The following is a 109119-nucleotide window of genomic DNA, read 5'->3' on the forward strand; positions in this document are numbered from 1 at the left end:
TGTTTGTTTCCTACTTCCTGCCTACCCTGCCAAAAGGTCTGCAAAGCTTGTGGAACTTCCAGGAGTTTGACCAGGCGTAACTACTCATGTGACAGGATATCCATCTGTCTGATTAAAAAGGGAAGGCACTGAGTCTCTGGATCACTGTTGCTCCATGTCACACACCTTTGTATACACCAGACCTCTTTGCTCATGACGGGAAATCTCTGCTACAGTCTCATCCAACAGTAACTGCAAACTACACAAGGATAATGTTGCCCTGTTTAAATTTTGCTGTGGTCCTCTGTGTCCTTGTCCAAGTCTTCTGCATCACCGCTGATATAGGTATGTAACACAGAAACATTTTTGTTGGTTAATACACTTGTGGCTTCATTTGAAAAACATATCCCATGGGAATGTGTTGCTGAATTTTCTTTTTGCTCTGCTCCAGACACGAGTAGCTTCCTGATTTTCAATGAAGATCACAACAAGTGCGTAAAGGTGGCGAGTGCCACCTTTATAACAGTGGATGCTTGTAATCCTCATGCCAAAGATCAACAGTTCCGATGGGTCTCTGAGTCTCGTCTCCTCAGTTTGTCCCTTAAGCTGTGTTTGGGTACAACAGCGATAAAAGACTGGGTGAAGGTGCAGCTCGTGGAATGTGATGAGAGCAATGACCTCCAGCATTGGCAGTGTAAGAACGATACCCTCTTTGGCCTAAAAGACCAGGACCTGCACTTAAACTGGGGCAACCGCAATGAGAAAAGCGTCATGATCTACAAAGGTTCTGGGATCTGGAGTCGCTGGAGGATATATGGCACTCAGGGGGACCTCTGTTCAAAGGGATATCAAGGTAGGAATGATGGGCACAAGAGCCTACAAAGATAGCTAAACCTGAGTCTGCTTTAGCTTTGTAGAAAGTTTAGAAATGTGTTTTAGAAGGTCCTTGAACAGTGCATGCTTTAAAGTTGTTGTTTTTGGAATTTGTAAAGTACAATAAAAATTTTCTTACTTCCATTCAAATTACAAATGCAAAATATTACAATCTGTACAAAGCAAACTAGGTTATAAAAGTGCTATGGCTACTGATGAAATTACATTTACCATCTAAATATCTTAAAGTATGTGGAAGGTTGTTTTTTTATCTGATCTGAGTACGAAACTTGGCTTGGCTATAATAATATTTATTGGGGATTTTGTAGTTGTCTAGGGAAAGTAACATAGTTCTTATTCTTTCCCCCTTCTTTTTGAATATTTGGACAGAGTATGAATGTTTTAGCACATGTTAGAATATGTCGTTGTTTGGAGTGTAGCATTTGAGGATTTAAGCATTACGAAATTATGTTTTCAACTGCAGGTATAATTTTTAGAAAGATTTTCTTGGACTAGAGGGGAGCTGGTTACAGCATAGCTGTTGAGAAACTTGCTGTTCTTACTAAAAGTGAACACAGTCAGGGATCGCTGGTGAGACTGCATAATTGTCAGTGCAGCACAGATAATAAGCAGTCCTTATGAAGGCACTCTCTGTGCACAGCATAGGCAGCAAGTCTCAACTGTATAACTGGAATCCATGGTGGATAGGTGAAAAACCCACACTTTTTAAAGCTTGGTAACTCAAACAACCAAAAGCTGTATTAAGTTTTAACATCCACCATCACTTTCAGGTCAAGCTAAAACTTTAGACTCATTTATCACACCTGATAACCTATTTGCAAAGTACAAGTATGAGTTTGCGTGCTTTAATGTACTTTTGGTTTGGAGTGATTTGCAGTGATTTGTACTTACCATTTGCAACGTTTGCAGCACTTCCCAACATTCTGGAGCGTTTTGGGAAAAACCCCTTTTCATCATGGGCACGTGTCCATTACAAGCACAAGTTCATTTTCTAAATTTAAATGACTGACTTTAACCAGGGCAAGAAACCGAACACTACTCCTTCTCACTCAGCATCAGTAAACAAACTTGAGGGTAAATTGGCTGAAATCAATTGAATGAAGTTCTAAAAGCTTAAGAAAAGAAACCTAAGAAGTTGGGAGGCAAACTCTCATAATTATCAATCACATGCTGGTGAAATGACTGCACGTCTCCATTATTTGTGTCTCCGCAGAGATATTCACACTAGGAGGAAATGCTTTTGGAACCGCTTGTCAGTTCCCTTTTAAGTTCCACGAGAAGTGGTACGCCGAATGCACTAAAGACGGTCGTACGGATGGACAGCTGTGGTGTGCCACAGAGAGAGATTATGATAAAGTGGGAAAATGGGGACTTTGTCCAACCAGAGGTAAGGAATGAAAAATCTCTTTAACCTGAAAGATGGTCTGATCCAGTCCACTTTACATCTATAATATGAAGACAGGAAGTCCTCCATGGTTACTTTTATTAAATCATGCACAAAAACTTTGTTTTTTATGAAGAATTAAGTGCTGCAGGCCCGTTTTCTGACCCTCTCTGACCTTTTCCTCTCATGGACTGTCAACACAGCACTGTCCTCTGTTTCCTCTTTTCACAGGCTTAAGTTTCCCCTGGCACTGCTCTTAAACTGAGGCAGGAAAGCAACAGCAAAATAAAGGGATCTCCCTTTACCAGACTGCTTTATAAAGTCAGAGTTCCGTCCCATCTGAGGCTGTAGAAGATGTTTCTTAAATTACATACTTTATATACTTTCTTCCTTTAAGTTTTGAAATTCTTATTGATACTTTCTGTTCCTGTATATCAGCTATTCCCAAAATTAAGACTGCTGTGGCCCACCTAAAAACCACAGACTCCCATGGGGCCCACCTTAATCTTTCTTCTAATCAAAATACAAGAAAAATCAGTGTATTTCTTTGAAAATGTTATTCAAAAAGCATAAACAACACAGGCTGTTGGCTATAAATTGCTAATGTTGCCCAATCAGTGTTAAGGCCCACCTGCCACACAAACCTCAGTACTATAATATCACAAACTAACCACCTCTTATTACTAATTTTAATTAACCTTAATTTAAATAAATACATTTATATACATATGTAATTGCATATACTTGTAATTTCAAACTGAATTTCTCTTATTACTGCAGCACCACCTGCAGTACCTTCACCGCCCACCAGGCCCCCCCCAGCTCACACTTCGGGAATCACTGTTATAGATCAACATGTCATCAAAACAGACATGTTTTAAATTGTGATAGCACCCAATCTTCAGTCCATATTCAAACCATGCAGGGTAATAAAAGAAACTGAATCCTTCACTGTGTACTGAAGTCAGGGAGCGTTCAATGAATTTAACTTCCTGATGTAAGTAATTTCCAGCTGTGTAATAATTTATAGCGCTTTGTGTCTTTACCATAATCTAGCATCCTCCAACTGGATCACTGACCCAGTCACAGGGGTTCAGTATCAGTTAAACGCACAGTCAGTGTTGACTTGGTATCAGGCCAGGAAGAGCTGCCAGCAGCAGGGAGCCGACCTCCTCAGCATCGTAGAGCTGCATGAGCAGTCATACATTTCAGGTACATAATCAGCCTTCTATCATCTGTGTTATATTGCTGATGATACATTAATTTCAAATGCATGTGTTGACACAGGGTTAGCAAATCATTTGGGCTCATCTCTGTGGATTGGGCTGAACAGCTTGGATTTTGATAGTGGATGGCAGTGGAGCAACGGAAACCCTTTCAGATATTTAAACTGGGCCCCAGGTTAGTATGTCTTGGTATATGTCATGGAATTGTGTGAGTTTTTTAAATACCTGGAGTACTTCAAAAGTACACCCTTTTATATTTAGCATTAACTAACCTGTGCTTCCCACAGGTCATCCATCATCAAACCCTGGGTTAAACTGTGCAACCCTAAATGCTGCAAAGGCCTCAAAGTGGGAGAGCAGCGTGTGCAGCAAGAAACTTGGTTACATTTGTCGTAAAGGAAACGCTACCAGTCTGCCCCCACCATCGAGTAAATTTCCATTTATTATGAGTCCATATCTTTACAATACAAACCTAGAAAGAGTTTGTTCTTAGCCCTTCTGGTCTCTGTCCACAGCCAAACAGCCTGGCTTTTGCCCCAATCACTGGGTTCACTATGCAGGAAACTGCTACTATCTGGTGAGGACTGCAGAGATGTGGAGTAATGCTTTAGCTGCATGCCGCAAAGAAGGAGGAGATCTTGCCAGCATACATAACATAGAGGAGCAGAGCTTCATTATTTCTCAATCTGGATACAGTAAGTGTACAAGAAGATAACAACAAATAACAATATCCTGCTAAAGTACTGAAATATCAGAAAGTAAGTACTCTATCGTGACGTGGAATAGGCCTACCTATTACCTACCTACCTATAAATGAAAAGAAATAATTTTACATTTTGAGAAAATATGAAACTAGCCTTGAGCTAATTAGCTTGGCATAGCATTAGCTAGGTTGTACAGTATGAGCTTTGTAACAAACTATAGCTGGCAGCACCTCCAAACCAGACTAAATAAATAAATTTGTGACGTTCATTAAACAATTCTATTATAAAAACAGCCTGAAAGAGTAAGGAGACATATATGACCACTTTCCGTCTCTATATACTTCAAACCTCAGTGCCGACAGATGTGCTCTGGATTGGCATGAATGACCAAAAGAACCAGATGCTCTTTGAATGGTCCGATCACTCACATGTCACCTTTACCCAGTGGCAGAGTGATGAGCCCTCTCATCTCACCAGCTTCCAAGAGGACTGTGTCCTGATTCAAGGAAAGGTAGCACAAATTCTTGCAAAACCACAATCAATTCTGTTATAAAGTTACAACTCTAAGACCCCTCTGTATTTCTTATACAGGATGGTAAGTGGGCAGATCACACTTGTGAGAAGTTGCATGGATATATGTGCAAGAAGAAGGCCTCGGCTAAACCAATTGGAGGCAGTCTAGCAGAAGTCAACAAAGGGTGCACTCTTGTGAGTTATGTCCTCTCCTTTAAATACAGGTGCAATTTAACAGAAAAGCCTTTATTCATCATTTTTTTCCCCTTTTTTTAGGGATCAATCAGGTTTGGTTCATACTGTTATAACATCGGAGCTGAGAAAAAAACCTTTGAAGAGGCAAAGCAGGCATGCTCAGGGGCTGGTGCGAACCTGGTGGATGTGTCTGATAGGTATATTTCATGTTTAGATGTTCTGTATTAGTTCAAATACCAAATATCCATTCATCTCTCCATCCATTTTGTTCAGCTTATCTGGGGCAGAAGCCCAAGCAGAGAAGCCCAGACCTTCCTCCTCCAGCTTGTCTGGGGGAACAACAAGGCATTCCCAGGGCAGCCCAGAGATATAACCTCTCCAGCGTGTCCTGGGTCTGCCCCGGGGCTTCTTCCTGGTGGGAGATGCCCATAAAACCTCACCCAGGAGGTGCCTAGGAGGCATCTTTGTCAGGTGCCCGACTCACCTCAGCTGGCTTCTTTCGATCTCGAGGAGAAGCGGCTCTACTCTGAGCCCCTCCCAAATCGCCGAATTTCTCATCCTATCTCTAAGGGAGAGGCCAGCCACCCTTTGGAAGAAGCCCATTTCTGCCGCTTGTATCCGAGATCTCATTCTTTCGGTCATTACCCGAAGCTCGTGACCATAGGTGTGGGTAGGGACGTAAATCGACCAGTAAATTGAGAGCTTTGCTTTTACACTCATCTCTCTGTTAACCACAACAGATCGGTACAGTGTCTGCATCACTGTGGCCGCTGCACCAATCCGTCTGTTGATCTCCCGCTCCCTTCTCCCGTCACTTGTGAACAACACCCTGAGATACTTAAACTCCTCCACTTGGGGCAGGAACTCGTCCCTAACCCGAAGTGGGCACTCCACCCTTTTCCGGCTGAGGACCATGGCCTCAGATTGGGAGGTGCTGATTCTCATTCCCACCACTTCACACTCGGCTGTGAATCGTTCCAAGGTGAGCTGGAACCCCATCACCAGATGAAGCCAACAGAATCACATCATCTGCAAAAAGCAGAGATGAGATCCTGAGACCACCCAAGTGAAAGCCTTCCACCACTTGGCTACGCCTAGAAATTCTGTCCATAAAAATAATGGACAGAATTGGTGACAAAGGGCAGCCCTGGCTGAGCACATCACCCACCAGGAACGACTTCGACTTATTGCCGGCTATGTGGACCAAGTTCTTGCAACGGTTGTATAAGGACTGAATGGCCCGTAGCAATGGGCCAGACACCCCATACTCCCGGACCACCACCCACAGGACCCCCCCCCCCCCCCCCCCCGAGGGACACGGTCGAATGCCTTTCCCAGGGAGGCTGAGGAGTGTGATTCCCCTGTAGTTGGAACACAGCCTCCGGTCCCCTTTCTTAAAGATGGGAAGCACCACCCCGGTCTGCCAGTCCAGGGGTACTGCCCCTGATCTCCACACAACATTGTAGAGGCATGTCAACCAAGATAGCCCTACAACATCCAGAGCCTTCAGAAACTCGGGACACCGCTTTCTCCTCCTGAGTCGCCTGACGGTTTGCCAGAATCTCTTCAAGGCAGTCCAAAAGTCTTTTTCCATGGCCTCTCCGAACTCCTCCCACACCCGAGTTTTTGCTTCAGCCACCACCCGCTTAAGTCCAATAACAAAACAAGTGACGTGAGCATTGAAGTCTCCCAGTAGGACAACAGACTCTCCAGGAGGACCACCCTCCAGTACCCCACCCAGGGACTCCAAGAAGGCTGGGTACTCTGAACCGCCAATCGGCGCATAAGCACAGACGACGGTCAGGACTCATTCCCCGACCTGGAGGTGAAGGGAAAAAACCCTCTCGTCCACTGGGAGAAACCCCAACATACCGGCAGCAAGCCAAGGGGATACCAAGATACCCACCCTGGCCCGCCACCTCTCACCAGGGGTAACTCCAGACTGAGACAGAGTCCAGCCCCTCTCCAGGAGGCTAGTTCCAGAGCCCAAGGTGTACGTTGATGTGAGCCTGACTATATCTAACCGGTACCTCTCAACCTCACGCACTAACTCAGCCTCCTTCCCCACCAGAGGGGTGAAATTCTGTGTACCAATTGCCAGTCTTGGTAGCCGGGGATCGGTCCTCCGCTCCTGGCCGCCGCCCGGCTCACAATGCACCCGGCCCCCACGGTGCCTCCTGTGGGTGGTGGGCCTGCACCACCTTTGCTTTTTGTTCTATTGGTAGACCATACATTTTCAATATTGTGCAATAATTTTCATTTACGTAGTCATTAGAAGTTGAAACTAGATTAAAATTGGATTGCACAGTCCTTGCTCATATCATTACTCAATTCTTGAGGAACATGGTTTCAGTTCTTTCTTCAGTTTTTTTTTTGTTTGTTTTTTTATAGGGGATGCAAAAGAAATCACTGGACAAGGGTAGCTTTACTAGAGCTCTGATCACTTGATCGTGATCGCCTACTTTTACATAAAAATCCTTTAATATTAGAGCCTTCATCAGACTAGTATGGACAGTACTGAACCATGACATGAAAATTTGTTTGTCTGTTTTGGACTTTACAACTATTCCACACTTAATTCTAATGCAGAAATGTCACACATATGCCAAACTTTGTGTATGTTTTCATGCAGATATGAGAATGCTTTTCTGGTCAGTTTGGTGGGCTTGAGACCAGAGAAGTACTTCTGGACAGGCTTATCGAACACAGAAGACAGAAACATGTTCAAATGGATGACTGAAAGAGCGGTCACGTTCACTAATTTCAATGTGGGAATGCCAGGTACACCTTAGACTCTTTAACCTTATACACTCTTTAACTTATTACAATCCAGAGTCAGTTTTGATGTGTGTTTGGCATCACTGTCCTGTTGGAATACCCATTTGTGCCCAAGTTTGTGTCCATCTAGCCAATGATTTGAGAAGTTGTAGAATTTGGAAGAATTCACCCTTTGTGTAATGTAGCAGAACCATTGTCAGCAAAACAGTCCTAGAGCATATAGAGCATGTTGCTACCACCACCATGCTTGGCAGTTGATACAGTGTTCTTAATTTACTCCTCCCCTTTACTCCTATTATTTTGGCTGAATAGTGGACAGCTTCAAATTTTAGTCGAGCTTGAAGGTGCTGATTTCTGAAACTGGCTTCACTATTGACAGTGAAGCTGGGATTACAGCAGTTTCCAGTTCATGTCTTTTTTTTTTCTTTTTTTTTTTGTCTGTCCCGTTTGGTTCTTTTGCCATCAGAATTATTGTCTAAAGGCGAGGAAAGATGCCCGACGGATTTACTTTACCAAACTGACCATCCCAGCCTTGCCGTAATGGTCTATTTGATTCACCTTTTATTGTTTATTTTATTTATTTTTTTATTTTCACTTGCTAGATTCGGGACAGACTTGAATGAGGAAAAGAAAAGGGAGAAAGGAAGAGGGGGAAAAAACAGCAGAGAAGAGGGACGGGGATAAAGGGCAAAAAAACAAAAACCAACTAAATAAGCAGACAAAAAAAAATACACATATCAATCACCTGGATCACCTGTTGAGAAAGAAAAAAGAAAACAAGCAGAAGAAAATGAGAGCAATACAATAAACAACATCAAGATGATCTATGGGAATATAACAGTAAATACTAAATATTAAACATTATTGTGCAGCACGTAAGATCGACAGCGCACAGTGTGCTTTGAGGTAGGAGCCAAAAAGGGTGTATGTGTGTGTGAGCACCCGTGTGTACACCTGTGAGCATGGACACGCTTGTATTTAAAAGGTTCCTTCATGTAATGATCTGCTAGAGGGTGTGGGGAGCCACAGCTCCGTCCACCAGGGCATGAAGCAGGTATGGAGGAGATCAAAACTCCAGACATCCAGAGGCCCCCAGTTTCCAGTTCATGTCAATATTCAGTCTTGGTTGTTCCTAGCTTGTTCCTGAACTAACTAAATTTCCTCTCAATTGAGGGAGAAAGTTAGGGTCTTCTTCCAGATTTTGGCAATGTGGTGACCAGTGTTGGGACTAACGCGTTATTAAGTAACGCGTTACAGTAACTACGTTATTATTGTGGTAACGACCACGGTAACTAGTTATTATGCCAAAATCAGGAACGCGTTAGTCGTTACTGGGATTTAGATAGGGTCGTTACTCGTTACTTCGTGTGGTGGCTATCGCGGAGCTTCCACAGATTCAGTAACATTAGCAAGTGGTGGAGGCAGCAGGTGGATGAAGGAAAAGGGAGGCAGAAGGAAAAGAGACCCGAGGCGGCCACCGGTCCAAGTGTGAACTGAACTTCAGGTAAGAAGTTATGACCTGCAGTCTATCTGGGTCAGATATAAACCAAGTTTAGGTGTAGTTTATTTTCGTTATTCTGACTTTTTCCGTACTGCGTGCTAGCTAGCATGACGGGGTTTCTATACAGCTGGGTGGTGCTATGATGTTAATGATGTTGAACTTTATTTTGTTCATAAGTTATTAGAGTTGCCAACCGTCCCGTCTGGTATTCAGAGAAAATATTACGCGTTTCTTATTGAGGTGAAAAGGAACAGTTTGTCCCGTAATTCAGCTACAATGAAAAAGGCACAAAGCTGGAGTTATTCTGTGTCTTTGCTGCACAGCTGCCTATTCTTCTTTCATTCTCCCCCCTCCCTCTCCCGTTTCTACTTCAGTCATGAAAACTGATCAATGATCAGCTGATCGGCTCTCTTGTTTGTTTATCGCCCACTTTGCGCCGAAAGAGGAAACCAGCGGATGTCGCGCTAAACAACAGCAGCACGTTTAAGCTTGATCAGCTGTTGTTAGAATTTAATATTAATTTCTAGTATCAGCTGATGTTTGCTGGAGCCACAGCTGTAAAAGCTGCTGGTCATGATATGGCTTGGTTATCTGGTGAGAGGGAAACATGAAGATGAAACCAGGAGATGTCCTTACTGGATCATCAGAGTTGAACAGGTGATGGAGAAACAGGTTTACCTTTTAGGTGACATGAATGAGTTGAAGGGAAGTTATGAACTATTTCTGAGAGATAAATAACACCAGGGTCCTTTTTTAGGTAGCTGACAGCTGGTAACTGTGCAGGGGCGGATCTAGCAAAGTGTGGCCAGGGGGGCATGTAGGGTGTGATGGCTGCACTTACAGCCACACAGTGGTAATATCACCATGTTAGTGGTCTTTTTTGGACTTTAACCTGTGCCTAAGTTTCCTTCACTGCTCGGTCCATCACATAGGGCATTAACGGGGAAAGGGGGGCACAAAGAAATACTTTTCTTTCTTATTCTCATTTAAAATGTCTAGCTTTTAAAAAAATAATTATCTGAATCTTACAACAAACGATTGATAGATTGATGCATATATACCATCAAAACAGTGAACATCACTGTCACAACAGCGTTTGTTTTCATTCAAAGGCTTTATGATTTTTCCTATAATGGTGGGCCAGTCTCTAGTCAAAATGTCCGGGCCAATTTTCTGTCCCAGTCCAGCTCTGTATGCAGCTCATCTGCAGTCTGGTGTCATCTTCCTATTCAGAAGGCAGAATTTCTGAGTTCTGAGTACAATCAAAGCACCACGACTGCAGTTTTTGTGTTGGATGTAAAAGGCGCACATGACGCTGTGACGTAGGCTAGAATCATGGCAGTAGTCAACGACGGTCCAGGTGTGGGATTTCTCTCGTGGAAATATGCACATTATCTTTTCCTTTCTATTGGTAGGTGGCACAGTGCACTGTGGCAAGTAAGCAAGCTAGAAGACTGGCAAAGTTATGGAAGCAACACATTAACAAGAGAATTCTGAGTAAAACCAAAGTTACTTTCCCTAGTAACTAGTTACTTTGAAAGTAACGAGTAACTTGAAGTAACTGAGTTACTTTTGAGAGAAGTAACTAGTAATGTAACTAAGTTACTATTTTAAAGTAACTTACCCAACACTGGTGGTGACACAGCTGAATAACTTGTGATTAAGCTAAATCATTTAAACTGATATTCTCGGAATCTGAAGTTGTTTAGAGACAGACCTTCCCAATCTACAGTTCTCCTTCTTCACTTCACTTGGTCTTTGCCATTGTTCTGAGAATGCTGTCATGATAATCATTGTCATGTAATTCATGATCACTAATGAGAAGTTATGCTCAACATAGTTTCTTTTCTGTATTAGATTGAATCTAATCCGTATGCTTTTATCTTACTCTAATAAAAGACAGAAAACAAGGATGTGTTGCCATGACAACTGGAGTTTTTGCTGGACTATGGGATGTTGTCAGCTGCAGTAACAAGGAGAAGTATATTTGCAAGAAACGTGCTGAGGGTGTGCAGACAACAACAGCTCCACCCACCACTCTGGCCGCGGCCTGTGCTTCTGAGTGGACCCCGCTCAGCAAAGGGAACAAATGTTTCAAAGTAGGAGCACAAACTTAAGAACAATAACAAATTTGTGCCGTTTCAGTAATAAAACACTGGCTCCCCCCCCCCCCCCCCCCTTTTTTTTTTTTCACTCCTTAATAAAGGCGTACAAGAAACGTCAAGAGGAAAAGAAGACTTGGTCTGAAGCACGGGACTTCTGCAGGGCCATTGGCGGGGACCTCATAAGCTTACACAGTCATCAGGAATGTAGAGAGCTCAAGTATGTTTACTTGCACTAGCTAACAGCTTGCATATCTCAGAATTCATACTGGGTAAATCAACAAGTCAGATAATCAGTGCTTGTGTTTTTTACTTTCATACAGTGTCTACTACAGTGAAAAATTCTGGATAGGCCTCAGCTTACAGGGAACCAATGGAGGTTTTGTCTGGAGTGATGGATCACCGGTATGTAGAAATTCAGAACAATCAGGAAAAGTTTTAATTATTACTGCTCTCATTTCCTGCCTAATTATGTATCTTTGTAAAAACTTTGACCTAGTTTGACTTTGAGAACTGGGGCTATGGAGAACCAAATAACCACAATGACAACGAGCACTGTACAGAGATGGACCTTAACTTAAGAATGAGGTGGAATGATCGACACTGTGATGCCTACAATAGCTGGATTTGCCAGTTACGCAAAGGTGAGACAGGCTGATCATATCTTGGAATTTCAGCTCACACAGAGCCAGATTTCCAAACATTTGGTGTTAAATTAAAGCTTGGTAATATTTGTGGGTCTCGTTTATTTATTCTCAGGTGTGACTCCCAACCCCGAGCCTGTGATATCTGTACAAGGTAAGTTTAATTATTGTTCAGAGAAAAGTCTAGTTGATTCAACAGATCTTTTTATTTCACTGAGAAATACAGTTTAGGTCAGTTGATTCACCACTTCTGTCTAGACTCAACGATGCCCTCTGCTATTTCATTGATTGGTCTAAAATGTAAATTATACCTCATTAATTCATTTATGGTTCTTTGAGTCTAAACCCTAAGGATTCTTTAATATTTCTGCCTTTTTTCTTTTCATAAATCAACTTAAAGATTTACAAAGCTGCCTGCATGACTGAACTCCCAATGACTGTTTTTGCTCTCTTTGCAGAATACAACACCACAGACGATGGATGGCTTCTATACAATGACAGCCAGTATTACCTGAACATGAACAAACAGAGTATGGAAGCAGCCAGAGCCTATTGCAAAAAAAACTTTGGTGAACTTGTAGTCATCACAGGAGAGAGCGAGAGAAAGTTCCTTTGGAAACAGGCAAGAAATATAGAATACATTTCCAAACCTGATAAATCAAATCAGGACCTTTGTGCATTTTGTTTAAATTCTAAAATCCACAGAGTCTCTTTTTCCTTTTCCTCCTAATATAAAGTCGCATTTTATGTTTCAACAGATTTCTAGAGGAACACAAGGACAGTACTACATCGGCCTGATAGTGAATTTAGATAAATCGTTTAGGTAAATCAAAATGCATTATTTACAACAAAAAAAACACTAGCTGTTTACAAACAACCTTCATCAAATGTTTAGGATTCTTGATAACTTGTTAATTCTCTTCTTTTCATTTTAAGCTGGCTTGATGGCACCCCTGTAACTTACACCGCATGGGAACACAATGAGCCCAACTTTGCCAACAATGATGAAAACTGTGTGACTATGTACAACAGCATGGGTGAGTCTAATACAGAGAAAATCTATATTGTAATTTATGGTAAATGTTAGTAAAAAATTAATCCCTAAATCCCTTGAAATGATTTGAAATTCAATTCAATTCATAATTTTCTGTAAATTCTTAACATGTAGGGTACTGGAATGATATTAACTGTGGTATTGAGCTTCCGTCGATATGTAAGAGAAGCAACAGTTTTATCAATACAACAATGGCCCCGACCACAGCTCCCAAAGGAGGATGTGCTCCAGAGTGGCTAGCTTTCCAAGGAAAGGTAAATACATATGTACTACACAGATTATTCCAGGTAAATGTCTTTAATTAAACAAACAAATAAATAAAAAGTATGGAAAAATATCCTGGCCAAGTTGATTTCTGCCCATTTGTTATTTCAGTATAAACGCCCTGATTACATTTTATTTACACAGTGCTACAAATTTGTTGTGGGGAATCACAAAAACTGGCACGATGCCAGGACACACTGCATAAACCAGGGAGGAAATCTGCTTTCTATAACCAGTGAGAAAGAGCAAGGTGAGTGACAGGAGTGTTGCAAAGTGCAGTTCATGTTTAAACATATCGGCTGATTTTCATGTGTCACTAAATTACATTGCAATAATTCCTTTCTAGCTTTCCTAACAACACAGATGCTGAACTACAAGGAAGATTTTTGGATTGGTATGAATGATGTCAACTGGGAGATGCGCTTTGTGTGGACAGATGGGAAAAGTATTTCCTACACCAACTGGGCCTTAGGGGAGCCAGCATCAGCACCTCCAGGAAGATATTTTCATGAGGTTTTTCTGAGAATTTTTTCTCTCCCTCACACGCTTTAATTTAGAAAAGACATTGAATTAGACTGAGTGCTGCCTATCCAGACAGCTAATATTAAATAAACAGTTTAGTTTAACAGTATGGCACATGTATGTGCCCCAGATGTTCCCAGTCACCTTAGCACATGATTAGGAAGAAGTCTAATATGATATTCAAAAGATCACTTTTAATCACTGAAATGGTAGTATTTCTTTGTTATCCCATGCTTCCAAGTCAAGGTTTGGTCTAATGAACATATACAATATTTAAAATCTTTGTTTCATAATCAGTACTATAGAAAGAAAAAAACAACAGCAGCTATGTTTCCAGTTATCGAGTTCAGGAGTCTCTCGCAGCTGCCACAGGGTCAGAGGCGAGCACACAGTGGCCTTTGCTGGGTGAAGAGACACAGAGAGGTGGACATCCGTGCTCACAGTCAATTTAGAGTCATCAGTTAACCTAACCTGCCTGCAGAGCATGCAGGCAGACACAGCACCACTTGTATCTACTTTTAGTTAAATAAGTAATAGGGGTGCAACGATACACAAAATTCATGGTTCGGTTCAGTTCGATACTTTGGTGTCACGGTTCGATATTTTTTCGATACAAAAAAAATGTTCATGCCTTTTTAATTTGTCATTTATTAAAATTATAAATATATATTTTAACTCAAAAGTACAGTTTTTAAATTTAACCCTAACCCTTGTGCGTGTTTTTTATTTTGACAGCGAATGCGCACCTGCGGACCACTTATGTGCAGCCCTGGTTATTTAGCTCGTCATATTGCAGCCACAGAAATTCTTTTGTCCATGAAACCATAAAGCTGCACTTTCTTTTTGCCTCATAGTCTGATTTGTCATAACTTCTCCGTTTTGTGGTAAGCTTTTCTTTGGCTCTCACTTCTTCACCCTGACCTGTCTTATTTGGCTCAGCAGAACTAAAATATATATCTGTCTGTGAAGGTTCTCAGTCATCCAGGTCATCGTAGTCAAATATAAATCCTGCTGCTTTTACACGCGCACTCACATAAGCTCAGCGATTCTCTGCGCGATCAACCTCTCACATGTTTAAGCTGCGGGAGATTTCACTTGTCATGTTTGCATAGTAAGCTAACGATTAATAAGACGATGTCGGAGGAATTGGTGCGCAAATTATCATCACTCACAGATCAGTGCTGTCGCTCTCTATACACAGTTCGCGCGATTGCAAAGTGAAAGCAAAAAAACAAGCGCAAATTCAAACGCGACTTCAATATGTCACATATTGACAGTGGCTCACCGATGCCAATGACATAATTACCCAGCTACATTTCCGAAAGAATGCAAAAGCATTGACATATATTTTTCCTACAATAGCCCGACGGGCAGGGCAGAGATAGATTTTGGTAGCCCGACTGAAAAAAATCGCTAGCTCCAGGACGTCGGGCTAGCGATATTGCGAGCCCTGTATCTGATTGAGGAATCACTCATCTTTGGAAAAGAGAGTTTATTACAGAGAAATGTCTCTTTCCAAAATAAAAGCTATACTATCCGCTTCTTCTGGGCTATATTCTCAGCAGCATATTAAACAGCTGTCTAAATGACTCGGCTAAAGTTAGTAGCATGCTTGTTGTATTTGTCTTTGCACTAGGATGATGTCGGCGTAAATGTGCAGTCATATTCGTTGTGTTCCCACTAGTGCTTTCAGGTTAATCTCGTTGAAATGACCTTAACGCCACAACACGGCAAATCTCCGTTAACGAGCTACCGCCGATCGCCCGTGCATGGGGCTAGACGGCCAACACGTTAACGAGCTAACTGCGTTAACACACTAGTTCCCACCCATGTAATTGAGCATTGCATGGCACATCCAACATACTGTTTTACTTTAGTCCATGACTGCTTACCTTCAGGGTCATACGTCACATGAAAACCAAAATAATTCCAAACGCCAGATCTGAATGAGGGTGGGGGAGGTCCATGTTGTAAGGAGAGCTTAACTTCTGTCTCGCTAGCTTGCCCTGCGCTCTTCCTTCTGACGATGCTGTCTGTGTTGAGCGCTCAGTGAATCTGCGTTCGACTACTCCGCCTAGGCTGCACTGTCGACCCTAGGCGGAGTAGTCAAACGCAGATTTACTGAGCACTCAACACAGACAGCATCGTCAGAAGGAAAGTTGATAAAATAAATTACAAATTTTGTATTGTTCGATACATATGCGTACCGAACCGAAAGCACTGTATCGAACGGTTCAATATCGATACGAATATCGTTGCACCCCTAATAAGTAAATCTGTAAACTCTTTTACTCCACCAGCCATTCTTCCTCCATCACACAGTGATTACACAGATTATGTGTGCATGCCCCAGTGGTAATATTTATGTAAGACCAATAAGGCAAACATTTACTTACTCAAACGGTGTGTAAAAAGAAATGTCAGCATACTATCATCATAATACAATCAATGGAAACAAACCTTTTTTTTCTGCTTGACAGTCCTATGACTGCGTGATCATGATGGGCACCAGTGCCAGAAAAACTGGATACTGGAAGGTGGATGACTGTCAGTCAGATTATGGCTTCATCTGTAAAAGAAAAATTGGTGAGTAACAAACTGACGAGGCCACACTATCAGTAAAGCATGCTGTTAAATTTGAAGGCGCTCTCTATTATCCTTATCCTTAAATGTATTATGCAACTCACCTCTATGAGTCACAAGATCAAGCTTCAGACAACTTTTTTAACTCTTGGATCTGTGTGATGTCAGTGACTAACCCTAATATGGTCATGTTGCCTATGGCCACAATAGCCCTAGTAACAGTCAGCCAATCAGAACAATCAGTTTACAGTTAGCTTAACAATACCCAGCATAAACAAAAATGATTTCAACATTTAAATTATTTAAAAGTGTGACTTGTCATGAATTGTTGAATGAAGGCAGTTGAGAGGACGCTGAATCATGATGTTGAAACAGGCATTACAACAGAAATGCGTCATTACACTGCATGAAAAACAAAAGAAAAACACACAGAGAATGGCTAGGAGCCAAACAGGAAGCACAACCAGAAGCAAAACAGGTGATCTGACAAAAAAAGACGGGGGTCAAAACAGGACTCTGTATACACAGGGGGCTGCTGAGGATGAAGAAGGTCAAAGTACAGGAGCAAGTAATCAAACAGAAGTGAAAACAATGAGAGAAACAGGAGGGGTGAAAAAGCAAAGTGGAAAATAGTTCAGTTTTGTGTAATCGAACTTGAGTTGCAGAGACCTTACGTAGACATTTCTTGTGACTGTGATTACCAGCTAATGTGTGTCATTTACTCAGATTCACAAATTGCTGTCAAACCCACAACTATGTCACCAAAGACCTTCTACAAGCTCGGCAATGACTCCTACAAAGTGGTGACCCAGAAAATGCGCTGGGATGAGGCCAGGAGGCAGTGCCAAGCAGATGATGCAGAGCTGGCTAGCATCCTGAGCCCCGTAGCACACGCATACGCCACCTTGCAGATTCTCAAGCTCAACGAGCCTTTGTGGATTGGCCTCAACAGCAATGTGGTAGGGGTCTACCTGTTACAGCTTATTGCTGGTTCAAGCAGGATTTCAAGTTGAGATTTTGACCTTGTTTCTAGCTCTGTGTCAGTTTTCAACGATTTTATTTTTTCAGACTGGTTTTCACTTCAAGTGGGTGGATAACTGGGCTCTGTCATACACCAAATGGGGCAAAAATGAACCTAAAAATAACTACGCCTGTGTGTATGTAGATGTGGACAAAACATGGAAGACTGCACCATGTACCAATACCTATTATTCCCTTTGCAAAAGGTCACAAGGTGAGACATTCTGTGTTTTACACTTTGTACACACTCACTATGCAAAGTTAGCAGGCAGCTCATAAGACTGGCATAAAACCTGCTCCTTCTTTTTCAGTTGTAGCTCCCACTGCTCCCCCGCAGCTTCCTGGAGACTGTCCACAATCAACAAGCAGGAGAACATGGATACCTTTCAGAGGCCATTGTTATTCCTTCTTCAGCTCAGTGACCAACGACTGGGCCCACGCCTCAATTGAATGTATAAAAATGGGTAAGTTACAAATAATTCAACGTAAACAGAGAATTATGTCCATGTTTATAACCTTTAGCTTTTAACTGTTGTACCATGTTTATCAGGTGCTTCTCTAGTGAGTATTCAGGACCCTATTGAGAGTAAATTCATAGAAGAGAATGTGGAGATTCTCCAGGACAGTGCCAAAACCTTTTGGATTGGCATGTACAAGACCCATGAAGGTGAGGTTAACTTCAGCATAATATATACATGTATATACACACCGACACATTGGATATGTGTTGATAAATTAACATGTGTCTCCGCTTCAGACAAGTGGATGTGGATCGATGACAGCCCTTTGGACTATACCAACTGGAAATCAGGAATGCCACAGTCAGAGTCGTGTGTGTACATCAGTTCTTACACTGGTCTGTGGAGTACGACAGAGTGCAGAAGGTCATTTTCTTTCATCTGCAAAACACCAAAAGGTAACTTAAAGAAGCTTTTTTTTAAAAAATATATTCAAATAAGCCTTGTATGTATTTACTGATTTATTTACTGATTTATCATTTTAGTTATTAAACCTACAGAAAAGCCTCCATTTGTTGGTAAGTTGTTAAAAATATATAACATATATTTTTTAATTTTTCAAATCTGAGTAAATTCACTGCTCCAACTTTACATTTTTGCCTCCTCAGCCCACGTCGTCCAGGAAACTACACACGGGTCCGCTGGCATCACTGTGGCTATAGTATTAATTGTAATCGCCATAGTTGGACTTGGTGCCTTCCTCCTGTTCCGTAAAAGGATACCTAGGATACCTGCCCCCACCCTGGGAGAATCCACCTTTGACAACAAGTTATACTTCAACAATCCAAACCGAGCAGCGGTGGACACCAAAGGGCTGGTTGCGAACATAGAACAGAATGAGCAAGCATAGAAAGGCAGGAGAGGATTGGCAATCAACCCCATGAAAATTTGATTTCTGTTTTCATTTTATGTTTATATTTTGGATCACTTCTCTGGAAACTGGAACTGTTTGGTGGGGGGGGGGGTTGGTTTGTTTGTTTTGGGTGGGGGTTTGAGGCAATTGTACGATTTGTATCAAAAATAGTGATTACAAATTATTGCGTTTTCGTTTTTCATGATAATGTAAAATGTGAAATGTGTACAAATTTTTTTGTTTTGTTTTAATGAATGATGAGAATGACAAAAAGTGAATTTTAGTGCTATTTGACAAATCTTTTTATGGCATTTAAATCAAAGCCTGATTAAAAAAATATGAAAAGATGAAGAAAAAATTACATTTTTTTTACTTTTAAGTGAATGAATAGAAGCATAGTATTTATTTAGAGCCGTGATATACATGAAGACTGGGCTGATTTCCACTAAGTTATGGTAAACATGAATAGTTGAATCTAATAGAGCTGCAGGCAACATGCTTAGTTTCCACTGTGATGTTTATGTAACCATGTGTAGAAAGGAAAGAAAGAGAGGTCCTTCTCCATCAGGTGGAGAGCAGCTAATCACCTGATGGCAGGGAGGTGGTAAGTACAGGAGGACAAAAAAAATACATTTTATTTATAAAAACCACTCCAGGGTGTTCAGGACAACAAAAACCTAAAAGCACACAAAACAAACTAGCAGTCCACAGTATATTAAGCCTACAGTCACCATGGTCTTAAACTAAGTGCTCAATAAACCATTGGAACAAAAAGCCTTTCATCAGCCTCAATATGAATCACCTGTTGCTGGGTCCAACTCCATGGCCATGCCTGGCAAAGACTCAATATGGCCCGCTGGATTTCATGGGACACTGTGAAGGAGGGCATTGAATTGCAATTTTACAACTTTCACAGCTTTTTATACTGATGGGGATCTCTCCCATTGCCATTCATACGATGCCAGATTAAGTAAGTAATAGATAAACAGTTAGATGACAGAAAAGTCAAAGACATTTTCTGTGAATTGACAAAAACCTTTATTTTATGATTATAAGACAGTCACTGAGTTATTTATTTACTTACAGTTTTAATTTAAGAGTCATGCTGACAGATTTCTTTCATTACCTATAACATAGAAAATCTGAGACAGATTAATTGCACTAACTTCTTTTTCTAATACTAAGATTGGGATTAAATGTATACTTAAACTTCTTTGCCCTGACAAAAATAGGGATTTTACAAAGTGGGCTGTTTGTGGCCCTCGAATATGAAATGAGTTTGACATACCCGTTTTATATAAAAAGCTATTAAAAAGCTGCCAGATCATTTCACGAGTCCCTCCTGAGCAAACACCCTTGTTCTTTTTTAATTTATCGAGCACAACCAGGATCCCATTAACGCTACATTGAAGATGTTGTTCTGCATTAGAAAGGTCAGAAAAACTCACTGCTTGCCTCTATCTACAAATCTAAAGAAACTTTTGAAAATGGCTTTTGTTTGTCCATCTTATACACGAGACATGGCGTGCATAAGTGTGAGCACTTTGCTGTCACAGCCGAGAACAATGTTTCTTTTTTCATAGCCTGTGTTACACCTGTTTTTTCTGGCAGTATAGATGCTCACAGTGACAGGATTAAGAGCATGAATTGAAACTTTTATGGATTTTTCTTTGTAGGGATGTGATATATATTGATAAAAAAAAGAAAATATATGATGTAGAGAGACAGAAAAAATACAGAAAGAGAGAGAAACACAGCAAAGCAGTCTGTTTATGCATAAACCTTTTTTCCTAAGGGAGCTTTTTAAGTATTACTCCATCAGGCTTCAGCCATTCAGTCACCCCTGCTAGAGGCCAGCCCCCCACCATCACCTTATTGTTGAAAATGAGGCAGCACTCTCCATGGTAACTACAGCCTTCCAAGGCTGTCGCAGCTAATCTTCAGGAGCTTACTCACTTCTCATAAGAGGGTTTTACCGGCAGCACCAATGCCCAAAAATTCTCCCCAAACTAGCACTGGATCTTTGGTCTGCCCTACCAGGAAAACCTTCACCCTAGGAGGAAAACAGACCTCGTCACAGCAGCTGATTGGAGCAGAGTGGAGAACGGTATAGGCCTGGTACATCGGGTAAGCTTTTTCATCTGTTCTCTCTCAGGTGTTATTGTAGCTTACAGGAATTTTTAAACAATAAACTATGTGCTCTTGTTGCCGGGTCGAATCGACCTGCAGGGTTTCCAGTGTAGGAGGATGTTGGGAAGCTTAGCGTGTTTTGCAGTGCATGGTTGATCCTTGATTACTCAGAGATCCTGCATAATATGAAAACCTTAGATATGAGCATCGCTGGTGCTTAAACATGGAGTGCTTATGATCATCACACCACATGCACTCACTCACATCACCTTCTCCCTTTCTCTTTTACAACTGAAGCTGCTAAATTAGGAAAACGATTCAATCCATGGACTGCTCTAAAAACTGAGATATAAATCAAAAAGATAACAGTGTCTGCCTCTGTGCCACATACCTACTGCTTAAGAGGAGATATCTCAGATGTGGCTCTGTTTGAGCTATTTCTTTACATTTCTAACAGCTTCTATCCGGTCCCTATTTTTCCTCAGTACTAATTATGTTGTCTACAGTCTCCCCCTCATGCCCCCGTCTCCCTGCCCCTGTGCTCTCTTTCACTTGCCTGCACTAATCCTTTTGTTATGGACTGAGGGGCCCAGGCTTTTACTGACCATTCGGCACTGTAAGGACTGGTTCACCTCCAAACCGTCCAGTTCACGTCAGATCAGTTGTGCCTATTATTAGCACCTCCCTTGTCTAAAAAACATCACTGCCTTTCTTAGTAGCCTTCTGCCATCATTCACCTTGATACAGTTCTCTCTCTCTGTTTTCTTGTTTTCCATGTATCACTTCCTTGTCATCTCAAACCTCTAGCCAGTCCTGGAAGTGTGAGGGAGTTTGACGACCTTGGTAGGAACATGTACTTCATGAGCAGTACTTGGTGTTTGCTGCTGCTACTGCTGTATTTTTGTCCTCTTGGGAGAATGCTGGAAGTGAAAGGGCAGGAGCAGGGGTACCTGCAGGAGGCTCTCAGGTCCTTGAATTTGCCCGTGGGGCCAGACAACAAGGCTCAACTCCAGAAGAACAGAACCAGTGTGCTGATCACCACACTTCTCCAGGCAGTGCGCTGCACAGAGCGGACGGGCAGCTCTCAGGACATGTGTGAGAAGGTAATGCTTACACCTGTCTTAAAATGTTTTATCACTAAAATGTCACTAAGTGCTAAACTGAGCAAGGGCAATAATGCTTTTCCTGAACACACAGCAGGAAAAATGTTTGTTATGGCTGGAATGTGAGTGGATGTGGAGGCTTAAGTCCTTGACCTGCACAGAGCATTCGTGGCTTTAAACATCCCTCCGTTTGACATAATAAACTCTACAGAGTGGATTTAGAGGTACTACTCATGCTTGTGCAGCTGGGCTGACAGTGTGATTATCAGAATCAGAAAGACTTTATTTATCCCCCAGGGGCAATTAAGATACAACAGAGCAGCATGACGTGAAAGATAAGGATGTCTGCGTCAAACTTTTAAATTAAGATTTAGTAATTAAGAGAGTAGCTTTTATCTCTCTTCAGTGAATATCCAGCTCTTTCCCAGAAGAAACAGTGCTTCACTCACTCTCTCAAACGTTTGCAACCTGCATGTGGGGTTAATTGGTCTCAACCGCTTCTTTTCCAAGAAGCAAAGAACAGAACATTGTGTGCAGAGAAAAAGTAGTGCTGTTATCAACACAACATCTTTCAAAAGTTAGCATGACCTAGATTTTTTCAACTTCCTTTAAATAAAATGTATTAAAAAAAATTATAATTATTATTTTTAATCGCTCCTGTCCTTGTTACAGTGCCTGACACCAGACATAGCCCTCTCCGTGCTGAAGGATGATGGGAAGGATGTCCTCACTGAGGAGAACTACCAGCAGATCTCAACTGTCCTGCTGTACTATATAATTAACTTGCAAGACCTGTGTGTGTCAAATGCTGCCCCCCCTCCTTCTTCCTTTTACTCCTCATCTGGGAACTTTCAGTTCTATCTTCTGGCCCTCACTAACTTACATCCAGCTGAAGACAACAGCTTCCTTTCATCCAATGAAACAGAAAGCATCCTGCAGGTCATCAACCAACACTATGAGCCATCCAGCCACCATATACCCTCAAGTTCTCAAGTGAGAGAGCATTTTCTGACAGATATATCTTTTTTTACCGTGCGTACGCCTGCATATAAATAATTCAGTTTTTCCATACCACAGTGCATCGATGCAGCTCATCTCTTGGAAGATGCTGATGTTAAGGGAAATCCAGGTGCTGGTACATCTGCTGTTCCCAGAGTGGCCGCAGCCATCATTAGCCATATTCTCCAAGGCCACTGTTTCAGAAAGAGAAACCTGCCACCTCCTGCCTTCTTTACAGATTATATCTTTCATTCTCTTAACTGCACAAGTAACCTGCAGATTATGGGTGAGTTCAAAAGAGCATGTTTGTATATTTTCCTTCCAGACCACAGCTACACACCATTACCTATAGAAACATCAAATGCAAAGCAGCATTAGCTTTGTACAACACATGCTCTCGTTTTAGCTCCATTTTCAGCCTGAGAAAAGGACACCTTAGATTTTAAATATGGTTTTGTTCACCAGCTGGTTTACCCACTATGTGAATATAACCACTGCCTGATTGAAGGCACAGGTGGGACAATTCAAACACTTTCTACTAGCAACAGCCAGTGGATCCATTGTTCATATTAAAGCCTCTATATAAAATATGGTCATAGCCACCATGACCTTACCCATTGGTACATGAAGTTCCACTGTGAAGCGATTACAGCTTTAAAGCCACGAATCACAATACTGGGTTGGATCTGACTGAGACACTGGGAAATATTGCACACCCTTAAGGGAGTGACGAGTCAGTCACAGAGGATGCCTGTCCTAAAACGCATCCTGCTTCTTTTTGACTCTAAGGGAGACCATCACATACATCATACTATTTTAAATAAGTCATCAGGAGAGTGTTCACTAAGGTGATAAAGCATCATACTACTTTTCAACCAGATGAGTCGCCCCCTGCTGGCTATTGGAAAGAATGCAGGAAGCTATGTCCATCATTCTTATACAGTTAATGATTATTACAAGATTACTGAACAATAATAGAGGATTTAGCTGTTCTTTGTTTTTTGTAAGTCTTCTTAACAGACATGCTCCAAGAGGGAACCGATTATCTTGAGACTAGATGCTCAAATACTGCATCAAAGGCACTACTATAAAACTATACTTACACATATGAAAATTGTTAAAATTATTTCATGACAGTAAAAAATGCAGGTTAATTTGAGGTTCAGTCACACCAAGAAATGACTGATGTACTGGATTTCAAAACAGTTTGTCCCCATCTTTTTATTTGTCTTTTTAAGCGATGAATAAAGAAATGCTGGTTTAAAGCACTGACCCCTGATATATTGTGTTCCATTTATCTGTTTAGACCTGGAGGAGTTGCTTCGTCAGCTGAGAGTAGGACGGGAAGGAGGAATGCACTCTCGCAACAGGAAGAGACGAGGCATCATAGTAGGTTCAAAGAAGGTGGCTAGGGATTTGCAAGATAGCTGCAACCCCGAAATTGAAGGAATAAACAGTGACTGGGCACAGGTATGGTGAGATAAATTGATTGGGTTATGACAAACCAAAAGTACTTAAAATCATAAAACACTGAATGAAAAACTTCACTCAGGCAAAGTGAGACTTGATTTGAAATGCCTCCTACTCACCTCCAAATTTGCCTTTTCTTTTTATTCCAATCAGGTATGTTTTTCAGCCAATCAGCTGGTGGATATTTTTGCTCTGGATCCTCATTTGCCGATTTCCAAGGAACACTTCAGACAAATTTGCCCAGCCATCATTCAGCAGTTGCTAGGCAATGCCTGTGAGTCTGAAGAGCAACAAACAAGAGGGTCTCTGCCCACAGCTCTCGAGAGTAAGACGCTTTACCTGATTGTTTCTCTTCACAAACCAACGTTGTAATAAAAACAACATGCTATAGTTTCAGCTAAATAAAACACACCAATAGTTGCAATTCTTACCAGCAATGAACATGACATTGACTAAGTTAGAAATAGCATAAATAGCAGTGTACGGATGAGCTGAGGTTAAGGCGGGTTGCAAAGTGGCTTGCAGAGGCCGAATCAGCTGCACTTGCCTCTGAAGGCCAGACATAATAAATCACTTGTTCTTTACTACATTTTTGGTTTGGTGTTTTATGCAAAGCTGTCTCCTTCCTGCAGAATATGGCTACAGCACAGCTGCTGTCTTTCTCATCACGGTGGGCTCCATGTTTGGTATCTGTCTGATCTTCTTCAACTCCTGCCAAGAAACCTACTCACTAATCCTGCAGCTGTTTGTTGGTCTGGCAGTGGGAACCCTGTCAGGAGACGCTCTCTTGCACCTCATACCACAGGTACAAGGTCACCGCACCGTCCACTATAACCCACCACACACATAGCTTGAGTGTGGAGTAAATTGTTTCCTCTCTGTCTACTTTGCAGATCCTTGGCCTCCATCACAGCACACACAATCATGGTGATGAGGACTATGATGAAGAAAAAGATTATTTGTGGAAGATCTTGGGAGTGATTGCTGGGATTTACAGCTTTTTCCTCATTGAAAAACTATTCTCCTTTTTAGTCCCTTCTCATAGTCATGTAAGGCTTTTGTTTTGTAGCCTTTATCAATTTAATGACAAAAAAGATGAATCTGAGAAAGTTACTCAGAAGCAGTGCATCACAGGCTGATCTTAAACATTTAAGGGTCTTGCAAAAGCAGAAACACATTTCTATGACTGTGCATGTTGAGCAACTGATGTCATGAATTTCTTTTGTGTGCAGGGTCATGGCGGTGACCTTTCCTTGAACTGCAATGGTCACTCACAGAGAGGCAAGTCTATCTCCACAATACAGCTGGTGAGTCCAGTCACGAGTCACACTGAACAGTTTTTTTGCTTTGTTTTAATAAAAAGACTGTTCTTCGCAGGTAAATTTTCATTCCTATACCCATCCATGTTATTTATTTAGTGATAAAACACACGGTTGTGACTATAGTAAGGCAATTCTGCTCATGTCAACACATTGATGAAATGTGTACGCTAACACTGTAACACAGGAGACCTATTTAAGTGAAAATAATTTCATTCACCCCAGTCATGCTTCACTCCCCCATTACGCCTCCAAGAAAGCAGCAAGTGTTGTGCTAGAGAATGGTATTCACCACACAAGTTGAGGGGCGGTACAAAGATTTGGCATAATCCTGATCCCATCTTTCATCACACTTTATTTAGTATTAATTCCCCCAAATTCTTGATCAAAAATTGACTGAAATCACCAAAATTTCCGCACTGCTCTTATATAACAAAATGATTAGTGGTGTAGGAGGGAGTAAAGAAACAGAACATGTAGGATGCTGGAGAATGAGAAGTATTAAATCATTCAGCAATCACTTCATGCTGTTGAATTGTGCAAAGACAGTTTAATACCTCAGGACTTGATCCTTTTAAATACACAAACAGGTCTCAGAGAGTAGATCCCTCACGTGGAAAGCCTAACGAATATGGATTTAGAAACCATTTACCCACATTTTTAATTTGTCATTATATATGGTTTATTTCCTGAAAAGATACCAGTTGCAAAGGATGTGCCAATATGTAAACCTGGAGATAAACATCTCCTCATAAACTATAGGCTCATCTCTCTACTTCCAGAGTACTATAAGGATTTAGACCCAAAAGAACCACAACACACACTTTCATTGGCTTCATAGATACAGTTTTGTTTCCTGTTCTCATGCTGTCCTCTCTAGCCCAGCATGAGTAGAGGTCTCTTTTTTTCCTCTTGTACTTTCCCATTGTAGTGTACATTTCAGTGTTTTTTCTGTAATGCAACCGTTCTCTGACTTGTATCCCCATGTGATGTCTGTGTTGTGTGTGTATGGTCGGGGGGCGGTTCATTCCACTGCAGGGCAACCTGCCACTGCATGTGGCGAATAAAATTTGAACTTGAACTTCAACTTGCTATTGAAAACAAAGAATATGTTGTGGGAGTATTTTTAGTTAAAAAATTGATACAGTTGATCATAACCTTTAACTTAACAAACTATGCACATATGGGGTTAGAGGTTTGGCATTATTTTTGGTAGGAACACTTATCTTGAAAACTGGAATCAGTTTACCAGGCAAATGCTACAAAATCAAAACTGAAATCTGTTGTGTGGGGTTCCCCAAGATTCTGTCTCGGGGCCACTGGTTTTCATATTGTACATTAATGATGTGCAATTTCAAAGACATTGAAAGTTATTGTTTGCAAATGGCAAACTTATTGCGTTGTGGAAATAACTTGAAACAACTTCTGAATAACTTCTTGATATTAACGCTAAAGGCAGCATAACTACTACTAAAGTTAAGTCTCATGTATCTCCTTTAATTTGACAACTATTCTACAATTCTCTCTTAAATCAAAGGCTAAAAATGTTCAAGAATCTGTGGTGTTAACAGGTATGTCTATCTTGCAGGGACCCGTGGATGACTTGGAGTGTACAGAAGTGTCTCCTGAGCATGCAAACACAAGGCGTCCTTCACATCCTAGTAACCTAAACTTCTTTTTTCTTGTTTTTTAAATGAGCTGCGCCATCACACGCAGATGAATGAGTTGTGCTTTGTTATTAGTTGCCTGGCACGACAGAGGAATTGTTACAGTTTGAGGATGAGTTTGTTGACACAGGCCCTCTTTGTGTTCCCAGGACAAGGGGTTTCTCTGCTGGCTGTGATGGTAATTGTGGGAGACAGTCTTCATAACTTTGCTGATGGCCTGGTTATCGGGGCAGCTTTCTCCTCTTCATCTGAGACTGGAATGGCGACCACTGTAGCCATCCTGTGTCACGAGATTCCACATGAGATGGGTGAGAGGTCACTGTGTTTTCATTTAGATGACTTTGTTATCTTTTGGAAACTATTCTCCTCGACTGGCTGACTTATCTTGTATGCTTTTTGTCTCCAAGGGGACTTTGCAGTGCTGCTCAGCTCTGGACTCTCAGTGAAGACTGCTGTGCTAATGAACTTTCTCAGCGCTCTGACGGCCTTCATGGGGCTCTACATTGGACTTTTTGTTTCTTCAGAGACAGAAGTGCAGAAGTGGATCTTTTCTGTCACTGCTGGGATTTTTCTCTATTTGTCATTGGTGGAAATGGTAAGCCAGGTTTTATGAAGCACGTGGCTTGTGATATTCTTTATTAGCCATTCCATGTTGACAACAAATCCTGTAAAAGGACAGAACCTACGGTGTAATCTATGGTGTCTCTACCATAAAACTTTATTGTTGTTCAAAAACAGTAAAGAAAAAAAATCCCAAATGTGAATGACCCAAACAGATGCACTGGGTGACATAATTTACTTTCAGTGATCCTCTGTCCTGGTGCAGAAATAACTAGTGCCTCAATGTATCAATGCACTTTTGAACTCCAGTTTGAGTAACACTTTACAAAACATTAAACTGATCCAATGATCTCAAGCAGAAACTTTGGAGGCTGGCTCTAAAACGCCAGCTAGGACAGTGTTAAAAAATGCAGTTCATTCAAGATGATGGCTCCGAATTCCCATAGACTTCCAAACATTTAACTTCAATAATAGATTACAATGTTGTTGTTTTCGTACAAAAAAAATTGTCACGTCTGTGTTGCTCTTTATAAGCAATTTCCCTAATTTCCTTCGGGATTAATAAAGTATTCTGATTCTGATTCTAAATATGATTTTTGATTTAATAATGTGAATAAGATTGTTACTGTGTGGTATGGCCAGTCGAAAAGCTTTGTGTTATAGTTTTAGTGAGTGAAAGTCATTTCCTTATTTGCTATTAGCATTAGCATGTGTGCTAAGGCTAATACTGCAGCATTGCACCCCTATAGCTTAATGTTTCAGTCTTGCTAGTGTTAGCTAATAACTTCAATCTAATCTAAACAAAAACAGTCAAAATACTAAACAAATGGGTGATATTACTTTGGTTAAATTAGTGCATTTTAACCAGCAGGAGTCTTTAAAGGGTCATTAAATGTGTTCTAATGCCACTACTAAATTCAAATTCAAGTTCAAATATTGTTTTAGCAGAAACTAAACCAATGGAAAACTGGTAAAACAGCTGAGAATTACAGCTTTTGCAGATCATGAAAAATTGCACATAAAATTATTCCAATCTCCAAGAGACCACCAGGAACCAAAAACTGAGCCCTTTTTTGGGGTGTGTGTATATCAACCTGTTTTCATGCTATGTGTCTCTCAGGATTGTCTGTCATCAGTTTGCAGGCATTTGTACGTGACCAAAAATAGCAGCACTCCCATCAACCTGAGCTGTGCACTTTGTATTATTTTGCAAAGTACTAACACACTAATTTGTGTGATTAACAAAAGGTTTTACCTGTTAAACTAGTAGTAAGCTGACCTCAGCATCAAGAAGCTCAAAGTCCAGCTGTGCTTCAGAACAGCGTCATGGAGAGCTTAGCGTGCTTGTAAATTCTGGTTTAAGATTTAAACCTTAAGTAGTACAGTTGGAAAGTACTGAGCGATGGGAAAATCGCTGACTGTTATTTTCACGAGGTTATGTGGAAGTACGAAAACTAGAGAATAATGCCAGCCCTACCCTGAATTTCTGCCAAACTGCTGAAGGTTTTGCTCTTACTCTTATTTTCTCTCTTTCATCAGCTTCCAGAGATGAATCGAGTAAAGACCGACAGACCGTGCCTCATGTTTTTCCTCCAGAACCTCGGTCTCCTGTTGGGTTGGGCCTGCCTTTTGTTGCTCGCACTCTTTGAACATGAACTCAAATTTTAAATGCAGTGTGCATCTTCCTCACAGGGTTGAGCCAAAACAAAATGCCGAGTCATACTAGAGTTTTAAATTTCCATTAACTGGTTTGTTATCATCTCTTAGCATGTGCAACCAGTAGATTTGAATAATTATTGATGATGTTGTAGTCTCAACAATGGATCAGATATATGTACTGTGGTGCGAAGCCTGTCTTTTTTTATACTTGATGATTTATTTTTGTATGTTAGGTACAGTGTGTGTGCCTGTATATGGACTGTAAATGTCTAGTTTCATTGCCTTTTTGGTTGCACCATCTGTTGTTCATGTTGCCTCAGACAATCAAATTCAATGATCAAGAGTATATTGTAAAGCTCCCTTTTTTATTAACATTTTTATTTATTTTTTTCCATTGCCTTTAAACTGATGGAAATTTCAACTGGAAAATTAATAGATTAATTTGGGTGTTGTTGATATAATGATGCAAATGATTTGAGGGACATTTTACTTGATGAGCTTGTAATAGCCATATCCAATTTCCAAATCATATGGGAAAACACAGATGGTTTTAAATTTGTACACTTAATTCCAATTAAAGTAGCACTAAAGTTTTTCAGTATTGCTCTTCAACAATATTGTCCCGTTGAAAGATAACCCCTTTGAGTCTCCATTCAATGTATTTCTAATTAATTCCTTTATTTATTTTTTTGCATGATATACACGAAATTATAAAGAGTTGTGCTTTTCAGGAATTCCGCATAATTTCCTGTGTGTTTGGGCGACTTCTAAATATACATAAACTAATTGGCTTGATGAGAAACTAATATTAGGAACAAAGAAAAGGATTTAAGCCTCTTTGTCAGGCACAAGCTGGTATCATTTACAGTTATTTTTGAAGCCCTATTTTGAAAAACGTTGCTCCACTTCTGCTTCTCATCTCAGAGGCATTGTTCTTTGTTTTTTGAGGCCTCTCTGTGATCCAATATGAGGGCACTTCCACCCACCTGAGCTACTTGTTCTCTTCATCCACCAACCTGGATGACTAACGCTCATCGCTGTGCAAGACAGAAACTCCGCAGCGATCCGACCCACACAGAGCACACGCTCTTTACCGGTCAGAGTGGGCTCGCAGAAGGAGGTGGAGGAAGATGGGAATGTGATGAATACATAAGCACAATGAAATAAATGAAACATGGCAAATCAACTTATTTGTACATAAAATTGGATTTGTGATACTGAAAGAGCGAGTGGGCTTAAAAATGGATTTTTTCTTTCCTTTAATCAGCTTGCTGTGATTAAATTCTGGTGCTCTCAGCATCAACATATTTCTGTAAAATTTGAGCAAACAGCTGTCGAGCATTTACTTTATTCGTGCGAGGGATTACTTTCTTCTATGCTGATTATGTTAATTTGCCATTCTGGGCTTATTATCTAACTGCAAAGTCATTTCCATAAACAGTGTCATGAGATTATTTGGCTATCATGGCAGAAAGAGCTGACACCATTTACTGTGACTTCCCGAGAAATGTTCAGACAATAGAAGGAAGCCCATTGAATTTTCTCTTATTCTAGCAATTTTGCTGTTATTTTAAAAATCTCAGCCTCTTCAGCACTTCCAGGAAAGCTCCAGGCTCTGCTCTTTTGCACCACAGAGGCATTTTTTTTTTTTTTGGCATGCTCATGTTTTCAAGGTAACTGTTGCCAGGATGGATGAAGGAAGTGCTTTTATTTGGGCCATGCTGGTTTGAACACTGAGTATTCTCACTTGCTCAGCAGAGACCTCTCAGAAGAAGAGCTCAGCTGCGGGGGGTCATCAGGGCAGGAGAACATACAAACAATGGGAAAAAGCTACTAGAGAGACAGAGAACAGGAAACATAAAAATATTTTTCCCTTTGATTGAAACGGATCTGATTGAAAACAATTCTTCCTATCTGTTTTTGTTGTGACACAAAAACACGCCAGCAAATAGTTGCCACACAGTGAGGGAAATGCTTTAGTGTTTATACATATTAGCACCTTAAAAACTGGCTTTAACTCACATATACTCATTCCATCAATCTTTTTTTTTTCTTCTTAGGTACAAATTCTTTTTACAAATGTTGCTAAAAAAACAAACAAACAAAAAAACCCCTCAAAATATCACAACAGGGCAGTTGAATGCCTTATGATGTTATATACACAAAGACAAAAGAAGCATATAATAATAATAACCAGACAAACCTGCACTGTTACCCCTGTTTAGATGTACATTTTTCACTTTTTCTTTGGAAATCATTGCTAAAATGAACCTTTACCTCAAAAATAAGATACTAACGAACTGATAATTGGTCCAAATACTGTGGAACATCACCTCCTGTGAACCTCATTGTGTCCTGATATAACAGTATACATAACTGGTCTAAAATATAAATCTATAGTTTTCAGCATAAAATGTTTTTGTTTTATAAAGTCTTGGTACACGTGAGACATTCAGAGTGCATCCACCACCATGGCCATCGCCTTTTTTTTTGCATCAGTGTTTATAGAAATTGCTCCCACATAACTTATTATATACAGTTCTTACGGTTCTCCTTTAAAATGCAAATGCACATGAAACCACTAGAGGGCAATAATGAATAACAACTTCAGAGCTCTCTAAAGTCTTTTGAGAATAGCATTCTTCAGCACCAGCATGGTTTTACAGGAGACACTATACCATGAGTGCGAGACTGCAAAGTTCATACCGAGGGATATAATGTAGATGCAGTTCCTTTCTTTCACTTTACCTGGTTCAAACTACCTTGTTTTAGCAAATGACTCATTTATACAGGTGAAACGATAAGAAAAGTTACCTTTCTACACTTCAGCAAACAATAAAAAGTAGAAATTATGAATTAATATTTACATCTGTCACTGAAAATATCCTGAAGTTGCATCTGTTATAATGCAAGGTTTTTTGGGTTGGATTTATCGGCTACACATCCATGATGTAAATCTTCCCTTTCACTGCATCTTAAACGTTTTCCACTGAACTGAGATTTAGTGACCCTGTAGGACAATAGAGTGCAGAGAATTAATAATCAAGTTCAATAAACCAGTTTTAGATGATCTGATCTTTGTGAGATGGCACGTCATTTTGACTCATCAGACAAGGCAATTATTTTTATTCTTCTGCTGTCCGGTTTTGCTGAGGCCATGTGAATTGCAGTATGTTCTTAGCCGGTGTGTTCTTTTGTTGCTTCGCCCCATTTACTTCAAGTTTGTTCAGAGATGTCATTCAGAGATCCTCCTCTGCATACCTTGGTTGTATCAGTGATTCATTTGATGTTGCCTTCCTATCAGCTCAAAGCAGTCTGGCCATTCTCCTGTGACCTCTGACATCAACAAGGCATTTTCACCCAGTGAACTGCAGCTGACTGGATATTTTCACTTTGTTAGATCACTATTTGTAATCCCTAAAGGTGGGAATATCCCAGTAAATCAGCATTTCTGAAATACTCAGATCAGCCTGTCTAGCACCAACAACCATACCACATTTAGAGTAAGGTAAGTCTGAAAGGTGTACCTTTCAAAGTGTCCAGTGTGTGTTGTTAGTGTAAGTTTGTATTACCTTACTTACTAGGATTCTATTAATTTTCCTCTTTTTTGTGGTCATTTGATAAATAAAAGTTCATTTCAAGCCTTAAAACAGATGAAAGATTCGTTTAATACAAACCTGGTGATTTTCCTTTAGTATGCATGAAATTTTGTAATCTGAAAGTTTCTTTCTTTTCTCAAAATAAACTTAGCCCAAAAAGTGTGGATTCTGTTTGCTCAATCTTTTCCTTGTTGTAACAATTCTTCTTGGCAATAAATCTCATAGTGTTTGAAAGCCTTTTTATTTCCTCATAAATGATGCTGCATTTGTAAGGAGAATTCATTTGTGGGTTGCACCCATGAAAAACTTGCCAAATCTTCTCTGCAAATGGCAAAAACCTTCTTGTGCGATTGCTATCTGCTATATCTTATTCTTGTACCCCATGTGCTGCCAATCAGGTGACTGACTGGTGTCTGATTAGCAGCACCTTTGAGGATGGACCCTACTACAGTGGTCAATTGGTGTCTGCTCCAAGCATGCCATGATTGACTAATGTGGATAGGGCCTGTGCCACAGGGCAACTTCAAGCTGGTGTTCTGCAAAACCAAGTTGCAGCATTTTTTTTTTTTGAATGCGTACCATCTCCAAATAGAAGAGCATATTCCACATAAGAGGGGATTTTTGAGACAGGCCACAACATGTGTCCCAAGAAGACAACACCACCCTGTCAGGATTTAGGAACTGTAAATAGTTTTCTACAGCTTTGCAGTCAAAGTCTCCAGTATGATATGGCTGACGGCTCTGTACCCAGAAAATCTGGAACATACCATACAATGGAATCCCATATCTCCACAGTCTGGGACTGAACTCTATCCTCGAAGATGACACTCATCCCCACAGAGCAGGATTTATCAGAGACTATCACCAAAATTTGGGAGTGGAGAGAAAGGAACGGCCTGCCTGCAGTCCTGACCTCAACCACACCGAAGAATCGGACACCATCCCAAACCGGTGTGTGACCAAGCCGATGACCAGCATGAGGAGGAGGTGCCATGCTGATGTGGCTGTGTATGGTTCTTTCACATTGCACTGATGTCCCTGTTTGTTAACTGGATGGACTGTTAAATGGCCAATATGGCTCGTTCCTTCAGACTTCAATCATCCAATCCAATAAACAACACCAAACAAAACTCAATATTAGAATAAGCTTTTTTTCATGGTACAACCTCCATACTAAACCCAGCTGCTCAACCCACAAATGCATTTTCCTTACAAATGTGGCATCATGGATGGGGAATAAACAGGCTTTCCAACAGTATAAGATTTATTACCAGGAATTATTGTTACAACAAAGAAATAATCGACCAAACAAAGATTTTCTTACTGGCAAGTGCCAAGTTTATTTTAGAAACAATATATTTGGATTTTGGACTACTGGCTGAACAAGTATGTCATCCAATATGAAACTGAGAGGTATTTTTATTTAATTAATTAATTTATTGTATTTACAATAAATTAATTATTTTATAAATATGTATATGTATATATATGACATATTTACAAAAAGAGCTCATTCAATAATGAAATAGTCAACAGGTGCAACACCCTTTTTTTTCATCCGCCAGCTATGCTGCCTGTACTTAACTGCCAATACGAATTATTCATCTGTCAGCTTGTGGCTCACTGCTCCAATTTTCAGGTTTCCTGCACCAAATGATAACATGATGATATATATGTTTTAGGCTATCCCAGTTTAACTGGATAACTCCATTTCTTTATTACACAAGGAGCAAATATGGAAAACCAAGATTTTGTCAAATAATTACATTAAGAGGCTCCAACAACACAGCCTAGTCCAGCTGACTTTCATTTATAGGACGCAGTCAAAGCTACCACATGCTTAACTCAGTATCCAGATGGATACTGGACATACCCCTGCACCAAGAAAATGTTAAATATACCTCTGTGAAATAGGCTTGTTGTAGCAACAATTGTCCAACTAGTTTGTTATTAGCATTAATTAGCATGTGTGTGCATTTAAACCAAACCAGTCAGTCTATGAACTGCTAATCAAGATTCTAACTAAGTAACTAGTATTCCACCCTCTTGTCCACATATGACATCATTTTTGCTGCATCCATCTTTTATATACAGCCTATGTGGTGGCACCATACTCCTTTCACCAAATGCTATTAGCATAGAAAAAAAATGAATTCGGCTTTTTGGTCAGAAAAAAAGAAGCCAACGCAAAGTGCCTTAAACCTGCATTCTATGTGAAGGCCACCAGATGGCGATAGTTGTGATTGCAAAAAAATATCCAGTCCTTTAGTATAGGTTTGTGGGAAAACGGCTCTTGACCTGTGGAACACTTTCCTCATGAGTTTATGGTCTCAGTCACTCATTTTGGATCATATTGAACTGAAAAAAAGTAAAAAATCTTCGTTGTACTTCAGAATGCAAGACTGTTTGTGGTATGAAGCTACAGGCTCACTGGCTAATGACTACTTAATCTCAGCTTGGCAGCCTTTGAGCCCTCTGTTTCAGTCACATCTGCCTCTCCTCATTACATCTGGTTCCATGCTTATTATTTGGATAAAGGGGAACTAGCTCTAAAAAAGCAATTTTAATCTAACTACAGCTGCAACAATCAAGTAATGCACATAATAACATATCAGTCTTTGTGATCCAATATTTTTTTTTACTCTTCTTTAAATTAACCAAATTTTTATTTTCTTTGTTTTGTTTTTTATCACTGTTAAAATTCCTGTTAAAACTTTGCACTGTCACAGTATAAGACCCTCACTATGCACCTGTGGCACTTTTACTTTAACACTGTGGTTTATTTCTTTTAGACTGCACTGTTTTTACTCTTTATCGTGCTGCTGCAATACAATAATTTATTAAATAAATTAAAGATCATTGAAGTATCTATCATGTATATGATTCTGAAGTGAGCCATTAGACATGAGTAATTTTACTTTAACTACTTGTGCTGAGACATTTATCATATTTTACTATCTGTATTTGGGCTACATGCATGTTCTTTTGTTTTTGTTTTTGTATTCATTTCTGATAAAATAGTCTTATTTCCTCTGGCTTCCCTCTCTTTGTCCCCACCACCACCTCCACCACCCTGTGGCACCTCTACTTTGGTGCCAACACCTGTGAGCGGCCACATCAGGTTTATATTACAATAACAGCATCATTTTGTTGATTTAAACACCTCCCAGTAGCTATGACTGATTTCTCTCACTTGTTCAGTTCTGATCATCAAAGTTACTCTGAATTGACGCTTTTCAGTCGTGTCCATGCCGACTATCTGTTTGGATGCTTCTATTCATTTTCATCCCTTTGCGCTGTGAGGAGGCAGAGAGGTGTTGGCGTTGGATGAGGGCTCACGGAGCAGGAGCGCTCTCTCAGCTAGTGTAGGAAGGAGCGAACTGATGAGGGGGCTTTGTGATGCTGAAGGCTATAATATCCGACGACTCACATCATCACCATCATCTTGAACTCGCGAAAAACTACAGCCATTTTTCGCACAAGCTCCTCCTTTAACTCGACTCAAACTTGAAGAGCAGCATTAAACTCTTCAACACTACTATGTAAAAATGCGCTTTTGTCTCGGGCACAGCTGGAGCATCTGTACAACCCGAGAGGTTTTACCGAATATCCGCGTTTTTCAAATGGTGTGATGGTCGTCAACATTAGCCCAACCAACAGAGCAGAAACACCTCCGGACAAACACATGGACGCTCTGGAACATCCCATGTTACAAGTGAGTTAATTCATTTTAATTAAAGCTGACAGTTCCTGTTAAACTGACACTTTAAACCTTGGCACTGCACGCTGAGAGACGTCAAACAGCTCACCTGCTCTCAACCTGTCCGCTTCCTTTGCGCGTGCTGATGAGCGCAGGTGCCCTCATTAAAGTTTTGATTGAGGTTCGTAAGTCGCGAGGGCGAATCTTTATTTTTTGTTAATTTGTTTTTTGTTTTGGTTTGTTTTTACTTATTTGTGGGTCAGGTTTGATATTTGGATATTCACGTTCAGGGACTGAAAATAGTTTGACATGTCGTATTAGTTTAATATCACGACGTTTTGAAGTAAGCTAGCCAGGCCGCTCGTCAAATTAACTCATATTTCCGGAAGTATTTCAATTGTAAAGCCAGTGGTAGAAATTACATATTTACGAGTGTAATGCAAAAAGAACTCTGTTCAAAGTACTGCTGTGTAAACGAAAGTAACTAAGTACTAGGTGCTTTAGCAGGTGTTTTGGCTGTTTTAGTGGCAGGTAAGCGGCATTTAAGTTTAAAGCTAGTGTAAAGTCTCAAAGAAAAAACATTGTAATGTCTAAAACATGTTAAAACGGGTTTTGTGTATTTCTGCAGGTAAAATAATGAAAAAATGATAATAAATTATATATAATTATATAATTGCTCTGTGGAGTAAAGTGAGTTTATTTAACACGTATAGTGATATCTCTGTTTGGTCCTGGGGTATTTGTCGAGGGGTCTCGACTGAGGGGGACAAAAAAAAGCAGATTTGAAATGAATTTCTTGCATTTCGTGCATTACTTTTCCAGGATGCCACTTTTGAAAAATAAGCTGTCTACCTACACGACTACCTAACCTCCTGAAACACGTCATAACATTACACCTTAAGTGAAAACACTCAAATCTGTAATAAGTAAGAAACAGTGGAAGTCAGTGCTTGGCTGACACTGGCTATAATACTGACTGAATGCTTTGGTATAAAAAATTATTTTATGCTGGAAATGACTCACCAACTCCACTCAACTACGCAATGAAATTCATCAGTGAAGACGGAGGCTGTAATGTTGGAAGCAGAACTGGTCACTCAGATAACTTAAAATTGCTCTATTGGCTTTCATAATCACAGATAATCTTTGTCAGAAACAACCTTTTTTGAGATCTCACCCTGTACTTGGAGTTTTCATAGAGAAAACATATTGATAATGAAATTGATCTAACTACAGTTGCTGCATTTGTTGCTAAACATTAATGACTTATGAGTCTCATATTATTTTCTGCTGAATGCATTTTTGCACATGAACTTAAAATCTGTTATGGGGAAAATGTATTAGTTTGCATGGTCTTGTGTATATTCTTTTAAGATTTAAGATTTTAAGATTCCTCATAAACAGTTTTATCCTGTCTTTTTTTGTTGTCTCAAGTCTCAAAGCAAAGGAGCTCGGAGAAAAGGTCGCTTTAAAGGCTCAGATGGAAGCACCTCGTCCGACACAACAACCAACAGCCTTGTTCGCCAGGTAAGGGTGGTGATTTGAATTTTTGCTGATCTCGCCTATCGGTGTCTTATTTTTGTCATCTCTAAACTATCTGTTGGTGCCTAAAGCCTAAAACCAAAATAGTTTTGTCTTTGAAAAGGTACAACAAAGATGTAGCTGACCACGATAAAAGAGTACCATGAAGTATAATTCAAGTTCCTGGCTGCAGTTACTTCCCATTGGAATCTAACACTTGTGTGTTTGTATAAATGCCTGACAGTAAATGCAAACTGGTGTAAGAGCTCAGGCTCAGTCATCATCATCCATCAGCAATAAGATGTGCATTGCGATGAAAGCCCTCTGTAAACACTGCTGGGTACAGTATGTTAAATGGAAGCCTCTCATCTGATATGCATCTTCTGTGCACTGAGTGCACAGCGACACTGTGACCTGTTATAAAGCAGACCCTGTGAGGTACACACTCAGCGAGTCTGGTCTTTGTTGAGCAGACCTGCAAAGGGACAGTATGGGCTGAGTTAAGGATGAACACTCCTGCTTAAATGTTTCTGCCTTTTTTGGAGGAGGCACAGATCGCCTCGTCTTTGGCACGGCAGCAGCAGAGCGACGGGAAGCTGGAGGAGGTCAGATCAAAATTGCACCTCCTAGGCTGCTGTCTACTTCATCTCACAGCCACAGAGAAGTTCTCAATGAGGCGCTGCAGCTCAACCGAAGCTGCTCAGGGAGAAATTCCCTGATTTTTTTTTTTTTCTTCCACCACCCTTGGGAGCTAATGTCCATTCCCACAGTCTTCTCCCCCAAATGAGGAGTTCCCCTTCAGTCAGAGTCATCGGTTAGCTTTGCTGCGAACGACTGTCAGTCTGCATCGTCATGTTAGGGAAATGAGAGGGCATTTGAGTGAGAGACAGAAAAGAGATGGTGTGGAGCAGAGGAATTATGCTTTTTGGGAGTCAGACAGTCTCTTTCATGCAGAGCAAAAATATCTTCTTTGAGATATTTGCTGCAAGAGGCCCCCAGAAATAGCAGACCTTCCAGTAACTTCACCTCTGTTTAGATAACAGTGTAAATACTGTTATTCAGTTATGTTTTCATGACAGCATTTTGTTCTGACCTTATTTCTCTTTGCCTCATGCTCAGTCATACTTACAGATGTATGAGAGTGTACTCTCTAAGTAGCTATACTCACACCACCACTCACACTCATGATCTCAGTGCCTTTTAATCAGCCTGTCATTTGATGTTGTCTTCACTGTTATTATTTAAACATGCACAACTGGATTTAGGATTTGGAAACCATCTCTCGGCGGGAAACATAACAATCCAGTGCCCGTCTGAGGTGCTGAACCATCCTATATTTAAAATAAAATTACTCTGTCCTTTACTGAATAAGCCTCAGACATGATTTGCCCGCACATGTTAGAGCACAGAACTAAGAGTATAAAGATCTCCCTTAACTGGTTTACCTGATAATCTAGTTGTCAGTTCTATTCAAAAACATAGCAGATCTAATCATTTTTATTATATCAGGTTTTTGAGGTGGAACTTGTAGAGTAACTGTTGCTGTAATGAATGTATAAAAGCATGTAAGGGTGTCAAATAAGTGACTGTCTCCTCAATAAATTACATGATCTCTTGTATATTTTCTGCCTCTCACCCTCCTGTTTAACCTGTTGTTTTTGTGCTTCATAATCCTTTTATACATGTGGGCGTCTTAAGAACATCTCACCAGGGTCACGGTGTGATCAAGCCAACGCAGCTCCGAGCATCAATACAGTCTCGCAGTAACTCCATGCAAACACTCCTAAATGACAGAATTACTCATGCTCTTACAGATAGAGAGGGCAGAGGGCAGATGGGGAGTAGTTTGAGTAGAGAAAGGATGAGAGACATTCTCTGCGGTCATGGTCTGATGCCTGGGAGGGGGAAGTGTGGAGGAGGCTGGGAAGGATGGAGGCTCAGGCAAGACCAGACCGCTCAGCCGTGGGAGTAGCGAGGTCGGTGTTTGTGGAGCTCAGCTCTCCATTGAGAAGGAAGAAGGGCAGAACTGTCATAGATTTGTTAGCAAACTTTACCACCATCAGGTAGACGGTTTATTTTTATTCATGTGAAGGTGGGCTGCTGTGTAAGCAAACATGCGTCACTGAGTGCAGATTGTTTTGTTTGCTTTGTCCCATCTTTTTCTGCACATGTCGAGGGGTCAAAACTTCGAATAAATAGTGTTGAGATCAGGATCATACAGTGCACTTGGGCGCCCTGCATAGAGTTCCTTTAACTGCCCAGACATTTACGTCAGCCCGAGATAGAAAAACAGATGGTTCAGCATCAAGTTGATGAAAGCTGATACATGTTTGTCCACCTCGGAGTTATTTTAGGGATCAGCTCCTTATTTTTGGAAAATATATGTGGTGAGACTCAAAGAAAAGGTAGATGTAACTGAGTGGAAATAGTAGCTGGTAAACTTAGATTAGCAAAAGTATAAATAACAACACAACATGTAAAATCTGTAAAAAATATTTTAGAGAAAGGTCATGTGTATGACAATTTTTTTCTCTCTGAGAAGTTGTCAGACAACTAGCCAAGACTTCACCGGCGCTGGAGTCTGGGAGTTTTACATGGATGAATATGAATCCAGGGACTTCTGGGCTTATGTGCTAAGCTGACTGATTGTGTGTTTGTGAATGACTAAGCAGGTATAATAAACAGCCAGCTTCGACATCATGAATTTGCGAGCCTCTTGACAATAGAGAATTGAATGTAGTCATTTCTAAACTTACAACTGGCGTAAGTGTCCACTGTGAGTGATTGTCCATTTGTAAACTGGCACTGTGTTTAGAGTGTCTGCTTTTGCTTAATGCATCCTGGGAAATCAGCCAGTCCTCCGTGACCCTGAATAATAATAAACTTTCTTTATATAGCACTTCTCTAAAAACAGAGTTAACAAAGTACTTTAGAGAGGGTGAGAAACAAAATGCAGAACAAACAACAGGATTAAATACTAGCAGAGGGATGGCTTAAAAGTGAGTCTATAAAAGCTTGGCCCAGTTAGTGAATAAAACAAAAAGACACAGACCTTGCGAGGATACTTCTCGCAGGTTATTTCAGGTTTTACAAAAACATTACTCTTTTTCAAACAAGCCAGGAAAACTGTCAGATGAGTTTCAACTCAGGGTGTCAGTCTGCCCTTTGCCTCTTGGGTAAAGATATGAAATGATTATAGATATAGGTTTCTTTGAATTCCTTTGACTTTATTGACTCCACTGAGTTGACTGGAGTGTAATCAGATGACAAATCTGCCTTACATCATGCTGATAGGCACATCGTTTTCGAGAATACAGTCATAAATGTAGAACTTTTAAGGCAATGAGATCTGAACTGCCAACCCACCTGTGTCCATCATAATGAAGAACAAACCTGCAAGTGCAACACACAAAGCTTTCTTGCCACTGTCTGAGCTACATCATTTTTATAGGCTGACACCACAAATTTACACCAAGGTAGCACAGAAATTTACATTGCATTATTTTTCCTCTCAGTATGGTAAATCACTGCCATCTATCTAGCAGTACAACGCAAGGACTCATACATATCAGGAGGTGGTCAGAGGAGGCCTTAGCAGAACTACAGGGCTGTTTCGAGGTGACCGACTGGGAAACACTCTGTGAGCCTCACGCCGAGGACATCAATGGGCTTACTGAGTGTATCACAGACTACATAACTTTCTGCACCGACTCCATTGTTCCAGCTCAGACTGTTCATTGTTACCCAAATAACAAGCCGTGGGTGACTAAGGACATCAAAGCCCTCCTCAACAACAAGAAGAGGGCTTTCAGAGGGGGCAACAAAGAGGAGGTGAGGAAGATCCAGGTGTTACTAAAGGACAAGATCAGAGAGGCTAAGGACAATTACAGGAGGAAGCTGGAGTGGAAACTCCAGCAGAACAGCATGAGAGAGGTGTGGAGGGGCATGAAGACCATCACTGGATTCAGGCCAACCAACAGCAGGGGAACTGAGGGAGGTGAGAATAGAGCCGACGAGTTGAATCTGTTTTTCAATAGATTCGACACCACAGTGTCTGCTCCCACCCCCACAACCTCACCTGTAGTCAGCCTGGAATCCAGAGCCACACCACTGTGCCAGCCTCTCTCTTCACATGGCGCTGTTGCCTCCTGTGAGATTCCTGACACCCCTCCCCCACCCATCACCTTCACTCAATACCAGGTTGAGATGCAAATGAGGAGACTTCACTCAGGCAAGTCTGCTGGACCAGACGGAGTGAGTCCCCTTGTCCTCAAGACCTGTGCCCCCCAGCTGTGTGGAGTCTTTCATAAACTGTTTATGCTGAGTCTGAGTCTGCAGAGGGTCCCGGTGATGTGGAAGACATCATGCCTCGTCCCTGTACCAAAGACGCCACGTCCCAGTGGCCCCCAGGATTACAGGCCCGTGGCATTGACCTCCCACATCATGAAGACCCTGGAAAGGCTCATCCTGGACCAGCTGCGACCCATAGTAAGACCACACCTGGATCCCCTTCAGTTCGCTTATCAGCCTCGTCTCGGAACTGAGGACGCCATCATCTACCTGCTCAATCGTGTCTACACCCATCTGGACCAGCCGGCGAGCACTGTGAGGGTCATGTTTTTTGACTTTTCCAGTGCTTTCAACACCATCAGGCCGACCCTCCTGGGTGATAAGTTAGCAGCGATGCAGGTGGATGCTTCTCTGGTGTCCTGGATTGTTGATTACCTGACAGGAAGACCACAATATGTACGTCTCCCACAGTGTGTGTCTGACAAGGTGATCAGCAACACAGGGGCACCACAGGGGACTGTCCTCTCCCCCTTCCTCTTCACCCTCTACACCACAGACTTCAGCCACTGCACAGAGACATGCCATCTTCAGAAGTTTTCTGATGACTCTGCGGTGGTTGGATGCATCAGCAGGGATGATGAGACAGAGTACCGGGCTGTGGTCGACTCCTTTGTCACGTGGTGTGAGCAGAATCATCTGCAGCTCAACGTGGCAAAGACCAAGGAACTGATCGTGGACTTCAGGAAGACCAGGAAACACTTGACCCCTGTTTCAATCCAGGGGGTCAGTGTTGACATTGTGGAGGACTATAAATACCTTGGAGTACACATTGACAATAAACTGGACTGGGCTAAAAACACCACAGCACTTTACAGGAAGGGCCAGAGTCGTCTCTATTTTTTGAGGCGACTGAGGTCCTTCAACATCTGCCAGAAAATGCTGAGGATTTTCTATGAGTCTGTTGTGGCCAGTGCGATCCTCTATGCTGTTGCATGCTGGGCGAGCAGGCTGAGGGTCGCAGATGCCAACAGACTTAATAAACTAATCCGTAAGGCCAGCAATGTTGTGGGGATGGAGCTGGACTCCCTCAAGGTGGTGTCGGAGAGGCGGATGCTGTCCAAGATAAAGACAATGTTGGATAACACCTCCCACCCACTCCATGACATGCTGGTCAGTCACAGGAGCACGTTCAGTGAGAGACTGAGATTACCGAAAAGCACCACTGAACGACACAGGAAATCATTCCTGCCTGTGGCCATCTCCCTGTACAACGCATCCACTTAACACACTGTTTGCTGCTACAACTACACATGTTTCTTTTCCAACTATTTATTTATGAGTGACTTATGTATGTATGTATGTGTATATATATGTATATATTGTACTATTCTTAGTTAGTGTATTGTCTGTCTTGTCTTAATGTTGGTTTAAAATGGAGCACTGTAACAAAAAATAATTTCCCCCAGGGATCAATAAAGTATTCTGATTCTGATTCTGATATTAAAAATTTTTAATTGTTGATAAAGTTCATAGGATATTTACACTTTACACTTTAATCTACACTGTGAAATCACCCACTGGTTTGCAAAGACCCATTTTGAAGTGTTTTCACCATCGTCATTGTGGCGATATCGTATTCTCCTTGGCTATCAACTGATCAAACTCAAGCTGTTAGCTCATGAGCATATCCTCTATTTTTAAAATGTACAAAATAGACTTAATTTTTATTCAGCATGGCCCAAAACAAGCAACTGATCATATAAACTAGTCAGCAAAGAGTTTAGAGGTCAAATCTCAGAGCCGTTTTCCCATATGCTTATAGGAGAGGAAATGTTTTTACAGAGCTGTTGCCCCCTGTTGGCCTTTAAAGAGAATGCAGGTATAAGGTGCTTCTCTGCTGACTTGTTCAGTCTTCTCTGTTTGGCTAATTTATGTTCTACTACTGTTTAAAAGCACTGCTGCCATGTTGGATTGTGAAGTTGGGGATGGTGGGGCTAATACTGACTGGGTAAATCTGACATGAGCAGCTGAAAATTTCAACTCTGGATTTTTGACTTCCTGCTTCAAATGTGAGTGTGGTAGAAAAATGTTTACTGGATATAACCTCTTGGCTCCACTCTTGTTAGTTGCCAATTAAAATAAGATATTCAGTCTTTATGTCATTTGTTTTCAATAGAAATTCAATATTAGAGAAAGCAGACAGTTAAAAATTGAACAATAGATTCAATATAAGGAGCACCTGCTCAGGGGAGGATAATTTGCGTGCGCCGGGTGAGGTGCTGAAATGATATACAGTGAAAAATGAGATTCAGTGTTTAGTAGTTGAGACTGTGATTTGCACAACTCACAGAGCATTATGTCATAATTAACCTACTGCTGCTTCCCACACTTGTTATGTTTATGTAAATGGTTGCACCAAGCTTCCCACTTCCCCTCTGTGTTGTCCGCCTCCTTCTGGCTCTTTCACCTCTCTATGATGTCTCCCACTCCCGTAACTTTCCACAGTATATTGGTACAGTTTGACCTGCTCTGTCTGTAGAGATGGATTTGCAGATGAAAGTCTGCGTGAATGCATGTGGTGAACACATAAAAACCCATTCCCATTCACTCAGTGATTGCAACCATTTTCCTTCTCATCGTTCCCTTTATTATTATTTTAGTCAGTGGAGAAAAGGAATGACGCAAAGAGCTCGTTATGGTTCTGATCAAATCTGACAGCCCGTCTGTTTTCATGCCATGGATATGTTACATATGCACTGGTGGTATGGAGTGACTGCCATTGGAAATCTCAAAGATCAATTGTAGCATTAACCCTGCAGACCTTTTCTGAACTTTAAGCAACAAATGTCAAGATTTTTCCAGTAGTAAATATTTCTGGAGAACAGTATGTAATGTCTGGCTTCAGACTGCAGTAATGTTGGCCAGAGTAAGATACTGTACTTGAGTGAAAATCTGGAAACAAAAAAAGCAACCGTAAAGCACTACTGCTGCTCAGTCGGCTGTTGCAGCAGTGCCAGACTGCCATCTAGTGGACAAACACTGTTATTGGGGTTATTTAACTGAGTGGAAATACATGGATAGCCAAATATGGTTGCAAAACTGTAAGTGATGTAACAGTATGATTTTTATCTAATAATACTGACACTGAAGCCACAAATGTGGAATTTATTGTTCAGTCTGTTGTTTTTTTAATAAGTGACAAGCGAAGGAACAAAGAGAAAGGCGCACATTGTTATCACTACATCAAAGCATGCCCTGCTTTCACAGTTGACCTGAATCCTCCATGCATCCTCCCACTCCTCAGTCCTGCTGATAAATTAATTTGGCAGTGAGCTGATCCATTAACCACCTAGTGGCCAAGGTCACAGCCCAGTTATTACGAGTGATCATCATCCTCCACTCAAATAATATCTATCTAAATAGCAGGTACTGTATTAGATGAATCACGGATGAGAGAGAGAAAGATAAAAAGTTTTGCTGATCATGTTTCAACGACTGGAGACTGCAGGACATGACTGAAATTCATGAGAGTGCAAAATCCATCCTCAAAGTTGTGGTGTAAAACACAAGTGTCCATTCTCTTTTTTTGTGCTTTAATCATAAGATGGATTCATTTAATTAGCTCCTTCTTATGCCTTGAAAGCTTGCTCTTACTGCCCCTATGATTGATTGAGACTGTCTTCTGCATAGTGATGCAGATCCGGGGGGAAGAATAGACACATCTCTCACTGTTACATTACTTTCATGATCACAGTGAGTTCCTAGTACCTAACAGTGTGTGCATGTTAACTCATGTAAAAGCAGAAACTGGTGCAGATTCTTGGGTAAAGTACCTCAGGTATGACTGCGAAGATGCATCCAGAAAGGCTGTAATGAACCCAAATTAAACTGGGAGTACTTCAATGTGGAGACCTGTTTCCCTGCAGTATTATCCATGACATCAGCAGCTGAGCGATTATTACCATTGAAGGGTGACAGCCTCTGACAGGCTAACTGATAGACATGATTCCCCTCTCACTGTAAGGTGCACAGCTCTGTGTTTATAATTGTGCCTTTCCATCACCGCAGACACATGTCAGCCTGTGAAATATTGGCAGTAAACTAAAAAGGCTTCAACGATAATAAAAGATCACGGCAGGTTTATGTTGTCAGACTTGAGGAGATGAATAGATACGTGTATATTATCACTGATGAGCACAAAGTTTCACAACAGGCCACACAGCATCAGTCCAGGGTGCAGGGTTATTGTGTAGAGAAATACTCTTTCTAATAACGTTTTAATATAACACTAATAGACATAGATTATGGCACAAATACACAAAGGTCCTCTCAAGGTGCTGTATATTGTAGGGTAAAATCCCCACCTCAGATAACGCCCTGTGAGCAAGCACTTTGTGACCGTGGGAAAGAAAAAGTCATTAAACAGGAAGCAAACCTCTGGCAGAGCTAGGCTCAGAGAGGGCCAGACATCGGCTCTGTCTAGTTGGGGTTTGAGGGGAAAGAGAAAATAAGAAAGAGAGGATATTCATGAAAACAGATTACTGAACAGTTTAGAAAAAGCCCCTGTTGACTGAATGCTCACTGATTATATTATAATGTGTTTTGTTTGTTCACACTGCACAAAATTGGCTGAATTAAAAAAAACAGAGTGAGGCAAGATAATTAAAGTCTTACTAAGCATGCAGATCTGAGATTACTGACATTTTCATTTAATTCTCCATGCTTGTGAGCATATTACAGAAGACGTTGAAGCGATTATTTCATTAAAAAATTCCTCGCATTAACATGCACTTTCTTTAGGATCTAAAACTCTCCCTCAAATATCCCAAAATTAAAACTTGTTATGTTGACGTGCATTTGCTTTTTTACATTTCTCATCAATAAAATTTCAGCAAAAAAAAAAAAAAAATTGACCTGGCTCTCATTTTAGCCCTGAAATACCCCATCTGTCTTTAGGTAAATCTTTTAAAACCTCAGTTAAAGCCAATGTGTTGGAGAATAAATTATGATACTTGACCTAATGCTTGATATTTTTATTTTCGTAAGTAGTAGGCGCCTGGAAAATCACTTGTGATTCATGGAGACAGAAAACTGGGTTTGTTTTTATCTTGACGCAGCACTTTGTGACAGCAGAAATCATGTTGTTATTCTACTGACAAACTGCAGCCTGTCCCACCTCAGCCTGAGAGTAAGTGATGATGTCTTCAACATCAGAATCAGCTCTGCACAATATAAGAATGGAGCAAACTAAAAAAGTTGAAGGTAGGTGACAATGGGGGAGGGATGCTTAAGCTCGGTTTATACATGTGCTCAGTGCTGTCCTTTATTATTAGCACGAAAGAAAAGCTCATTTGTTTTAGAATCTGTTTGGCTCCTCACTTTTTAATAATCTGCTGATGCAAAAGCAAAGGCTTCCCGTTTAAAATAAAATGAAATTATGTATTTTGGCTGAAATTAGTGTTGCTTTTATTGGCTTTATTAGCTCCAGTTGTAAATCTGTATTTTCAGGGAATCTTTGCTGTCAGTGCTCATAAAACTATATTTGCTACACCATTTTCAAAATACATTACTTTGATGATTTAATTGAAATCACTGCTGGAAAGGTTCAAAGTTAAAATCTATGTATCCAGCTGGCTTTGCAAGTAGAGATGCAAAAGCACATCCACAGTCATGCTGTATAATTGAATATTACCCGTGACCCACCCCTCTCTACCACAGTTGTCCTGTGGCATGAAGCGGGTATGTGCATTTATGGCTGACACAGCATTTGTGATGGAGTAGTGAGGCCGGATGTCCTTCTGGACTCAATCACCTGAACACAGTGGGAAAGGATAATAGTGGAGAGGAGGTGTGAGATGAGACGGGAGGGGAAAGAAACAAACACACCAGCTCTGCAGTCACACAAAGCACTCCAGCATGACTGAACTGTGCGAGTGACTTCCCCCTGCACCACAGGCAGCGTTGTGCTGTTCCTCCGCTCGCAGCATGAGACACACACTGTTTCTGTTACATTAAAAGCACAGTGCAGTCTCTACAGCAACCAGTAGCTGTCTCAGTGCCTGTCCTCACACAGAGAAAGTAAGAAGGGTAATCCAGTGCAAATGAGGACTGAGTCATGGCACAAGAAGAAATAAAGAAAAGGAGTGGAGCATAAAAAGTCAAGATAGCCACAGTGTGTGTGTCAAGCTTTTAAAAGCCAACTGAACCCTGGATGAATGAAGGAGGGGCAGGGAATATAGAGGATGTGTCGTCTATTAGGAAGCAAGGGACAGCGGTCAGTAAAGGACACTCAGAACTCCACCTCCTCCCTGTGCCAAGAAGGAACTTACGCGTGGTAATGAGTGGGTCTAAATCCACTAGCAGCTGAACCAGTGTGCCAGCCTGCAACTGTACGTCTCTGCCACAGCACAGCAGCGCTGCAGAGGATTTGGCAGCACAGAGGCTCTGCCAGAGCGTGCACAGATTTTGGGGTGGGGTAAACTCAGATGGACACTCTGCTGCAACAGTCTGGAGATGGGTAGAAGAGGAGGAAGAAGAGCAAGGAGTATTTGAATCGGACTTTTGAATCTCCAGAGTTTCTGAGTAAGGGGGCAGATAAGGTGCACACGTGAGGAGGGGTGGACAGAAGTAGGGGGCAGGTGTGGATACGACAGCCCTCTGCTAACTCTTCCATCAAGGATCCCTGCTGTCCTCGTTATCTGCTTTGCACCTTTTGGTGGTCCACAACCCTGTGGGCCAAGTCTGAAGGCATGGACCGAGGCTGAGTAGATGCTGCTGCCTGACAGGGAGTCTGTGAGACGGCCGTCAGTTCCTCCCCTCCCTGGTCCCCTTCATGCCGTGCTGTGGTCTGGGCCATCGCCGGAGAGCAGAGCTTCCATATGTGAGTTTGTGGCTTTGATGCTGATTTATCACACAGGATAGACTACATGTGATAGTGAGAGAATGAGAGGCGATGAAGCCTACAGTTGCCAGCATATGTGCAAAGACTAATTGTTTCAGGATGAATAATTCAGAGGTTATTTGGCAGGTGTTTCCATGCATGCACAACTTTACTGAAAATGTCAGCGCTGCTTGAAAGCACCAGTCTGAAGAGTCAGTGGATGCCTGCCAGCTTTTTCCCTCGATGTTGATCACTGTTGTCTGCTGCTGTAGATCTCTATCCAGAAACAATCCTGAGTGCTGCAGGATTTAACTGAAATATTTCAGTTGCCTGAACTGACCTGACAGTTTTCTGCAGAGCTCTGTTTTCACTCTGCATGCTGCCAGACATGATAAATGTTTTATTCCATATTTATTCCAGGGTTTGGAGAGAGAGCTGTGAGGTGGTAATGTTTTTGAATGCTGTGGGTTCACAATGCAGGCACATGCTCTGTTGACAGTTTGACTTTATTGGGTTTTGCTTGTTTATTTCTTGCGTCTTTTATGTGCTAGTGTCTGCAATCAGAAGCTCATTACAACGAGTCTACTGTGGCTGTTCAGCTTAATGAAATGCAGTGAGAGGAAAATGTGGGTGTTTTTCTTCTAATAGCTATGACTCCGAGATGGAAAATTTGATGACACATGCATTTATTTCTCTACTGTCCTGTGCATTCTTAATTTTGTCAGTCAGCCTCAGTGGGTTTTTGTGCACTCCTTTATGTACAGCACAAAGAAAGGGAATGTCTTCTGCTTTTTGCAGCCTCCAGTGTTCGTCAATAGAGCAATGTAAAAATGAATCATGTTTTCCCTCTTCCACAATTCCCCAGTACTGCAGAAAAAGACAAGCATTGCATTTTGCCACTAGATGGCCACATTTCACTTTTGAGTCTTCCACTCAAATACATACTGTACATGCAGATCTGTCTTTTATGCACAGAGAGAAAATGCCTCACCGCTATTAAAGCCCAAAGATAAAGTTTTCATGAGGTAGACTTTTTTATATAATTATCTAAAATGAGTTATGAAGTCATCCACAGATCTGAGATGGTAACTTGTTCGCCTCTGGGACAAAATGTCCTGAGCACAAAAAAAAAAACGTCAGAATGACGAAAACTGTGACATCTAAGCACATAAAAGTCTTAACGGCAGTGTGAAGTCATCCTTGATTTTTTTTTTACAAGAGTAAATATTCAATCTTGTTGTATTTTGTCATGTTTCTCAGGTCTTTGTCTGAATTTCTACGAACATTATTGCTAAGGATTGTCTTATTGCATTGGAGTCACACTGGGTTAAATATGTACACTTGGGTTTTAAGGGGTATTTATTTATTATTTTCTTCTTTTTTTTGGGTTGTATGGAAGCCCCAAACGCAATTTCATTGTTCTTGACAATGACAATAAATAAATAAATACTAAATACTAAATACTAAATCTTCAGACAGCAACAGTCAACTATACCCATGTGTTAATCAAAAATGGAATTTTTGAAGATTTGCTTCTTTGTGTCATGTGAAAGTAAACTTCATATGTGGGTTTCCAAATGTTGGGCAGGCAAGGTTTACACTTTTTAGACAATGAGTAATACATTTATTGGAAAAAAATTATACACAATTACATAATTGTTTGTTTTATCCCAATTTAGCATGAAAGTAAACCTGAAGTTTCATGTGAACACGGGCTGCCAGAGCAGGTGTAAGATTGTGGCGGTGAAATATATAATAATAGTACACTAAATGTTACAGACTTGACTTAAACTGAGACAACAAAAACATGTTTCAGTAGAATATTTAAAAATATTTTTTTACTTTAAATTTGTGCGTAATTTAAAATGTCCAAAAGAAAAGAGAAACCTGTATCAGTGCTCTAAAGGAAATCTTCATGAGTACATAAATAAATTAGTATCACCCAGTTGTTCCAAAAAAGAACTCATGGGTTCATAATTCATTATGTGATACTTTGAGCAGCAAGTAATACACCAGTTGTGTCTTCTAAATTCAGCCAGAAGCAGCCTTCTCTCATTCAGAGAGCTCTTTGAAAAGGGTCCAAGGCATTTGGGCCCATTATGATTATTATTGTCTGTCTTGAAATGCTTCTGAACTGGAACAACAACGTTATCGCAGATATTATAGAGAAGGAAAAAATGCCAGTGTGCTCCTGTGCACATTGCTCTAGTTTGGTTACGCAGTCTGGTTTTGTGTGACATGCGCTGCAGTAGGCTGGATCAACATTTACTGTACAACTGAGTAAGCTTTAATTTAACTGATGAGTGGATTAGTGTAGGACCAGCTGTGGAAACGCCACACCGGAGCATCTAAGCCCCATGTGTGAGGTGTTTGCATGAAAACAAACCATTCGCTGTGGTGGAGTATCACTGGCAGCATGTGTTTGTGTTTAATGACTGTGCACAAAGTAAGCATGGGGAAATTAATATAATGAGTAGAGTTTTTGGCAGAGGGCGGTGCAGCGCTGAACTTTATGACACTCCTCTCACATGTTTCCAATATGGAGCACCAAACCGCCGTTTTACGTCTGAAATGGGGCGGAACACAATTCTGCTCTCGATGGAATGTGGAGCACGGAGACCTGGCCGGATGGGACTCCGTCTGACAGAATGAATAGCCAGCCTCAGACACTCCTCACGGAAACTCAGTTAATTGAAGACAGCAGGGCCTACTCCATTCCACCTTTTGTTTTCTAGGCCTTCTTGCTTGCATGATGCAGCACCAGTAGCTAGTGACATCTGAGGAAACCAACCTGAGTTCTTTTCCTGCAGTAGAAATGCTGATAAACTCTTTAAAGGTACATGTGAAACAACGTAGCACAGTTTCTTTTCTATAGTCAGTGTATCGTGAGGCGCATCCAGGTGTGTTTCGAGATCGGGATTTGGTGGGAATATTAATGCATTATTCATCTGCCAAAAAAAGTTATCAATGAATTTGCTGTATCTTAGTTTGTATCTACTCACTCCCCAGCCATCAGGATAACAAAGAGAAAACAGATCACTTTTTCATGTGGAGAAAAAACAAAACTACCTACTGTATCAGGACAGATAATCTGACAGTATAACAGATAACATAAAAGATGGGCATAGCCTTTATGACCACCTCTGTGTTTTGACGCCAGATGTGACAACCAAGTGCTTGATCTGAAACTGCCTACTTACTGGCTAATGATTTTGGATTAACAAGTTATTAGCCGGTTAGCATGTCTTGAATTATCCTCCTTTGTGAAATCTTAAAATTACCATAATTTACAAAAAGGACTTCATGTTCTACTTGACAAGATTTAAAACTAGCAATTGAGCACATAAGGTCATCAGAAAAGTCTTTGCTGAGGTAACGGAGAGAGGAAGAAAGGAAGCTGTCAAGTCGCCCCCTGGTGTAATTTATAAAGAATGCAGGTTTAAGACACTTGTGCGTTTTTCGACCTGGATGCAACATCCATCTGGAAGACCATTTGATGGATTATGTGAATGTATAAGGAGGCAAGGTATGCTAGCAGAGGGGTGATACAACTCACAACTAGACTGTTTAAACGTGCCTTTGTCTGATGCTATAGTAAGAAGTGACCACATGTCAGATGACATAGAGGCTGTTTTGTGCCTGGACACAAAATATACACAGTGGACACTGACCTAATTGTTATTGACAGCTCTCTGAGGCTATGCAGCAGTGCTGTGAGCTACCTGCTAACTTTAGCATGGTACCAAGTTAACAGAAACACTGCTAATGTGGTGTGGTTTTTGATACTCCATCCATCCATCCATCCATCTTCATCCGCTTTATCCGGGGCCGGGTCGCGGGGGCAGCAGCCTAAGCAAAGAGGCCCAGACCTCCCTCTCCCCAGCCACCTCCTCCAGCTTATCCGGGGGAATACCAAGGCGTTCCCAGGCCAGCCGAGAGATATAATCTCTCCAGCGTGTCCTGGGTCTGCCCCGGGGCCTCCTCCCGGTGGGACATGCCTGGAACACCTCACCCAGGAGGCGCCCAGGGGGCATCCTTGTCAGATGCCCGAACCACCTCAGCTGGCTCCTTTCGATGTGGAGCAGCAGCTGCTCTACTCTGAGCCCCTCCCGGATGGCCGAACTTCTCACCCTATCTCTAAGGGAGAGGCCAGCCACCCTTCGGAGGAAGCTCATTTCTGCCGCTTGTATCCGCGATCTCGTTCTTTCGGTCACTACCCACAGCTTGTGGCCATAGGTGAGGGTAGGGACGTAGATCGACCGGTAAATTGAGAGCTTCGCTTTTACACTCAGCTCCCTCTTCACCACGACGGACCGGTGCAGCGTCCGCATTACTGCAGCTGCAGCCCCAATCCGTCTGTCGATCTCCGGCTCCCTTCTCCCATCACTCGCGAACAAGACCCTGAGATACTTGAACTCCTCCACTTGGGGCAGGAACTCATCCCCGACCCGGAGTGGGCACTCCACCCTTTTCCGGCTGAGAACCATGGCCTCAGATTTGGAGGTTTGGAGGTGCTGATCCTTTTTAAGTTTTTGATACTTAATGACTTAAATGGCCATATTAGTACCATCATGTTATTATTTGATTTGGGCACAAAACACAAATGGCTGACGTGGTTGTCATGTGATACATTATACTGTCATAAGACAGATGTTTGGACGTAAATAACAAAATGGTAATGAAAATTCATCCTGCTGGGACTTGTCTGCCGTTCATAAAATAGTCCTTGAGAGATTTAAAAGAAAACAAACATGGACCTCACGGTGGGAAAAGAGGAAACATCAGGGATCATAAATTTCAGGAGTAGCCATGTTTTTAACATTTTGTCTTGGCTTATTCAAGAGATGTAGCTATGTAGCAGGTAAGTAAAAACTTTGAGCTGTTAGGTGGACTAAAGAAACCAGACAGAGAATGAGAAAATACTGGAATATTCTCAGACAAAGATATTTTTTTCCCAGAAACAATTGAGTTTGTGTGTTCTTGTGGTGAGTGAGCCGAGCTCCCATAACAAAAGGGTGACCTGGAATTCCCAGTTTTCCAGGCACCGGGATGGACGCCCAGATAGGAGTCCCGAGCCAGCGCAGACTAAATTGGAGCAGGGTTTCCTTGGCAGCAATTATGCGTTTTTTCACTTATCCAGAGAATATGGAAATGTCCAGGAACTGAGCCGTTAATTGGCCACAGAGGCTCTGAAGAATGTCTTGGATTTAGGTGGATTTTTTTTTTTACTGTGTTTACGTCACAGCTGGACTGGAAAGTGTGATCTATACACTATCTGTGGAAGCCTATGAAGAGTATAGCTCCAGCCCGGAAACACTGATGTCAGTGACACAGTGCGCATTGACCCCGTTTAAGTTACGGCTGGCAGTCTGAGTTTTAAAACTCTCAGTGGTCTGGAAATAGTGAGGTCATGGGTAAGGAGATGCTTCTCCCATCCTACAAAATGTACTGATTCCTCATTAATCTTCCTAATATGTCTACAATAAATCATTACTGTCACAACCTGGCTCAAAAGTATGTGACGAGAGGGAGGCCAACTAGGGTCTTAGATGACGCCAAATGTGTAATTAGAGAAATTAAGAAACAATACAATAGGGCATATCTGTCAACGGGTCAGTACCTTTGTAGTGTCAGTGATGAATGAGTGTGAATATAAAAGATCAAAGAATAAACGGGGCTGTCAGTCAGCCAACCAGGTTAAGGTCTGCTTTATATTCTCCTGAGCTCAGCCCATTCAGGTGTGTTGCATCAGGAAACTCATGCAGCTTATTCACTGTGTGTAGGGCATCGATCAACTAGGATGTAGCAAAATGCTGCACACTGTTTTCAGGTTTGATTCCTCTGTTCAGCTCCACGGATCAGTTTCCTGGAAGAACTGAAAGACAGAGCCAACAAGGAAAGGACAGCAAAGCATGCATCCAGCATGAGGCCATCAAACTGCAAGCTGGGCTTGTTTGTCTGCTTGCCTTATTCAAGTCACTGTGATATTTTAAGAACTGCATGCAGACAAATACTGCATGACTATAAGATCTGTGGTTCTGGCTTGTAAAAAGGCCACATAAAAAAGTTGTGGGGAAAATCCTGAGGAAAGCAGGAAGACCTGTACCAAATTTCATGCCAATACCTCCAGTAAGAGCCTGGCAATCAGTGCGTATAAAACTTAACCTCATTATGATAAAGTGTCGAAATTATACTGGGAAAGTTTTGAAATATGGTTTCTGAGAGTCTCAGAAACACAACTTCTTTGCCTGTTTGCTGCTTTCTAACCAATTGAGATGAATGCATATGAAATAATTTAGTGTTCATTGCCAAACTTAAAAGAGACCTGTAAATGTGAGGACTTTGCAGGCACTGCAGTATATTTAAGTGCATAGTGTGTTACCAGTGTAGTCCAAGTTGACTTCAGATAATCAACAAGCTCCTCTGTCTATAATTTAGTCCCTGACGTCCTCTGACAGCTCTTTGGTCTCACTAATGGTGGTGAAGAGGCTGAAATGGAACAAACTAACTCTGTGGACAGGTGGGCCTTAGACACTTCAGGTCAGGAGTCTGTAACTGATTGGCTGTCAATAGGCAGGAGCCAAATTTATGGCTAAACTGTATCGGATCAAATACTTATTTCAATCAATGCCAAGAAAAATGACTTTTACTCCTTATGTAATGTGTTTTTCTGGATATTCTTTCTTTCTGCATTAAAATAAAACTACCATAAAAATGAGTGACTGTTCATTTCTTTGGAAGTGAGCAATTTTACAAATTCAGCAGGGGATCAGATATATTTCCCCCACTGCCTTCACTTAATCTCTTATCTTTACTTTTCAGTTTGCTTCTAACATACCTTGTGATGACTGTACTTTATGTAATTTTCTTCTACTAACAGCCCACAGATATTATGAAATCATGCACATCGTGCTGACACAAGAGTGCTAGCAGAGTCGTTTGCTCAGCTCACACCCATTAAATTGGCACCTCTGATAGAAAGGGCACCCAGGCCAAACTGAGCATCACTTAAAACAGGAGCAGATGTTCTTTGAGGCCAATTAACAGGAGAGAGATGCAGACAACCTTGTGCACCAGAGGAGGGCTGCTGGCCCATATGGATACTAGAGACAGTTAATTAGAGTGGCAGATGTTAAAAATGGACCAGGAGCCGAGTAAAGCAAGAGTTTTCACTATATGTTTGTAATTTTGTGGTTTGCATTGATTATTTTAATGAGCTGGTCTCACCGGTAGCCAAGATTTTCCACATTAAAGTAACAAGATAGTAGAAGTAAAAATTTAAAAAGATGGCCTCAGATATTACGTGAAGTGTTCATGTATAGAGCTGCTATGATTAGTCAATTAATTGCTCTGTCAATCAAAGGAAAGTTTACTGACGTGTTTGTTTGCCAAGTATCCTTCAGCTACAACCTCTCGCAGGTAACAGGGTTTCTTTTTAGCCACAAAAGATTGTGGCAGAGAAATCAAGTAAAAAAAAATTAAAAGTTTCCATCAAGCTATAACTGAAGAAAGAGCACATCTCAGATAAATTTTGAAGACTGTTAATAAAAGACTCACACAACACCCTTCCCTTATAAAAGCTGCAAGCTGTTTTGGCACCTTTTTAAATTCCTTTTCAAACACTAGTTGTTCTGCTTGTTTATGTGCGGTCTGTAGACTTTTCTGCCACTGCTGATCCAGAGATCCGCCGCTGCTCTGTGGCTCAATTTCACCCAAATGCAGCCACTCAAATCAGCACTTACAGCCTCAGAACTCTTCACTGATCTTTTATGAGTAGTCCGGATCAACTTGAACAAACAGACTGCAAGAAGTGTGGAGAGGAGATGTTGGTGAGATTTTGCAGAGGAAGCTACAAAAGTCAGCATTTAGAGGCTTGATCAGAGAGCAGTGGAGCCACTTACTTAAGAGATTAAATGGAGAGTCACCGAGCATTTTCTTACTGTCTGTCATGCTATTTATCTCTTAGCAAAGTGGTACCATGACAACAGGTGCCAGCTGGGTGAGAAGATGTACTCCAGAGATTGAGGGAGAGATGGAGGATGCTAGAGAGCAAGGAAGGAGACTGGCTCTAGGTAGGTGGCAAAGAGCAGGGATGAAACAAATAAAAGCACGATAATAAAAGGAGAGGTACCTACAGCAGATGAAGATGAGGTCAGTCACTTTAAGTTTTGCTCCAGTGCTCCCGCTTATTTCCTGCCTGATATCTGTACATGCCAGTGACCTGCCAGTCAGGGCTCTCCTCCAAAGACTCAGTATGTTCATCCTAATACTTCTATAAGCTCACCCTGGGGAGCTGGCCACAAAGATCTGATTTGGGCGCGTGCTGTGGCTCAGCAGGGCGGGGTTAAACCTGCTGGGATGTTTCATATTCATACTCTGCTCAAATACATAATCAGTCCATCAGGTCACTGTGTGCTGTGAGGAGGAAAACACTTTTGAGTTTTGCTGGATATTTCTGGACTTTTCTAGTTTTGTAACGTAGCCTGAAAAAAAAAACTTGAAAACTCTGCGCGTGGCGTGCTCTGATCCGCTGACAGATGCTGGATTCAGTCAGAGCAAGCGTTTCGGGCTCGCGGGTTTGCAGGGCACATGATGACCAATGGCTGAGCGCGACGTGCCCCCGGCCATCACCCCTGATCCCGCACAGACCTCCCCACGCAACAGGCTGCGGGGCTAAAATCTGCTGAGGAGGGGGGTCCTCTCGCCACGTTACTGGCCTTCCTCTCGTTGCCATGATCAAACAAACCAAGAATAAAAATGTCTCATGGGTAAGTGAGGTGTGCTCCTGTAGAGTGAGTGTGCTCCTCTTCTCTTGAAGTGCTCTGTCATGTGTGTTTTTACTCTGTATTCTGTGGCATTTGCAAAACATCTGAAAGCAATGTAACATTTTGCATCACTATTGATATGATTTTGTGGTTTAACAGATTATGCAGAGGCTATTACAGTGTGTTTTCATTGATTTTTTTTATGCTGCTGTACTCAGTGGCTATTCCAAACTGAGGCTTAGAGATTTAGGTATTATATAACTACAAGCTACTACATACCCACTTTATGAAATCTGGTTATCAGTCTGCCAACTCTGCCTCTGCCAGGAAGTACGCCAGATGTTGATGGGTTGAATTTCTAGTTGATGGCAGTTCAAGTTGAACTCTCCATGAAAGGTGCATTGTTCTTGTTTTTTTTTTTAAATAAAACAGCAGATAAACTGGCACCTTTTGTTAAGATGTCATAGTTTGTTTGTTTTTTCTAATGTGTGTGAGTTTGATATCTGAGTCTTTGCCAGTGCAGACGGATCAGGGCAGATTAGAATGAGAGTGGCTTTGCGAGGATGAAATCAGCTACTTGGGAAAACGGGGGTGGGGCAGGGAGGAGAGAGTTGGGGACGGAGGTATGTTTACTATCAAATCTACTTTCTTTCTGTCTGTGGACATTTTTCTCTTTCTCATTCTGCAGACATACGACCTGCCAGAAACTCACACAGCCTCCTTTTACACATTTTATGATCCCTCTTGCTGCTGAAGTTCTTGTAAGTCAGGTGCAAGTGACACCATAATAGTGCAAGGAGCCCGGGGCTTATTTCTCCTTATACACCATATGTTGAGCTGTCCTAAACAAGCGTTCATGTTTTACCCTGTGAATGTTTTGCATTTCTGTCCAGTATATCGTACATGTGCACATGTGCATGAATCGAAATGTGCTTATGTGTTTTCCTCCGGAGGGAAACGCTGCTCTACTTTCCCTCAACCTACCCATATGGCAAATATGTCATGCTGCTGCTTTCTACAGCCCAGCTCTCTGTCCTCACTCTGACTGAGCCTGATTTCTTCTACACAAACAGAGCTGGAAAGTTGATTACTTTAAAACACTTTAAAGTCTGCTGAACTAGTAAAGAGGCTAGTAAGGAGAAAAGACATGCACTTAAGCATTGTCTTTGTTTAGTTTGTGTTTTTATGGCTGATGATATCAAAGGGATAGTTCACCCTAAAATCCAGTTTACATATTTTTCCACTTGGCAGTAGTGCTGTTAGCTGTTTCTATCTACATAATTTTGGTATAAATCGTCCAGTTTTGAAAATATCTGCTCTTAAATTGGTTACCTCTCTTACATATAATTGAATTGCAGTGTCTTTCAAGAAATCAAGACACAGTTAGTTTAAAAACAACAACAAGAAACATGGCCAGTAGGAACTATTTTTGTTCTGCAGAGCTTCCCACCATCCATATCTGTAATAAGAGGCTCATGTTGGTGGAAGTTTGACAGGCTATAAACATTAATTGTGTCCTACCTCAGTTGAGCTAACTATGGGTTTGTGTGTGTGTGTGTAGACAAAAGAAAGAATGTGTGATTTCTGTATTGGGCTTGTAGTTAGCAAAGAAAAACTCTTGCAAATGAAAAGTGCTTTATCTTTTGACAATTAATTATTTCACCACATTTCATGGAAGTCGGCTACAAGAATTTAAGAGTTCCTGCATTTAAGTGCATAGTTTAATCTGACAGTGGTACAAAAGATGACGTCAAAACCAGACAATCATAAAAATATTAAATGGAGTTTCATCCATTTGTTTTCATGTCAGGTTACATTTTTATCTAATGCCGACATCAGAAAAAATATCAGCAATCTGAGCTCATGACAAGAAATTGAAGATAAGCTCTTTCTGGGACAGTGGCGCGGCTGCCCCTCTGTTGGTCTTCCTTGGTCTCTTGTGTTCTGGGGGCCTCTGGATGTCTGAAGTTTTGATCTCCTCCATACCTGCTTCATGCCCTGGAGGACGGGGCTGTGGCCCCCCACACCCTCTAGCAGATCATTACATGAAGGAACCTTTTAAATACAAGCATGCTCACGCTCACAGGTGTACACACGGGTGCTCACACACACAAACTACACCCTTTTTGGCTCCTACCTCAAAGCACACTGTGCACTGTCGATCTTACGTGCTGCACAATAATGTTTAATATTTAGTATTTACTGTTATATTCCCATATATCATCGTGATGTTGTTTATTATGTTGCTCTTTTTTTTTTCTTCTGCTTGTTTTTTCTTTTTTCTTTCTCAACAGGTGATCCAGGTGATTGATATGTGTATTTTTTGTCTGCCTATTTTGTTGGTTTTTGTTTTTTGCCCTTTATCCTCGTCCCTCTTCCCCGCTGTTTTTCTTTCCCTCTTTCTTTCTCCTCTTTCTTTTCCCCAGTCAAGTCTGTCCCGTATTTAGCAGGTTCAAATAAAATAAACAATAAAAGGTGAATCAAATAGACCAATGCGGCAAGGCTGGGATGGTCCATTTGGTAAAGTAAATCCGTTGGGCATCTTTCTGATGGCAAAAGAGCAAAACAGGACAGGCAAAAAAAAAGAAAGAAATTGAAGATAAGACATTTTCTGTGTAGAAGGAAAAATGTTTAAAGTTACAACATTAATTAAGACTATTGCAAACACACCAAAGTATAAGGTCTGCTTCCTTTGTGTTATTAGCTAAGTTGTCACAGGAACAGGAGTATATTACTGTGATCCTAGTCAGGGCTGTTGGTTGTTTTTCATTATAGTGGAAATTGTAATATGAGTAAACATAAAGTGGTTAAAAATGATTTACAGCCTAAATCTAGCCACCAGCTGTTGCCCAAGTGCTGGATCAACAGACAGAACGATGGCCCTGCAGCCAGAAGGACAACAACTTTGCCACATGAACTAAAAGCTGGCTTTGCCTTTTTTCCCTCTCCACACCCATAATTCAACTGACAATATAGCAAAACTGCTTACACATACATCAATTTGGTATTAATTTTATTCAAAAACTCTTGACCTGCCTGATGCAGTTGCAGCACCTCTGCAGTGCACTCATCCCAAGTATCTCCTTGTCTATGCAATAAGCCTAATGACTTTGAGGGCCACATTCATAATCACAGGGGTGGGCAGTGTCAGGCGGATTAGGACTCCAGATGGTGCTGTTACTGCCTGACTGTCTGTCTGGCAACGAATGTACAGCTGCGGGAGGTCACATGTTTTTACTACAGCGGTAAGCTCTGCCTCTGCAGCCGAGACGCACAGCATCACAGACTCCTGTCACCTCTAACAGCTGATACAGTGTTTCTGGGGTTTTAAGGTATGCTTTGTGTGCAGTGGGTGTGTTTTTAGTCTGCCTTTTATAGCAAAGTTTAGTGGACCATGCAACAGATGTCATGCTATCAAATTAAAGCTTAATGCCCGGTCTGGGAAAGAAAAACACTTCAGAGCTAACCATGACACCGCAGAGGTTAAACACTCCACCGTGTGTGTCCGTCCACTCATGCCCGGGTCACTGTGTGGGTTTGATCTGCCTTAGAGAGACTCCAGCTAGCTTCACTACACATGAGGGATAACACTTGCTGTTGGAAGAGCTCTCAAGTATGCTCATCTCATTTCCTCTCCTAGATATCACTTCAGCAGTGACACCGGTTGCATTTAAGAGCAACTCCCCAGGAAGCACAGCAGTCAGTGTTATCCCTTTTGACTGAAGCAGAGAGGTTGGCTTTTTTTTTTATGCCAGGCGTCAGCTGCTTGCACCCCTGGGTCATGGTACTCTGAACAAAAACCAGGGGATTTGCATAATTCATTACAGTCGCTGTGGAGCGGAGAGGCGACACAGGTGTCCCGGGCATTGTGGGAGAACGAGCATGTCTAAGAAGCCAAAGGTAAAAAGGAAAAAAAAGAAAATTACATACAACCTGTTCTTGAACCTGTTCTTGTTTCTGTGTAATCAGCAGCTTACTTCTCTCTTCAGAGCTTGTACTATTAGTTGTAGCACTGGATTGTTTTTCTCAAAGCTTTTTTTTATTGCTAGTGTTTTTTCTGTTTGTAGTGCTTGCTGCTTCCAGGTTTGTTTGTGATGATGTCGACAGTCTGCCGTACTGTATATCCTGTCTGTGAGGTCTGTTATCATGGGCCTATACTGCTGGAATTCCATGCAATATACATTAAGTGAAGCTTAGTTTTTAATCATGGGTTGTTGTGGGACTGTGTCTTGTATAAAGCCACTGATGCTGCAGGTGAAAGGCAAGCTGCAGGGTCATCTTTCTCTTCACATGTGAAGAGAACTCCAGCTGGTCCAGTGAAAGAGTCAAACAGCTAAATGCTTTGTGGCAGACTCTTTCTTTTATAGTGCAGGACCATTTACCCTGTGTTATTTTATATATATGGCAGTGTCGCTAAAGCTTTTGTCTTGTGAGTCCTCATAATTCCTTGCCTGCTTGTGGCAGATTTTGATTGTTTTGTTTTGTTTAGTTCATGAATTTTTAGAAGCAGTAAAGGAAGTTGTATTGTGCTGTTAGATTATATGATTATTTTTATATCATTGTAAAATGACTAAAAAGTGAATGTCTTTGTAAATCTTTGACTAATCTAGATGAAAATGCTAAGAGCATTTTTTTTAATTTACATTACATATTTACATATTTACATTTATTGGAATTTTTCTGTTAGGTGAGAAATGATGAGACAAGGCAGCACAAATAAATATTGCAAAGGTCATGCACTTAAACGCGCACGAGTGGGAAATCACTCGTAAAACCTTTGCCCCAGATCACGTGTGCTGTAAAACATCAGTAATGTAGTAGAATAAAACTTTTTTATTAACAAACAACAAAAAAAATAAAAATTCTGCACACACATAATATATTTCTAAATGTTTAGATTTTAGCTTAGTCCACAATCTACCACAAAGGTAGGTAAATTTGCAATGCTATATGATAAATTAACATAATATTATAAAATAGACCAGTACAGATTTTATTTTAGTATTTTGGATAGCAAGAAGCAAAACATAGAGGGAGTAGGATAATGACTCCTGTAGGCTGGAGCCTTCCTCTTCCCACATTGACTTCAAGCGACCAGATCTTCACAGTTTCTAACCATGTTTCATGTCAGTCATTTCTTCTGCTCTAAATCCTGGATTGGTTGAACGGCCAAAGCAGATTTAAATCTCCTTACTGAGAGAAGCAATCATTACAAAGTGAGTCAGGGGATCAAGTGGACATAAGCAATAACCCCTGTGGGTGTTTTTATGTGGAAGGTGGATTGTCATCCCTCCAGAATAAGGATGCACTCTACATAGAGAAAGATTGAATGGCACAAGGGACAATTGCTTTACAGCAAGACGCAGGTCTGCACAAAAGTGGATGAGACTACGTTGTATACATGTGCTGTGACAGGAAACTAAACTCATCGCGGTGTGTTCAGAGACATGGGTCTGAAAATGGACCAGTAACTAACCCAAATACAGTTTTTATAATCACAACCACTCAACACTTCTCCCCAGCTCTGTGGAGCTTTTTAGTGCCTTTGTGCTCTTTTTCTTTTTTAATTCACTCTCACTGCTTTCATAGTGTGAGATTATTCCCAGTTGTTCTTCTCAGGGGGGGGAAAAGGAACAAACAACTAATGGCAGGCAGTGTTAGTGATTAGATATTTTCCAGCCAACTAATATACTCATTGTATGAAATATACTAGTTGTAAAAAGGTCAACTAGTCTAAAGGATAGAAAACACTTAACATTCAAACTATTTTGTGTGTATTTTGTATGAAATCATTAATCACATCCCTTATTAATCAAATCATGTTTCAAATGTTGCTGAAATGTGCGGCACATGACAACAGGTGTAACATTGCAAAGAATAGTTTGCAGAACTTAGCTAATCTTAGCAGTGCTGGCAGCAGTAGTCCTGGTTTCTTCCAGGCTAATTTCCACACCACTGTGCAGAATGTGGTTACACCTGGCTTCATTTGTTTGGTTATTCCAGTTTATTCAGTCAGAGCCCACATGGCGCTGCAGCGCCGATTAGTGGCAGGTGGCACTGTAACATCTTTTGAACTGGTAATTGTCATTGTAGATGTATAAAAGAAGCTGTTGCTGTTAGCGTTTTTGGTGCCAAATAGCAAGGGCAGAAATGTTTAAACGTCTAATTGCACACATTCCTCTTAGTGACTAGCTGATGTGCTCAGTGGAGTCTTTCTCTCAGGAGCTGGTAGACAAAAACTGGACTACAAAACAAAGCTGTCTTATTAAACACATGGCACAGAAATATTTATCTAGTAAATATATATTTAACGACAGCTCCATGTCAGGACTGTTTCAATTATCTCTCTATGGCCAAAAGTTTAATGTAAGTCAAGAAATCAACATAAGTCAGTGTCTTAAGTGAGCTTGTATGTGAACTGAATTATCAGCTGTCAGGCCATACATTTAACTGATTAAAAATGAGTGGGCCCAGGCTCTGTGCCAGAACCGTTTGGAGTGATGAAAGTGTTTCTCTGTCTTTGTCCATCTTGTGCCATCAGTGGATCATACAACTACTGCATTTGATACTTATGAAAATGTGTTTGCACACACAGTGTGAGTGCATCATCCTCTTCTTGTGTGTTCCTGACCTACATGTGACTTTATTGGTCAGAGCAGTACCGATTTGATGACTGAAGAGTTTTTCCTATGAGTCCATGTGGAACAGCCGATGCGTTGATGTGTTCAGCGAGCGTGAAGTGAGTCAGTTTAGCACCACACACTGCACTACAGCCGCCAGAAGTTGTACATTGTTGTTGAGTACAGTAATAAATGCCAGCGCTTCGGACTTCATCAAGTGTTTGCTTCCCTTAGCTGTTCACAAACTCTGAGCTCATGATCTTCATTCCCTTTGGCGTGCTTGACAAGCTTCCTTTGTCTCCACGGACTAAGCACATCTTGGGACGGGTAAGATGGAGTCAACTTTTCAGTAAAGGCTTTGCGATTTCTTTGCTTTCTTTCTTTGGAAATTTCCTGTTCTGTTTTATGATTATTTTATTTTAAGAACAGATGAGAAATGTAAGTGGTGTGGGCGCAGGTTCAATGCTATTCTTAGGTTTGGTACACATGCTAGCGGGATGCCCTTTGGTGATGTGGGGGAAGCAGCAGTCGAACTGTCGAGATGCTCCGAGAGGCAACAGGAAGCAGAACAGCTGTGGCTTCTGTCTCTCTTTCTCATCCGTCTCTTTTTCTTTCTCCATTATTTTTCTCCGTGTATCTCTCTCTCATTCCCCCTCCTCTTCGTTCTCTCACCATCTGTAATTAGAGATGGTCCCTGGGCTCAAGTGGCCCTGCATGTACTGTAGCTAGGTAACATCAGTCAGATGTTGGCTGCAGGCCCTGTGGGTTTTATTAGATTAGAATCACAGTCAGGGGATGGATTCTCCAGCTTCATCTGGAAATTTTGCATCGGGATGCTATTCCACCTTAATCCTTTATACTCATTTTTATCTGGTGTAAACAGTAACTTTTGTTTTGTTATTTTGTTATTAAAAGTATCAGTACTTTATATTTTCTCAAAAACCCGTCTTTCAGTTTAATAAAAATAAGCCAAAACTTTCAAATCTGTGCTTTATTACAATAGATTTGTAAATGTCTTCATCCATGTTATTTATAAATGTAAAGCTATAGCAAGCAGAAATTATCTATGCCACTTTACGCCCAAAGATAACAAAAAAGCATTTTTGCTGTTCAGTTATTAAGATGTCATAGCTTGTTTACAGAAACCAAACTGACAATACTGTAATTTCTTGATAAGGATTCATTTGTAGGTATTTGTAGGTTACCACTTGCATGTATTAAATTAAAGAAATTAACCCAAAAAAAGATATGTCTTAATGAATTTTAGGAGTACTGGGGGTAGACAGCAAGTAGTTGCTTCCTCTTTTTAAGATTATGTGTTTAAACTAAGACCCAGGTTGCCTGTAGTTTGCTTGAAAGACACCAACTTGTCTGCAAACACTTGCAAACTAGATAAACTGTGAAAAGTGTGACACAAAGAAGAAACAGAAGTTGTCTGCAATGATAAGATAAGATAAAGATAAGATAACCTTTATTAGTCCCACACGTGGGAAATTTGTTTTGTCACAGCAGGAAGTGGACAGTGCAAAAGTTATGAGGCAAAAATTAGAATACAATAAGAATAAATACAGTACACAACTGTACAGAATAGAATAAAATAATATACTATATACAGTAGAATAAAATAAAATAAATATACAATAAGATAAAAATAGAATACAAATACAAATACTATATACAACTGAGTAAAAATACAACGATGACAGAAAGGATTATTGCACTTAGTATTATTGCATATGTATGGATGTGTGTGCTTGATCAGTTAAAGTCTTTATTATGGAGTCTGACAGCAGTGGGGAGGAAAGACCTGCGAAATCTCTCCGTCCCACACCGTGGGTGCCGCAGTCTCCCACTGAAGGAGCTGCTCAGTGCTGTCACAGTCTGCTGCATGGGGTGGGAGATGTTGTCCATCAGGGATGACAGCTTAGCCGCCGTTCTCCTGTCACTCACCACCTCCACTGGGTCCAGAGGGCATCCTAGAACAGAGCTGGCCCTTCGGATCACCCTGTTCAGTCTCTTCCTGTCCCCAGCAGAGATGCTGCCGCCCCAGCAGACCACACCATAAAAGATAGCAGAAGCCACCACAGAGTCATAGAATTTCTTCAGGAGTGGGCCCTCCACTCCAAACGACCTGAGTCTCCACAGCAGGTACAGCCTGCTCTGCCCTTTCCTGTAGAGGGCGTCTGAGTTATGAGTCCAGAAGCACAAGTTTTACTAGCCCTAGGCTACTATTGTGACGAGTGTTTGCAGACAAGTCAAGTTTATTTCTATAGCACATTTAAGAACAACAGCTTTGGACAAAGAGCTGCACATCTAATATAATCAAATAACATAAAAAAAATAGGACAAAATGACGGTTTACGAAAAGAATCAGAGAAAGTCAAAGTATTCACATCTCATTCTTATTGCAGTTTTCAAGCAGCTTAAAGTGTCTAATGTTGCCGAGTTCCTGATGAAGAAATAGGTTGTTCCAGAGTTTTGGAGCAGCACAGATATCTTCTGTGCTTTAAACTAGATTTAAAGATCATTTGCTCAGCAGACCTCAGTGATCTAGGCGGGAATGCGCAAACTTAAATGATCAGAGGTGTAAAATTGTGCCAACCTCTGGAATGCATTCAAGGCATTAAATAAACTCAATTCAGGAACTGATTGGCAGTCAGTGCGGGGATGCTAATATAGGTGATATGTAGTCTTGCTTGCATATGCCAGTTATGAAGCGTGCCGCAGCATTTAGGACCAGCTGCGGTTGGCTAAGCAGCTGAACCTGAATAAAAACTATTACAGTAGTCAAGTCGAGGCCTAAGTTGACCCGATTCTGGCTCCAGCTTTATATTTTTTATACAGACACAGGACTGATATCAAGCTTTTCATCTAACTTGGGACAAAAAAGTTATAAACACATTGATTTTATTTCTGTCTAACAAATCAGCTAAAAAAACAAACATGAGTACTGAATTTGGATCCAAAACCTTTAAAATTCAAGCATTTGACTACATGTGAATTTATGCAATAACTGCTGATTGTCTCAAGACTTTGCAGGATCATCTGAGTACAGTAAATATGTTCTTGTGAAAGTAGGGTAAGAAAATCAAATTAAATTAAATGGTAGATTTTTTGTACGGGGATTTTTTTATCGACAAAAGGATTCATTTAGCAGTTCTTGAAAGCCTCTTGGAGAGTTTCATTTATATAATAGCATTCTTGGCAGGGCAGTCGCCCTTAGGAGGGGCCTGTCTGACATTTCCTTAGTGATCTAATTGTAGTGTATTTTAGCCCATTAGTGGTCTATTAAAGTTTGCTAAACATCATTTGTATGCCTTGTGGTAGCGAGTGTGAAGTCACACTAGCATGAAAACTGTCCACTCCTGGTTTGGTGGTCCGGTGCCTCGAGAGACTATCCTGTTACTGAGTGTACACAGGTGTGATCCGTTCGCTTAACCCGATACATCGAACTGCTCTCATCTGACTTGCTTGAATTGCAAAACTGAATCTTCGTTTCTTCTCTTCCTCTGAAGATGCTTGGAGCAGAGGGAGGCTGATCTAAAAATAGTGAGATGTAAAGACCACGCTTGGTAATGAATTATGCATAATCACTAAGCTTCAGTAAATTTTCTAATAGCTTCCTAGAATTTTTTTAAGTGGTTACATCCCATCATCTTCAATGTAGTTCTTAAATCACAAAGTCTGTTAGCACCCAGATGATACTGTAGGTATGATAGATGAGGGACAAGCTAAAGAAGCAGGGTTACTTTAGGGTTTGAGGAGTATTACAGGTTGACAGGTGTGGAGATTTTGGAGTGATATTATATAGCACTCTCACCAACATGATGAATACTCAAAATAACATTTTTGATAATGGCAATCGCCATTTTTAAAAACTTGAAGAAGAGGCACTAAGCCTCCATTGGTAAACAAATGGTGTCCCAGTATATAAAATGGTTTCTCCTCTTCATTACCAATCTGGATATATAGTATATTTGGCCTTCTACCATATTTAAAGCTTGGAACGCTTTTAATGTCTTGGTTTCAGGTAGTAGAGCTTGTTGTCCATTAATCAAAAGGTCGATGGTTCGATCTCCATCACCTTCATGTGCTAAAGAGTCCTGGCAACTATTTCCATCTTTGTGTGCTGAAATGGAAGCGCCAAACTGAAGTCTTATATATTTTGCAGTAAGTGAAGTGCACAATTTTTCTTAATTAGGCTTTTATGAAGCATCGCCTTTTTTATTTTTTAAAAAGGCTTTAATCTCAAGCTTGAAAGCAAATGCACCTCGCCAAATTAAATAATTAGACACATAACCCCCATTGAAACCCCTTTTTGTTTGTACACTTCTGCAACAGTGTCAGTCTAAATCAGCGGTCTCCAACCTTTTTTGCGCCACGGACCGGTTTATGCCCAACATTATTTTCACGGACCGGCCTTTAAGGTGTCGCGGATAAATACAACAAAATAAAACTAGTACCAGTACCGAAAAAAAGATTTATTTATAACACACGTGAAAAGAACCAGGAAAACCGAGTTAACGATAAAAACAATAACAAAATAACGCTGAAAACCGATAAAAACCCTGAAAACCATACATTTCACACCTGAGCCTCAACTCTCGCAGCCCGGTACCAAACGACTCACGGACCGGTACCGGTCCGAGGCCCGGGGGTTTCTGGACCGCTGGTCTAAATATCCAGCTGGGCACATTGGAAGGAAATTCCCATGAGCTGCTCAATGTTAAAGGAAACATGTTCAAATTAAATGTTCTTCATTCAGACTCAATTTTAAATAAGCACCTCTGCAAAAGAGCAGCACAAGGTCAAATAAAACAGATGGTTTTGAATATTAATATACGCAAAAGATCGCAGCTTCATCAAATCAGGTCAGCCTCCACAAGGTGACTCTTTTTTTAACTATGGAAGGAAACAGCTGTTGGTATTGTCTTTTTTTTTTTTTTCAAAAGTGAATGAAATTGGGATGTTATATTGATTCCTCTCCCATGGTCCAATTACTGTATGCTGGTTTTGTAAGCTGTCCTTTTTGGCCTTTATGTACTTGTCAGTGTGAGGGCCTGCTGACGTCATTGTGTGCATGTATACTGATCAATAAGCCAAAGGCAATGCCGGCACTCATTTCTGTGGCAGAAGCAGAAGACATTGATCTGTCAAATCCCGAGCTGATAATCATAGTGATGCCTGCTGGCAGTGAAGAATGCTATTATGTTGTGCTATATTTACTTTATAGCAAAATAAAACAACTAATCTGAACTGTAACTTTATTAATTTGACATCGATTACACGATTACACATTTAAATAAACTTCTCTGGCCTAAGCATAAAATCTTGGCAGGGTTGGCTGGAGCCTCATCGCTAGATAAACATGTTGTCATTTTTATGCATTACTTTAATTTAGTAGGATCTTAAAAATCTCTTTTTATTTAGAGTTTGCAGAATATACCCTGATTATTGTGAATTTTTGGCAGTATGTAGCGGATTTTACATGCAGAAGTCACTTTTGGTACACGTTCAGAGACACGGTATCACACTTTCTGATCAAATGTCATCACGCTCAGCATGTTAAGGTTTTTGCCTCTAGCATTTAGCTTAATTAGTCTGCCTTTCACCTTCTCACCTTGACCTCATGTTGCCATCAACAGGGTTTAGGTTAGATCTGAAAATATTAATGTGCAAAGGTTTGAGATACTCTAGATTTGTGTCTGTCATACTGTACCACCAGGAAGGCTTCTGCTCTGCTTCTAATTCATCATGCATGACAGTAACTCCAAACATACAGCCACACAGAAACATTGGGGAAGAACAGGAAGTCCTGCAACTGTGTAAAATGTGGGCCAAAGGCTTTAAAGATCTTACAGATTGTACACAAGTGAAGCAAAAAGAACCGGTGCTACTTTGAAGGCAAAAAAGTATCAGAGATCAAAGAAAATATCAAAACCGACCATCAAAATTTGAGCTCATGCTGCCAATTGAATGAAGCCTGTCTGTACATAGAGATGCCATCCTGCCCTTGATGAGGACATGTTGTTCACATTTAATGAAGGACTAGGAGCTTAAAAACAAGGTGACTGGACTGGACTAACAGAGAGTGCACATTTCCACACAGTCAGGAAAAAAAACCCATAGAATAAATGTTTTATTTTACATATAACCTTTTCCCTGAAGGATACATTTTAATGTAATCCCCCTCATATCACAAACATTTAAATTTGCAACTATTTTTCCAGTAGACTGTAACAATTAATTATTTTTTGAATTATGTTACTCTAATTTTGGAAAATCTTTGGAAAACACTGGTCAAGACTATTAGAAAATGTACTTTGTAACATACTTTTATTACCTAAGGGACAAAAATCTTTTTTCTTTGTCAAGGGGCCAGAAAAATGTACAAACATCTGTTTAGTAAGGCGACATAGTCAATACAAAAATAGTATAAAAACCAATCATGCTTAGTAACCCTCCCATGATACACATACTGATTCATGAAGAATGACACAATTGAAAGAGTCAAGACGCATTTTTTAAATGATTTTATATTACACAACAGTGGAGTTCAGCTCCAAATAAAAGAAATAGAGCTTAAAACCACTGTTGCAGTGACATGAGGATGACTATACCACGGTGTGTCACATGCCGAGCAAACACCCTGAATGATAATCCTCAGAAAGGGGTTAACCCTGATCAAACCAAATATTCACAATATAATCTAGGATTTAGGCTGGGCTGCCCAAAACAACATTTTCTCTCCATCAAAAAGGGGAAAAAAAATACAAATCTGCGTTTACCAGAATGTCATATGAAGCTCAGAGCTTGTATAATCATCCAGGTTGTGTCATGGTCCTGGGCCATGTTGGCCCAGTGTTCTTAGTTCCTTGTATTTTTGTATTTTGTTCCTTGCTTAGGCCATGTTTTCTGAGTTGCCCTGTTGTGTTGTTCCCTAAGTGTTTTCCCTTCATGGCTTTTACCCCCTGTGTGCCCCTCTGTGTATCTGTGAGCCCTCGTCTCTCCTTATGTTTTATTCCATGTTTCCCCTGCCCATTATGTCTAAGTTCTCCCCGTGCTCTCTCTTCCCCCTGTGTGCCCTCTATGTATTTATGAGCCCTCGTCTCCCTTTGTGGTTGTTTCATGTTTCCCCAGCCCGTTATGTCTGTGTTTTCCCCGTGCTCTCTCTCCTCCTGTCTGAACCTCTGTGCACTTCCTGTTTACTTTGTGACTCTCACGCCTGTACATGTCATGTTCAGTTCACCCCGCCCTGTCTCGTTATGATTATCAGTGTCACCTGTGTTCCCCGTGTGTTCCCACTTTCCTCGTTAACCCTCTGTGTATTTCTGTCTGCGTCTCCCTCTGTTCGGCGTTGCGTTCTCCCTCATGCTGTGTGGATTTCCCTGTTTCTCTCTCCTTGTGCTTTAGTTTTCCCAGTTTAGTTTATTTTGTATTGTTTCTCGTGGCCAGCAATAAAGCTGTGTTTTTTGAGTTCATCCCCGTGTGTGTGAGTTTTGCGATTGGGTCCTCATCCTGCCTGCCACACAGCGATCCATGACAGGTTGGACATTAAATGGCACAACTGCTTACTCACTTCTCATCTGTGCTTTTCAGTTTGTATTTTTCCACTGACTGTGCTGCATTCCCCTGTTGTTGCTCCCCTTTTTGTAACCAGAAAATTAAGATTAGTTAAAGGTTTATTTTGCAAACTTATGACTAAGATTTTACGTCACGTGTTGAGTCATGTTTTACCACTATTAGATTACTGAACATCTCAGCCTGTGTACGATCTGACGTAACAGCAATGTGATGAAAAAGCACACATCACAGCTTCGTCACTGGCTCTGATCATAAAGAGATGGATCTGAGTTTCTTTAGAGTAACCGCTGCAGTTTTAAATGCCAGTTTACATGGCTATAATGTCAGACATGTAAGGGTTGTTTTTTTTTTTTTACCTTACTTTTGTGTCATTAAAAGACCAAATGGAAAATTTCCCACTTTTTTCCCACTGATGATGAAAGCAAATATAGCATTCTGTCGATGTCGCGAACGTAATCGCTTCCTGACGTTTTCTAAGCAACATGTGTTTAGACTAAAGTTCAAGCCCTTTAAGCCTTTGTCTCTACCGAGTGTAACCTCTTGAAGGCGAAGTGGAACACATGTAAACTTCCCAGATCACACACTCACACACAGACATAAAAAGCTTCTGCAGCTGCTTTTGGTGCTTTCTGGAATTTTCAGGCCGGCCCTTTCAGTCGGAGATCTTACTTCCTAACTAGCTGTGTGTGTGTGTGTGTGTGCGTTTGAGACAGAGAGTGTGTGTGTGGGAGGGGAGAGGGGCACGGGGGCTTGTTTTTGGGGCTGGAGGACGGCCGCAGTGCTCCAAAGGAGTGCTCTCGCAGCGTGGGAACGACGCTTGTCTTTTCTCTGCCTCTCAGGGACTAAAGTAGGCCAAAGAAGGACTGAGAGGAGCTAACTTTCTCCTCCAGATCCAACTTTTGCTGCTCAGGCTACAGAAGCAAAGCTCTGGAGCCAAGACAAGGGGATTTGTAGGAGTGAAGCAGTCAGGCTGGTAGGAGTTCCTGTACTCCGTGAGAAGATGGGCAGCAGCTGAGGAGATTTTCTCCCAGCCCGGCTGAACAGCAATAGCAGTCAACTGGGCAGAAATGTATCACTCTGGCAGTGAGGAGTCAGATCTGGTAAGTTTGTATAAACATGCTTTCTGCCGTGTCCTTTTCTGAGCCTAGCTTCTTCTTTACTTTAGACAAAGAGGGAGGTTCTTGTTGGAGAATGGAAGATATCAATGTGATATTTAAAGGGGTATCATCACACATAAGTGATATTTTACTCCACTGGTGCTTCAACAGAAAGTTAGTGAGGCTCTTTCTCAAGTTGCACATGTTAACTCTCATGCAGCATGCTCTTAAGACAAAGAGACTCGTGTGAGCAACCAGTATGAATTTGTGAGCACCGCTGCACGACCACTGCTAGCCTGTAGTGAGGAAATGAGATGGTGTTTAACAAATGGGGAGAGGGAAAGAAAGTCAACAGCCAGGAAAGAGGTAGGTTTTTATATACAGAGACCGGTAGAGAGCACATACCTAGGCTCAGCCTGAATGTTTTGTTTCAAAAAGAGGTTCTTAAAGAGTATAAATGAGTGAATGTCATGTCCAAGAGACTTTCTAGTTAGTATCTCAAATATTTACTGTTCTGGTTGTGTGTGCTTCATGTCTTTGTGCGGGTGAATGAAATGATTACAGAAACCTTTAAAGTCTGCCTTTTGGCAGTGGTTGTCATAAATAAAATACCAGTTTGATAACACACATCCTAACAAGCAGGGTTTAGACCCCAGGAGCTTCATTTCAGATACTGGTGTAGAAGCCAAACACCTCAACAGTACAAAATTTATCAGGTTGAATTTAAAGACAATGAAAATATTTCCATTTGATGAAATGCTTCAAGTATAAAAAAATTAGATGTAAAGTTTAAAACAATTACACACAACAGTAAACAATCTGTTTTAAAGAAGTTGGAACAAAATCATATAGATTACATTTTGCATGGATTATGCAGAAAACCAAAGGGATTTTTCGAGACTTTCCTTTGGTGTGCCAAACCAGGCTAACTAAAGCAAATAAATCATAGCTGCAACATTTAAATCACCTTCTTTATGCTGAGCTGTCAAATCAGATCTAGTCTGATAAACACAGGACCTGTGGAGGTCACTGGCACTAGGACATCTAGTAGGGGCTCCTTTAGGGTTTGTAGCCAGTGGGGTGGGGACTACATGGCTCGGGCTTGTTCTAGCACATTTATGGATGCTCACTCAGCTTGGGATCTCAAGGGTTTTGACTGCAGTGTCATCATGTTGAGTTTTTGTCATCTTCCTTGAGCAGTTTTTGTGCTGTGGTGTGCTAGAGAGAAAATGCTCCCATCCACATGGATTCCAGGACTAACACTTTCCCAGCAGCAACATTAAGCAACACTCTGCTGGGAAAGTGTGTGTTTATTATTCATTCTTATTCTGTGCATATGTTCGTTGGGTCCATGTTCTGACTTTGTGGATGATTTGTAGCTATATGATAAACTATCTGATTAGCAAGTTGGTTGTCTTCACACATCCACAGAGAAGCATTTGCTTGATTACACGAGGTGCGTGTTCTCGGGTTGTGGTGTGAACCTAGCTCTTTTGACTGACTGAACCCACTCTCTACGACTGCCTCCACTCGACTTGGCTTATCAAGCAGCACCGTCTTTTCCAAGCGTGTAAGTGTTAGTGTGTGAATTTCTGTGTGTCACTGAGAGCTGTGGATAGGTGAGTTTACAGGCCTGATTATGAAGAGCTGTTTGGAAGATAATAGGTCAGAACATGAATTTGAAGCAAAGGACAAAGTGTGTTTATCATATACACTTAAATATTGTAGAATTACCATCAGCCAGTTGTTCCACTGCACTAAAGGTAAATTGCACCCTTTATAGAGTTGAATACATATTCAGGGTTTATTTTTAATAAATTAGAGCTTTTCACTAATCCTCTGTGTATGTAGGGTTGGGGGCTCTGTATATATAGCAGACTAAAGTAGCGAGGTTTGAAGGGAGGTTTTTTTGTTTTCTTTAACTCAGAAGTGGTTGGGAAATCCCAATTTGTTCCCAACAGGTCAGTTTTTCGGAAATCGGTCCAGAGTATATAATTTGTCGGTAAAATAAATGAGGCTGAAATACTATACTTGTGCACAGTGCCAGTTGTAGTATGATTTGTTTTACACCACTGAAGATGGTTAGCAGCTCATGCTGCTCTCTAAGCCAGGTCTCATCAATCATGCGTCTGCTTTGTACACCAGGAAACTGTCAGAATATTGATGATGCAAGTAAAAAATAGCAGCACAGAGCAGCCCTCAGTCCTTTTTACCGTATCCCCCTTATCAGATATTTCATACGGTGATGCTGTTTCTTCACAAAGGAACCAGAGTGTGAAGAGGGAGGAAGAAACTAGATCTTGCTGTGAGGGGATTCACTGCTAATGAGACCAATTTCTCTCAAAGGACGTTTGCTGCTGGTTGTAGGTAAAAATTTACTGGGGGAAAGGGATTAGCACATAATCTGCAGTTGTAGGGGACCCGTTACTCTGCATTTGTCTTGCTGTAGTGTTATAGAAACAGTGCAGCAGAATTGGAGCAAACATCCCAACAGTACATGTTCATTTGTAAGTCATGTAGTCATAACAGCTGAGCACAGAACAGTGCCTAATAAGGATAAATGAGTATGGGTTTATGGGGAGCTGTTGGCCTGTTATCAGACAGAAATGTCAAGTCGTTATATTTCACTTCCATCTCGAGTCTGACACTGTCTACTCTGACTCGGTGGGTATCTGGTTTTCTACAGCTAGTCTCTAGAGACCCCTGAAACTAACATCAGCCTTGCCAGGTAGTCCTTTAGGTAAATGTAAGTTCTCTTTAAGTTGTACTAAAATTTGTTTGAAGTCTACTGAATCTACTCTGACTTTGATATATTTGTTGTGTGTGATTGTTTTATTTGTGTGACTGTGATTATAACTACAACAGCTCTTTCATTTCACTGAGAACTTTTACCCAGTTTCTATAAGTTGTATTAAAAATGCTGACGTACAGAGTTTGCTGGGTTTCTAAAAAAAAAGTAAAAACCTGCCAAAACAAGCTAACACTGCCTGTTTTATGGTGTGTAGCTTGAACTGTTTGATGACGGTGTTAATCTCGCCCATGGTTCTGATTGGCTTGTCCTTCTTTTGGTGCTTATTGGACCAGTGTTTTTTGTTTGTTTGTTTGTTTGTTTTTGGGGGGGTGTATTTTTAAATCCAAAAATATTTGTTTAATATCTCAATGAGGACAAAGCAGTCAACTTGGTGGAGTGGACAGATTAAAGAAGTCTGTAGCAAAGAAAGACAACTACTCTGACTTGCATCATAAAGTTTCAATTGCAGGTTTTAGCAGTCAGTTGTTTGATGGAGACTGAATTCAATAAAATAGCCATACATGGTACATACAAACTTTTCATTTAGCAACAATGTGTGAGGTTGTTATGCAGAAAAATATTGTTACACATTAGTCATTACTTCTTTTTTTTTTACCAGTTAACAATATAAACCTGAGGCTACACTCCCACATACCAACACAAATCCTTATTTTAATGAGGACACACATATGAGCTTCCTTTTAGTGTTTACGTATGAATACAAACCCGACTACGCAAAGCAAAGTCGAAAAGGGACTTCAAAGCGATCTTTAAAGTGATTCTACTTTAGAAAGGTGAACAGGTAGAAAAGTCTGACTGCTCATCTTTGTTACCTGTTGAAGTTCATGCTCTGGCTGTTGGTCTTAGGTCAGCATGCACTCAGCTTCCTGGGTTCTTGGCAACATTTATGTTAGCATGATGTGTTTGCAGAGTCTTGCAAAGAGCCATAATTGTGTTAGCAGTATAATGCAATAAAAATGCAAGTAATGTCCAGATCTCCTGTAGATCGCACTACCATTTTCCTCCTCTGCCACATGAAATGTAATCAGCTGATTGCAGCTTGAGTGAATCGTCCCAGCATGCAGATACCTAAAGAAACCTTTTAAAACAAGTCACGGCACAGTTGTAACTGCAATATAGTTACTTAATTTAGTGCAATAACACTCCAAAGGTTGATTCTGTTCATCTGGACGCAGCGTTTCCAGTGGGAGAAACGTTTCGTCACTCATCCAAGTGACTTTTTCAGTCTCACCTGACTGCAGTAACACATTATCCAAGTTCATTCTATCTAACATTCACACTCCGATGAATGCATCTGAGAGCAACTCGGGATTCAGTATCTTATTGAAGGATACTTGGAGCAGCCAGGGATCAAATGACCAAACTTCCGATTGTAGATGACCTTGTGTACCCACTGAGCTACGGCTGCCCCAACCGTTATGTTGTTCTTCTTATCTTGTTTTCAAGTAACCAATCATTAAAAATAATCAGGGATAATTTCCAGTGTACTCTTTCTTGCCGATTCCTCCCTGTTTTGGTTAGTTATCTTATTCAGTAGTGATGTCTGATATTAGTTACAGTTGAATAGTTCAAAAGTTTCCCTTTTATATGTTTTCCTCTCATTATTCTAAAGTTTATCAATGTTTTGGTCTTACTTTATGTGACCAGTGATCAAAGGCCAGTGAATAAATGCATGTTTGAAATGCATACCTCCTCTCAAAGCGACCTGCCACGAGGCTTCTTACCAAGTTTCTAACTAGCCTTTAATCATGGTGCACTCCGGGATCCTGTCATGTAATCGACAGCCAGTGGGTCCATCACCTCGATGGGATGGTGCACTTATCTAATGCACTGGCACATGGAATGCTGGGTAAACACTTTCTCAGAGGCCTGTCAGTGTCACCTTGACGTCCATGCAGCCAATCCCTCTTTTGCAACGGCAGAGAGATCATTAGTCCTCCCCCATTTCTGTCTCTCTCCTTATTTCTTTCATGCACACTTTCGTTGTCTGTTACAAATGTAGCAGGAGTCTGTTTCTGTCTAACTTTCCTGCTCACTTCGCAGTCATTCCTGTGTTCTGTGTTAAATATTAGTAACCATTCCTTGTAGCGGTCACACATCGCTCACACTTGGCTGTCATGTCTGCTCCCATTGTCTTCGTTTGATGAAGGAGACGCTGTTTGTGGAACGATGATTTAATTGACTTTGTGTAGTGGCTTTGAGTGAAGTGGCAGTGATGGACAGATGGCTGGGAAAAGAAGCTTTGGTTCCAGCCAAGAATGAGTCATGCCAAGCTTGAAACTGCAAGCACACTCGCTCAGCCTATTGTCAGCCCACTGTAGTCAACTACAGTCTGTGTGCCTGAGCTGTAGATGGCTTGGCATGAGCAGTAATCTTCCTTCTTCAGCAGGATATGAGTTACAGTACGGTATACTGACCACAGTATCTCAGTTTTACAGTGATTGTATGCTGCATCTTAGAATTTATGTTGTGGTTATTTGTTTGTTAAGTTAGCAGACTGCACAATAAACTGCTGATTTTTGATTCCTTCTTTAAATAACTTTTATCTTGGCTTTGCTCTTTAGGATCAGCAGTGCCCCCTTGCCCTCCAACTTTTAAGTGTTTGTTACTCATTTCTGATTGGATATATTTGCAACTATATCTTACACAATTGCCACATTATCCCATCAGCAAAATATGCAATTAGTGCTAGGTTTTTAAAAAAAAAAGCCTGGCAGATGAATAAATGAGCCTGGGTAGATGCACCTTTAGCTGCAACAAGCAGTTCATCACAAAATGCTGTCGGTCTCACCCAACTGAGATTTAAACTGGCATAATGAGTGGTCTCACTGTCGTTATTTCACTAATCTGCATATATACAATTAAATTGCCACCAGTGGAAGTACTAAAAGATAGAAATAACTCATATGGCAAGAAGCAAACACATTAATAATCCAGAACTATGACAAAGTCGTTGTAAAGTGGGATGAAGGGCCCAAAATAAACAAAACAAATACCAGCACAGTGCTTTGCCAGCTGTTGATGAGTCACTGAAGGCACATGACAATTCTCTTCATCCTTCAGCAACAGAGTCAAGGAAACCCAAGCCGCTGAAAATCTCAAGAGAGAGAGAGATGAGAGATAAAAGAAGCAGAGTAAGAGGTCAGGATGGAATCCGAATGAATGGGAAAAGGTGAAATGAAGTGCAAACAGGAAAAAGGAATGTGAGAGGATATTTAGGAAACCACAAGAACAAGGGACATGAGTGCAGACATGAGTGAGAGTGCAGTGCTGAGCTTGAGTTAGGTCGCAGAGAAAGAATCGAGAGTAAAACTGGTAAAACTGACTAAAAAAAGGCCAGCGTGAGCACTTTATAGCCTGCTTAAATAGACTCCATGTTCTGCATGGCTAAAGCTCTCTTTTTTCCATAGTGGACATGTACTGTATAGAGTAGTAGCAGCAGACTCTAAAAATGAAAATAGAAGCTCTCGGATCATGAAGAGATTCCCTGGTGTAATGGCTTCACCCAGCGTAAGTGATTGTGTCAGATATAAGAGGCAGCAACAACTGAGTCAGCTTCCTCTTTCACTGTGGATATTTCCACTGTGATTTGTATGTTCTAGTGTAATGATCGCCATCCTGTCGCTCCATGTAGAGGTCAGTGGCGGTCTTGCAGCAAGTACCTCGGTCTAAATAAATTAATAAAGGTGATGTAGATATTTAAGGACCTCTCAATTCCCCACCTCCACTTTTGCCCATTCTGTGTGCTGCTTTTAAACAGCCACCCCTGAAACGAAACCTGTTCTCTATCCCGAGTCTAAAGCCATTTAAGCAGCTCTGAATCTCTGTATTAAATTTTCTGGCACAAGTTGACCAAAAACTGATGATTTCATTTCAGTAAGCATTTTGAATTTCAGTCTCATTTTTGCACTTGATATGATGTCAGGACCTAATTGGATACTGGATACTTCTTGTGGGAAACATAGATGTCGGTAGCAATTTTTGAAAACCATTCTAGTCTTTGTTGTGACAACTCGCAGCATAAATGAAAATACTTGACCTGTTGGGAATAGTCTCGGCACAGTACTAGCGTTTCACTTCCTCAAGCAATGCTATTTAGTACTCAAGTGTCTCGTATCATATTTGGTGGCAAATGTGATGTGATATGTGGCTTTTTGCAGAGCATCAAACTGCTGCGCTCGCTCAGATGTTTGTTAGCGGTACACCGAATTTTCATCTCCTTTTGATGGTGACGTGCTCACCCAATCTGCTGGGTGAGCCCAGATAGAAAGAGAGTACTTCTCCTTATGGATCAGAGCGACACCATACTGCTGTTAGATTATTATTAGTGTCCTGTGTGTGGTGACACAGTGCTGTCAGTATCACAGGTCAGGCGTGTCGGGCAGCCGGAGGCTTGTTCTGTCGCTGCAAGTTTCCATCAGAGCGCAGCCTTCACAACTCCACCAGCCTCCTCCCCGGGCTCCACAGCTCCACGTTCAGAGCATCTGTGCCCTGCCCTTAGAGCTCTGCGGGCCAGTGTTGAGCCACCAGAACAAAACATATGTGACCCTCGCATGATTTCATAGTGCTGTGGACTGGTCTACTGAACTGCTGCATTTGAGGATATGTCATGTTACGAAGGTTCTCATGACACCTTTTCTTTTAACTCTGAGTGTGCACTGGCTTTTGTTTTGTCCACCCTTTCTGTTCATTTGGTTCTAAACTATAATCAGATAAGATTAAGATTAAGATAATTGGCCTTAACAATATACAATTACATTAATTATCCTTCAGCGTTTTCCTTTGTGTACAGAGTGTCACGAAGTGCCTGTATTGGAAAGACCTAAAGTAAATGGATTCCTGTCATTTGTTGCTTTTGATAAACACCAATGATTAGCGTGTCATTCAGAGACCTACAGTTAGTGCTCCTCAGGGAGTTGCTTCACTGGCCAGTTTAAATCGCTCGTCCCACAATTTGACCCCTGACTCAAATGAGCACAGTCTCCTGACAGGTCACACTGACACACATCATGTGTCAGCAGAGCAAAAAAAAAAATCATTCTGAATAATCCTTCTGCAGGGTTTAACTTCTGCTAGTCCTATATGAGGATGGGAAATTTTTAATTAACGTTGTAATTATTCTCATTTGTCCTTTGTGGCTTTGCAGTGCTCTGCTCACATGTAATGAATCAGCACTGATCTGACAGGAGAGGATTTAGAGCAGCTTTCACTTTACAATCCCTGCTGCTGAGAGCAGAGGGAAGAAGACATAATTAAAAAAGATACAGTATATTAAACTTACTTCAGCATAATGCATACAGTGCAGTGCTAATTATTCTTCTTATTTTCTTTCTATAAAATGTCCAAGGTGGGCATTTGCTCCGCAGTTTAAAGTCCACAGATATTGATCTTTAGAAAGTGTGTACAAAAACACCTCAGACAAGAAGTTATACAGAGAAAACACGCTGCACTTGTTTCATTAATGTTGAAAACACTGGGTTTTTTTAATCTGTTTTGTTTTGTTTTTTAGACTCACAGGAAATATGAACATCGACATGTTCAACATGATTATCTACAAGCCTGCTCCTTAATTCCTCTAATTTCTTAAATGAAAAGCCAAGTGGTTCAAAGGCAAAGCTTCTTTTAGGGACTCCCTGAGCAGCTGACCTTGAAGTAACAATGATGCAGAAAATACCCACAATTAAAAAGCTGATAACAACAAATTTCTGGCATTTTTGCTTTGAAATGAAAATGATGAACTGACTGCCAGAGCAGTTTATTTTCTGTCAGTTGATTATATGATAACTTCCAGCTCTACCAACAGTTTTGTTTAGCTTTTTTTACTAAGCTCGTGTTGAAATTCTTGAGTGTTTGTTCTGATGTGTTGAAATGGTAACTGGCTGGTTTCTTCCATGCAAAAATGTGCTTCTTTTCTCTTTTCATTACATCATTGTGAAATATCCATGTTGGGTTTTAGGACTGCATTGTTTTTGTTTTTGTTTTCTTTTGTTTGGGTTTTTTTGTTGTTGATAAAACCAGCAGCATTTTGCTTTTCCAGAGGAGGGAGTACAACGAAAAGTTGCAAGAATAGATATGAAAGTAATTAAAGATGCAGTTTTAATGATGCATTTGCATTCTGACTTGTACTTTGGATCCTTCCTGAAAAAATTATGAGGTGACATCAGTTTCAGCAGCTATAAACAGCTCATATCACAGTGTGAATGTAGTGCGTTTGCACATAGAAGACAGCACGGTGCACGGTTGGCACATAAACAGTGTCCATATAGCGCATGCACTGCCCAGCACTGGTCACTGCAGAGACACAAGGAGCAGATGGACTGACTGTGAGGGGTAACTGAAGGAAAAAAATAAGAGAGGAGTGACAGAGGAGGAGGAGGAGGAAGAGGAGGAGAAGGGGTGGGTAGAGACAGAGATAGAGAGGCAGAATCACTGAAGTAGTACAGGAGGGCTTGTGAAGGGGAGTGAGCAAGACAAATACTGACAGGCTGAGACACAGAATGAGAAAGGGAGAGCTTCCAGCACCTTAAAGGCAGCAGCAGCAGCTTCATTAGTATCAGGAGGAGAGTCGGTCACATGCAGCCACACCGGGACTCATGTAGATAAACCGCTTTTACCCATCGCTTATGGAGCAGCAGCACAGGGAGTCTACAGTGGAGGACAACAAGGCTGGAGCCAGAGCTTTAAGGAGAGGATGAGAAGCATCACTGCAACCTGACTCACACCGGGAGTCAGCCTCAGCACCTGCAGCGGCAGACTGAGCACTCCGGCTATCAAGGAGACTGGGGCAGACGGGGAGAGAGCTGCTGAGATTATGCGCGGGGCAGAGAGCTCCTGTGGATTCCCCATCTTTGGCAACAGCAGCAGCAGCAGAGGGGGCAGGAGCTGTGGCTCTACAGACAGCAGCCGAGCTAGCTGGAGCTGCAGAAAAACAGGAAGCTCTAAAGCAATTCATTTATCCAGAGATGAAGGTAGCACTTACAGCCAAGGTGTAACAGGAACCAGCTGTCGATGTAGCCACAGTGTTGAATGTACCTGTAGCCAGAGCAGTGACGGTAGCTGCAAGGTGACCACAGCAGTGCAGTCAGGTGTAATTGTAGTAGTAGCAGGGGGGCAGTGGCTCAGGACCCTGAATGACCAGTGTGGCTGATGAAGGCCACCTGGATCCGCTTGCTGAAACGAGCCAAAGGAGGTCGTGTCAAGAGCTCCGATGCCTGTGTAAGGGGACTTTTGAGTGTGCTTACATCATGAAAATCAGTGTGTTCTGTGTGCGTGCACTTGTGTTTTGTGCGTCTGTGCTTCCTTCATGCATCCATCTATCAGTCAGCAGTGCTGGGGTCACTCTGGCATTGTTATGTATTGCCTGGTGATGATGAGAAGTTGGGTGCTGTTATCAGTTATGGCTGTCAGATTCTGGGCAGAGCTCCATATCACCTCCCTCTGACCTACTGGGACGGTGTTCTCGATCACGCTTCATCTTTAATCGTGACCTGAGTAATGATAGCAGTCCAGGTATGCTCACCTGCACTTTTCAAGTACAAAAAAAAGGTTTATGTGCATTAAATAATAGTTATAGGCCATGATAAGGAGCAGCATTTTCCAAAGAAGTAATTTATACTGTAGGTAAAAATGTTTTGAAAACCACAGGTGGATTGAAAGCAAAAGAAGCCAATACAGCCAATACAATCTAGCTAATTAACGTAGTTTAAAATGAGCTGTTTATTTCAGGTGAGAGGGATGAGAAACAGAGAGGTGATTGATGTAAAGAAGGGCTTTGTCGTAGATGGAGGAGATAAATTTTAATAACCTTGTTTTATCAACAGCAACAAATCTCGTCTCTTTACTATAGCGTAAGTGGAGAGGAGGCACGATCATCCTTCGTATGTATGTGATGGCTGGATAATTCTAATCAGGCACAGAGTGAGGGAGGCTATTTTTAGCTCAGACAGAAACAGAGTGTAATGGTGCAGTGAGATGAATGAAAGACCTTGTGTGGGTGTCAGAGAAGCGTGCAGGTAAGGATAAGACTCATGCTGTCTTCACTTAGTTAAGAAAAACCCCGTTTTATCATATATCCTGATAATTACCTGAAACTGGAACAGATTTGATGTTGATCTGCAAGCGCAATATTTTTTTAATACCCACAAATAAGATAACAAAACTTTTTATCTCATATTTGTGTTTTTCATCTGTACGTCCGGATTTATGCCAGCATAAATGTGGCTACTAATTTCATGTTTAGTATATATCAAAATCAAATCCAAATTAACACATTTTATGAATGCATTATTTAATAAATTATGGAATAGAAGAGTATAATTTCAAAGAAAAAAATCTATATATAGCAGCTTATTCTGCTTCTCACTGGTTGATTTTTTTTTCTATACTTTAACTGATTTTGACAACATTTCCAAATGTCCACGATAGCTGACGTTAGGAGCGTGGCTATATCAAAATTAAATTTACATGTGTGTATCAGAAACTATATATTCCAGCTTGTTGTAGCTTCCACGATCAGTTTGCTGCTGCTATGCAGCTGTGTTTGATGTGCTGTGAAGTGATTTGTGTTGCACTGCTTCAACGAAGGGTGCTTTAAAACAACTAAAAAACTGCTATAATATCAAAATCAGGGCTATATTTGTTCTAAATATGAATTATGAGAATAAGACTCCATTCTGGATTGTTTCACAATCTCCTCCCATGAAACTACAATCTCCCTCTCATGATTTGGTGTGGCTAATCTACTTGTGAATGGCACGCGTTCCAAAATAGGTTCTATTCATATAAAGGTAATTTTTAACAAATGGTTGACCTAAAAAAAACATGTCATGTGTTTTATTTCTTCCTCTCATGCTTCTAATAACTTTCCCAAATGTCAGAAACCATTTTTTTCATGGTTGTATCTGTGAACATTTTTTAAGTGTAGAAAAAAAAGTGTGCCCATCTGTTAGTTTACTCAGTAAGCCTGAAAACTTTGCTTTTTCTTTTCCTTTACCAGAGTGTTCTAACTATGTGTTAAAGCATGCAAGCATTGCTTTATCTTCAGTAATTATTTATTGTATGCGTGCATTTTCATTCAGCATCTAACAACTTGCTGTATATAACTTCTGGTGTAATGGTATGCGCTCAATGCGCTGTGCCCAGGAGTGTATGCTAGGTAGTCTTGTGTGCACTGGTATGTGTGAGTCTGCATGTTTATGAGTAGATTTGTGGCAACCACATATCACACAGACATACCGGGATCTGGTGTTCCTCAACATTTCCCCCAGTGTTTGACACAGAAAGATGACAACAAATCTGCAGGCAAGCAGCTAAGAGAGAGCTAAGTATAGACAAAGAGCTGCTATGATGTGATCGTAAGAAAGACAGTTTGTGTCCTTTGGCACTTTGTCTCAGAAAAAGAAGAAGTGTCAATGATTTTCTGTAGATTAGACCAGCACAGCCTTCCTTTGTGCTCAGGATCTGATGAAATCAACTGAGAATCCTTTGAGTTTAACACGTCAGTCTGTGTGGGGGCGTTCGCACATTTCTAAGTTGCACAATCTCCAAAGTTTAACGTATCATCAAAGAGCGAGGGGAGCGAAAAGTAAATCGTTTTCCTCGGTGTCCTCAAGATGCTAAGAATCTCAGCACGTCTTGGCTGATAAAACCGGTCATTTTTAAAGTGTGAAACCAAATGGACAAGCTCGTGTTTCCGTGCTGTTGTGTCACTGAGTTTTTACTCCTTGTGTCTTCTGCAGGGTTCGGCCGACTCCTACACCAGCCGTCCATCAGACTCCGATGTGTCCCTGGAGGAAGATAAGGAGGCAGTCCGCAGAGAGGCAGAGCGACAGGCTCAGGCGCAGCTTGACAAGGCCAAGGTTGGTATTCTAAACCCTGAGGTCAGTGACTACCTACTAGCCTCAGTAACAGCAGTTTGTCATCAGCATTTTATAAGTTGCTCCAAGTGGGATTTCCAAATGTGAGGAGAGCAACCAACACGAGTTTGTGCTTCTCCATGATGTCTGTGTTTGAGTTGAAGGCACCAGGACTGGTTTAGGTGCTGGTGAAGTTACCTCTCACTAGAAAGACTTCTTTTCTTCTAAAAGATGATGGGAATCCAAGTTGTTTATCTTCTCATGGGATTGTCACGATGGATAGGACATGATTGAGTCATTGTGAGTTGTTAAGGTCAGATGGGTTGACATGGGAATGGTGGTTAAATTGCCTGGGATGGGATCTCAGGGATGCAGAATAGATTAGTAATAGTTGGTCATACATGGACTCCTTTATGTGTTTATACACAACTCCATATTTAATTCTTAGGTATTATTAATCTCTGCCTGTCTTCTACAGTGTGTCTTTTGTTCTGTCTCCCTTTTCTAACTCCCAGCTGGTCGTGTCAGATGGCTGCTCCTCCCTGAGCTTGGTTCTGCCTGACGTTTCTTCCTATTAGAAGGGAGTTTTTCCTTCCTGCTGTTGCCAAGTGTGATAGTGGGAGGGATGCACCGCTGGTACATAAATACAATTGAACTGACATTTCTCCTCTTTGCCCAAAATGTGAAAATATTTGCCCTCAAAAGAGTTTCCCCTTTCCTGTAAGTGCAAATACACAGCTGAGTCCTGTCCTGAAGAGGTGGTTCTGCAGTGTTTTGCACCTGTGAAGTTGTTTGGTTTCTCCTTTGTATTAGTCCAAGGACTCCTCACAGCATTGCTCAGCTTGTTTTTTCCCGGTTTTGGGATGAACCAGTTTTTGTCTGAGGGTTTTGCTGGGACTGAAGGTCACCAGCATGTTATGCTTGGACAAACGATTATTCTGTGTTTCTCAGTCAAAGTCAGAAGTTTTCTGAGAATCTTGTGAATAACTTGAGAACAAGGTGGCATAGTATTTTGAAATCAGTACCATAGGTGGATCTACTAGGAGACTGAGAGGTAGGGCTGGTGGCTGCCAGTATTTATTTCCATGTCTCTTAGCTGACTTGATGAAGGCCCAGTTTGGATTGCCACATGTTTTAAGTGGTCTTTTGATGTGTGTTTGTTCCTTTTCTTTTCTCTCTGCCTTAAAGGGAACACTCTCTGCTTGGTGGTGTTTGTGTTCCAGTGGGTGGTGGGATTCAAAGAGCAGGTACTGGTGTGTGTGTGTGTGGGTTACCAGTAACCGTCAATGTCGAGGCTTCTGTCCTTCTCAATGAGCACTGCACAGTTCGTGAATGGTAACCTGTTTTCTTTGGTATCCGCTGTGGTGAACTTGTTTGTGTCTGCTGAGTTGATATGTTCAGTAAAAGATTTTGACTCGGGTGATTTTTTTAAACCAGTAGCTACGTGTAGTTTCTCTGAAAGAGCTCAAAATTCTGCTTTCCACTTCCTTCAGGTACAGTTTGGTTGCATGAGCTTCATGCTTTGAGAGTAAAAACTCATATGAAAAAATAGGGGCTCCTTGGTGGGTCCACTAAGCTTCCAGTAATCCCCATTTCACATTCTAGCCAATGGCTTTACTTACTGATTGATAGAAGTAGAAGTGAAGAAGCTAGCAAATATCTACAGATGTAGTAAATGTTTTAAAATTAAACAGGCAATTAAAAATGCTGATAGATCTGTTTACAATAAAACTCTGCACCTTCAGGAATAAGGTTTGACTGTGTTTTCAATTTATTTTAGTCTGACATAAACATGCGATGGTTAGGATTAGGGGTAAGACACTGCAGTCTTGGGAAATATGGAAATACAAATGTGTGTTGTAGAGAGAAAAATTGGTTTATTATGCTTGAATGAATGATGGCAGGCATCACGCAGATTGTAACATAAACTTTACACTGCTCTGTTTGTTGTTGAAAAGCTGAGTCCGCTTCCTTTTTGGCTTCTTTTCTTAGTTTCCCAATTTTTTTTCACATTAACAAGCAAGCAGCTACCATTTTCTAAGTGATAGGGGGCCACAAGTCAGGATACGGTAGGGGGCAGGGCCAGGTAAAGGAAATAGTTTGAAAGTTTTAGCGCTTCAGGAATATTGTGGTCAAAGTTTCTGTGTAAAGTTGTTGTAACTTGACTTGCCTTCCTTAGATCACTGACTGAGACCTTCATTAATCATTTAAAGTGCTCATTTTAAAATATATCATGTTCTACTAATCCTAAACTAAATCAGTAGACAGTCTTCCTGGACTGACTCAGAGAGAAGCAGGAAATTAGAGCTGATTTTAGCTGGTTTTTCACATGAAGAAAAGGGCTGTCAGGGACCGGTGATGTGAGAGGTTAGGGGACTTGGAGGGCTCAGCTTCACTGTTTATCAGAGCTTCGCCTGCTCTGTTCTGCTCTGGGCCACAATTAGCAGCATATAAACAAACACACACACACACACACACACACACGGCAGAGCAGGCTCTCTCTGTGTGACAGGAATTGCAATCAGAGCTCTCTTCCACTGAATGACTTAAATCTCTAGCACTGTTAAGATTCATGCCTTTGATCTGTGAAATAATTCTCCTATCTTCAATGCACATTGTGTTCCCTTCCTGCTCGGCAACTCGCTAGATAGCTCATGGTGCTCTATTTTTACATATTAATTCACGCAAATGTCTGAAAAATGAGTTTATTGTCTTTCATTGGGTGTTTAGTGTCTGTAACAGCTAGTTTGCTCATTAGCTGTAAGCCTCAAGCTTTTGGCTATCCATCCATTTGAGCAGAGATTTTCCTTGTGCTGTCTCTCGGTCGGGGTTGCTCATGCTGTAGCTGGCAAAGACAGATCATTCCAGTAGATCTATGTTGTTATTTTCCAGAGTCACCCTCTCCGGCTCACTAATTAAAAAGATAAGTTGGCTTTACAGATAACCTGGCATAGATTACCCCCGCTGGCATTTTACATGACAGATGACTAGTAAAAAATAGCTTCTCAGTGGTCTGGCCACCAGAGCAAGAGCAGGCTGGGGTCAGAGGAAGTGCAGACTCTCCGGCTGTGAGCCTTTATGGGCAGTAATTCATAATCACTTCCCCTACATGCCACTGATATTTGTAAGTGAGATAGCGTTGATGCCCGTAATGCTGATTTTTCATCGACTTGAAATATTATTTCAAATGCATTCACAGATTCACGCACACTGTCACCATCTGTCTGTTTCTAATTAGCCTTAAATGAGCACATCAAAGTCAAACCAATCACTGAGAGTAGTTAGCTTGTAAAAGGATGGTTTAATATCTCTAGAAGCAGCTGAGAAAATAGTCAAATGATGACTCAACTACAGGAAGCAGGACTTTAGGAGAATGAACTGTAGTAAAAATGGGATGTTTTCTGCTGTTTTGATTTTCATGTTATTGTATTTATTTATTTTTTTAGGAGCCATATCTATAGGTATTTTTGATTGTGAGCTACAGTGCTGTGCAAAAATCTCAAACTGGAATTGTTGTTATTAAAGTAGTCTTAAGGAATATTTCTTTCTGAAGGCCTTTGCTGAAGATGTTTTTTGGACATTGGCTGCTTTTTCACGGCTGACCGTTTTCAGAGGAATGTTGTTTGCTTGTCTTTTTTTTTATTTGTGTGTTAAGCATCGTTCAAGCATAAAAAAAAATGCACCTTACTCACCTTACTCAAAGCATGAACTAGTGTTGGACAGTTTAGCAAAAACCCATTTGCTAAACCCATCAAACAAGTTGATTCACACCAAAGCCAAAAACTTGTCATATCACTGCATGGTCTGCAAGTAGAGGACAAAAGAAGAATTGGCAGGCCTTTAAAAAACTAACAAACTACAGCCAATGAACAGAAACTAAAAGTCATGTCTTTAAGAAAAACAAAAGAAATCTGACAAGACCTGAAAGATCGAGCTTTGAGCTCTTCAGTTGATCCAGTCCTGATTACCGTTCACTGAAGCCTTGTTAGAAATGGTCTCAGTGGAAACATGGCTGTCAAGAAGGGAAACAGGGAGAAAAAGCTGAGGTCTGCCAAGTTACACAAAAACTGGACTGAAAATCAGTGGCAACAGGTCTGATGAAGTGATGAATCCAAATTTAAAGCTTTTACTCTGAATCATTGCAAGTATGTCTGGAGGAGCTCAGGAGAGAGGTACAACAGTGAGTGCTTACAGCCATCTGTAAAACATGGTGGAGGCTCTGTCATAGTTTAAGGGCTGGAATTCAACCAGCGGTGCTGGGGATCCTGTCAAAAGTAATGGAGTTATTAATGCAGAAAAGTACCGTCAGATTTTGGTCAATAGTGCAAAACCATCTGGAAAGCATCATCATTTTTTACCATGACAGAAACACACTGCTGATGTAGTAAAAACATACCTGGATACAAAACACACAGTGGAGCTCCATCAGAGTCCAGACATTATTGAAGCAGTGTGGCATCATTTCTACAAAGAAAATTACATAAAGAAATAGGGCTGGCAGCACTGTGCAAACATATCAGCCTATCAGCAACATTTTTGAATGTCAGTGAGTGATGCTTATCTGTTATTGGCTAAATGTTCAAATACGATATAAGAAAGAGTTCAAAGAATTCAAAACAGTTCAGTTTTATTCCAAGACAAAGACTTCTTTGTACAAATTTTTGCCTTGTATTAAATTTCTGCATCAAAATATAAATAAGTGATGGGCGGCTCAAGACTTTTGCACAGTACTGTAAAAGAAGAGTGACAGTTTGACATACATTGTATTGACAGCCAAAGACTGCTGCATGGTTTATGGTTGTTTTTATCATGTTGTCTTTTTGTTGGATATCAGTTGTATTTTCTAAATCTTCAGTCGCGTACTTGAAGTAATGGAGATTTCTTTTGCTGTAGATGAAGCCAATTTTCCCTCACTCTAGTTAAGTGTCACTCAAGAAGCTTTAACATAACAACCGTGAATGCAAAAAGCAATTTGACTATGTGGATGAAGGCTTGATTTATGAAAACAAAGCATAATCTCACTCCAATTATAAACTCCAGGCATAATAGGACTGCCAGCTGCAGTGGTCAAGTCAATATACAAGTATATACCAAAGGAGCCTTTGATAATTATAGAAACATCTTCCCACACGCTAGATTAATGATAGTTATGGTTTCCTTCACGTCATATAATAATAAATTTTACCAGTTCTCTGTACAGCCTAAGGCCGGCACGCAGAGCAGAGGGGAATTTATTTCAAATCGATCCACAAGATTCAAGGTGAAACAATGTGGGAAAATTAATTTATAGCGCAAGATCCTTGGCGTGTTGCTAAAGGAAAGGTTGTAGCATGCTAGAAGGCAACTCAACAACATCAAGGGCAGGTTGGTATAAGCAGAAAGAGGACTGGGAGGTATTACCTGATGAAATATGTGTGGGGTGACGTGATATTGTGACTAGCTTCATCGGTTGTTAATTGGTTATGCCTCATAGGGTTCCCAGTTACAGACAGGGCTTCTCTTGTGCTGTTAATCTACTTCCTTATTCCCAGTCCTTTCTCTTTCATCTCCTTTTTTTAACACTAAATCTTACTATTCCATGTCCTCTATTTTGCCCTCCTCCTCTCTTCTTTTTCTCACCCTGTCCCTAACCCTCCGCCTCTGTCCTTCTCCCTTACTCACTGCAGTATGGCATCCATAATGAAAGCCTGTGTTACGTAAGAAGCAACAGAGCCATATGGGCTCAGTCAGGAGGTGAGGAGATGCTGTTGAGCAGTGTCATTCTGAATAGACGCCACAGTCACCTGAAAGACAGGGTGGCACATCAAGAGATGTACGTGTGCATATTGTAAGTGCCATTAAGACTATAGAAAGAAAATGATGGATAACATGAAGGAGAGCAGCTGGAAGGGAGGAAAAAGGCCGCAGTCCAGGAGACTACTGAGAGAGCACACATATGTATACTAATGGACCTCATACCTTCATTCAGGCATGTGACTCATTGCATGCAAATGCCAAGGACTCTGTGTCCTCAAAGGGTCTTGGCAGTGCACACGCTGGATTGGATGATTTCCTCAATGGAGACGTCACACACACATACTCCAGCTTACAGCCATAGAATATTTACGTTGCTGCCTGCATGTGGGAAAATGATCTCAGGAGGATTTGACTAATGTATTATTTACACAGTCATTCATAGTTTATTGTGATTTCACACTAGTTGTGTTTCTCTGAGGCATTTATCTGATAGACTTGAAACTTGGAATAAATGTTTTGACCACTGGTTATGAACAGAGTAATGACGCGCCAATATTGTCACCACAAATAAAGTCACATTATCATTCATTTGGAGTCATGTAAGTGCTCTTGGTCATTTGTTTGTGTTCCCTGCGGAAGCTCACTGTATTTTTTTCTGAGAAGGTAGCTTTTTAACTGGGAAAATAGCTGCCTACCTGACAGAAAAGTTCACTGCAAGAGCAGTGGGACTGAATTAAAACAATGAAGCTGAAAGCCTGAAAGCAAATAGCAGCAAAAAACAGTCAGTTATGAACTAGCCAATGAACGAAGTGGAGCATTTATTACTTGACTAGTCGGGAGTGGTGGCAAAATAATCTGTCTCCTAATCAGAAACTAAAAAGTTTAAAGTGTTTGTTGGGTTCATCTTCTCCCACGACTATTAAATCAGATAATAGAGCTTTTAAAATATATAGCATGAGCTCCACTTTTATCTATTATAAATCAGTTTTGGTTTCACTTTATGCTAAACCCAGTGGTAATAAAGATAAATGTGTTTTTCTTATACTTTCTGTCCACATTTTAATGCAGAAATCAAAATGGAAATTACCTCAGTGCGTTTTATTTTTGGGTTGCTAAGAGTAAATCAGATTGGGAGGAAACCGGCTGCAGCAGTCCAGACTTTTTGTGCCCCTTGAAGGCATTTTTTAGGAATCTGTAGAAAGTCCAACTCCATTATAGCATCAGCCTCTCTGATCTAGTGATCTCGGTTAGACCTCCAGCTAAATATTGCACATCCACTCTCTCATCTTGCTCCCTTTCACCTGCAGGTAAATGTTTAGCGTGCAAGTCTGGGCTGGGAGATTACTCTAAGCTAGATCCTTGTGCATTTATTTTGGCTTTTCAGTTGACTTCTGTCGTGCTTGTCACTCTGTCAAAGGCAGAGCAAATGTAATCTGGTTGAGGGCATGACCGTGTTGCCAACTGTTGAGGCTACTGCCGCCAGACTGGCTCCAAGATTATGTCCGAAAGCATTTTATGTAATTCTTAAAGGGATATGTGTCTTAAGTGGATATTCTGGGCTTGCAAAAACAAACCCAGAAACTAGTTTAGTGTTTGTATGTGAGCATATGATGTGATCCTTAATCTTTTGTAGCAGGGTAACGTGTCACTGTGGGCAGGGGAGGTTTTATTGAACGGTGCAGCTACATCAGTGCTGTTTCATGCAGTTTGTAGACAGTCAGCAGTGTTAGATTGTTATTTCCCTGCCTGGAAACATTTTATTAGCTTTATGCATTATCTCAATGACTTTTTGTCTTGAAGTAAAAGGTTTACAGTGATCGTATAAGGAGGTCAGTATTGATTCTGTCTTTGTAAAGAATGCTGGATTGATTTATGATTTACCATTTACGCAAGTGCTGATTTTGCTTGAGCGTACTTGTACTACTGGTGCTGCAGTTGGTAACATGTTGCATCATTTGAACTTGTAACATGTGAGTGCTGTAGCATGTAGCAGAGAGACAGAAAAGCAGGCAGCTCATTTGTGGAGAGAAGACTAGACGAAGTCTGGATGAGTCAGAGGCTGCTGATATCTCTCACCCGGGGTTATTTTTACACCTCACACAAAGACGAGGATCACAGCTTGGCAGTAGTGTTCGAAAAAGATTAGAATAAACACTTTTAGCAACTGTCTCCCCACTCGTGTTAGAATCTGTGCTTGATTTCCTCCAGTTTGAAAGCAAATTATCGCTTGTGAAATCTGACATTTTCTTTTTTTCCCTCCTTTGTCCCTTCTGCTAGATCAAACCAGTTGCATTTGCCGTCCGCACAAATGTCAGCTACAGCCCGAGTCACGACGATGATGTCCCTGTGCCAGGCATGGCCGTCTCCTTTGAGGCTAAAGACTTCCTCCATGTCAAAGAGGTGAGCTAGAGGTGTTGTTCAGTACGCTAGTTTGTCGATGCCATATGGAAAGAAAGATGACGGCAGCAATAAAAAGGAGGATGTTTGAGATGACTTTCTTGAATTTTGTGTATGTGTAGAAGTACAACAATGACTGGTGGATAGGACGCCTGGTGAAAGAAGGCTGTGAAATCGGTTTCATCCCCAGTCCAGTGAAGCTTGAAAACACTCGTATCCTCCAGGAGCAGAGAGCCAAGCAGGGCAAGTTCCACTCCAGGTAAACAGACTCGTGCACACCAAAGTCCTTTGCTTTAGCTTTGAGATAATTTATTATGAATGTGCACATCATTAGATATTCAATTTTGTTGGCCTAATGTTAAAAAATGTATTTATCATTTCAGTAAATTGGGAGCAAACTCATCATCTAGTTTAGGTGAAGTTGTTCCTAACTCACGGAAATCTACTCCTCCTTCATCTGGTAAGCAGCTTCAGGGGTGAAAGTCCAATTTTGTATTTAATAGATTTGTTAGTATTTTGAATCAACATTTAGTCACTGAAATCCAGCTGTAGGTAAGATGTACGTGTTCCTAACCTCAGTAAAACAGACATTATTTTTGCCATATCTGTACTTTTACATGTTTCATGTACTTTTTGTGTAGTACCTACAGTCTGTGCTACTTTCAATGTAAATCCTACCCGCTACCCGTGACCTCCTGTCTTCACCTCCATGTGACGATGCTCTTGTCTGTCTGTGTGGGTAGCCATTGACATAGACGCCACAGGCTTAGACCCCGAGGACAATGAGCTTCCAGTCAACCTGCGCTCCCCTAAAGCCAGTCCAAACACTGTCATGTCACCCCTAGCAAAAGAGAAACGAATGCCCTTCTTTAAGAAGGTAAACTCTACCTGAGCTACCCGACCCTCGCTTCTTCTCTATCCGTCCGCACGGCTCTGACTAAAATGCCTATGGCTGCTCAGCTACACGCAGCGCCCCTCCTGTTTGTCTACACCATCGTCCTTGTCCCTCGGCGTTCACACCACACTTAGCATGCATGCCTTTTCCTAACCTCTCTCTTTTTCCTCTTTCGTCTTGCCACAGCTAAACAGAAGCAGAAGTCGGTAAGTCTTTGTGTGCACCGCACCAGCACAGCAGGGTGTGGGGATAACCTTCATGGTCTGAGCTGTGAAAAACTCTCAATGCATTTCCTAAGCATAGACTCACCAATGTACTCACACTACTCACCGCTCCTGCCAGCCTGTGTGTTGTAATTGTTTTGTGTGTAAATTTGGGATCTCAGTGTGAACAGCTTGTTTCTTGGTGAGAGCTACAATTGATGAGAAAAGTAATGCCATGGTCCTATCTTTTATCAATATGAAGCTAGAGTATAAAGGCAAAGAGAATAAAAACAGAAAACATGAAAAGCCAAGAAATGATGATTGACAAATTAAAGGAAAGCTTGAATCCTAACCTCTAGAGTCAGGAGATATGGATGTTCTGTCAACATCATAAAAGTCTTCGTCTTCAGGACATGAGGGGTCACTGAATCATTTTATAAGCAAAAAGTGGTCCAAATCATATACTACAGCACCATTTGACCTTAGAACTGAAGAAGCTTCTCGGATGAGAGGTGAAACGTCTTCAAGTAACTTAAAGAAGTCCAGACGCTTTTCTTTGCAAGCTCCTTTGAAAATGTGCTGAAGCCTCCTCAGGGTGGCTCTGCTGACACATTTGATAAATGACAAAGATTAAAACTAAAGAAACTCCTGTTACATTTCATTTATGTAAGTAAAACATATAATATAGTTTGATCTTGGTTTTATTTTTAATTCATTGAAGTGTTATTTCAACTTAGTTTTGGTTTAGCTTTAGTTCACTATAACATAATCAGGTCCAATCCTCCAGCAGACTAACAGAAACATGGAGACTGCCAAAGCACACTGAAACCTGTTTCTTTATTTGTAACATATCTGTAGGTCAACATAAAAACCTCATAAAGCAGCAGCTTGTTGTTTCATGCACTTTATATGGATTAAGCAAAGAATAATGAATTTATAAGCATTTGTGGTGCTGATGGGCAGCTTTAGAAGAGTTGTATCATTCTTCCCATGAAACTCTCAGCAAGAACTCAGTGGGGCATGTCTTTGCCCATTCTTATGCTTCACTACTCATATTTTTCATTAGTGACAGCTGAAATAAATAAATGCTGTTTGCTGTGGGACTTAAGGATATAGTAGAGCTTGTTTCCCATGGTTACAGTGACCATGTAATCTAGAAGTTAAATATGCTACTGAAAGGATTTAAGCTGAGCTACATTGTTCATTGATGGCATGTTAGTCAGCAGTAGTGCGCATCAGTTCCCACAGCGTCTCTGGGGAAGCTCACTGACGACAGCGAATGCTAGATAGAAAATGTTTAGAGCTGAAGGGATGAGTAAGACGGAGCAACAGACTGCAACAAGAAAGTCTAAATAAATCGTCTGAAACACTTATCGTAAAGATAACACAGATCGAAAGAACCGCCCGGACATGAGGACAAATAAGGGATGACTAAGAAAATAATGTCAGCAGTCCTTTTAAGTAGCCAGAGAAAGCAGAAGTAAACCTTCTCTCTGTTTCTCGGCTCAAACACGCTGTTCTTCCAGACAGCGGGACACAGAGGTATGAGGGTCATTGGCTCGCTGTCACAGACCATAATGCATTTCCTCTCTGAAACCACATGCTAATATTTGCAAGGATTAAGAAGACAGTCTTAAAAACATTATACACAAATTTCCACTAAAACAGCGAGTTCACTAAAAACACAAATGCAAGAATGTATCAGAAGTTTCAGTAGTTTATAAATGTATTAGAAAAATAATTCGAATAGGGTTGCAAATAAAAAAATTTCATCTCTATGAATCAACTATTTTTTCTTTATTAATATATGCATGTTCACCGTAAATTGTAAAAATACAAAAGTATTTGTGTGATTATATCAGTCTATGATCTCTCATAAACATACCACATGACATTCTGCACCGGAGAGCCTCACAGTCAAACACCCAGTGTTCAGCCTTAAATTAACTGTATTGGTAATAATCAAAATCATTTTTATGTTTCTGTAATGATTAATTAACAGAATGCACCAGTTCAATCAAAACCATATTTTCAATGCATGTTATTCATGAATGTTCAAACTTACTGTTTTACAAAAAAGCCCCCATTGTAAAACACAATATGAGTGTTGTTGTTAGTGTTATTATGTAGCTATTTATTTGCATTCCCAAAAAGAAAATGTCGTTTTAGTGGTTAAATGTTATGCTTGATTGATTCTTATTTTCTTCGAGGATTACAGTGTGCTGGATCAAATTTGGGTATAAAAACATGAATTCAGTTCATTTGCGTCATCAATAACAATATAATTTTTTACATTTCTAAAATATTATATAATAATAGGTGGTCTAATAAATATGCTAAGTGCGGCATGTGCATACTTGCAAGTATTTTTTAAGTGTAATTAAAGGCATCTTAGAAGGCATCACATAAAAGAAAAATAACTGTTTATATTATGTGCAAAAGTCACATCATGGACCGTGTTGACCTCATAATAAGGTCAGTCGAAGTGTTGATTAAAAACAGGCTGTTCCACAAACTGAGGTCCGTTTTTGTCCGTACAGCAGTGAGCGAGTTTTTCTAACTGTGTCCTAATTTTGTGTTTTCAGTCAAAGCTTCTGTTGATCTACTCGGGCTTCTTTCTCACTCCCTGACTAACCTTTCCTATCATTTAGCTTCCCTTTTATTCAGCGGAATCAGAACCATGACACGAGAGACTCGATCTGACATACATAAATATTTTTCGTTTACGGTAACCTCCTTTGAAGTGTCATCATTAAAGTTTCTGCAGCAAACTGCCAAATCGGTTATAAATCAAAGCTTGTTTGTTTTTTTTCGAACCAGCTCGGACGTCCCGTTTCATGGTTCATAATGTTTCAGTGCTTTTAAAATGTCTACTTCGTTGTTTTTCCACCCCCTTAAGTGATTTGTGATGGTGAGCGTTTACTTTGTCTCCATAAATGTGTAACTGTTTTTCTTCTCTCCTTCTGAAGACGGAGCACATTCCTCCGTACGACGTTGTGCCTTCCATGCGGCCTGTGGTTCTGGTTGGACCGTCACTGAAGGGCTACGAGGTGCATCAAAGCTTCAACTTTCCAAACACAACACTGAATTTTCTTTAGTATTTTCTTTAGTAGTTTAGAAAACCTGACTCATTGACTCTTGTTCTCTCTCCTGAATCTCGTTTGCAGGTGACAGACATGATGCAAAAAGCGCTGTTTGACTTTTTGAAACACAGATTTGAGGGAAGGTAAGCTTCCTGTGACCTTTTTAAAAACACAAGCTCCCATCCCGCTTCCTTCCTCACTCTTCTAAGTCTATAGGCTGGTATTTATCTCTCCCTCGAGGTTAGCTGAGGGAGTGTGTAACAAGTTTGTTTGGCCTGGAGATGTGTGCCGCTGCTTTAAATAGGCCCTCTCCATGTCCTTAATAGGCCATAATGGGCCCTAGAGCCGAGCAGGATTCTCCTTACTCAATGCTGAGTCCATCCTCCCACCCGGAGCAGAGAGGTTTTTTAGTTTAGAAGTTGCACAACACGAAGATCCACTCAGATCATCAGCAGCTGCGGAGAATACCGTTTGATCTGCTGATTTGTTTTAAACAAATTTACACCTGTAAGTAATTCCCTGCTGCTGCTCTCTGACATTTGTCTTTGATTTGGTGTTAGTTTTTCTTAGTTGGTTTGGCACAGTTTTCACCTGGCAATCGAGATTCCTACGCCGTGTGCGAGTCTCAAATGCACAGCGCATTTTTATATGCGCTCTCTTGTTGCTTTGGTACAGAATCCTCAGTTATGGGCTGCAAAAGACATGTTTTTTCATAAGCATACACATGTTATAAATCCTCAAAATGTATAAAATAAATGTTTAAATTATTAAACTTTAATTTATCTTGTGTAAAGTTCGTGTTACTAAAGTTGGTAACATGCCCAAACTCAAATATAAACACATACTGTTCATAGCGCTGTTTCCGGAGTTTTACATGTTTGATTTCTATTCAGTGCAGTTTCGTTTAGTTCCCACAGTGGATGTGCTCTTTTCACTTCAGTTTTTGTGTTTTTCGCTAGCTTTAGTGTTCGTTTTTGTTATTGACATGGGTGGTTTTGCCGGAGTTTCAGAGCAAGACGTGACACAGTACAGCAAAGCAAACAACTACAGACAACCACAGTCACACAGACATCTCAGTCCCAGTAAACATATGCACCAAAGCCTCGTCAGCCTGACAGCGTTGACACGTTTGACCGAGCCGACAAAGACTTAAACTGAAAACATTTCTCGTATTTTTTTTTATTTAGTTTTGTAGGGACAAATATTATTTTAGTTCGTTTTATTTCAGTTAATGTTTTTCCAGCAAATACAGATCAGACATTAACAACATCCACATGGTTTTTATGTGGGATACTTTTCCTTTATTTATATAACACAGCAGATAGACAGAGGAAAGAGAGGGGAGGAATGACATGCAGCAGAGCTCCCCGGGTGTTCAACCACTGACTGAGCTGTTAAGGCTCTTTAGCTCATGTTCGTTGTATCTACAAAATCTGGAAAAGTTAGTGAAACCATGCACAGCACTCCCCAAAACACCTCCAAATGTCTGCAGGGAAGGGTGAGCAGTTGTGATATAGTATCAGTATTGACAAACTGTTTGCATTTGATGAACACGATCAATGAAAAACAATACAATACGACTTCATTGTCCGCTTAGGGAAATTCGTCAGGGACTGAAGTGCTGTCACAGAAGCTGCCTTTGCAACAAGTCAATAAGCATTAAAAGAAAAGAGAAATAAATAAATAGATGAAGAACATTAGTGTAAAGTATATTTTCTTGGCATTTGTGCTCGTGTTAAGATGTAATTATTAATGGTGTCCCAGTTGGTTGAGCTGTAATGGTAACAAGCCACATTCTTCTTTTAGTAGAACAGGGGTGGTGGATTTTTTTGTTTGACTAACTAGGTCATGGTTTCTCAAAGGAATTGCTGCTGAGTTCTTCAGATGTATTTTTGGAAGCGTTGAGCATCGCAAAGCAAGTGCTGTTCAGCTGCAGTATATTTAATAGAGAAGCAAACATTTCTACAACCAGTATCTCTAATTCTGGGAAACCAAACATCAACAAAAACAAGCAGCACTGCACAGCAGAGGTTAAACATGTAGATTTTAATTTAGAGTGAACTGTCCCTTTACCCTGGAGTTCCTGTGTGTAGGACACCACCTTTATGACACGAGAGCCTTTACTTAAAGCAACAATGAAGGGAAGTCTCATTTTAGTCACATATACGCCGATCTGGTATCACATTTTGAACACTGACGGGTGAGGTGAATAACACTGATTATTATCATCATGGCACCTGTTAGTGGGTTGGTGGGATACATTAGGGGAACATTAGGAGACTAAGTCAGAGCAACTCCAAAACTGCAGCTCTTGTGGGCTGTTCCCGGTCTGCAGTGGTCACTATCTAGTGATCCTCTTTCCGATCCAACAGACAAGCTATGGTAGCTCAAATTTCTGAAGAAGTTAATGTTGGTTGTGGTAGGAAGGTGTGAGAATACACAATGCATTGCAGTTTTTTAGCTGTTTAGCAAAGCAGGGACCAATACACTATTAGCCAGGTGGCCATAATGTCATGCCTGATCGCTGTAGCCTAAATGTTTATAGTGAGCATGATGCAGGGCTTTCAATGACGTGATGATTGCTCTTAATGCTTTGAGAACTGCAGCAGTGTTTCAGGAAATGTGCTCAAGCAGTGGATAAAAACTGCTGCCCTCAGCAACATCTCGTTTTAAGCCCAGATCTACTGATTACTTCTCCCATTTCTCGTGACAGAATATCAATCACTCGAGTCACGGCGGACATCTCTCTTGCCAAACGCTCGGTCCTGAACAATCCCAGCAAGCACGCCATCATCGAACGCTCCAACACACGCTCAAATTTGGGTAAGTTTCTTAGAAAACTCTACACCTGGGAACATCTGGTGTTTTGATTCATAATGTTTTCAAGGAGACCAGCTTACGTAGCAAAAAGGAAGGAAACGATTAAAGAAACTCTTGACAATGGTAACGATAACTCTAGACGGCCCTGAATGGCCTTGGCTGGCCTCTTTTGTTTGGGATGAAAGATGGAGCGCAAACATGCAGTAATAAGTTCAAGAGCTGCTCTGATTTGACTGAGGTTGATTGGGGTTTAGATGTGATTAGAATGAAACAGATTCCAGAGTCAAACAGAGATGACAAGGCTAATCTCTGCTATGTATCACCAGAAGCATCAGTCAGCAGCCACAGCAGAGGAAGAAGGCAGGAAAAAGCATAAAATAGAAGCACATCGTGTGTTAAAAGTGCAGTTTTTTAATGATTACAGAGAGCCGCCACACTATAACTTTGACTTTGTTCTTCTTCAGATAACGAAGTCTTTGTCAAACCTACTTTTTCATTTAATATACTAAACATAAAGCTTTTAAAGTTAAGGACCACTCAGGGTGTGTTTTGTCATTCTTTTGTTCTTATTTTGTCTCTCAAAGCTTTTGTTTTCCTGCCAAAAGAGCAAAGAGTTATGCATTTGCTTTCTATGTAATTTAAGGCTTTTTAAGAGAATTTTACCATCAAAAGTGACATTGGCTTGAAGCTGTGCTCCTTTAAGATGGATGAAATGATTTCAGGAAAAGTTGGAAACACGTGAAACTGGTGACCCTCTGTGGCATTTTTAAGTTGGAAAATGAGATTTTGAATGAGCTGTTAGGCTGGAATGTTTTCATGTTATCTTCAGACTGTCGGGACTGGAAGTCATGGAGCTTGGCCGTGATTTCTCTCCGGACTGGGCCTTCCTGAGTTATTTGTAGGATTGTTTTTGCAGTCACGTCGTCATCTGCTGGAGTGGGAGTTGTGTGATGTAAGAGTCGGTATCTGTTAGAGGTAACATAATGTGGCTCCTCACTCACTCAGAGCTATTAGTCTCCAAGCCGTGTCCCTGAAGTCATGATGTCTTTTGAATATTTAAGTCTCTGTGAGGCAGAAAGAGCTATGCCCTAAATCACTGATGCAGGCTCAGATTTTTAAAAGGCGTACTATATGACTGATGGACTCTGAGCAGTCATAAAAATTCATCTTTAATAATAACTAATAATCATTTTTTAGCCACGCTTTCAGTGTGGCTCTAGGGATCCACATTAAAATGGGATGTCTCAACAACTAATGGATGGATTGTTGCAAAAATTTGCGCAGATATTCAAAATAAATTGAAATCACGCTTGGGATCCTTTTTAATCTAGTGCCATCGTCAGGTATAAATCTGTCAAATATATATTTGTACAGTGGTGGATGGTCACATTAAACATGCCCCTAGTTTCCAGTAATGAGGCCAGCAAAAGTAAGGCAAGTAATCCCTATGAGCCAAAAGACAATGTTTTTTACACTCATGGATCTGTATGACATCACTTGTGTTTACGAGAGGCAGCCAATTACAAGAGTCAGCTTAAAGAGAGAGGGGGTGGAGCTAAAACAACTTCTTTCAGACAGTAGATGAACTTAAGGCATGCATCATTGTTCGGTTTAAGATAAATAAGGAGTATTTTTAACTTTAAATCATACACAGCTACTCTAGGATAGTCCATAATAAAATATGGAGTTAGGAGTATCTTTAATATTGTGAATATTTTGCAATAAATTAAGCATAAATATTAATGGGGCCTATTATGTTCATTTTCTGTCATCCTAGCAGAGAGCTGATCTGCGATAACGAACTCAGCTGTTAAAAGACGAGATCATTTTTGTTTTTATTCTTTTTGTTTTATCAGTAATCATGAAATATATTTGCACAGGCACATCAAAACAACTTGTGAGGTGTTTTTAGATGACACTACAAGATTTGTGATGTCTTTGAAAGTCAGCAACAGAGGATATATTGGTGTTAATCGGGGTTTCGGAAGTGAACTTAATCATTAAGGGGATCTGGTAAGAATGCATGAAAGAAATCAGCTATTAAGTTATGATCTGGTGCATGAAAGTTTATTTATCCAACTTTAAATTAATTGCAGTTGTGAGTATGAATGGGGAAACAACACCAGTGGACTGCTCAGTGTGGAAAATAAACAAAGACAAGATTAGACTTAAGCCTCTTGGTCATAAACTTCCATAAACATAAATATAGTTATTGGTTATGCTAACAAAGAAATGGCTAAGTTGAACTTGAGTAGCAGGACTGTCGCCCAATGAGAAGGTGAAAAAGAGAGTGCAGATTTTGAGTAAGGAGTGAAAATAGGGGGATTTCAATCAAGTGGCAAAGAAAGAAAAGAGGAAGTGTGCCACTGATAAACAAAGTGCAAAACAAACCAGTGTTACACAAGCTACTATCATGATAAATCCCCCTGACGACTGATAAGAAATAATTTCCTGCTCTGAAAAGAATAAACCCAGACCTCTGTGTCTCCCTTCAGCTGAAGTCCAGAGTGAAATCGAGCGAATTTTCGAATTGGCGCGGACGTTACAGCTGGTGGTTCTGGACGCCGATACCATCAACCACCCGTCACAGCTGGGAAAGACTTCCCTCGCCCCCATCATTGTCTACGTCAAGATCACCTCACCCAAGGTAAGAGAAATGATGTCTGTAGGAACAGAGAGGAACAGATGCACTTGCCAGTGTACATGTGCTATGATGGAAAATAAGGACAGTGAGAAAACGGCTCAGCAGATGTTCCCTGTACTCTCATAAACGTGTTAGTCAGCTCCGCTAGTTTATGTGTGTCTGTCTTCACGTCGTCCTGTCTTGTCACCGCTTGTATTGTCTCTCTGCAACTGCTCTCTGGCTTTAAATCCAGCATGTCAGATGTGACTGCTACTTTGAGAGTGAGAAAATGCGTGAGAGGACTGATTCATCACTTCGACCTTCAACAAGTGTACAAAAGGCTCATGAGTCAGTGATCAATAAAAAGCACATCTCAGAAAATGAGAGAAAGCAATAGCTGATGAACAGACACGAGATGCCAGCTTTAAATCACAGTGGCAGCAGATTAAATCACACTCGAAGTGGGGAAAATAAATTGCTCTTTATCACCTGGCCTCTTAATTACACCCAACTGCTGCTTCTTATACACTAAGTGTAACTTTTAATATGTTGTATTTGTATAAATCACAGTTAAATGAGTAGAATTACTCAACTTCATTAGCAACTGCACAAATGAATGTAAAGACATCGTACGAGCTAAATATTCTGTATCAAAAGTAAAAATAGCCAAAATTGCTGCATTAAATTATTTCAGGCAACACGGCTGTTTAATTTTCATGCCTCCCAAAATGGTCTTGGATGTGGCAGTATTTATTTTGGGAAGGTTATATTTATTTATGACATACACAAAGTCTATTTAATGACAGAAGTTTGACATTAGCCATCAAATATCACCACGTGGCACGAACCTGGTAGTTTGTGGAAAATATTGAATGTTTATTCTACAGTAGTAGCACATTGCAGCCTGCCGCACACATAAAACAAAAGTATATTTCAATACAAAAAGTAGTTTTCATATCATATTTATATATACTCTATATGCACAGTTGTACAGAGATGCAGGGGGTCCCACTGTTGCCTCTCAGCAAGAAGGTCATGTGTCCGAAGGTGGCCCGTCGAGTGGAGCTTCTTCCCACAGTCCAGATACATGCATGTTATGTTAACTAGTGATTTTAAATTGACCATAGGCATGGTTGTGACTGGTGACCTGTCTCTGGTATGCCCCGCCTTTCACCCTGTGACAGCTGGGTATGATAAATGGATAGTTGGATGGATATCCAGTATAACCACAAATAAATACAGTGTGCTGGTGTTAAAATGAGCAGGGTTATTGTTTATTATCTTTTTCACAAACTAGTTAGCAACTTACTGATAGGAGGGAAAAGAGTTATGCTTTTTCTGCATTGTTTTCTGTAAACAAACAAAAATCCCACATGCTGACTGGACAACATACCCGATGATACTCTATATTTCAAGAACAGATTATAATCACCAAGAGAAATATATTGGTCAGGCTCTAGATATCATATATAAGTGCCAATGGCAGATTTAATTGACCAGTTGAGCCTTAGGATTTGAGGTTTTCAACCCACATTTATGGGGTCTCATCTAAAAATGGGTTTTAAAAATTCATTACTATCTATCTGTAGTGCTGTAAAATGAATCCTTCTAAGATTACATTAATTGTCCACCTCCAAAAGAAGCTCCTGTTTAAAGCTGAGAAACTTGTGTGCTGCACGCACAAAGCTTTAATTTAAGTTTGTCAAAAACAGCCGTGACCTTCTTGCCTTTCGTCCTCATTTGCCTTCAGGTGTTACAGCGGCTCATCAAGTCCAGAGGCAAGTCGCAGGCCAAACACCTCAATGTCCAGATGGTGGCCGCCGACAAGCTGGCTCAGTGCCCTCCTGTAAGTCTCCACAGCGGACCGAAATTACTGCCAATTTTAATCCAGTGTGTGAAATAACTTGGAGTTTTGTTCTTTTTGGCTCTGGGTTTTAATTTGTGCATATCTGAAGTCAGGTTTTGTTTATTCCTTTATAATTTCTGCCAGTTCTATTTCCGTCCCTCTCTAATCTGCTTACTTATTATTTTAGAAAATGAGGCAAACCCTCCAGTATTGTGAAAGCGGAGGTTTAATTTCATTTAAATAGCAGTCAGTATCTTTAGGGATTTACAGTTTAAGATTTTCTGCAAAATGAATACTTAATGTTATCTAGTGTCTAATCCTGTGAGTTGTTTCTAACTTGCCCCGATGGTTTTTTTATCGTTTTTTGTTTCCTTAAAGATCACTTTAAGTCTTTTAATGTGAAGTTCCACATCAGCGCTGGCTGGTTTTGTTGACCCTGTCATGTCTCCGTTCCATTTCCTTCAACTCTGACTGCGCCCGTTTCGCCTTTCGCAGGAAATGTTTGACATCATTCTTGATGAGAACCAGCTGGAGGACGCATGTGAGCATATGGCCGATTACCTGGAGGCCTACTGGAAAAGCACTCACCCCACCAGCTGCAGCCCCCCTGACCCAGTGCTAGCAAAGCTACCCACAGCCAGCCTGCCCTCCAGCACGGCCCCGGTCTCTGGCGTGCAGGTACAAGTGCTGAGCATACTCTGGGCCAAGGGAGGCCATGGAAAAGGAGGGGATCCAGAAGTGTGGGAGGCAGGATTAGAAAGGAAGAGATGAAAGAAATCAGAGCGTTGAAGAATTACAAAATGTTGTAGTTTGCATCTACAATGTCTGCTAAAAGTCTTTACTTTTCTCATATTATGTTATTCTTTAACATATGCACTACAGGTAATGTGTAAATTAAGAATAATCTACTTTATCTAGGATAGGTACAAGGGTATGAAATACTAAGGAAGAAACTGAATTTAAAATGCTCTACAAGAACCTTCTGATGCATAAAGAGGAACTAGATCAGAGAAAACATCAAATATAAAAGGACGAACAGGAGCTGACAGCAAGAAAAGAGTTAGCAGAGACAAAACACGCTTCAAGAGATGGGAACAAAATTCATATTAACAGGTCAAAACAATGCTGTTATCACGTTCATTTGATTAATCGTGGCTGATGCTGATGATACAGGAGACCCCTGAAGTTTAACTACCACAAAACATGTAAAACTCAATAGAATAAAAACAGTTTAGAGACAGTTTGGACGTAGACAGAGAGCTGGACTTTAGTATTTAACATGAAATCATTTATTTTACTTTTAATAGTTCCTTTTCTAATGTAGTTCCTTTTCAGCTCAGCTCTAAACCATTGTTTTTGTTTAATATATTTTATAACAACCCTCACCGTTATGGGCAGTTTCAGTCATCTGTAAATGCTGCATAATCCCCTTATCTGCCCTTTCTCTATCCACTGCCATCACAATGTAAGACTGAGAGCGAAGAAAACGCTGATATTGATGAGGAGCAGGAGTGAGCTTGTATTTGCTAGTGTGGTAAGTGCGGCGAGGTCGAGTGATGAAAGCTGAAGCCGAGGAGCACGCCTTGCTTTTTTTGAGTTCTTACTCCTGGGTCAGAGTCGGCCGTGAATGGATTTGACGAGAAAGCGTGTGTGTTCAAGTGTGACATCTTCTTCTTTGTAGTTCTGTGTGAATTTTGGTGAAACAACTGGGGTGGTGTGATTTTTAGTTTGCGTGTGCTTGCTGTGATGTTTTCTGGTTTTGTATGTGTCATCGTACTGACTGATGTGTGTCGCTAATCTCAGGGAAACAGTACAGAGCAGAAGGGAGATAAAGTGGAGGGGAAAGGCTCCAGAGAGGATTACCAGCACCACCATCACCGTCACCACCATCATCACCACCACCAGAGCCTGGACCAGGGCGATGCTGACACAGAGGGGGAGGAGGAGGGCAACGAGGAGGAGAGGCCTCTTAGGACAGAGTCATCCAGGAGATCCCAACACGTCCACCACCGGTCATCTTCTACCAGGACTGAACACCACAACCACCATCACCACCACCACCATCACAGCAGTAAAGCCAAGGGCCTCTCCCGGCAAGAGACTTTGGACTCTGAGACCCCCGAGAGCAGGGAGAGCCGAGAAAGTCGAGAGAGCAAGGACTCGGCTTGTACTGAGCCGCGCACTCAGCGTCTTCAGCAGGAAGAGGAGGACGATGAGGATCAAGGGGAGGGGCATCCCCAGCAGCAACAGCATTACGAGCCACTGCCCCACCGGGACCACAACCACCATCACCACCACCACCATCACCGCAGCGGGGCGGACGAGGCCGGTCACAGCACGGGACACCAGCGCTCCAAAGAGCGCGAACAGGACCACAATGAGCGGAACAAGCAGCGCTCTCACCACCACCACCGGCCAGCACGCGACCACCACCATCACTACTACGACCGGGACAGAGAGAGGGACAGAGAAGGGGAGGTAGCTCCAAAAAAGAGGGGTGAGGCAGGGGAATGGGCCAGAGACTCATACATCCACCAGTGACAGACCAGAACCCCTCCCAAGGCCCTCCTGGACTCTGTTCTGTCCTCCCATCGTGCTGCTATACCCTGAAAAACCACAGCATCCTATTTATGTACACTTCTTTGTAAATGCTGTTGCATCTTTTTCAATGGCAGGATTTTGATTACATAGATACAAATATAAATATATGAATATATGTATGTGTGTATCTATGCATAGACGTTGTTTATGTGTGGATATGCATGAATATTCTCAAATATGCATATTTTAAACCTGTGTTTGATAAAGCATGACACAAAAGCAGAATTTTTTCTGTACTGAGCTGTGCTTTCTGTGATTAGCATTATAATTTTTATTGTTTCTAATATTATTATTATTATTATTAAGTTGTATTGCTTGCTACCACTTGAATAATTTGTTCCTTCAGACTACTGCGAGGGTTGACCAGCCATCATACTTTGATGTTGTAGTTGCAGAATAGTTTGACACTTTGGGAAATAACACTTGCCTACATAGTTGCCAGTTTATTATGTACACCTAATGAGTGTAGGGCAGCACGGTGGCACAGTGGTTAGAACTGTTGCCGCACAGCAAGAAGGTCCTGAGCTCAATTCCACCATCAGGCCAGGGTC

General features: G+C 41.0%; 3 protein-coding genes across 7 annotated transcripts; all 3 read left to right on the plus strand.

The window, feature by feature from the left end:
- The first annotated feature begins 251 nt into the window (after positions 1–251).
- On the plus strand, positions 252–18731 carry mrc1a (mannose receptor, C type 1a). 3 transcript variants are annotated; one of them, XM_085362268.1, is made up of 30 exons: positions 252–324; positions 431–832; positions 2087–2260; positions 3314–3469; positions 3545–3658; positions 3771–3911; positions 3999–4178; positions 4541–4698; positions 4779–4895; positions 4977–5092; positions 7528–7676; positions 11074–11273; positions 11381–11496; positions 11600–11681; positions 11776–11920; positions 12036–12074; positions 12379–12542; positions 12679–12743; positions 12857–12957; positions 13089–13228; positions 13383–13488; positions 13585–13751; positions 16241–16346; positions 17070–17302; positions 17412–17577; positions 17675–17827; positions 17914–18035; positions 18126–18279; positions 18367–18399; positions 18490–18731. In XM_085362268.1, the coding sequence occupies exons 1-30, from the start codon at positions 252–254 to the stop codon at positions 18729–18731; spliced, it is 4314 nt and encodes a 1437-aa protein (XP_085218394.1). The 3 variants fall into 3 exon arrangements, with proteins under 3 accessions (XP_085218394.1, XP_085218395.1, XP_085218396.1); XM_085362269.1 differs by having other exon boundaries at positions 17914–18030; positions 18121–18279; XM_085362270.1 differs by having other exon boundaries at positions 11381–11490; positions 17914–18030; positions 18121–18279.
- A 2984-nt stretch (positions 18732–21715) lies between these two features.
- Positions 21716–29651, plus strand: LOC146625536 (zinc transporter ZIP12-like). 2 transcript variants are annotated; one of them, XM_085362272.1, is made up of 12 exons: positions 21716–21967; positions 22640–22960; positions 23045–23252; positions 24273–24436; positions 24590–24761; positions 25069–25241; positions 25330–25485; positions 25669–25743; positions 27344–27416; positions 27572–27730; positions 27830–28017; positions 29523–29651. In XM_085362272.1, exons 1-12 carry the CDS (start codon positions 21716–21718, stop codon positions 29649–29651), a joined length of 2070 nt encoding a protein of 689 aa, XP_085218398.1. The 2 variants fall into 2 exon arrangements, with proteins under 2 accessions (XP_085218398.1, XP_085218399.1); XM_085362273.1 differs by lacking the exon at positions 27344–27416 and having other exon boundaries at positions 27514–27730.
- A 7221-nt stretch (positions 29652–36872) lies between these two features.
- cacnb2a (calcium channel, voltage-dependent, beta 2a) lies at positions 36873–108508 on the plus strand. 2 transcript variants are annotated; one of them, XM_085362274.1, is made up of 14 exons: positions 36873–36956; positions 38376–38468; positions 86248–86367; positions 94378–94500; positions 94620–94756; positions 94881–94957; positions 95241–95374; positions 98565–98645; positions 98763–98821; positions 101392–101501; positions 103994–104145; positions 105872–105967; positions 106463–106645; positions 107771–108508. In XM_085362274.1, exons 1-14 carry the CDS (start codon positions 36873–36875, stop codon positions 108506–108508), a joined length of 2187 nt encoding a protein of 728 aa, XP_085218400.1. The 2 variants fall into 2 exon arrangements, with proteins under 2 accessions (XP_085218400.1, XP_085218401.1); XM_085362275.1 differs by lacking the exons at positions 36873–36956; positions 38376–38468 and adding an exon at positions 83657–83725.
- The last annotated feature ends 611 nt before the right edge of the window (positions 108509–109119 follow it).

The sequence above is a fragment of the Diplotaxodon limnothrissa genome, linkage group LG9, assembly GCF_057381915.1.
Source record: "Diplotaxodon limnothrissa isolate DT_005_m linkage group LG9, D_limnothrissa_male_GT1.1, whole genome shotgun sequence".
NCBI classification, from domain to species: domain Eukaryota; kingdom Metazoa; phylum Chordata; class Actinopteri; order Cichliformes; family Cichlidae; genus Diplotaxodon; species Diplotaxodon limnothrissa.

Excerpts from the sequence above, each read along its gene's own strand:
- mrc1a (XM_085362268.1), top strand. The coding sequence starts at position 252 with ATGTTGCCCTGTTTAAATTTTGCTGTGGTCCTCTGTGTCCTTGTCCAA. Across the intron at positions 3,470-3,544 it reads TGAGCAGTCATACATTTCAG|GGTTAGCAAATCATTTGGGC; the intron begins GTACATAATCAG and ends GTGTTGACACAG. Across the intron at positions 7,677-11,073 it reads TTTCAATGTGGGAATGCCAG|ACAGAAAACAAGGATGTGTT; the intron begins GTACACCTTAGA and ends CTCTAATAAAAG.
- LOC146625536 (XM_085362272.1), top strand. The coding sequence starts at position 21,716 with ATGTACTTCATGAGCAGTACTTGGTGTTTGCTGCTGCTACTGCTGTAT. Across the intron at positions 22,961-23,044 it reads ATATACCCTCAAGTTCTCAA|TGCATCGATGCAGCTCATCT; the intron begins GTGAGAGAGCAT and ends TCCATACCACAG. Across the intron at positions 25,242-25,329 it reads TCTTGCACCTCATACCACAG|ATCCTTGGCCTCCATCACAG; the intron begins GTACAAGGTCAC and ends TCTACTTTGCAG.
- cacnb2a (XM_085362274.1), top strand. The coding sequence starts at position 36,873 with ATGGTCGTCAACATTAGCCCAACCAACAGAGCAGAAACACCTCCGGAC. Across the intron at positions 94,501-94,619 it reads ACTTCCTCCATGTCAAAGAG|AAGTACAACAATGACTGGTG; the intron begins GTGAGCTAGAGG and ends GTGTATGTGTAG. Across the intron at positions 98,646-98,762 it reads CGTCACTGAAGGGCTACGAG|GTGACAGACATGATGCAAAA; the intron begins GTGCATCAAAGC and ends TCTCGTTTGCAG.